Below are 144,179 nucleotides of genomic sequence, written 5' to 3' on the forward strand. Positions count from 1 at the left end.
AAATGCCTCAGTAGGAGCCCCCCAATGACAATAAGTCTTTTAAGTACCTCAATTGGTGGTCCAAGTTTAATCAACAGCATCCTCCCATTAGGAGTTAGTCCTCTGACTCTAGGAGAGTAGTCACAGGTACCTTAAATATCTGAGTCATGAGGTCTCCATGCAATGTCACCTAGGCAGCAGCTTCCCTGAAGCTCTCCTGGACATTGTTCAGCATAGGGGACACCTCTAAAGATGCTCCATATAGGCAACCATCTGCCTGATTATCAAGGCACCAACACAGGAAAGCTTAGATTCCATGGGAATTGGCTTGGGCCCAAGACAAAGACCTTCTCTCATGAGGTCTCCATGCAATGTCCATTAGGCAGCAGCTTCCCTGAAGCTCTCCTGGACATTGTTCAGCATAGCGGACACCTCTGAAGATGCTCCATATAGGCAACCATCTACCCCATTATCAAGGCACTAACACAGGAAAGCTTAGATTCCATGGGAATTGGCTTGGGCCCAAGACAAAGACCTTCTCTCATGAGGTCTCCATGCAATGTCCATTAGGCAGCAGCTTCCCTGAAGCTCCCCTGGACATTGTTCAGCATAACATACACCTCTGAAGAAGCTCCAAATAGGCAACCATCTGGCTGATTCTCAAGGCCCTCACAAAGGAAAGCTTAGATTCCATGGGAATTGGCTTGGGCCCCAGACAAAGACCTTCTCTCATGAGGTCTCCATGCATTGTCCATCAGGCAGCAGCTTCCCTGAAGCTCTCCTGGACATTGTTCAGCGTAACAGACACCTCTGAAGAAGCTCCAAATAGCCAACCATCTACCTGATTCTCCAGGCCCTATCACAGACCAGCTTAGGTTCCATAGGGCTTGGGCCCCAGACAAAGACCTTCTCTACATTATCATTGGGCAAAGGCTGGGAGAAACTACAAAGACTCCCACACTGGCATCCTCTCCAAGAATCAGCTTGGGTTGGAAGAACCCTCCTCGAAAGTCACCCCAAACTTCCTCTCCCCTCCAGCCCACTCTATTACTGGAATAGAAGTCTTCAGTGATTGGCCAAAGCAGATACATATTTAGAACTCAATACATTGTTACTCATACTGACAGAAACATGTTGCATTTTCTGAATGAGTACAAAGCTTCTTCTGGTTGTGACGTCATCTGTCCACCTCTCCACCTCAGCTAATAAGAGGAAGCTTTGTACCTATTCAGATAATACAAAGCTTCCTGTGAATGGCTAGGCCCAACTTGATTTTGTTGCAGGAGCTGATACTACATACAGTTTATACAGCGCTGGCAGCGGGCGCATCTGTTAGTGAAGGTAATTGTGTAGTTAATTTGGACTGGCTTGGAGCAAACACACTATTTTAAGGTGACAGAAAGCTGGAGTTTGACATTAAGTACAAGGGATGATGGTTCTTCTCCTTGGAAGGTGATTGCACCCCCATAAACAAGTTATGTATTGTCATTTTGTCTTTTCTCTTCTCTCTTGTTTCCTTCCTCACTGTCACTTATACCACTCACTTCACCTACTACAGTTTCTCTTACCTCTCTAGAGCTCAGGTGCCCACCACTTATTATCAGTGGGGTAGATTCAGGTACCGCTGCGCACTTCTTACTGAGGCGCAGCGTACCGTTTTTACCCTGCGCCTACGCAAATTATCTGCGCTACGCTTCATTCATGAAGCAGTAGCTACATAATTTGCCCGGGCGCTCCTTAAAACTGCCCCGGCGTAAGGGCGCGTAATTTAAATGATCCCATAGGGGGCGTGGATCATTTAAATTAGGCGCGTTCCCGCGCCGAACGTAGTGCGCATGCTCCGTCGGGAAACTTTCCCGACGTGCATTGCGGAAAATGACGTCGCAAGGACGTCATTTGCTTTAAAGTGAGCGTAAATGGCGTCCAGCGCCATTCACGATTCACTTACGCAAACGACGTAAAATTTTTAATTCGCGACGCGGGAACGACGGGTATACGTAGCATTGACTGCCCCTGCTAATAGCAGGAGCAGCCTTACGCGGAACCCGACGAACGTAAACGACGTAAACTACGTAGGGCGCGCGTACGGTTGTGAATCAGCGTTGGTATGCAATTTGCACACTATACGCTGACCACTACCGGAACGCCACCTAGCGGCCAGCGTAAGAATGCAGCCTACGATACGATGGCATAAGAGCCTTATGCCAGTCATATCTTAGGCTGCAGTCGGCGTAACGAGCTTTCTGAATACAGAAAAGTCGTTACGCCGGCGCAACTAAGCAATTGCGCTGCGTAACTATGGTTACGCAGACGCAATTGCTTACTGAATCCAGCCCACTGTTGTCCTCAAGTAACTTCAGACCAAGCCAAGTTAAATAACAGCAAAAGTTATTTTACTGAAGTTGTTTAAATATAACATATGAACAATTCACAGAGTTTTCTTCAATTCACATTCCTGTACATGATCTTCTAAGTGCCCCTTAGTTATTCTCCTGGTGGTGCCCCTGCCCCAAGAGGTAGTCACACATTGGATTGGTGTTAAAAGTCCTTGAGTCAAACATGAGTCCATCCCCCTGCAAGCCCGACTGGGTAACCTGAAACCGTACCTCCGACCATCTTACCGTGTTTCCCCGAAAATAAGCCTGGGTCTTATATTAATTTTGGCAACAAAAGACACAGTAGGGCTTATTTTCGGGGTAGGTCTTACCATGTAATGTGCTGTCTTTTCTCCCCCTCTCTCTCCCTGCCTGACAGGAATCCCCAGTGTAAACGGAGTTAAAATGCTTGTAAAATCCTATAATCCACTCTATTACAGTATTATATAATGCACAATGTGTGTGTTTCTGTAATATAATTGTGCGAAATACCTTCGTTCATCGCTTCTGTGACCCGCCGGAGCTCTCTTCCCTGCAATTACATTACAGAAACACACACATTGTACATTAAATACTACTGTAATAGAGTGGATTATAGGATGTTACAAACATTTTAAACTAGGGCTTATTTTCGGGGGTAGGGCTTATATTGCAGCCCTCCTGGAAAATAACACTAGGTCTTATTTTCGGGGTAGGTCTTATTTTCGGGGAAACACGGTACTAACTGTGGTGCCCCCGAGAGGTGGTTCCCTCCCTTTTTATGTGTTTTCCCCAGCAGAGGGCAGTGCTTCCTCAAAAAGCCTGGAAAAACCTGACCAGCAGTGTTAACCCTTACCTCCCAAGAGCATTCGTAAACTCAGGTGTCCACTACATGGCATGCTTGATACTCCAACTGCCTGGCACCATGCATACACAAAATGAACAATGCCAGTATTTGCAGGTGGATTTCCAGTGTAATATCAAACGTGTTATGTCTGCAACTTTTGTTGAAACCTGCAGCTTAATTGTAAAAGGTCTGCTATGCACTATGCTGTATTGACTTTGTATGTATATTGTGCTTGAGATACACCCTATACTGTTCTGCAAAAAATAATAAATAATTTTGTATAAGAAAGATATTTCTTGTTATTGCATTGAAGCTTTTATGGGATATCATGACAAATGAAATAAAGGTATTTTTTATAAACTGCTTTTTTAATACAAAAACGATAGAAATAAGCAAAATTTGCAAAAAAACAAAAACAAAACATAAAATAGCAGTGCAATGGCACAAAATATTTTGGTGAAAATCAGGAATTAAAGTATGTGGGTGGTGCTCACTGTGCCTGCACGGGGACACAGACAGAAAAAACACTCGCTAGTGCAACCAGAGGCAGGCCAAGGCTGGCACTTAAAGAGAAGGGCCAGTCTGGGTGAAAAAAATTAAAAGTCAGCAACTAAAAAACTGTAGCTGATGACTTTTAAATATTAGGCCCCGTACAGACAAGCGGACAGTCCGATGAAAACGGTCCGCCGGACCGTTTTCATCGGACATGTCCGCTGCCGGGTTTTAGTCTGATGGCTGTACACACCATCAAACCAAAATCCCCGCGGACAGGATACGCGGTGACGTGGCCGCGCCGTCGCCGCGACGATGATGCGGCGACGTGCGCGACCCTGGAAGGTCAATGCTTCCACGCATGCGTCGAATCACTTCGACGCATGCGAGGGCTTTCGGTCGAGCGGACATGTCCGGTAAGTCGTACAGATGACCGAACATGTCCGACGGACGGGCTTCCAGCGGACATGTTTCTTAGCATGCTAAGAAACATTTGTCCGCTCGGACGGGAGTCCGGTCCGCTCGCCCATACACATGACCGAACATGTCCGCTCAGACCCCTCTGGGAACCCCAGGAAGCGAAGGTTACTCCTCCGTAAACAGTCTTCCATTTCAGTGAGTCTATCTGTAGTGTATTCCTGGCCCTGGCCCTGCAATGGACGGGTCTCATCCTCTAGTGTACTGATGCGTTGTTCAGCATTAGACACTCTATGGCTGAGGTTGTGGACATCCTGCTTCAGAAAGGATAAGTCAGTTTTAATAGAATCCATTTGAGTGGTCAGGGATGCATGGCTATGCTGGATGGCAGCCATGATCTGAGACAGGGATGGCTCTGTGGGGCCTACATCAGCGGCAACCATGTCAGTGTTCTCATGGTCAGAGTCCCCGGCTGGTGATATGAGGAAGGGGTCTTCTGGGCTCAGAATAGGAGGGGAATGGCTCACCCTTCCCTGCTGGTTTTTGCCTCGGTGTAGCCATGGAGGAGGATGGCTGGCTGCATGAGCCTGCAGCATGGTGGTGACCAGCACCATCTTTCCCAGTTTTACATGGGGGGGGCTGCGGGACGAATCCTGAGGCTTCCTCCATCGGTGGGCCATATTTGTCCATCTTCCGACGGGCACAAGGCTTCCTGGAAGCTGTAGGGATCGGTGGAATCCTTGGATGGCAATCGGTTCAGCAGGATTGAGGTAGGATTGTGTGCAGCATGGACAGAGCTCAGGCAAAGCACTTCCTCACATCACGGTCGTTGGCCACTCAGGATCATACATCTTAGGCCCCGTACACACGACCGGATATATCCGCTGATATTTGTCTGCCGGACAGTTCCAGCGCATCGATCCGGTCGTGTGTAGGCCCGAGCGGACAATTGTCCGGCGGATCAGACAGTTTCCAGCGGACCAAAATTGGTTTGCATGCTAACCAATCTGTCCGCTGGAAATCTATCCATCGGACGTGTTCGGTCGTCTGTACAGACTCACCGGACACGTCCAACCGACCGCCATCCCCCGCATGCGGCGTACTGAATCGACGCATTTGTGGATGCTTTGAACTTCAAGGCCGCCCATGTCGCCGCGTCATCGTCGCGGCGACGGCGCGGCCACGCCCCGCGTATTGTTTACACGCGGATTTATGTCTGATGGTATGTGCAACCATCAGACAGAAATCCGGCAGCCGGACGCATCGGATCTGTCCGCTGAAAACGGTCCGGCGGACCGTTTTCAGCGGATAGATCCAATGGTGTGTACGGGGCCTTAGTGTAAAAGACATTTATAGTCAGGGGCCCGGATTCAAAGAGATTTGCCCCTTTTTTACGGAGGCACAGGGCAGCGTTTTTGCCCTGCGCCCCCGCAAATTATCTGCGCTGCGCGCGATTCACGGAGCAGTAGCTCCGTAAATTGCGTGTGCGCTCTTTAAAATTGCCCTGCGTAAAGGCGCCTAATGTAAATGATCCCGTAGGGGGCGGGAATCATTTAAATTAGGCGCGCTCCCGCGCCGAGCGTAGAGCGCATGCTCCGTCTGGAAACTTTCCCGACGTGCATTGCGGCAAATGACGTCGCAAGGACGTCATTTGCTTCCAAGTGAACGTGAATGGCGTCCAGCACCATTCACGAATCACTTACGCAAACGACATGAAATTCAAATTTGGCGACGCGGGAACGACGGGTATCCTTTAGCATTGGCTGCCCCTACTATTAGAAGGGGCAGCCTTACGCTAAACACGCCGTACGGAAACGACGTAACTTGCGTACGCAGGGCTCGCGCAACATTGTGAATCGGTGTTAGTATGCAATTTGCATACTATACACTGAGCACAATGGGAGCGCCCCCTAGCGGTCATCGCTAGAATGCAGCCTAAAATATGCGTGGCATAAGAGCCTTATGCCACGCAGATTTTAGGCTGCAGTCGGCGTTACGATGTTCCTGAATCAGGAGCATTCGTAACGCCGGCGCAAGTCAGCAATTGCGCTGCGTAACTATGGTTACGCAGGCGCAATTGCTCTCTGAATCCGGGCCAGGGATTATATGCAAAGTACATAGTAATAATGCTAGTTGTTATAAACATTCTATAAAGCGCGGTGATACAATATTATACAATATAGAAGCTAAAAAGGAGATTATGGCTCCCATTTTTGGCAACAATGGGCCGGATTCAGATAGGTTAGCGGATCTTTAGATCCGCGTAACCTATCTGATTTACGATCCGCCGCCGCAAGTTTTTGAGGCGAGTGCTTAATTCAGAAAGCACTTCCCTCAAAACTTGCGGCGGCGTATCGTAAATCCCCCGGTCGTTCGTTTCTGAATCGGCATAAATGCTCATTTGCATATTCGACGCGTAAAAGACGCGGAAGCGCCACCTAGCGGCCGGCCTGGAATTGCAACCTAAGATCCGACGGTGTAAGTCACTTTCACCTGTCGGATCTTAGGCATATCTATGTGGAACTGATTCTATGAATCAGCCGCATAGATACGACCGGCCGGCCTTAGAGATACGACGGCGTATCAGGAGATACGCCGTCGTATCTCCTATCTGAATCTGGCCCCCTGAGTTTCCGCCTGGTTTGACTCCACAGCTGTTTCAGTGGTGGCTTAATAAGGGGCTTTTGAGAATTGGTGATTTCCTTAATGGAGATCAAATGTATCCTATACAACACTTGAACCACTTCCTGCCCGGCCTATGGCCGATTTACATCCGGGAAGTGGTTTTGAAATCCTGACAGGACGTTCCTGGACGTCCTGCAGGATTTCATGCCGCGCGCGCCCGTGGTGGCTCGCAGCACGGCGATCGGTGATGCGGGGTGTCAGTCTGACACCCTGCATCTTCGATCTCGGTAAAGAGCCTCCGGCGGAGACTCTTTACCACGTGATCAGCCATGTCCAACCACGGCTGATCACGATGTAAACAGGAAGAGCCGTTGATGGCTCTTCCTCACTCTCGTCTGACAGACGCGAGTAGAGGAGAGCCGATCGGCGGCTCTCCTGACAGGGGGGGTTCGCGCTGATTGTTTATCAGCGCAGCCCCCCCTCGGATCGCCACACTGGACCACCAGGAAAGCCCACCCTGGACCACCAGGGTGGGCAAAACAAAAAAAAAAACATGCAAAAAAAAAAAAGGCTGAAAAAAAAAAAAGATGCCAATCAGTGCCCACAAATGGGCACTGACTGGCAACCTGGGAAAATCAGTGCTGCCCCACAGTGTCCATCAGTGCCACCCCAGTGTCCATCAGTGCCACCCCACAGTGTCCATCAGTGCCACCCCACAGTGCCCATCCATGCCCAGTGCCCACCTATCAGTGCCCATCTGTGCCACCCATAAGTATCCATCAGTGCCACCCATAAGTGCCGCCCATGAGTGCCCATCTGTGCCGCCTATGAGTGCCCAGTGCCGCCTATGAGTGCCCAGTGCCGCCTATGTGTGCCCATCAGTGCCGCCTATGTGTGCCCATCAGTGCCGCCTATGTGTGCCCATCAGTGCCGCATACCAGCACCGCCAATCAGTGCCACCTCATCTGTGCCCGTCAGTACAACCTCATCGATGTCCATCAGTGCCATCTCATCGGTGCCCATCAGTGCCGCCATATCAGTGCCCGTAATTGAAAGAGAACTTTTTTAAAAAAATGTAACAGAAAAAAATAAAAATGTATTTTTTTCAACATTTTCAGTCTTTTTTTAGTTGTTGCGCAAAAAAAAAATCGCAGAGGTGATCAAATACCACCAAAAGAAAGCTCTATTTGTGGGGGAAAAGGACGTCAATTTTGTTTGGGTACAGTGTAGCACGACCGCGCAATTGCCATTCAAAGTGCGACAGTGCTGAAAGCTGAAAATTGGCTTGGGCGGGAAGGTGCGTAAGTGCCTGGTATGGAAGTGGTTAAAGATGAGTTTCTTATGCCCCTTAGCGAATTATTTTGGTACAACCAAATCGCATCATTTGTCAGATCTAAAGTTAATTTAATGTTGAGACCCTTTACGGTTACGACATTAGAATTATCCTGTCAGGGTAGAGGCTTGCAGAGAGATCGGATATCTGCGTTATATACTTCTATTAATGAAATTGATTCAAAACTTGCCTATATGGATCATTGGGAAAGGGATTTGAACCTTACCTTTGATTTGATCGAGTGGCAAGATATTGCTTATCGGTTATCCAAAATCTCCATCAATACTACTCTTATAGAGGCCAATTATAAGACGCTCCTTGGTTGGTACCTGGCGCCAACTAGGGTAGCTAAAATGCATCCTTCCGCCTCGCCAACCTGCTTTCGGCGTTGTGGACAGCTGGGAACGATGCACCACATTTGGTGGCAATGCCCCATTGTAATTCGATTTTGGATCAGGATATTCAATCTTATTAATTCAGTGACGGGAGGTAAACATCCGCAGATCTCCTGAAGCCGCTCTCTTTCACAAACTACCTGATGATACGCCCACGAAATCTGTAAAATTGATTAACTATATGTTGCTGGCGGCGAGAATCACGATTGCTAGGCACTGGAAGCAGTCGGCAATTGCTCTTGACCAAGTTAAGAGTAAACTCAATAGACATGTGCAATTCGTTTGGTTTCTAATTAGTTTTTTAACGAAAATTGGGAAATTCGTTAATTTCGAATTTTCGTTTTAACCAATTTTTTATTTCCGAATTTTCGGACTTCAGAAAATTTCGAATTTCCGATTTTTCCGATTTCCGAAAAATCGAATTTCCGAATTTTTGTATTTCCGAATTTTTCAATTTCCAAATTTTCGGACTTCCGAAATTTCGAGTTTCCGAATTTTTTAATTCCCGAATTTCCGAATTTTTAATTTCCAATTTTCGCATTTCCGTATTTCGTTTTTCTTTTTATTGAAAAAATCCCGAATTTTAGAAATTTCGAATTTTTCATTTTATTTTCGATTTTTTCAATTTTAGAAATTTCGATTTTTTAATTTTTTTTTATTTTGGAATTTTTAATTTTTTTTTAAAATTTTCGAATTTTTCATTTTCGATTTATAAAAATTTCGAATTTTCGAATTTTTTATTTTTTTTTAAATTTTCGAATTTTTCATTTCGATTTTTAAAAATTTCGAATTTTCGAATTTTTCATTTTCAAATTTCGAATTTTTCAATTTTCGTTTTTTTTCGAATTTTTCAATTTCGAATTTTCCAATTTCAAATTTTTCGTATTTCCGAATTTCCAATTTCGAATTTTCGTTTTTTTTCTAATTTTCGAAATTCCGAATTTTCGAAATTTGCAATATTTAATTTTTACATTTTCGAATTTTCGAAATTTCGAATTTTTAAATTTTCGAATTTTCGAAATTTCGAATTTTTAAATTTTCGAATTTCGAAATTTTCAATTTTCGAATTTCGAAATTTTCAATTTTCGAATTTCGAAATTTTCAATTTTCGAATTTCGAAATTTTCAATTTTCGAATTTACGAATTTTTTATTTTCGAAATTTCGAATTTATGAATTTTCGAAATTCCGAATTTTCTAATTTTCGAAATTAAGAATTTTCTAATGTTCGAAATTTAGAATTTTCGATTTTTCAAAATTTTTCATTTTCGAATTTTCAAATTTTTCATTTTCGAATTTTCAAATTTTTCATTTTCGAAATTTCGATTTTTGGAATTTTTCATTTTCGAAATTTCGAATTTTGAAAAATTCGAAAATTCGAAAAATCAAAAAATTTCAAATTCGAATTAAAAAAATCGGAATTTTCGAAATTGTGGAGTTTCCGAAATTGTGGAATTTTCTTTTTTTTTAATTTTCGAATTTTAGAAATTTCGAATTAAAATTTTTTCGTACTTCCAAATTTTTTAATTTCCGAAATTTTTCGAATTTTTTGAATTTCCGAAAATTATTTTTTTAATTTTCGTTTCATTCGTTTTTTTCGGAAATTTCGTTTTTTCGTTTTATTCGTTTTTTGCTTTTTCGGAAATCCGAAAATTCGGAATTCCGAAGAAAGCAAAAAAGCAAATAAAACGGAAACAATTTTTTTTTTGATTTTCCCGAATTTCCGAAAAAATAAAAAAAAACTAATGAAACAAAAACTTTTTTTTTTGATTTTCCCGAATTTCCGAAAAAAAAACAAAAAACGAAAATAACATAAACTAAAAAAACGAATTTTTTGGCAGTGCACATGTCTAAAACTCAACTGGATTATGATTAAGGCCCCTTTCACATTGAGGCGTTTTTCAGGCGGTACAGCGCTAAAAATAGCGCTGCTATCCCGCCTGAAAAACTCCTTTACTGCAGACTCGGAGGGCTTTCACACTGAGGCGGTGCGCTGGCGGGAGACAAAAAAATCTCCTGTCAGCAGCATCTCTGGAGCGGTGAGAGGAGCGGCGTGTATACCGCTCCTTCGCCGCTCCTTCCCATTGAAAACAATGGGAAACCGCGGCAATACCGCCCGCAATGCGCCTCTATAGAGGCGCATTGTGGGCGGTATTAACCCTTTATCGGCCGCTAGCGGGGGTTAATACCGCACCGCTAGCGGCCGATTCCCGCGGCAATCCCGGCGGTATGGCGCCGCTATTTTTAGCGGCGTTATACCGCCACTAAAAATGTACCGCATAAAAAAATTATGCAGATGTTTGTATTTGAGGCCTTTTGTATACTTCATGTTTTGCTGTTGTGATAACTGGAGGATGTGTGTTATGGCCATATTTTCTATATCTTTGTATTGCTATGTTGCTTAGTTCAGCCGATGTGTCTGTCTACATTGGAACTTGTTTTTCTTTAACCACTTCCACACCGGGCACTTACGCACCTTCCCGCCCAAGCCAATTTTCAGCTTTCAGTGCTGTCGCACTTTGAATGGCAATTGCGCGGTCGTGCGACGTGGCTCCCAAACAAATTTGACGTCCTTTTTTCCCCACAAATAGAGCTTTCTTTCGGTGGTATTTGATCACCTCTGCGTTTTTTTTTTTTTGCGCAACAACTAAAAAAAGACTGAACATTTTGAAACAAAATTACGTTTTTATTTTTTTCTGTTAATTTTTTTGTAAATAAGGACGTTTTCTCTTTCAATTACGGGCACTGATATGGCGGCACTGATGGGCACCGATGAGATGGCACTGATGGACATCGATGAGGTAGTACTGACGGGCACAGATGAGGTGGCACTGATTGGCGGTGCTGGTATGCGGCACTGATGGGCACACATAGGCGGCACTGATGGGCACACATAGGCGGCACTGATGGGCACACATAGGCGGCACTAATGGGCACACATAGGCGGCACTGATGGGCACACATAGGCGGCACTGATGGGCACTCATGGGCGGCACAGATGGGCACTCATGGGCGGCACTTATGGGTCGCACTGATGGATACTTATGGGTGGCACAGATGGGCACTGATAGGGGGGCACTGGGCATGGATGGGCACTGTGGGGTGGCACTGATGGACACTGTGGGGTGGCACTGATGGACACTTGGAGTGGCACTGATGGACATTGTGGGGCAGCACTGATCTACCCATGTTGCCGGTCAGTGCCCATTTGTGGGCACTGATTGGCATCTTTTTTTTTTTTTTTTTAAAGCTTTTTATTTTTTTAAGACTTTTTTTTTTTTTTTTTTTTACAATGCTTTTTTTTTTTTTTTGGCCCACCCTGGTCCAGGGTGGGCTTCCCTGGTGGTCCAGTGTGGTGATCCGAGGGGGGGCTGCGCTGATAAACAATCAGCGTGAACCCCCCCCTGTCAGGAGAGCCGCCGATCGGCTCTCCTCTACTCGCGTGTATACCACCTAACCTGGCACTACAGTATATCACCTTGCCCTGGCACTATATCACCCTAACGTCACTTGACATTGACATGCGGTGCGCTGCCTCTCCCCCTGGAGGGGGGGGGAGTGGTGCCAGATATAGGATCCGCCCCGGGTGCCAATTTTGAAAAACGTTTATCGTTTTCCTTCCACTTCACAATGATGTGCCACTTTGTGTTGGTCTATCACATAAAATCCCAATAAAATACATTTATGTTTTTGGTGCCAACATGAAAAAATTTGGAAAATTTTAAGGGGTATGAATATTTTTTTCAAGGCACTGTGTGTGAATGTGTGTGTGTGTGTATATATATATATATATATATATATATATATATACATATATATCTATTTATACATTTTTATATTTGGCCCCCCTTCTTTTGTACCTGCCCCCCCTAAATATGATAACTTGTCGTCTGGCGGGTAGAAGAGGTCTTGCTGAAGGGGAATTCCGGGGTGTAGTGACGCCGGTTGTTCCCGGGACACGTTGGGTGTTGTAATGAAAAAACGTCTGATTGCCAGCAGGTGACATATCATCATCACAGCGCACAGACACTTCTTCCTGCTGCACAGCGACATTACACAATCACAGTTATAAAATATGAGAATTATTGATAAGGGGAGGAGTCATAGAAGAGGAAAACGCAGAGTGACTTCCAGATCTGTCACTCCGCACACAGCCCCGGAGAGCTGAGACACAGGAGCTGACAATCTACACCCAGCTGTGCTGCGTACAGGTACTCACCGCTGCCTCTGATTGGCTGCCGCATTCTCTGACTCACTTATATCTTTAGTGTCTGTCTGTAGATCAGCTGCTGACTCTCTCACTGCAATACATGGACAGCTAGAGCTGAGCTCCTCCTGAAAATGCTACTTACCCGGCTGACCCTTGGATACTTACTGAGCCAGGCGCCCAAAAGTCAAGATCCTGCAGGGCAGCCAGGACATTAGCATTATCAGAATGAGCTCAGCAATGTGGATTTAGCAGAGTTTGAACGCTTCGCTTTTCTCCAGCCACCAGCATGTCGCAGTGACCTCAGGGTAATATTTAGTCTGACTATTGTACACATAGGGCTAGATTCAGGTAAGGGGATGTAAGTTTGTGCGGGCGTAGCGTATGTTATTTACGCTACGCCGCCGCAATTCAGAGAGGCAAGTGCAGTATTCACAAAGCACTTGCTCTGTAAGTTGCGGCGGCGTAGCGTAAATCTGCCGGCGTAAGCGCGCCGAATTTAAATTGTCAAGAGGTGGGCGTGTTTTATGCAAATAAAACATGACCCCGCGTAAATGACGTTTCTCACGAACGGCGCATGCGCCGTCCGTGACCGTATCCCAGTGCGCATGCTCCTAATCACGTCGCAAATAGTCAATGCTTTCGACGTGAACGTAATTTACGCAAAGCCCTATTCGCGAACGACTTACGCAAACGTCGCAAAATTTCGACGCTGGCCCGACGTCCATACTTAACATTGGCTACGCCTCATATAGCAGGAGTAACGTTACGCCGGAAAAAGCCTTACGCAAACGACGTAAAAAAAATCCGCCGGGCGCACGTACGTTTCTGAATCGGCGTATCCAGCTCATTTGCATATTCTACGCTGAAATCGACGGAAGCGCCACCTAGCAGCCAGGGTAAATATTGCACCCTAAGATACGACGGCGTAGGAAGCTTACACCGCTTGTATCTTAGCCTAATTTAGGCGTATCTGGTTTCCAGAATACGCTTAAATTTACGACGGCGTAGATTCAGAGTTACGACGGCGTATCTACTGATACGCCGGCGTAACTGTCTCTGAATCTGGCCAATAGAAGGATGGATTTCCGCTGGGATTGCATTGTTTGCGATGGGATTAGACTCGCAGGCATAGCAGCCAAGAGGGGCGGTTTGGAAAATCACGTCTGTCTTATAAATTCCTCGAATGCCGGATCTCCGTCAGCCCTGCATAGGGTGTGACAACAATGTAACAAATGTCATCCTTTAACCACTTGCCTACTGGGCACATATACCCCCTTCCTGCCCAGACTAAATTTTAGCTTCCGGCACTGCGTCACTTTAACTGACAATTGCGCGGTCGTGCGACGTGGCTCCCAAACAAAATTGACTTTTTTTTCCCCCCACAAATAGAGCTTTCTTTTGGTGGTATTTGATCGCCTCTGCGGTTTTTAGTTTTTGCGCTATAAACAAAAAAAAGAGCGAAAATTTAGAAAAAAAACACAATGGGGTAGATTCAGGTAGGGGCGCGCAAAACTGCGGCGGCGTAACGTATGGCATTTACGTTACGCGGCCGCAAGTTTTACAGGCAAGTGCTTGTTTCACAAAGCACTTGCCTGTAAAGTTGCGGCGGCGTAGCGTAAAAGGGGCCGGCGTAAGCGCGCGTAATTCAAATGATCCCTTAGGGGGCGTGGATTATTTAAATTAGGCGCGCTCCCGCGCCGAACGTACTGCGCATGCGCCGTCCCTTAAATTTGACGACGTGCATTGCGGTAATTGACGCCGCAAGGACGTCATTGGTATCGACGTGAACGTAAATGGCGTCCAGCGCCATTCACGGACGACTTACGCAAACGACGTAAAATTTTGAAATCGCGACGCGGGAACGACGTCCATACTTAACATTGGCTACGCCTCCTAATAGCAGGAGCAGCCTTACGGCGAAAACGACGTACGCAAACGACGTAAAAAACGAGAGCCGGCCGCACGTACGTTTGTGAATCGGCGTAAGTATGCAATTTGCATACTCTACGCTGACAACTACGGGTGCGCCACCTAGCGGCCAGCGTCAGAATGCACCCTAAAATACAACGGCGTAAGAGACTGATGCCAGTCGTATCTTAGGCTACAGTCGGCGTATCTAGCTTTCTGAATACAGAAAGTAGATACGCCGGCGCTACTTAGCAATTTACGCTGTGTATCTATGGATACGCAGGCGTAATGGCTTTCTGAATCTTCCCCAATATTTTTTACTTTTTGCTATAATAAATCCCATTTTTTTTTTCTCCGTCTAGGCCGATACGTATTCTTCTACATATTTTTGGTAAAAAAAATAAGAAAAAAATAAAATCGCAATAATCGTATAGTGACTGGTTTGTTATATTGCCTACAAACATAATTATGATTTTTTTTTTATTTTTTTTTTACTAAGAATGGCGGCGATCTGCGTTTTTTTTTTCCGGGACTGTGACATTATAGCGGACACTTTTGACACATTTTTGGGACCATTCACATTTATACAGTGAACAGTGCTATAAATATGCATTGATTACTGTATAAATGTGACTGGCAGGGAAGGGGTTAACCACTAGGGGGTGGGGAAGGGGTTAAATGTGTAGCCTAGTCAGTGTTCTAACTGTGGGGGAGGTGACCGATCTGTGTCCCTATGTACAAGGGACACAGATCTGTCTCCTCTCCCTGACAGGAAGTGGAGCTCTGTGTTTACACACAGAGCTCCTTGTCCCTGCTCAGTTACTGGGCAATCGCGGCCGCCGGCACGCGCTCTGTGTTCCCAGTAACGCGACGGGTGCGCGCGCCCCCTAGCAGCTTCTAATGACAGGACGTCATATGACGTCCTGTCAGAACAACAGGGGATTCCGCCCGCCGCCATTTGACGGCGTGCGGTTGTAAGGAGGTTAGACAAACCTCCCAACATTTTGAGATGGTAATGAGGGACTACTAGCAAACGTATGGAGGCATAGGACACGCCCCCTGCCACACCCTCTTAAAGGAGAATTAACCCCCAAAAAAAAGGTTAATTCACAAGGGCTTTTTTTTTTACCATTACTATTCCTTTATTTTGAAAATTGAATAGGTTGCGCTAACTATAAAACGGTAGCACAAAAGTGCATAAACCCAAAGTGACCAATGATGAATGTGAATAAATGAATAAACCATTAAATGCATAAAATATTGGATAAAGAGAAAAAAATCGAATAATTGATTCCACCCATTACCACAAAAAAAAAAAAACGAATAGCCATATTCAGGTAGAGATACGCCGTCGTAACTCTGAATCTGCACCGTCGTATATTTAAGTGTATTCTCAAATTCAGATACGCTTAAATGTAGCTAAGATACGACCGCCGGCGCCGTCGTATCTTAGCTGTCTATTTACGCCGGCCGCTAGGGGCGTGTACGCTGATTTACGCCTAGAATGCGTAAATCAGCGAGATACACCTATTCACGAACGTACGCTTGCCCGTCGCAGTAAAGATACGCCGTTTACATAGGGCGTTTTCAGGCGTAAAGATAATCCACCAAAAAGATGGCGCAGCCAATGTTAAGTATGGCCGTCGGAACCGCGTCAAATTTTTTAATTTTTACGTCGTTTGCGTAAGTCGTCCGTGAATGGGGCTGGGCGTAATTTATGTTCACGTCGAAACCAATACTTAGGAGGCAAGTGCTTTGTGAATACAGCACTTGCCCCTCTAACTTACAGCACTTGCCTCTCTCATATGACGTCCTGTCATTTAAAGCCGATAGGCGGCGCACGAGTCGCGTTACTGGGAACACAATGTGCGTGCCCGGCGGCCGCGATTGCCCAGTAACTGAGCAGGGACGTGGAGCTCTGTGTGTAAACACAGAGATCCACGTCCTGTCAGGGAGAGAGGAGACCGATGGTGTGTCCCTTGTACATAGGGACATAGATCGGTCGCCTCCCCCAGTCACCCCTCCTTCTACAGTTAGAACACTCACTAGGCTACACATTTAACCCCTTCCTCGCCCCCTAGTGGTTAACCCCTTCCCTGCCAGTCACATTTATACAGTAATCAGTGCATTTTTATAGCACTGATCGCTGTATAAATGTGAATGGTCCCAAAAATGTGTCAAAAGTGTCCGATGTGTCTGCTATAATGTCGCAGTCCCGAAAAAAAACGCAGATCGCCGCCATAACTAGTAAAAAAAAAAATAATAAATTAAAAAAAATCATAATTATGTCCCCTATTTTGTAGGCAATATAACTTTTGCGCAAACCAGTCACTATATGATTATTGAGATACAATTTTTTAATTTTTTTTAAATGGGATATTTATTATAGCAAAAAGTAAAAAAATATTGGGGCAGATTCAGGTACCTGCGCGCCTAGTTACGGCGGTGCAGCGTATTGTATTTACGCTACGCCAACGCAACTTACAGGAGCAAGTGCAGTATTCACAAAGCACTTGCTCCGTAAGTTGCGGCGGCGTAGCGTAAATGGGGCCGGAGTAAGCCCGCGTAATTCAAATGTGGAAGGGGGGGCGTGTTTTATGCTAATGTGTTATGACCTGACGTGATTGACGTGTTTTACGAACGGCGCATGCGCCGTCCGTGTGCATTGCTTTCAAGTACGCCGCAATGACGTATTGGTTTTGACGTGAACGTAAAGCCCTATTCGCGAACGACTTACGCAAACGACGCAAAAAAATCAAATTTCGAAGCGGGAACGACGTCCATACTTAACATTGGCTGCGCCACCTAATAGCAGGAGCAACGTTACGCCGAAAAAGCCTTACGCAAACAACGTAAAAAACTACCGCCGGGCGCAGGTACATTTGTGAATTGCCGTAACTAGGTAATTTGCATACTCTACGCCGAAAACGACGGGAGCGCCACCTAGCAGCCAGCGTGAGAATGCACCCTAAGATACGACGGCGTAAGAGAATTATGCCAGTCGTATCTTAGGCTAATGTCGGCGAATCTAGCTTTCTGAATACAGAAAGAAGATACGCCGGCGCAGATTTGAATTTACGCGGCGTATCTATAGATACGCGGGCGTAAATTCTCTCTGAATCTAGCCCATTGTGTTTTTTTTCAAAATTGTCGCTCTTTTTTTGTTTATAGCCCAAAAATAAAAACCGCAGAGGCGATCAAATACCACCAAAAGAAAGCTCTATTTGTGGGAAAAAAAGGACGTCAATTTTGTTTGGGAGCCACGTCGCACGACCGCACAATTGTCAGTTAAAGCGACGCAGTGCCGGAAGCTAACATTTCGTCTGGGCAGGAAGGGGGTGTATGTGCACAGTAGGCAAGTGGTTAAACCTGTGGTGCCGGCCGGACACTCACAGGTAAACCCGTTCCTGCTGGAGGTGATTGAGCTGGGTGGTGACGTCATGCGCCGTTCCGGCACCACCCAGCTCAATCACCTCCAGCAGAGACGGGTTTACCTGTGAGTGTCCGGCCGGCACCACAGGTTTAAGGCAGTTTATACTGCTTCACTATTATCACTTTTAGTTAGTAGGGGGTGGCTGTGTCCTCTTTTTCATTTTGGGACATTGTATTGTCCCGGAATGACGTTGCCCGGGACCCAGGACAGATATGTCAATTGCGGGACAGTCCCGGGCAATCCGGGACATGTGGTTACCCTTCTCCCGGCGGATAATGACCCCCCTGTACTGCGCAGGCGCAGCGCTTGCGCTTGCGCAGTATGCACAACAACGAAGCCCGCCGAAAATAGCCGAAGATGTAGAGCTGTGAGTGAGCTGTACATGGCGCCTGCGCCATGACGACGAGGGGTGTGTGTATTACTGTTATATCGTGTAAGGGGCAAGTGTATTACTGTTATAATGTGTAAGGGATGGACAAGGGGTGGGTGTATTACTATCGTGTAAGGGGCGGATGGCTACAAAAGAGGGCCAATTGATAGGCAGAGCTGATAACTTGGGGGTGGTTTTAGCAATCAGCTACATGTCTTTGTAGCCACCCGCCCCTTACACGATATAACAGTAATACACCCGCCCCTTACACGATATAACAGTAATACACCCGCCCCTTACACGATATAACAGTAATACACCCGCCCCTTACACGATATAACAGTAATACACCCGCCCCTTACACGATATAACAGTAATACACCCGCCCCTTACACGATATAACAGTAATACACCCGCCCCTTACACGATATAACAGTAATACACCCACCCCTTACACGATATAACAGTAATACACCCGCCCCTTACACGATATAACAGTAATACACCCGCCCCTTACACGATATAACAGTAATACACCCGCCCCTTACACGATATAACAGTAATACACCCGCCCCTTACACGATATAACAGTAATACGCCCACCCCTTACACGATATAACAGTAATACACCCGCCCCTTACACGATATAACAGTAATACACCCGCCCCTTACACGATATAACAGTAATACACCCGCCCCTTACACGATATAACAGTAATACACCCGCCCCTTACACGATATAACAGTAATACGCCCACCCCTTACACGATATAACAGTAATACACCCGCCCCTTACACGATATAACAGTAATACACCCGCCCCTTACACGATATAACAGTCATACACCCGCCCCTTACACGATATAACAGTAATACGCCCGCCCCTTACACGATATAACAGTAATACACCCGCCCCTTACACGATATAACAGTAATACACCCGCCCCTTACACGATATAACAGTAATACACCCGCCCCTTACACGATATAACAGTAATACACCCGCCCCTTACACGATATAACAGTAATACACCCGCCCCTTACACGATATAACAGTAATACACCCGCCCCTTACACGATATAACAGTAATACACCCGCCCCTTACACGATATAACAGTAATACACCCGCCCCTTACACAATATAACAGTAATACACCCGCCCCTTACACAATATAACAGTAATACACCCGCCCCTTACACGATATAACAGTAATACACCCGCCCCTTACACGATATAACAGTAATACACCCGCCCCTTACACGATATAACAGTAATACACCCGCCCCTTACACGATATTACAGTAATACACCCGCCCCTTACACGATATAACAGTAATACACCCGCCCCTTACACGATATAACAGTAATACACCCGCCCCTTACACGATATAACAGTAATACACCCGCCCCTTACACGATATAACAGTAATACACCCGCCCCTTACACGATATAACAGTAATACACCCGCCCCTTACACGATATAACAGTAATACACCCGCCCCTTACACGATATAACAGTAATACACCCGCCCCTTACACGATATAACAGTAATACACCCGCCCCTTACACGATATAACAGTAATACACCCGCCCCATACACGATATAACAGTAATACACCCGCCCCTTACACGATATAACAGTAATACACCCGCCCCTTACACAATATAACAGCAATACACCCGCCCCTTACACGATATAACAGTAATACACCCGCCCCTTACACGATATAACAGTAATACACCCGGCCCTTACACAATATAACAGTAATACACCCGCCCCTTACACGATATAACAGTAATACACCCGCCCCTTACACGATATAACAGTAATACACCCGCCCCTTACACGATATAACAGTAATACGCCCACCCCTTACACGATATAACAGTAATACACCCGCCCCTTACACGATATAACAGTAATACACCCGCCCCTTACACGATATAACAGTAATACACCCGCCCCTTACACGATATAACAGTAATACACCCGCCCCTTACACGATATAACAGTAATACGCCCACCCCTTACACGATATAACAGTAATACACCCGCCCCTTACACGATATAACAGTAATACACCCGCCCCTTACACGATATAACAGTCATACACCCGCCCCTTACACGATATAACAGTAATACGCCCGCCCCTTACACGATATAACAGTAATACACCCGCCCCTTACACGATATAACAGTAATACACCCGCCCCTTACACGATATAACAGTAATACACCCGCCCCTTACACGATATAACAGTAATACACCCGCCCCTTACACGATATAACAGTAATACACCCGCCCCTTACACGATATAACAGTAATACACCCGCCCCTTACACGATATAACAGTAATACACCCGCCCCTTACACGATATAACAGTAATACACCCGCCCCTTACACGATATAACAGTAATACACCCGCCCCTTACACGATATAACAGTAATACACTCGCCCCTTACACAATATAACAGTAATACACCCGCCCCTTACACAATATAACAGTAATACACCCGCCCCTTACACGATATAACAGTAATACACCCGCCCCTTACACGATATAACAGTAATACACCCGCCCCTTACACGATATAACAGTAATACACCCGCCCCTTACACGATATTACAGTAATACACCCGCCCCTTACACGATATAACAGTAATACACCCGCCCCTTACACGATATAACAGTAATACACCCGCCCCTTACACGATATAACAGTAATACACCCGCCCCTTACACGATATAACAGTAATACACCCGCCCCTTACACGATATAACAGTAATACACCCGCCCCTTACACGATATAACAGTAATACACCCGCCCCTTACACGATATAACAGTAATACACCCGCCCCTTACACGATATAACAGTAATACACCCGCCCCATACACGATATAACAGTAATACACCCGCCCCTTACACGATATAACAGTAATACACCCGCCCCTTACACAATATAACAGCAATACACCCGCCCCTTACACGATATAACAGTAATACACCCGGCCCTTACACAATATAACAGTAATACACCCGCCCCTTACACGATATAACAGTAATACACCCGCCCCTTACACGATATAACAGTAATACACCCGCCCCTTACACGATATAACAGTAATACACCCGCCCCTTACACGATATAACAGTAATACACCGCCCCTTACACGATATAACAGTAATACGCCCGCCCCTTACACGATATAACAGTAATACACCCGCCCCTTACACGATATAACAGTAATACACCCGCCCCTTACACGATATAACAGTAATACACCCGCCCCTCGTTGTCATTGCGCAGGCGCCGTGTACAGCTGACTCACAGCTGTACATCTTTGGCTATTTTCGGTGGCTCCGTTGTGGTTCGTACTGCGCAAGCGGTGCGCCTGCGCAGTACAGGGGGGTCATTATCCGCCGGGGACATTTTTCGGCAGGACACCGGCACTTCCACCAGCTAGAGTAAGACTGGGAGGAAGCTGGAAACGGCTTCGATCCAGTCTTCGTTCTGTAAACACGGAAGTGACGTCACTTCCAGCTGCCAATGGCGCCATTAAAAAAAAAAAAAAAAAAAAGACAGTATTCAGAATCGCCGTTTTTGGAGGTCTGAATACTGTGAAGTGCAAAGGAGGGATTTGGGATCTTTTAGACCCCCGATCCCTCCATAAAGAGTACCTGTCACCACCTGTTACTGTCACAAGGGATGTTTACATTCCATGTGTCAGCAATAAAAGTGATCAGAATTTTATTTTTAACCACTTCAATACCGGGCATTTTCACCCCCTTCCTGCCCAGACCAATTTTCAGCTTTCAGCGCTCTTATGCCGCGTACACACGGTCGTTTTATGTGATGAAAAAAAATGACGTTTTTAAAAACGTCACTTTAATTGACCGTGTGTGGGGGGAAAACGTTGTTTTATGTCTTGTAAAAAACGACCCAAAAAAATTGAAGCATGCTTCAATTTTATGTGTCGTTTTTCAAAACGTCAACTTTTACTTCACAGAAATTGACCGTGTGTAGCAAAAACGTCGTTTAAAACGACGTTTTTTCATCCGCGCATGCCCAGAAGCTAGTTATTAAGCGAGCTTCAATGGAAAAACGTGGTGGAACGTAACCTCGCTTTGCTAGAACATTGTGAGAAAACGATGGTGTGTAGGCAACTTCGTCTTTGAAAATTGAAGTTTCAAAAACGTTGTTTTTTACTTCACAGAAAATGTCGTTTTTTTTCATCACATAAAGTGATGGTGTGTATGCGGCATTACACTTTGAATGACAATTGCGCGGTCGTGCGACGTCGCATCCAAACAAAATTGACGTCCTTTTTTTCCCACAAATAGAGCTTTCTTTTGGTGGTATTTGATCACCTCTGCGTTTTTTTTTTTTTGCACTATAAACAAAACAAAAAAAACGTGTAGTCCAAGGGAGGGGGGCGAGCACGACACTCCACACCAAGTAGAAAGCCTTGCATTACTGTGTGGAGTTACAGACAGAAGAACAGGAAGTGAGGATTTCTCAGAAGAAATAAGGACATTTAAAAGCAAAATGGAAGGATGAGGTAAGTGAAGGAGAACTGCACTGAGGGAAAGGAAGCTATTTAGGGGATTTTTTTTTTACCTTTACAACCCCTTTAAGTGTATACTTTTGTATCTTAAAAGTTCAAAAAGGCTGGCCGTTCAAAAGGTTAATGCAATATACAATGTACAACGGAAATATGCTGCTTATTCGCTTGTGACCTATTTTTCTGGAGAATTTCTACCTTCTACGTCAGCAAAGAAAAACGCACACATAAGTCACGTCTGCATATGTAACCCCACATGTGAGGTGTCGCCGCGATCGTCGGAGCGAGAGCAACAATTCTAGCACTTGACCTCCTTTGTAACTCTAACCTGGTAACCGTTATTTAATTTTTTTTAGGAGATTTTTAAGGTACCATAGTTTGTATTAGCTATCTATTTACTCGGCATGACATCATCTTTCACATTATTGGGCTAACTTTACTGTTAATTTTTTTATTTTTTTAATTCATGAAAGTGTCTTTTTTTCTCCTATAAAATTGCGTTTGAAAGAGACCTGCGTAAATACAGTCTGACATAAAAAGTTGCAACGATCGCGATTTTATATACCGTATTTATCGCGGTATAACGCGCTCCCGCGTATACCGCGCACCCCTAAAGTTGCCCCGAATCCTGTGGAAAAAAAGTTTTTTTTGTACTTACAGTTTTGGTGTCTTGCGCGGCGTCCATCGGCGGCCTCGTCGGGTCCGGCGTCCGTCTGCGGCTTCGGGTGTCCTCTTCATCGTGTCCGGCGTCCTTCTGCGGCTTCGGGTGTCCTCTTCATCGTGTCCGGCGTCCTTCTGCGGCTTCGAGTGTCCTCTTCGTCGGGTCCGGCGTCTTTCTGCGGCGTCCTCCCCGCTCGTTTCCCGCTCCGAGTTTGAATACTGCGCCGACATATACAGAGCGCAGTACACTCGTGTATTGTCGGGCAGGCTCGGCAACTCTCGCGCTGACGTCCTGTACGTCCAGGACGTGAGCGCGGAAGGTGCCGAGACCGCCCGACTATACCCGAGTGTACTGCGCTCAGTATATGTCGGCGCAGTATTCAAACTCGGCGCGGGAAAGCGGGTATCCGCGTATACCGCGCACCCACGATTTTGCCCTGATTTTCAGGGAAAAAAAAGTGCGCGGTATATGCCGATAAATACGGTATATAAAATGTTTGGGGATTCTAAGTAGTTTTCTAGCAAAAAATACTGATTTTAACTTGCAAGCAACAAATGTCAGAAATAGGCTGATGCCGCGTACACACGATAATTTTTCGGCATGAAAAAAGTCGTTTTTCAGCATGTCCAAAAAACGATGTTTTTCCTACTTCATCATTAAAAACGATGTTGCCCACACACCATCGTTTTTGAAAAATGAACAAAGCGCGGTGACGTACAACACGTACGACCGCACTATAAAGGGGTCGTTCCATGCGGATGGCGCCACCCTTGGGGCTGCTTTAGCTGATTCCGTGTTAGTAAAAGACGATTCCTGCTTTTTTGTCTGTTACAGCGTGATGAATGTGCTTACTCCACTATGAATGGTAGTTTTACCTCCCGTCTCATAACTTGCTTCTGAGCATGCCCGGGTTTAAAACGTCGTTTTAGCCCACTTAGGATCATTTTTTACTACCCGAAAAACAACATTAAAAAATGCAGCATGTTCAAATTTTTTTTTTTGTCGTTTTTCAGAAGCCGAAAAATGATGTAAAGCCCACACACCATCGTTTTAAATGACGTTTTTAACAACGTTGTTTTTTTTTCATGCCGAAAAAACGACCGTGTGTACGCGGCATTAGTCATGAAAGGGATATTATAGGACACGTGTGCTGTAATACAAAGTGCATTTATCCTTTTATTGTCTCTCTTGGCTGACAAAGGGGATCACATGACCGGAGCGGGCTGAGGTAATTATATACACCTTTCTTATACAGGTTACTCTGCATAGTAGTTAGGGGGAGGGGGGGAGGAGCATTTAGAAGACTAGATAGGTTTAGGTTGGAATTTTACTTTAAAGGAGTTCTCTGACCTAAAACTTTTAACCCCCGCTGTGCCCGGGCTGTAAAACTATACAAAATAAACTGTCACTTACCTGCCTACGATCCCCCGTTGTTCCGATATCGCCGTCCCGTTCTCCGGTCCCGGTCTCTTCCGCTTCCTGTGTGTCGGTGACTCATAGTGCGCTCAGCCTATCAGCGGCCGCGACGGGACATTGCTGCGGCCGCTGATAGGCTGAGCGCACTATGAGTCACCGACACACAGGAAGCGCAAGGGGCCCGGGACCGGAGAACGGGACGGCGATATCGGAACAACGGGGGATCGTAGGCAGGTAAGTGACAGTTTATTTTGTATAGTTTTACAGCCCGGGCACAGCGGGGGTTAAAAGTTTTAGGTCAGAGAACTCCATTAAGCCCGTCCCATGCAAGTCTATAGGGCATATGTATGCTGTTGTAGTGCAGCAGTTATGGGGTTAAAATAGGCGCCGAGGTGACAACATATTGGGGTAGATTCAGAGAGCAATTACGCCTGCGTATCCATACATACGCAGCGTAATTGCTAAGTAGCGCCGGCGTATCTACTTTCTGTATTCAGAAAGCAAGATACGCTGACTGTAGCCTAAGATACGACTGGCATAAGTCTCTTATGCCGTCGTATCTTAGGGTGCATTCTGACGCTGGCCGCTAGGTGGCGCACCCGTAGTTGTCAGCGTAGAGTATGCAAATTGCATACTTACGCCGATTCTCAAACGTACGTGCGGCCGGCGCTCGTTTTTTACTTTGTTTGCGTACGTCGTTTTCGCCGTAAGGCTGCTCCTGCTATTAGGAGGCGCAGCCAATGTTAAGTATGGACGTCGTTCCCGCGTCGCGATTTCAAAATTTTACGTTGTTTGCGTAAGTCGTCCGTGAATGGCGCTGGACGCCATTTACGTTCACGTCGATACCAATGACATCCTTGCGACGTCAATTACCGCAATGCACGTCGGGAAATTTTAGGGACGGCGCATGGCAGTACGTTCGGCGCGGGAGCGCGCCTAATTTAAATGATCCACGCCCCCTATGGGATCATTTGAATTACGCGCGCTTACGCCGGCCCCTTTTACGCTACGCCGCCGCAACTTTACAGGCAAGTGCTTTGTGAATCAAGCACTTGCCTGTAAAACTTGCGGCCGCGTAACGTAAATGTCATACGTTACGCCGCCGCAGTTTTGCGCGCCCCTACCTAAATCTGGCCCAATGCCTCTAGACATGTGCAGAAGGAAAAAATGTATTTCGTTTTTGTTTCGATTTGTTATTTTACATATATTATTTTAGTTAAATTTGTTTCATTCCTTTAATCCCTTTTTTGGGATTCATTTTCGTTTATTCGTTCTCAAATCGATTCGAAAAGTTTTCAAATTTGAAAAGTTTTCGAATTCAAATAGTTTTCCAATTTCCAAAAAGAATAAAATAGAATAGAAAATAAAGGAAAAAAATAGATTTTTTTTTCTATTATTTACCTTTATTTTCTACTCTATTTTATTATTTTTGGAAATGGGAAAACTTTTCAAATTCGAAAACAAAGTAGTTTTCCAAAAAGAATAAAATAGAACAGAAAATAAAGGAAAAGAATAGAGGCCCAGATTCACAACTGAGATACGACGGCGTATCTCCAGATACGCCATCGTATCTCTACGTTGTGCCGTCGTATCTATGCGCCTGATTCTTAGAATCAGTTACGCATAGATATCTGTTCGATCCGACAGGCGTAAGTCTCTTACGCCGTCGGATCATAACTGCATTTTTACGCTGGCGCTAGGGACGTGTACGCTGATTTACGCGTCGAAATATGTAAATCAGCAAGATACGCGAATTCCAGAACGTACGCCCGTCCGACGCAGTAAAGTTACGCCGTTTACGTTAGGCTTTTCCCGGCGTATAGTTACCCCTGCTATATGGTGGCGTAAATGCGGCGTACCAATGTTAAGTATGGCCGTCGTTCCCGCGACGAAATTTGAAGTTTTTACGTCGTTTGCGTAAGTCGTCCGTGAATGGGGCTGGACGTCATTTACGTACACGTCGAAACCAATACGTCCTTGCGGCGTACTTTGACGCAAAGCACACTGGGATATTCCACGCATGCGCCGTAAGTGCAAAGCGTCAATCACGTCGGGTCACAGCACATTAACATAAAACACGCCCCCCTGTTCAACATTTGAATTAGGCGGGCTTACGCCGGCCGATTTACGCTACGCCGCCGCAACTTACGGAGCAAGTGCTTTGAGAATACAGCACTTGCCCATCTAAGTTGCGGAGGCGTAACATAAATTGGATACATTACGCCGCCGCAAAAATACGAGAATCTGGGCCAGAATTTTTTTTTTCTATTCTGTTCTTTTATTTTCTATTCTATTTTATCATCTTTGATAATGGGAAAATGATTCCAATTCGAAACGTTTTCGAACTTGAAAACTATTCGAATTCTAAAAGTATTTTAGGGTGCAATCTGACGCTGGCCGCTAGGTGGCGCTCCCGTAGTTGTCAGCGTAGAGTATGCAAATTGCATACTTACGCCGATTCACAAACGTACGTGCGGCCGGCACTCGTTTTTTACGTCGTTTGCGTACGTCGTTTTCGCCGTAAGGCTGCTCCTGCTAATAGGAGGCGCAGCCAATAATAAGTATAGGCGTCGTTCCCGCGTCGCGATTTTCAAATTTTGCGTCGTTTGCGTAACTCGTTCGTGAATGGCGCTGGACGCCATTTACGTTCACGTCGAAGCCAAGTCGAAATTTTCCCGACGGAGCATGCGCAGTACGTTCGGCACGGGAACGTGCCTAATTTAAATGATCCACGCCCCCTACGGGATCATTTAAATTACGCGCGCTTACGCCGGCCCCTTTTACGATACGCCGCCGCAAATTACGTAGAGCAAATGCTTCGTGAATGCAGCGTAGCTCCAGTAATTTACGGAGGCGTAGCGTAAAAACGATACGCTGCGCCGCCGTATCAGTGCACGCCCCTACCTAAATCTGGGCCAGTATTCACAAAGCACTCGCTCCCTACGTTGCGCCTGCGTAACATAAATTGGCCGGCGTAAGCCCACCTAATTCAAAGTAGGAAGGTAGTGGGCGTGATCCATTTAAATTAAGCTTGACCCCATGCAATTGGTGGGCCGAACGAACGGCGCATGCGCACGCATTCTCAGAATCACGTTGAATTTACTCCCTAAAATACGACGGCTCAATGCCTACGACGTGAACGTAACCTACGCCCAGCCCCATTCACGTACGACTTACGTAAACGACGTAAAATACGACGGCTGTTCCGTCGTCCATACCTTTTGCATGGGATGCGCCTCCTATAGGTGTTTTAACTTTACGCCTTACGTAAACGGCGTATACTCATGCGACGGGCGCAAGTACCATCGTGAATCGGCGTATCTCGGTCATTTGCATATTCGACGCGTAAACCAATGGAAGCACCCCTTGCGGCCAGCGTAAATATGCGCACAAGATACAACGGCGTAGGATACTTACGTCGGTCGTATGAAGCTACAATTCAGGCGTATCTTACTTGCTGAATCAGGCGCAGAGATACGACGGCGCATCCGTGCACTTACGCGGCGTATCGGTAGATACGTCGGCGTAAGTGCTTTCTGAATCCGGGCCTGTGACTTATTTTTTATTTTTTGGCAGATTTGGGCGTTTTTCTGCTTTTTACATGGGTGCCCTTTTGACCTGTACACGTCACCCCTTTTCTCCGCCCCCTACCCACCTCCCAGTACCGCCCCTTTTAGACAATATCCAACCAAGTATCATTTTATGATGCTAAGTCATTTGTATGGAATTTGGTAATGATATCAAGAAAAACAATAAAATAGATCCCCTGCAACAATAGATCCCCCTAACGACAATGGACCACCCACAACAAAATCCCCCCCCCAGCAACAATAGACTCCCGGCAGCATCAACAGACCTCCGCACAGCCAGCATTAATAGACTCTCTGGCTGCCATCAACAATAGACCCCTCCCCTAACAGTAGATCTCTTTTAGCAACAACTGACCCCCAGCAACAACATAAGACCCCCCCCAGCAACAATAGGTCCCACACCAGGAACAATAGACCCCTCCCCCAACAATAGATCTCTTTCAGCAACAACTGACCCCCAGCAACAACATAAGACCCCCCCCTAGCAACAATAGGTCCCACACCAGGAACAATAGACCCCTCCCCCAACAATAGATCTCTTTCAGCAACAACTGACCCCCAGCAACAACATAAGACCCCTCCCCAGCAGCAATAGGTCCCCCACCAGCAACAATAGACCTCCCTGCAAAAATAGATCCCCAGCAGTGAGCATCAACACCCTGCAGCACACCCCAGCACCCCTTGCCATTACATACAATCAGTCCAGGAGGTGCCGGAACTGCGTTCCCCCGCGTTCCCGCTGAAAAAAAGCCCTGCTATTACACAACAGTGTGAATCCGGCCTCCCCTCTTTGCGGTGTATTATGTTGCGCCTTCAATATGAACGGGTGGCCAATGCAACTCAATGCGCCTAAAATCACACATGACCCTTTTTTTTTTTCTTTAACCACTTAAGGACCCCTTCACGCCAATATATGTCGGCAGAATGGCACGGCTGGGCACATCAACGTATATGTACGTTGTTCTTTAAGCCCAGCCGTGGGGTCGCAGGCGCGCGCCCGCGACCCGGTTCGAAGCACCATGACCGCGGGACTCGCGGACCCAATCGCTGCCGGAGTCCCGCGATCGGTCCCCGGATCTGAAGAACGGGGAGAGTTGTATGTAAACACGGCTTCCCCGTTCTTCACTGTGGCGGCGCATCGATCGTGTCATCCCTTTTATAGGGAGACTCGATCGATGACGTCAGACCTACAGCCACACCCCCCTACAGTTGTAAACACACTTCAGGTCACACATAACCCCATCAGCGCCCCCTAGTGGTTAACTCCCAAACGGCAACTGTAATTTTCACAATAAACAATGCAATTTAAATGCATTTTTTGCTGTGAAAATGACAATGGTCCCAAAAATGTGTCAAAATTGTCCGAAGTGTCCGCCATAATGTCGCAGTCATGAAAAAAATCGCTGATCGCCGCCATTAGTAGTAAAATAATTAATAAAAATGCAATAAAACTATCCCCTATTTTGTAAACGCTATAAATTTTGCGCAAACCAACCGATAAACGCTTATTGCGATTTTTTTTTTTTACCAAAAATATGTAGAAGAATACGTATCGGCCTAAACTGAGTAAATTTTTTTTTATATATATATATTTGGGGATATTTATTATAGCAAAAAGTAAAAAATATTGCATTTTTTTTAAAATTGACGCTCTATTTTTGTTTATAGCGCAAAAACTAAAAACCGCAGAGGTGATCAAATACCACCAAAAGAAAGCTCTATTTGTGGGGAAAAAAGGACGCCAATTTTGTTTGGGAGCCACGTCGCGCGACCGCGCAATTGTCAGTTAAAGCGACGCAGTGCCGAATCGCAAAAAGGGGCAAGGTCCTTTTGGCTGCATTTTGGTTCCGGGTCTTAAGTGGTTAACAACGCACAGCAATGCACTACCGCGGGGTGCGCCGCAATGCAAGTGCATCGCCTTAGTGTATTCGGATGGTATTTAGAATAATTGGCGCCCGACACATTTAATGTGCACATTTTGCACGTGTTGCAATCGTTACGCACAAGAGTTACCACAATGCAGAAATGTGAATAAGACCTAAAAAAAAAAATGGCGTTCAGAAGCCGCTTATACACCAATGATAAATCTGGCTGTCTGATCTGATCCTTCTTGTAGTGTATGGCAGTGGTCATCAACTCCTGTCCCCAGGGCCCACTAACAGGCCAGGTTTACAAGATAACTGAAACACGTCACAGGTGATATAATTGCTGCTCAGTGATTGCCGTATTCTAGTCTGCATCTTCCCATCTTTGGCGCGCTGACAGCCCCTGCTCTTTGATTGACACCATTCAACCCGGGAGACTGAGGACATCTTGTGGTGAAAAATAAGTACTGCAGGGGGAGACTTCCAACAAATATTGCGCCCCAAATTATTATTTTATTTTGTTATTTGGCTGGAGGCTCCCATTATTATATATAAAAAAAAAAAAAATACCTGGAGTGGCGCTTTAACCTCTTCCATACCGGGCATTTTCACCCCCTTCCTGCCCAGACCAATTTTTAGTTTTCAGCGCTGTTGCACTTTGAATGACAAGTGCGCGGTCATGCAACACTGTACCCAAACTAAATCTTTATGTCCCCCCCCCCCCCACAAATAGAGCTTTCATTTGGTGGTATTTGATCATCTCTGCGGTTTTTATTTTTTGCGCTATAAACAAATGAAGAGCGAAAATTTCAAAAAAACACACGATATTTTTAACTTTTTTTATTTAATAAATACCACATTTTTAAAAAAAAAAACTTTTTTTCCTCAGTTTAGGCCGATACGTATTCTTCTACATATTTTTGGTAAAAAAAAAAACGCAATAATCGTATATTGATTGGTTTGCGCAAAAGTTATAGCTTCTACAAAATAGGTGATAGATTTATGGCATTTTTATTTTATAATTTTTTTTAGTAGTTTTGGCGGCGATCTGCGATTTTTTTACTGTGACCGTGACATTGCGGCGAACAGATCGGACACTTTTGACACGTTTTTGGGACCATTCACATTTATACAGCGATTAATGCTATAAATATGCTTTGTTTACTGTGTAAATGTGACTGGCGGGGAAGGGGTTAACCACTAAGGGGCGTTGAAGGGGTTAATATGTTCCCTAAGGTGTGTTCTAACTGTAGGGGGAGGGGACCCATAAGGGGAGGAGACCGATGTGTGTTCCTCTGTACTGGGAACACAGCATTGGTCTCCTCACCTCTGACAGGAGGTGGATCTGTGTTTACACCCCCAGATCCACACTCCTGCCGTGATTACCGGCAATCGCGGGCGCCAGGGACCCGCGCCGGGTCACGAGCGTTGCGCCCTAGATCGCCGGGAACACAGGACGTCATATGACGTCCACCCGGATCGGCGAGGGGTTCCTGCCGCCGTCATTTTACAATGGCGCGGTATGGAAGTGGTTAACCACTTGCCGACCGCTGCACGACTATTTAAATCGACAGAATGGCAGGCAGATTGGCGTACAGGTACGTCCATTTGAATCTGCAGCCCAGCGTGATCGGGAACGGTCATCAGTGATGTGTCACGTGTAGCCACGCCCCCTAACAGTAAGAATCACTTCCTAGGGAACACTTAACCCCTGCAGCGCCACCTACTGGTTAACCCCCTTAACTGCCAGTGTCATTTACACAGTAAACAGTGAATTTTTATAGCACTGATCGCTGTAAAAATGACAATGGTGTCAAAAGTGTCCGATGTGTCCGCCATAATGTCGCAGTCACGATAAAAATCGCTGATCGCCGCCATAACTAGTAACAAAAAAAATATTAATAAAAATGCCATAAATCTATTCCCTATTTTGTAGACGCTATAACTTCTGCGCAAACCAATCAATAAACGCTTATTGTGATTTTTTATTTTTTTAACAAAAATAGGAAGAAGAATACGTCTCGGCCTAAACTGAGGAAAAAAAAAAAAATTTAAATATATTTTTGGGGGATATTTATTATAGCAAAAAGTTAAAAATATTGGGCTAGATCCACAAAGAACTTACGCCGGCGTATCTCTTGATACGCCGCGTAATTTCAAAGTTCCCCCGTCGTATCTTTGTTTTGTATCCACAAAACAAGATACACCTGAAGCTGGGCTCGATCCGACAGGCGTACGTCTTAGTACGCCGTCGGATCATAGGTGCATTTTCCCGCTGGCCGCTAGGTGGCGTTTCCGTCGCATTCAGCGTCGAGTATGCAAATTAGCTAGATACGGCGATCCACGAACATACATCCGGCCGGCGCATTTTTTTTACGTCGTTTGCGTTCGGCTCTTTCCGGCGTATAGTTACCCCTGCTATATGAGGCGTACGCAATGTTAAGTATGGCCGTCGTTCCCGTGTCAAATTTTGAATTTTTTTCGTTTGCGTAAGTCGTTCGCAAATAGGGATTTGCGTAGAATGACGTCACCGTCGTAAGCATTGGCTTGTTCCTGTTTAATTTAGAGCATGCGCACTGGGATACCCCGATGGACGGCGCATGCGCCGTTCAAAAAAACGTAATTTACGTCGGGTCACGACGTATTTACATAAAACACGCCCCCATGACATCGATTTGAATTGCGTGCCCTTACGCCGCCAAAATTACACTACGCCGCTGTAACTTACGGCGCAACTTCTTTCAGAGATACGCTACGCCGGCCGCAACAATGCGCCGTGCTACGAGGATCTGGCCCTATATCTTTTGCGCAAACCAATCAATAAACGCTTATTGTAAAAAAAAATTAACAAAAATAGGTAGAAGAATACGTATCGGCCTAAACTGAGGAAAAAAATTATTTTTTTATATATATTTTGGGATATTTATTATAGCAAAAAATAAAAAATATTGATTTTTTTTTAAAATTGTCGCTCTATTTTTGTTTATAGCGCAAAAAATAAAAACCACAGAGGTGATCAAATACCACCAAAAGAAAGCTCTACTTGTGGGGAAAAAAGGACGCCAATTTTGTTTGGGAGCCACGTCGCACGACCGCGTAATTGTCAGTTAAAGCGACGCAGTGCCGAATCGCAAAAAGTGGCCTGGTCTTTAAACCACCAAAATAGTCCGGAGGCCTAAGTGGTTAAAGTAGATATAAACCCCGACTGGACGCCATTTCGTTTTACTGAAGCGCTTGGACCCATAAGTAATTTCCATTTTTGGTTTCTAAAATGCTGTTTTCTCCTTTTTTTGTTTTTCCTCCTTATTGTATCTCCTGCAGCCTCGTTTCAGCCACTTCTTATCCAACAAGAAGATAAATGACACAAGACACTCACCGCTTTTATTTCTTTTATTGCAGTCCAAAGTACAAAGTTTTACAATGAAAATCCAGCCAACAAGCTCTCACCTTTCATCAGTGATTGTTCTTAACCACTTCAGCCCTGGAAGGATTTGCCCCCCCCCCTAATGACCGGGCCATTTTTTGTGATATGGCACTGCATCGCTTTAACTGACAATTGCGCGGCCGTCCGACGATCTAGTTCTACCCCAAAAAAAATTACGTCTTTTTTTTGCCCACAAATATAACTTTCTTTTGGTGGTATTTGATCACCTCTGCATTTTTTTTTGCGCTATAAACAAAAATGTAAAAAAAAAAAAAAATACATAAAAAAAAATATTCCTCAGTTTAGGGCGGGGTTATGCAATTAGTGGACCTCCAGCTGTTGCAGAACTTCAAGTCCCATGAGACATAGCGAGATTCTGACAGCCCCAAGCATGACACCCAGAGGCATGATGGGACTTGTAGTTTTGCAACAGCTGGAGGTCCACTAATTGCATATCTCTGGTTTAGGCCGATACGTATTCTTCTACATATTTTTGGTAAAGAAAAAGAAAAAAATCACAATAAGCGTTTATTGATTGGTTTGCACAAAAGTTATAGCGTCTACAAACTACAGGATAAATTTAGAGACTTTTTTTTATTGTTTTTACTGATAATGGTAGCAATCTACGATTTTTTTCGGGACTGCGACATTGCGGCAGACAAATCTGACCCCCAAATGACACTTTTTGGGGACCAGTGACATTATTAACCACTTCCAGCCCAAGGACGTCATCTGACGTCCTGGACTTTCAGTGGGGATATCTGAATGATGCCTGCAGCCACAGGCATCATTCAGATATCAATCTCTTCAGCCGGCGAATCCCTGCACCATAAGAACGATCATAGCGGCGGTTCCTCCGCTTGATCATTCTTATAGGTGGCGGGAGGGGACGCCCCCCCCTCCCGCCGCCATCCGGTGCTTCTTCGGGCTCTCCCGTGCCATCGGAGACCCGGAGAAACGATCCGCCGGCGTCCGATGGAAACCATAGAGTAGACTGGTGACCAGATGGTCACCAGTCATCTCTATGATCGTCGGAGGCCCGGGCGCGATGTTATGACGTCACGCCCGGGTCCTGGAATGTAAACACAGCCGCAATCGCGGCTGAAAGCATTAGATCGGTGAATTTTTTTTCACGATCTAATGCTTTCCAGCCTGGAGGAGAGATGTGGGGTCTTATTGACCCCGCATCTCTCCATAAAGAGGACCTGTCACAGTGATTCCTATTACGGGATGTTTACATTAATAGTAATAGGAATAAAAGTGATCAAAAAAAAAAATGTCAGAAAAAGTGTAAAAATAAAAGAAATTGAGTAAAATAAAATAATAAAAAAAAATGTTTTAAACGCCCCTATCCCCGGTAGCTCGCGTTTAGAAGCGAACACACACGTAAGTCCCGCCCACATATTCAAACAACACATGTGAGGTATCGCCGCGTGCGTTAGAGCGTGCGTTAGAGCGCCAGCAACAATTCTAGCACTAGACCTCCTCTGTAACTCTAAATTTGTAGCTTGTAAAAAAAAAATAAGCGACGCCTATGGAGATTTTTAAGTACTGATGTTTGGCGCCATTTCATGAGTGTGCGCAATTTTAAAGCATGACATGCTAGGTATCTATTTACTCGGCATAACTTCATCTTTCACATTATACAAAAAAATTGGGCAACTTTACTGTTTTGTTATTTTTTAATTCACAAAACCGTTTTTTTCCCCAAAAAAAGGCGTTTGAAAAATTATTGCGCAAATACTGTGCGAGACAAAAAGTTGCAATGGCCGCCATTTTATTCCCTAGGGTGTCTGCTAAAAAAACATATATAGTGTTTGGGGGTTCTGAGTAATTTTCTAACCAAAAAATGATGATTTATGCATGTAGGAGAGAAGTGCCAAAATAGGCCCGGTATGGAGGTGGTTAAGGCTAATCGGATATTCCAAAAACAATTGTCTGATGGACGTGTTTTGTCGGATAATCCGACCGTCTGTATGCTCCATCGGACAATTGTTGACGGAATTTCTGTACGCCGCAATGTCGCAGTCCCGCTAAAAATCGTAGATTGCTACCATTACCAGTAAAAACAATAAAAAAAGTCTCTAAATTTATCCTGTAGATTGTAGACGCTATGGCCCAGATTCTCATACAATTGCGCAAAACTGGGCGGGCGTAACGTATCTGATTTACGTTACGCCGCCGCAAGTTTTACAGGCAAGTGCTTTATTCTCAAAGCGGCCTAGCGTAAATCACCCGGCGCAAGCCCGCCTAATTCAAATTCGCCGGGTAGGGGGCGTGGAGCATTTAAATTAAGCCGAACGTACTGCGCATGCGCCGTCCGTAAAATATCACAGGGTGCATTGCTCCAAATGACGTCGCAAGGACGTCATTGGTTTCGACGTGAACGTAAATGGCGTCCAGCCCCATTCACGGACGACTTACGCAAACAACGTAAATTTTTAAATTTTGACGCGGGAACAACGGCCATACCTAACATTGGTTGCGCCACCATATAGCAGGGGCAACTTTACGCCGTGACAAGTCTAACGTAAACGTCGTAACTTCACTGCGTCAGCCGCGCGTAGGTTCGGGAATTCGCGTATCTAGCTAATTTGCATACTCGACGGCGAAAACGACGGAGGCGACACCTAGCGGCCAAAAAAACGAATTGCATTTAAGATCCGACAGCATAAGAGCCTAACGCCTGTCGGATCTAATGGTTATCTATGCCTAACTGAGTCTAAGAATCAGTCGCATAGATACGACGGCCCCGATTAGGACTTACGACGGCGTACATGGCGTTGCGCCGTCGTAAGCCCTTTGAGAATCTGGGCCTATAACTTTTGTGCAAACAATATACGCCTTTTTTTATTTTTACCAAAAATATGTAGAAGAATATATAGCGGCCTAAACTAAGATTTTTTTTTTTCTGACAACAAATGTTGGCTGTGCATGCTCTCAAATTGTCCGACAACAAATGTCTTCCGTCGGATTATCCGATTGTGTGTACACAAATCCATCGGACTAAGGCTCGATTCACACTAATGCGTTTTTTGGTGCATTTTGCAGAAAAGCAGGGAATTTTTTTTAACATGGGTTCCTATGGAACATGTTCACATCAATGCTTTTTTGTGCCTCTGCGTTTTTGGAAAGGGTCGGGGACTTTTTTTTCCGCAAAAAGCAGCATTTTGCATGTAATAGAATTCAATGGACCCGCATCCAAAACGCAAGTACCGCGTTTTTAGCGCGATTTTGACAAGTTTTTGCCGCTATTTGCGTTTTTTGTTTTTAACCTGGTTTTTAAAAGAAATGTAAAAAAATTAAAATTGATGTAAAAAAATAATTAAAACGCAAATCGCGGTAAAAACGCAAGTCAAAAATTGCAAGCACCGCAAAAAGCACTGCAAAAACGCTCAAAAGCAACATGCATAGGTGTGAATCGAGCCTAAAATCCTAAGTGCAAACACGCATGCTCAGAACCAATGCTAACCATCAGACAACATTAGCAGAAGTTGCCCAAAGGGTGGCGCTAAAGAGCAGAAAAACCACGTTGTTTCGTGAATGTTGGCTGAAAAAGTTCTGCCGTCTGTATGCAGAACAAGTTCACAGCCAATGCCCTTCGGACAAAAATCCACAGATTTAAAACTAAGGGGGGGGGGGGGGCGGTCAAGGGGATAAATGTGTTCCCTGGGTGTGTTCTAACTGTAGGGGGGATGGGCTACCAGACATGACAGAGATCACTGGGAATAGTAAATCTCTGTCATGTCATCTGGCAGAACGGGGAATCGTCTTGTTTACATAGGCAGTTCCCCGTTCTGCCTCTCCTCACCACGATCGCGGTTCGTCGGCGGACATCAAGTCTGCAGGACCCGCGGGCACGCTCTCGCCCGCTATACTCCTTGCACGGACCGACGTACACGTACGTCGATTCGAGCAAGAGAGCCGACCTGCCGCAGTATATATGAGCTGGTCGCCTAGTGGTTAAAGGGGTTGTTTTTTATTTTCTAAAAAAGTTCCTTTAACCACTAGAGTACCGGGCCATCGTCAAATGACGGCTCCACGGTGACTCTGAATATTCAACAGGACGTCAATTGACGTCCTGTATTCCTGCGGCCACTGGGGGGCGCGCGCGCGCCCGGCGCGTCCCCGAGATGCCGATGCGCGTGCCTGGCGGTCGCGATGTCCGCCAGGTACCCGCGATCGGTAACGACAGAGCAGGGACGTGGAGCTCTGTGTGTAAACACAGAGCTCCACGTCCTGTCAGGGGAGAGAGGAGATCGATCTGTGTCCCTTGTACATAGGGACATAGATCGGTCACCTCCCCCAGTCACCCCCCTTTCCCCTACAGTTAGAACACAATACAGGTATACATATTAACCCCTCCCTCACCCCCTAGTGTTAACCCCTTGAATGCCAGGCACATTTATACAGTAATTAGTGCATATTTATCGCATTAATCGCTGTATAAATGTAAATGGCGCCAAAAACGTGTCAAAAGTGTCCGATGTGTTCGCCGCAATGTCACGGTGACAGTAAAAAAATCGCAAATCGCCGCCAATACTAGTAAAAAAATTAATAAAATAAAAATGCCATAAATCTATCAGCTATTTTGTAAACGCTATAACTTTTGCGCAAACCAATCAATATATGATCATTGCGATTTTTTTTTTACCAAAAATATGTAGAAGAATACGTATCGGCCTAAACTGAGGGAAAAAAAAGTTTTTTTAAAAAAAATTGTGATATTTATTAAATAAAAAAGTAAAAAATAGTGTTTTTTTTTAAAATTGTCACTCTTCTTTTGTTTATAGCGCAAAAAATAAAAACCGCAGAGGTGATCAAATAAAACCAAAAGAAAGCTCTATTTGTGGGAACAAAATGATAAAAAAATTGTTTGGGTACAATGTAGCACGACCGCGCAATTATCATTCAAAGTGTGACAGTGCTGAAAGCTGAAAATTGGCTTGGGCAGGAAGGGGCGTAAGTGCCTGGTATGGAAGTGGTTAAGCTAGTGGATTGTTGGCTCACTTACCTTTTCCTTCCATTTCCCTTCTTGACTGGTCTGCACAGAGTCCTGACCTCAACCTGATAGAACACCTTTGGGATGAATAAGGCTGGATTCACACCTAGGCAGTTTTAGTGCTTTTCGCATTTTGCAAATCTGAATAATGCAAAAAACACAAAAAATGCATAGGTGTGAATCCAGCCTTAGAGCGGAGACTGTGAGCCAGGCCTTCTCGTCCAACATCAGTGTCTGACCTTACAATTGGGCTTCTGGAAGAATGGTGAAACATCCCATAGATACACTCCTAAACCTTGTGGACAGCTTTCCCAGAAGAGTTGAAGCTGGTATAGCTGCAACGGGCGGGGCAAACTCAATATTGAACCCTACGGACTAAGACCAGGATGGCAATAAAGTTCATGTGCGTGTAAAGGCAGGCGTCCCAAAACTTTTGCTAATATAGTGTATTTATATGTGACAGTACTTGTCTGTTTTTGGGTGATTCTGCGTTTCCAGCTTAACGTAGCCCATTCATTTCAATGTCCTGGCCCATGTACAAAGATCACACAGAAGAAGTGCATGACCCTTTGTTAAAATCATGTTGCGCCAAAACATTGTACTTGGTGCCATTGGGGGCGCCATTAAGAATGAATTGAATGAAAATGTAAATACTTCTTGTCACACTGATCATCTTTATTTTATCTTATTAGTGCCAGAAATTGATTCTGATTTAGTCTTCAGGAAAACATGTCTGCAGGTAAGGACTGGAATTTTAGTTTTACATAGTAAAAAATACATATCAGCCCGGAATCACAAAGCACTTGCGCCTACGTATCTCCAGATAAGCCGCGTAAGTGCAAATATGCGCCGTCGTATCTGTGCGCCGGACCCACAAACTAAGATACGCCTAAAAACAGGCTTAATCCCGCCGACGTAACTTGCCTACGCCGGCGTAGGGTGGGCGCACATTTACGCTGGCCGCATGGTGCCGCTGCCATTGATTAGCCATTCAAATATGCAAATGAGGAAAATACGGCGATTCACGAACCTGCGCCCGCCCGACGCAGGCTACGAGAGGTGCGCGTAAGTTGTACGTCCGGCGTAAAGTTAAGCCCCATAAAGGAGGTGTAACTCAGCAGCAGACATGTAAAGGTCTGCATCAGGGAACAGAAGCCGGCGGTTTTTACGTAGTTTACGTTGGACGTGTGTCTGGATGGGCGTAGATTACGTTCATGGCGTAGGCAGTGATCCGGCGTATCTTAGGTAGATGTTCCGACGTGGTTATGAGCATGCGCACAGGGATGCGTCCAAGACACGACACATGCGCAGTTCATTCAACGTACTTGTCTGGCTCTCAAAGCATCATTTGCATGGGGTCACGCCTCATTTGCATGGGGCAAGCCCACTTCCACCTACGCCGGCCTGCGCCTTCGAAATCTATGCCACGCCGACGCAGCTTTGGGAGCACTGGCTTCCTGAATTCCATGCTTGCCTCTCTGCGCTGCGTCGGCGTAGCGTACATTGAGATGCGCTACGGCGGCGTAATGTGCGCCCGTTCTCTGTGAATCCGGGCCATCCTGTATAGTGGGTTTAAAAAAGAATCACCCCCCCCCCCCCCCAAAAAAAAAAAAAAAATGTTGCTGCCTGAAATGAGGACAGACACAGTTTTTGTTTTATCCATCTGTATTTACTCAGTGCAACTTATAACATCCAAGTGAAAGATAGAACACCAATATGTCAGAAAAATAAATAAAGATCATTCAAAAAAAAGAATCACTGAGTTTGAAAAATGATCACCCCACCCTAAAAATGACTTATAAACTCATTCAGGTGCAGCTAATCACCTTCTCAATGGCACACAAAGCAGATTGCCTTTCAACTGTAATCAGCTGTGGTCATTTTGATTAGCTCAGCATGAAAAGAGCTTTCCTGGAGCATTTCAGTTTCTGGTAGTGCAACTGAAGCAAACAATCAACTATGGGTGGCAAAGCAATGTCACAGGATCTCCGGGATAAAGTTGTGGACAGGCACAAGTCAGGAGATGGATATAAAAACATGTCAAAGGCTTTGTCCATGCCTAAAAGCACAGTGAAGTCTAATATTAAGAAGTGGAAGGTATTTGGTACAACACAGACCCTCTCTGGATCAGGATGTTGCTCCAAAAACATGCTGGTAGGTTAATTGTATCCTGTCTAAATTGTCCCTAATATGTGTATGTATAAGTGTGAGTTAGGGACCTTAGAGTGTAAGCTCCTTGAGGGTAGGGACTGATGTGAATGTACAATGTAAATTGGCGGTGCTATATAAGTACAGTGGAACCTTGGATTATGAGCATAATCCGTTCCAGGAGAATGCTCTTATTCCAAAGCAATCGCATATCAAAGTGAGTTTCCCCATGGTAGTCAATGGAAAACGAAAATAATTTGTTCCGTATTGACTTCTATGTCATGCAATACCGCATGTGGGGAGAGGTGGGGGGCGCCAGAGAGCCTCAAATACTCGAAAAGGCTCAAGGAACACCTCAGCTGAACTCGGAAAACCCCCGAAAGGCTTGGGAATGGGGTTTTTAAGAGTATTTCTGCTCCGGCGCCCCCCACCTCAGGCCAAATGCGGTACAGCTGTGGCTTGAATCCTGCTAGTTTTGTGAGACAACACTCGAGTCAGGATTTAAAAAAAAGATGAGAGATATTGTATGTGACACAGGCTTTTTTTTGGGCTGGGCCGTGACCTACCTGACCTATATACACTGACAGTAGTGACCTACATACACTGTCGGTAGTGACCTACATACTCTGACCTACCTGACATACACTGACCTACATACCTACACTGTCTGACCTACCTCAGCCGTGGGGTGCGGTGTCGCAGCAGACAGTCAGTCATCAGAGGAGGAGCCGAGGAAGAGAGGAGAGCCGAGGAGGAGAGGAGAGCCAAGGAGCCTGGAGGAGAGGAGAGCCAAGGAGCCTGGAGGAGAGGAGAGCCAAGGAGCCTGGAGGGGAGGAGAGCCAAGGAGCCTGGAGGGGAGGAGAGCCAAGGAGCCTGGAGGAGAGGAGAGCCAAGGAGCCTGGAGGAGAGGAGAGCCAAGGAGCCTGGAGGAGAGGAGAGCCAAGGAGCCTGGAGGAGAGGAGAGCCAAGGAGCCTGGAGGGGAGGAGAGCCAAGGAGCCTGGAGGGGAGGAGAGCCAAGGAGCCTGGAGGGGAGGAGAGCCAAGGAGCCTGGTGGGGAGGAGAGCCAAGGAGCCTGGAGGGGAGGAGAGCCAAGGAGCCTGGAGGGGAGGAGAGCCAAGGAGCCTGGAGGGGAGGAGAGCCAAGGAGCCTGGAGGGGAGGAGAGCCAAGGAGCCTGGAGGGGAGGAGAGCCAAGGAGCCTGGAGGGGAGGAGAGCCAAGGAGCCTGGAGGAGAGGAGAGCCAAGGAGCCTGGGGGGGAGGAGAGCCAAGGAGCCTGGAGGGGAGGAGAGCCAAGGAGCCTGGAGGGGAGGAGAGCCAAGGAACCTGGAGGGGAGGAGAGCTGAGGAGGAGCAGAGAGGAGAGCCGCCCGCCCGAGCGCCACCTTCTGGAGCCTGCAGTGCCTATGATAGACGTCACACGTCCCATAGTCCCAGCATTGGACCAGTGGGACGTCCATCATAGTCGTTGCGCAGGCTCCAGAAGGCAGGACCTGCTATGGCACTCGGCCACATTCGGCGGTGCTCTGGATTAGATCGGTCCCGCCGCTCGCTCGGGACTAACAATGGAGACCTGCATGCATGAGACTCAGGGCTTTTCAGGGACCCATTCAGGGCTTCAGCCCCCCCAAGCCCCCTCCCGACAACCCTGCAATGACCCAAAGCACACAGCAACAATAAGCACATAGTGGTTAAAGGAGAAAATGGCCTAATCAGAGCCCAGACTTAAACCCCATTGAAAATCAGTGGAATGACTTGAAGACTGCAGTCCACAAACCGTCACCATCAAATGTACCGAAACTTGAGCAGTTCGGCAAAGAAGAGTGAGCAAATATTGCAAAGTCTAGATGTGCAAAGCTAGTAGAGACAAATCCCAACAGACTAAAGGCTGGAATTAAAGCAAAAGGTGGTTCAACAAAATACTGACACAAGGGGGTGATCCTTTTTCCAACTCAGTGATTCTGTTTTAGATTTTTTTTCTGACATGCTGGTATTTTTTCACTTCACCTTCATCTTTGAGGCTGGGTTCACACTACTACACTACTTTCATCCTACTTTGCTCTGCTAGATTGGTCCTACATTTATCCTACATTGGTCCTACAGTCATCCTACTTTCATGAACAGGATACTACTTTGGTCCAACTTCAATGATATTCAATGGGCCTGAAGTAGGATCAATGTAGGACCAAAAGTAGTACAGGGAGCATTTTCAAAGTCGGACCGACTTGTGTAGGACACTACAAGACACTCTCATAGGGAAACATTGAACACAGAGCAAAGTAGGATGAAAGTAGTGTAGTAGTGTGAACCCAGCCTCACTTGGATGTTATATGTTGCACTGAGTATATACAGCTGTTCATTTCAGGCTGCAAAGCAACAAAATGTGATTATTTTAAAGGGGGTGATTCTTTTCTATACCCATTGTATGTTAAACATGTCATACATATCTCACTCATTACACATGTAATAAATATCCCTCGCATTATACATTATACACACGGGTTGTTGCTAAAAAAAAAAAGGCAGGAGGTCCTCGCTAAATTCGATTCCAGGTTTGAAGGGAGAACCCTACACCAAAATAAAGAAAACTTGAGACCCACCCTGCAAACAATACACACCAGACCCTTGTAGAAAAGACTGTAATAAAAACTGAGGTAAGCTTTACTTTCAACCCTTATCTAAGCTTGTAGCTCGGCAGGCTGGGAAAGTGAGGTGGGAATGTGTCCACCCATCCCCCGCCCCAAATCATACTAGGCCATATGCCCTCAACATGGGGAGTACCTCAGACCCCACCTGGCATATCGCCTTGTTAATGACAAGGGCCTTTTACTCATGACCCTGGCTCGGCAGTTGTGGGGGGTCTGTGGGTTCGAGGCTTATCAGAATCTGGACAGAAGAACACACAGGCAAACTATAAGCAGATTATACTTCAGCTGTGGAGATCCCCTCTTAGTCAACTGCCAAAGGGGTCCCCACCGGAAGATTCCCCTCTATTCCTGTACTGGTGACAGCTGTCAACTTTTAGGGAAAAAAATCACAGGGGTTCTAACCCTTCCTTACTAGGTTGTGTGTGACCCTTTTTTGCTCTGTAGAAACCTCCAATACTTTTGCTGCACGGTATTATTTTTGTTTGTTGTTGCAGGATATCCTGGACCTATCCAGTCTCAACCACAATGGCAGAATGGCTCCACCTTCTCCAAATCTACCGCTATGGTGCCACCAGGACTGGAGTGTCTGGCAGAGGTTGGTAATATGGTGGGGCGGGGGTTGCAGACATGTCTTTTTTGGCTCTGGGAATTTCTGCAATTTAGCCAAAAGAGCATTGTGAGGTCAGGGACTGTTGTTGGGGGAGAAGACCTGATAATCGGGTCTTCTCTTCTCAATCAGAGTCCCAATTAATTTTAAAGATGTTCAGGGTCCTCCACCCCAAACTCATCAGACCATGTCTTTATGTTGCTAATTTTGTGCACAGGGGTACAGTCATCCTAGAACATATTCCCTGATTTTGGGTGTCCTTCCCAACCTTTGAGTGCTCCAACCCTCCTGTTGAGTTCTCCATAATAAAAAAGAAATCATGGAAGAATGGTGGGAACTCCTCATAATGGGCACAGCAGGTGTACAGACCTGGGAACTCAGCACAGGGATGGTGGGAACCCCTCATAATGGGCACAGCAGGTGTACAGACCCGGGAACTCAGCGTAGGGATGGTAGGAACGCCTCATAATGGGCACAGCAGGTGTACAGACCTGGAAGCTAGGGCTGGGCGATTTTAGGCAAAAAATCTGCGATTTAAAAAAAAAAATTGATTCACAATACAAATCGTGTTTTTTTTTTTCCCCCCATGGACACCGCGCCGGTCCTAAGTTTTTAGGTAAAAAAATAATGCCCTTAGCTTGCCGCGATCCTGGGAAAAGGCCACGGACTAGGCCGAAGCCGAGTCCTCACCTAAAAAATCCTGCTCGCCGCGGTCCTGGGAAAAGGCCACGTACTAGGCCGAATCCACGCGCGGCCTCGCCTAAAAAATTTTGCTCGCCGCGATCCTGGGAAAAGGCAGCGGACTAGGCCGAAGCCACGGCCTCGCCTAAAAAGTCCTGCTCGCCGCGATCCTGGGAATAGGCAGCAGACTAGGTCGATGCCGCGGCCTCGCCTAGGAAATCCTGCCCGCAGCTCGCCGCGATCTTGAGAAAAGGCCTTTTCCCAGGGTCGCGGCGAGCTGCGGGCAGGATTTTTTAGGCGAGGCCGCGGCTTCGGCTTAGTCCGCGTAGCGCCGACCTATGGAAAAAAAAAATAGTTTTGATCAAAATTTTAATCAATTCAAATCGATTTTTTTCCCTAGCCCTACTGGGAACTCGGCACAGGGATGGTGAGAACCCCTCATAATGAGCACAGCAAGTGTACAGACCTGGGAATTAAGTATAGAGATGATGGGAACCCCTCATAATGCCTCTCCAGTATCCATCAAACACTGAAAAAACACATTTTGGGGGAACATAAGAGCTGTGCTATTTAAGAGGGAAACATTTTATTATTAAAATTATAAAAAAAATATAAGAAGCCTGTGTTTGCTCCAGACCCCCAGAGTCCACTCATAACCGGAACATCGGTTTTGGGTAGATTACCTTATAAATAGATAGAAATAAGAGACACATTTATGAAATATAACAATATATAAAAGCATAACACAGAAACAGGAAACAAATAAAATAAAAATATTACCAAAATAATAATTTTAAAATACATTTCTTTATTTACTTTTAGGTGGAAGAAGTGACGTTAAAGGATAAAGGTAAGAGAAGGGAATGAATAGAGAGTATTATAGAGCTTCCTTTTCCTTTAATGAAAAAACACTTTTGATGCAATACTCGCCTTTAATCCAGAGCTCACATTAGTCAGGGTCAAAACGTCACTTCCGCCCATAGCTCTTAAAGGGCCATTTTTTTATTATTGCATTTTAGTGTAAATATGAGATGTGAGGTCTTTTTGACCCCAGAGGACCTGTCATGCTTTTTTCTATTACAAGGGATGTTTACATTCCTTGTAATAGGAATAAAAGTGACCCAATTAAAAATAAATAAATAAAATAAAATAAAGTAAAATAAATAATAAGAAAATTATATATTTTTTAAAGCGCCCCGTCCCGACAAGCATACGTGAGCAGCACCTGCATATGAAAACGGTGTTCAAACCACACATGTGAGGTATCGCCGCGATCATTAGAGAGCAATAATTCTAGCTCTAGACCTCCTCTGTAACTCAACACATGCATCCTGTAGAATTGTTTAAACTTTGCCTATGGAGATTTTTAAGGGTAAAAGTTTGTCGCCGTTCCACGAGCAGGTGCAATTTTGAAGCGTGACATGTTCGGTATCAATTTACTCGGCGTAACATGATCTTTCACACTGCTGCGCAAATACGGTGTGACCAAAAGCATTGCAATGACCGCCACATTATTCTCTAGGCCAGGGGTGTCAAACTCAAATTCATCGGGGGCCGCATCAGCAGTATGGTTTCCCTCACAGGGCCGGTTGTATCTGTAGGACTATGTATCTACTCTTTATTATCATTGCGCTACGTACTGCGTACGCTTTACAGCACTGTGATATCCTTTATATATGATGACTATTATTGTCCTCATGGGCTGGGCTGGGGGGTTTTTAGGCTTCATTTCCATGGACGTTTTTACAGCCACTTTCTTTAGCCTTTTTTACAGCTTAAAAACGCCTGTCCATGTTTATTTATTTATTTCTTGAGCTGGAGCTCAAAAACGCAACGGTAGCGTTTTTGAGCGTTTTTGAGCGTTTTCGCATGTTTTTGAGCGTTTTTGAGTGTTTTTTAACGTCTGGCGTTTTTACAGCTCTACTCTGGAGCTTCAGAACGCCCTGGTCCTGTGTTTTTTTTACAGCTCAAAAATGCCTATGTGGGCATGATGCCATAGAATAACATGGACAGGCGTTTTTAAGCTGTAAAAAACGCTCAGAAAAGTGGCTGTAAAAACATCAGTGGAAATGAAGCCTAACTGATATTTATTATGATGCGTTCTTTTATAGTCAGTCAATATGGGGACAATGGCCCGGATTCAAGAAGCAATTGCGCCTGCGTAACCATAGGTTACACAGCGCAATTGCTTACTTGCCCCGGCGTTACGAATGCTCCTGATTCAGGAACATCGTAACGCAGACTGCAGCCTAAAATCTGCGTGGCATAAGGCTCTTATGCCACGCAGATTTTAGGCTGCATTCTTGCGATGGCCGCTAGGGGGCGCTCCCATTGTGCTCAGTGTATAGTATGCAAATTGCATACTAACACCGATTCACAATGTTGCGCGAGCCCTGCGTACGCAATTTACGTTGTTTCCGTACGGCGTGTTTAGGGTAAGGCTGCCCCTTCTAATAGCAGGGGCAGCCAATGCTAAAGTATACCCGTCGTTCCCGCGTCGCGACGTTCGATTTTTACGTAATTTGCGTAAGTGATTCGTGAATGGCGCTGGACGCCATTCACGTTCACTTTGAAGCAAATGACGTCCTTGCGACGTCATTTGCCGCAATACACGTCGGGAAAGTTTCCCGACGGAGCATGCGCTCTACGCTCGGCGCGGGAGCGCGCCTAATTTAAATGATTCCCGCCCCCTACGGGATCATTTACATTAGACGCCCTTACGCAGGGCAAATTTACACAGCGCACAGGCAATTTACGGAGCTACTGCTCCGTGAATCGCGGGTAGCGCAGTAAATTTGCGGGGGCGCAGGGCAAAAACGTTGCCCTGCGCCTCCGCAAGAAAGGGGCAAATCTACCTGAATCCGGGCCAATGAGAAGAAGCTTTTAGGTACTTTCTGCATACACACATTATATTATCAAAACTATTGGGACGCCTGCCTTTACACACACGTGTCTTTTATGTTTAACCACTTAAAGACCGCCGCATGACGATATACGTCGGTAGAATGGCACGGCTGGGCACATGGACGTATATATGTGTCCCCTTTTAGAGCCAGCAGCACGCTCGCGACCCAGTCCGAAGCTCCGTGACCGCGCCCGCAGGACCCGGGGACCCGATCGCCACAGGTGTCCCGCGATCAGTCCCCGGAGCTGAAGAACGGAGAGTAAACACACCTTCCCCGTTCTTCTCTGTGGCAATGTCAGTGATCGTCTGTTCCCTGATATAGGGAATGACGATCACTGATGTCACACGTCCAGCCCCGCCCCCTACAGTTAGAAACACACATGAGGTCACACTTAACCCCTACAGTGCACCTTAGTGGTTAACCCCTTGACTGCAATTGTCATTTTCACAGTAAACAATGCATTTTTATAGCACTGATCGCTGTGAAAATGACAATGGTCCCAAAAATATGTCAAAAGTGTCCGATGTGTCCGCCATAGTGTCGCAGTCACGAAAAAAATCGCTGATCGCCACCATTAGTAGTAAAAAAAAAATATATATTAATAAAAATGCCATAAAACTATCCCCTATTTTGTAAACGCTATAAATTTTGCGCAAACCAATCGATAAACGCTTATTGTGATTTTTTTTTTTTTTTTAATAGGTAGAAGAATACGTATCGGCCTAAACTGAGGAAAAATAGTGTTTTTTTTATATTTTTTGGGGGGGATATTTATTACAGCAAAAAGTAAAAAATATAGAATTTTTTTTCAAAATTGTCGCTCTATTTTTGTTTATAGCGCAAAAAATAAAAACCGCAGAGGTGATCAAATACCACCAAAAGAAAGCTCTATTTGTGGGGGAAAAAGCACGCCAATTTTGTTTGGGAGCCACGTCGCACGGCCGCGCAATTGTCAGTTAAAGCAATGCAACGCCGAATCGCAAAAAGGGGCCTGGTCCTTAACCTGCATATTGGTCCGGGTCTTAAGTGGTTAAAGGAAATCTTTAGCAATTATTGACCTCATCCATCATTCAGTTTTTCAGACCAAGAACGGGCAGGATCTGTTCACTGTACGGCGGGAGTCGGAGTGCTGTGGACCTTCACTGAACCTTCGCCTTCGTAATCCATACAAGAGGGACGTGGTTTCCCTGTACCTGATCTCCGATGGAGGCTGCTGCGGAGGGCAAACCTATGTAAGTATTCTGTTCCCGGGCAGTTTCCTAACTTTATAAATCAGTTGAGTTCATTCATCGTTAAACCTTATAGAACATGAAAACGTTACATTCAGACATCATCAGGGGCATTAACCTATTGGCTAGCGGGTCTGATTTCTATGTTGGGTTAATTGTCTGCCTGCTAAGTACTTTTCTGTAGCTGATGGTAATCATATAATCTCAGGGTGAGCTTCCAGAAATGCACCAGTGTGTTCTCCGGTTCCAGCACTGTCCTCTTTCTAAGCCTCATTGAAACATCCCTGACACACTTGAGTGGTGGTCAACTTTGTCAGTATAGAGCAGTGATGGCGAACCTTGGCACTCCAGATGTGTTAGAACTACATTTCCCATGATGCTCATGCACTCTGCAGTGAAGTGGAGCATCATGGGAAATGTAGTTCCAAAACATCTGGGGTGCCAAGGTTCGCCATCACTGGTATAGAGGGATTCAAGTGTGGCCCCCGGAAATCACCAATGGGCGATTCAATGTATGCATTGTTAGACAACCATCAGAGACTTCAGCCATGCTACAGGAGATGGTCAGAGGTGAGGGACATGCTACAGGAGATGGTCAGAGATCAGGGACATGCTGCAGGAGATGGTCAGAGATCAGGGACATGCTGCAGGAGATGGTCAGAGATCAGGGACATGCTGCAGGAGATGGTCAGAGATCAGGGACATGTTGCAGGAGATGGTCAGAGATCAGGGACATGCTGCAGGAGAGGGTCAGAGATCAGGGACATGCTGCAGGAGATGGTCAGAGATCAGGGACATGCTGCAGGAGATGGTCAGAGATCAGGGACATGCTGCAGGAGATGGTCAGAGATCAGGGACATGCTGCAGGAGATGGTCAGAGATCAGGGACATGCTGCAGGAGATGGTCAGAGATCAGGGACACGCTGCAGGAGATGGTCAGAGATCAGGGACATGCTGCAGGAGATGATCAGAGATCAGGGACATGCTGCAGGAGATAATCAGAGATCAGCTGCTGCAGGAGATGATAAAAAAATGGTGACATACTATGCTAGGTGGTCACAGACTGCAGGCATGCTACAGGAGATGATGAGATACTGAGGACATTCTGTAGGAAATGGTCAGAGACTGGGGACAGAATAGAAGAAATGGTCAGAGACAGTGGGGACAGAATACTAGAGATGGTCAGAGACTGGGGACAGAATACTAGAGATGGTCAGAGACTGGGGACAGAATACAAGAGATGATCAGAGACTGGGGACAGAATACAAGAGATGGTCAGAGACTGGGGACAGAATACTAGAGATGGTCAGAGACTGGGGACAGAATACAAGAGATGGTCAGAGACTGGGGACAGAATACTAGAGATGGTCAGAGACTGGGGACAGAATACAAGAGATGGTCATAGACTGGGGACAGAATACAAGAGATGGTCAGAGACTGGGGACAGAATACTAGAGATGGTCAGAGACTTGGGACAGAATACAAGAGTTGGTCAGAGACTGGGGACAGAATACAAGAGATGGTCAGAGACTGGTCAGAGACTGGGGACAGAATACAAGAGATGGTCACAGACTGGGGACAGAATACAAGAGACGGTCAGAGACTGGGGACAGAATACAAGAGACGGTCAGAGACTGGGGACAGAATACAAGAGACGGTCAGAGACTGGGGACAGAATACAAGAGACGGTCAGAGACTGGGGACAGAATACAAGAGATGGTCAGAGACTGGGGACAGAATACAAGAAATGGTCAGAGACTGGGGAAAGAATACAAGAGATGGTCAGAGACTGGGGACAGAATACAAGAGATGGTCAGAGACTGGGGACAGAATACAAGAGATGGTCAGAGACTGGGGACAGAATACCAGAGATGGTCAGAGACTGGGGACAGAATACAAGAGATGGTCAGAGACTGAGGACAGAATACAAGAGATGGTCAGAGACTGAGGACAGAATACAAGAGATGGTCAGAGACTGCAGGCATGTTGCATGAGATTGCTAGATACAGCAGTTGCAATTACAAAATGATTGGCTCCATCGATATTTCTTTCAGCAAGACCCATTGTAACTGAACAGAGACCTTGGTGTAAGGGCCTGTGAGGTTGTGGTGTCAAATACAGTCCTCCCGCTGTAGCCCTGGATCGTAGTAGCAGAGCAGCCTGAAGATCACTTTAGAGGCATCTTTTTAAACAAACACTTGGAGAGTGAGTTATTGCCAAATAAAGGAGAGGGGCTGCCAGTTAAATGCGTTTTTAGGGTTACAACCACTTTAATCAGCTGCAATGTATTAAAAGTACAACATTGTTGTAAAAAGTTGAAAGTGGAGGAATATGAGGGCTGTTCTTGTGGAATCTGTCACAGCTCAACAGGGTGTACTGGGTCAACCTGAGCTGCTCTGTACCTTGGGATCACTGTGATGACCAATCGCAGGGATCACAAATGTAAAAAAAAAAGTACCATTTACATCTGAGAGCCCTCCCATTTCTTCACAATGAAAGAAGGGAAGGAAGTTATAGGTAGATTCACACACATTGGCCTAACTTTAGGGCGGCCTAGCCTAGCCTGTTTAGCCTAAAACGAGCGGGCGTAAGGGCGCCTAATTCAAATTGCTTGAAAGGGGGGCGTGTTGTATGGAAATGAGGCTTGACCTCACGTTTTTTTAAGTTTTTTGACACTGCGCATGCGCCGGGCGACTACATTTCCCAGTGCGCATTGCGGCTAAGTACGCTGTACGTAGACGGCGGCGGGGGGGGGGGAGGCACTTGGCTTTCTCTTTGAGGACTGCTCTGATCTCTCTCTCTCTCCGCCCGCTCTCTCTCTGAAAAAATAAAAAAATAAAGTATCGGGTGAAGCATCGGGAGCATTTGCGCAAGTACAAGTACTCGCGCAAATGCTCAGTATCAGCCCCGATACCGATACTAGTATCGGGACAACCCTAATTGTTATGTCATATTATTATTATATTGTTATGTCATATTATTATTATATTGTTATGTTATATTATTATTATATTGTTATGTTATATTATTATTATATTGTTATGTTATATTATTATTATATTGTTATGTCATATTATTATTATATTGTTATGTTATATTATTATTATATTGTTATGTTATATTATTATTATATTGTTATGTTATATTATTATTATATTGTTATGTTATGTATTCTTATGCTATGTTATATTGCCTCCCCCAGCTGAAAGTCAGTGCTCAGCCTGCTCACCACATCGGGATTGTCAGGATCCTCACCTCCTCCAGCAATATAAATGTTTCCATTGAGAGGGGGAACGGAGAGCCGGTGTTCAGCGCCAAGCTGCCCGTATCTGTGGGCTCCAACAAAGACAGTACTATTGAGGTGAGGCTACTACTGGGTTGAGCAGCAGAAGGGAACTAGAAGCAGAATCTCAAATTAAAATGTATAAACATACACAGTAGTGTGTGAGGGCAACTGGCTCCTTCCCCGTACCTCTCGGACAGGCATTCTCTTATTGTAAAACTTAGACTGAGCCATACTGAGAAGGGCACTGCTCTGACTTTCCCCACTTCTGTGTTTTAGTTTTGATTTTGAACTCTTGAGCTGTTTAGACATCAGGCTTTTACAACACAGCAGCTAAGAACAGATAAGTACATACAGGTGATACTCGAAAAAATTTGAATATCGTGCAAAAGTTCATTTATTTCACTAATGCAACTTAAAAGGTGAAACTAATATATGAGAGAGACTCATTACATGCAAAGCAAGATAGTTCAAGCCGTGATTTGTCATAATTGTGATGATTATGGCTTACAGTTCATGAAAACCCCAAATCTACAATCTCAGAAAACAGCGAACAGTGCTATAAATTTACACACAGTGATCCACGTCCTGGGCTGTGTAACGGCCGATTGCGTGTACCTGACGGACATCGCGGCCGCCAGGCACGTGCATCGGCACCTCAGCGACGCAGCGGGCACGCGCGCCCCCCAGTGGCCGGAGGAGCCGAGGACGTCAATAGACATTCTCCCGGCATTGTAGAGCCACACAGGGCCATCTTTTCCATTGGGCACGCTGGGAAGTTGCCCGGGGGCCCCGCTTGCCTGGGGGGCCCCACCGGCTGCCCAGCAACCCCAGTAAAAAATTATGGAGAGTGACGGGTTAGAACTGCCCATGCCCAGTTCGCGGAAATCACAGAGAAGATCCGATCCTCCACGAGTGCGGGGGGTTGCTGATGTAAGGGGGGAGTGAATGCAAAAATGTAAGGGGGCACTGATATAAAGGTTCCCCCTCCTATATTAGTGACCCCCCTTACCTTAGTGTATTTAATCTAAGGAAGGTGGTCTCTGGTTACCAGAGTACCCCCCACATCAGAGTCTGCAGGATTCCCCCTTACAATGCAAGGGGGAACTCAGTCTGCGGACCCTGATGTAAGTGGGAAAGAGAAAGCAGTGGACTCTGATATAAGGTTGTCTCTGGTCACCATAGCCCCCCTCCACATCGGAGTTCCCCCCTTAGATCATGATCTGCAGCGTTCCCCTTTACATAAGAGTTCCCTTTCACTGTAAGGGGGAATCCTGCAGACTCTGATGTAAGAGGAAACTCTGTGCTGGCTGGGTTATAGTAACCTGACCTTCATGTCAATGAAGACATTTTATTTTTTTACTTTTGTTTAACTTAAACACATTTCTAATAGCACTAGCTATATGTTTATAGTTTAAATACTGACATTTGCATTGTTGGGCACTGAAAACTGTAATTTTAGGTACTTTTTTTGCAGTGGCAGTACAAAATGTGGTTCTGCCAGTAAATGTTATGATTTTTGTCAGTAATTCTCGTGCGTAATTGTGTAGACAGGGCCCCAGTGCACTGTATTGCCCGGGGGCCTATAATGCTCTTAAGATGACACTGGAGCCACATTGTGGCCGTCAAACTACAATGGCCCGGATACAAAGTAGATAAACTATGTATTAATTTGTCAATAAAAATATTTTAAATTTTTCATACAATTTGTGCCTATAAAGTCCATTCTTTTCACTTCCAACTTTTGATCCAACATCTTTGCAGGACGCGGCACTTCGTTACCTTAGGCACCCACAGTTTTGATAAAAAAAAAAAATCTTGTTTACAGAGCTCAGCAGCTCAAACTAAAGCTTAAACACACACAAGTTAATGTTAGGGCAGCAACTCCTCCTCCTAACTCTGTATGACTCTATCTGACTGAAATCAATAATAAAAAAAAATAGCTGAATTCATGTGTATCTTTTCTATCTGCCTGCAGTTCCCCTTTATTGTAATCTGCTTCTACCCCTTCAGATACTCGGCATGGACGGCTCCCAGCCTGTGGCTGTCATCACCAAAGAGAAGGAAGGGAAGTCTTCTCAGGTCATCTTCCACTTCCTGCTGAACATGGAGGCCGCTCTGAAGGCCGTGATCCTGGCAACTTTCCTCTATGTGGTGAGTGGAAATGGCCGGGCTGGTTCCCGGACTCCTAGAAGGTCAGAATGGAGAGAGCAGAGAGTCCACCCAATCCTAGTAGATACAATCATATGAGAAGCAGAATGAGGCTTTAGCACCTCCCCTGAATTCCTTAGTCCTGTCCAATGGCAGTGCAACTCTATGCAGGTCTTCATCGGGCCCTTAAGGCACCATTTCTCCCACTGATATGGGGTACTATTCCTCCTATTGACAGCAACAAGCGGGCACCATTTCTCCCACTCATATGGGGCACTATTCCTCCTATTGACAGCAACAAGCGGGCACCATTTCTCCCACTCATATGGGGCACTATTCCTCCTATTGACAGCAACAAGCGGGCACCATTTCTCCCACTGATATGGGGTACTATTCCTCCTATTGACAGCAACAAGCGGGCACCATTTCTCCCACTCATATGGGGCACTATTCCTCCTATTGACAGCAACAAGCGGGCACCATTTCTTCCATTGACACCAACAGGGGGCCTAATTCCTTCTACTCCAACTATTCAGGGGTAGGGCATTATTCCTTTCAATGACACCAACAATTGGAAATACTTTCTCCCACTGGCACCAACAATGGAGCACTATTCCTCCCACTGATACCAGTGATGGGGTACTATTCCTCCCACTGATACCAATGTTACGGTGCTATTCCTCCAACTGACACCAATGATAAAGCACACTTCCTTTCACTAACAACAATGATGGGGCAGTTATCCTCCCACTGACACCAATGATGGGGTGCTATTCTTCTCACTGACACCAATGATGAGGCACTCTTCCTTCCACTAACACCAATGATGTAGCACTTTTCCTCTAATTGACACCAATGATGGGGCACTATTCCTCCCACTCACACCAATGATGGGATGCTATTCCTCCAATTTATAAAAACTATAGGGTACTATACCTTCCACTGACACCAATGATGGGACACGTTTTGTTCAGTAGACAGCAATAATGGGGCACTATTCCTCCAATTGACACCAACGATGGGGCACAATTCCTCCCAGTGACACCAATCATGGGTCACTATTTCTCCAATTGGCACAAATGATGGGTCACTCTTCCTCCCACTGACACCAATGACAGGGCACGATTGCTCCAATTGACAACAACTATGGGGCACAATCCCTCCCACTGACACAAATGATAGGGCACTCTCCCTACAATTGATACCAATGATGAGGCACTATGAATCCCACTGACACCAATGATGGGGCACTGTTTTTCCTCCTATGACCATGGGTGCTATATACGGTATATATATATTTTTTTACTCCTACTGATCACCAAGCCTGAGGCTTTGTTTCTCCCACTGACACTGGGCCACTTTCTACTCCCACTGGTCACCGTCTGGCCCCCCTAAAGTCTGAAGGACAATATACTGGCTCTTTGCTTCAAAAGTTTGGAGACCCCTGCATTAGGGAATAGTGAGGAGAGGGCATGAGTCTGGGGGACAGGTGAGCCAGATCCTTAGTATCAAAGTGAAACTAGTTTCAGAGAGGCATGCATAGGTAATAGCACTGTAAGTTTGTAGGGTCTGATCTTAGGCAGGGCTTTTCACCATTAAACCTTTAAAATGGATTACAGCAGTGGTGGGCAACTAACTAGATAAGAGGGATCCCCAAATGCAGACCCAGACTTCCCCAGAGGGTCTCGCATAATATTTATTATATGTAGTGCTACATAAGATTGACAGAGACTGCCAGTATACAGCTAGCTGGAGATGGTCAGAGACATGGGGACTTAGGGTGACCACGTGTCCCGGTTTGCCCGGGATCGTCCCGTAATTTACATTTTTGTCCCGTGTCCCGGGAGCCTTCAAACCGGGACAATAGAGGGTCCCAGAATCAACTGACTGACAGTCTGACACACTCACTGCCGCTGCTGCCAGCCTGCCACAGTGCCGCTTGTAATTTATTGATTCTAAATCACTGGTTGCTAGGGACGCCCCGCTTGGCGTGTAGCAACCAGTGACGTCACCCGTGTCCCGCTCTCCCTGACGCTCCGACGACTCCACCCCCACCTCCTCCTCCTCCAGCGGCCAGCCGCGGTTCTTGCAGGAGGGAGAGCAGCAGCGCAGCGCAGCATCGTTAGGGCAGACCTCCTCCTCCCCCGCTCCAGGCCTCGGTTGCCCACAGTCAGCTGCTCGATCCGCCGTCCGTGACCGACCGACTCCCGCCCGCTGCCTGTGTCATCTCTCCGTCACATCTGCCGGTCTGAGCTCCGGCTCCTCCAGGCTCCAGCAGGACCAGGGCCCAGACAGGCTCCTCCCGGCTCCCGCCCGAGCGGCCCGATTCACTGCCTCCTCAAGTCCTGACAAAATAGAAGACCACCAACGCTGGCTGAAGACTACCCTGTGCCACCACTCCATCAAAAGGTGAGCAAATAGGGGCAATTAACAGTGACACTGGCTGGCAGCATCTGATGGGGCACAGTAGCGACAATTTATGGGCACACTGGCATTTGAGGCACAATAGCGACAATTCATGGGCACACTGGCAGCATCTGATGGGGCACAGTAGCGACAATTTATGGGCACACTGGCATTTGAGGCACAATAGCGACAATTCATGGGCACACTGGCAGCATCTGATGGGGCAGAGTAGCGACAATTTATGGGCACACTGGCATTTGAGGCACAATAGCGACAATTCATGGGCACACTGGCAGCATCTGATGGGGGCACAGTAGCGACAATTCATGGGCACACTGGCATTTGAGGCACAATAGTGACAATTCATGGGCACACTGGCAGCATCTGATGGGGGCATAGTAGCGACAATTCATGGGCACACTGGCATTTGATGGGGCACAATAGCGACAATTCATGGGCACACTGGCAGCATCTGATGGGGGCACAGTAGCGACAATTCATGGGCACACTGGCATTTGAGGCACAATAGCAACAATTCATGGGCACACTGGCAGCATCTGATGGGGGCACAGTAGCGACAATTCATGAGCACACTGGCATTTGATGGGGAACAATAGCGACAATTCATGGGCACACTGGCATTTGAGGCACAATAGCGACAATTCATGGGCACACTGGCAGCATCTGATGGGGGCACAGTAGCGACAATTCATGGGCACACTGGCATTTGATGGGGCACAATAGCGACAATTCATGGGCACACTGGCAGCATCTGATGGGGGCACAGTAGCGACAATTCATGGGCACACTGGCATTTGAGGCACAATAGCGACAATTCATGGGCACACTGGCAGCATCTGATGGGGGCACAGTAGCGACAATTTATGGGCACACTGGCATTTGATGGGGAACAATAGCAACAATTCATGGGCACACTGGCATTTGAGGCACAATAGCGACAATTCATGGGCACACTGGCAGCATCTGATGGGGCACAGTAGCGACAATTTATGGGCACACTGGCATTTGAGGCACAATAGCGACAATTCATGGGCACACTGGCAGCATCTGATGGGGGCACAGTAGCGACAATTCATGGGCACACTGGCAGCATCTGATGGGGGAACAGTAGCGACAATTCATGGGCACACTGGCATTTGATGGGGCACAATAGCGACAATTCATGGGCACACTGGCAGCATCTGATGCGGGCACAGTAGCGACAATTCATGGGCACACTGGCAGCATCTGATGGGGGCACAGTAGCGACAATTCATGGGCACACTGGCAGCATCTGATGGGGCACAGTAGTAACATTTCATGGGCACACTGGCAGCATCTGATGGGCACAGTAGCGAGAATTCATGGGCACACTGGCAGCATCTGATGGGGCACAGTAGCAACAATTGCTGACACACTGGCAGCATTTGATGGGGCACAGTGGTGGCATTTGATGGGGAACAGTGGCTGCATTTCATGGGGAACAGTGGCGGGATTTGATGGGAACAGTGGCGGAATTTGATGGGGCACAGTGGCTGCATTTGATGGCACAAGTGACTGCATTTGATGGCACAAGTGATTGCATTTGATGGCACAAGTGATTGCATTTGATGGCACAAGTGATTGCATATGATGGCACAAGTGATTGCATATGATGGGGCACAGTGGTGGCATTAGATAGGGCACAGTGGTGGCATTTGATGGGGCACAAGTGATTGCATCTGATGGGGCACAAGTGATTGCATTTGATGGGAACAGTGGCGGCATTAGATGGGGCACAGTGGTGGCATTTGACGGGCACAAGTGACTGCATTTGATGGGGCACAAGTGGCTGCATTTGATGGGGCACAAGTGGCTGCATTTGATGAGGCACAAGTGGTGGCATTTGATGAGGCACAGTGGTGGCATTAGATGGGGCACAGTGACAGCTTTTGATCTTGCACACGGGCCCGCTGATTTCATGATACGCCCCTGCCCCCAAAATACGCAAAAAAATATGTAAAAAACATATATTTTTTAGGGGGGGGGGGGGGTGTCCCCGAATGGCAGTTTGGAAATGTGGTCACCCTAATGGGGACATGCTAAAGGTTTGGTTGAAGGCTGGAGATCCTTAAAGTGATAATAAACTCTGTTCTACCACTTGTTCCTACAGGTAAGCCTATAATAAGGATTACCTGTAGGTACTGTGAACATTGGCGGCCAATGTTTTTTTTTGGGGGGGGGCTGTGGCAAACAACCCCCCCATTGGTCGGTGGCAATTTAGCACCCCCCCTGCACTTACCCCAGCAGGCCCCAAATCGTCTCTCACCAGACTTTTACTAACACAAAATCAGCAAACGCAGCCCAAAGGGTGGTGCCATCCGAATGGTACTTCTCCTTTATAGTGCCGTCGTATGTGTTATACGTCACCGCGCTTTGCTAGAGCATTTTTTCCCTGCAATCGTGTGTAGGCAAGGCAGGCTTGACAAGAATCAGGTCGAAAAAAACGTTGTTTTTTTCTAGACCAATAAAAATGGTCGTGTGTACGCGGCATCACTCGTTCTTTCTTGTCTTCACTTGTCCTTATTTGTCTTTAGTTATCCTTACTTGTCCATATTTGTTCTTGTTCTTTCTTGCTCTTTATTGTCCTTATTCATCTTTACTTATGTTAATTTGTCCTTCCTTTTTCTTAGGCTCCATTTCCATGTACGTTTTTGGACGTTTTTACAGCCACTTTTCTGAGCGTTTTTTGCAGCTTAAAAACAGCTCTCCATGTTAGTCTACGGCCTCATGCCCACCATGACGTTTTTGAGCTGTAGATGGCTGAGCAGTTTTTAAGCTGCAAAAAAAAAACAGGACCAGTGCGTTCTGAAGCTCCAGAGTAGAGCTGTAAAAACGCCAGACGTTAAAAAAACGTGCAAAAACGCTCAAACGCTGCCGCAGCGTTTTTGAGCTCCAGCTCAAAAAAAAAATAAAAATAACATGGACAGGCTTTTTAAACCACTTAACCCCCGGAACATATTGCTGCCCAAAGACCAGAGCACTTTTTGCGATTCGGGACTGCGTCGCTTTAACAGACAATTGCGCGGTCGTGCGATGTGGCTCCCAAACAAAATTGGCGTCCTTTTTTTCCCACAAATAGAGCTTTCTTTTGGTGGTATTTGATCACCTCTGCGGTTTTTATTTTTTGTGCTATAAACAAAAATATAGCGACAATTTTGAAAAAAAATAATATTTTTTACTTTTTGCCATAATAAATATCCCCCAAAAATATATAAAAAAACATTTTTTTTCCTCAGTTTAGGACGATACATATTTTTCTATATATTTTTCGTAAAAAAAAATCGCAATAAGCGTTAATTGATTGGTTTGCGCAAAAGTTATAGAGTTTACAAAATAGGGGGTATTTTTATGGCATTTTTATTTATATTTTTTTTTACTAGTAATGGTGGCGATCAGCGATTTTTTTTCGGTACTGCGACATTATGGCGGACACTTCGGACACTTTTGACACATTTTTGGGACCATTGGCATTTTTATAGCGATCAGTGCTATAAAAATGCATTGGATTACTATAAAAATGCCACTGGCAGTGAAGGGGTTAACACTAGGGGGCGGGGAAGGGGTTAAGTATGTCCCCGGGTGTGTTCTTACTGTGGGGGGGGGGGTGGCCTCACTAGGGGAAATATCTGATCGCTGTTCATACATTGTATGAACAGAAGATCAGCATTTCCCCCCCTGACAGGACCGGGAGCTGTGTGTTTACACACACAGCTCCCGGTCCCCGCTCTGTAACGAGCAATCGCGGGTGCCCGGCGGCGATCACGAAATCGCGGCAAAATCGCAGCGAAATTGCGGTAAAATTTTGAATTTGCATGCAGTGTGAACCTAGGCTTAATGATGTTGTCCACACAAAGTCATACTTACTGTAGTTTCAGGTCTGATCGACCAGGTCAGGAAAATCTCCCAACATCTGTACCTTGTGATATTAGGATTAGATGGTTCCTCACACTACAAAACTGCAGGGAACTGTTTTTTCTCTAACAAATTGAATCTGGGATATCTTCTGATTGTGACTAACTTTTTATTTAAAGTGTTTGTAAACCTTTAATAACGAAATTCACAAAACGCATTAATTTGTCCATAGTAACTATTTGGTATCTATTAGGGTTGTCCCGATACCACTTTTTTAGGACTGAGTACAAGTACCGATACTTTTTTTCAAGTACTCGCCGATACCGAATACCGATACTTTTTTTAAATGTGTCCCCAAATGCAGCCATGTCCCCCCACAAATGCAGCCATGTCCCCCCACATATGCAGCCGTGTCCCCCCTATATGCAGCCATGTCACCCCTATATGCAGCCATGTCCCCCCTAAATCCAGCCATGTCCCCCATAAATCCAGCCATGTCCCCCCTATATGCAGCCATGTCCCCCCTATATGCAGCCATGTCCCCCCTATATCCAGCCATGTCCCCCCATACCTTGATGCCGCCGCCGCATGGGTTAAACAGCGTGCGGGGAACATCACAGCTTTCATTTGAATAGCTGTAGTATTCCTGCTGCGCCGCGTATAGACATTCCCCCTTGCTCGGGATTGGACAGATACCGAGCAAGGGGGAGTGTCTATATGCGGCACAGCGGGAATACTACAGCTATTCAAATGAAAGCTGTGATATTCCCCGCACGCTGTTTAACCCATGCGGCGGCGTTGTTGCGGTATGCGACGGGGTCGCATACTTTATCAAGTATTCTATTTAGGTATCGGGGGTATTTGCGGGAGTACAAGTACTCCCGCAAATACTCGGTATCGGTCCCGATACCGATACTGGTATCGGTATCGGGACAACCCTAGTATGTATCTTAATTTTTAATGTAAGTCTGATAGTTGTGAGCAAATATCTGCAGATCCTGCCAGTCCTGTTGTGTTCCTCCTGAATTCTGACCACACCAATCATGGAGGCAGATCTGTTCTGGTGTGGTCGGTTTATGCCCCTCGTTACGATTCAGAGGTACAAGATGCCAACGTGTTGTGTGTCTGTAACCCTGTAGTCAGCCTGGTTGACACATCCACTGCCCAACTCCTATTGGCATTAGATCTTAGCAGGAGTCTCTGATGCCTCGTACACACAATCAGTTTTCCCGACGGGAAGGAGAGCTTTTGGCCAGGAATCCCGGGCCGTGTATATGCTCTTCGCAGTTTTTCAGACAGGAAAACTGCCCAAAAACCACCAGACAAAAAAAGAGAACCCCAATGGTTTTTGTCAGTTTTCCTATGGGAAAAACTGCGATGGAACAGACACACGGCTGGCATTTCCTGTCGGGAAAAACGGCCGTGTGTAAGGGAAAGACTGAACCGAGCAGGTTCTCGGCTTTGCCCTCGGGATTTCCGGCGGGAACTTTTCCCGTTGGAAAGCCCGCACGTGTGTACGGGGCATGAGTCAGAACAAGCAGCTGTAGGGTTGAACCCCACATTAGCAGATGGGGAACTATGTTCCTCGCCAACCCATGCGTCATGTCTCTGTCTGCACTGGAAATGCATCCACATCCCACCTACATATCATAAAAACATGTGACTATGAAATGAAGGTAGAATTTATGGGAAACCCGAGAATTACTTTTATCAATTGCTTGTGATGGGAGACTTGTTTGAATGTTGTCTGGTGTGATTTCAAATAATAAATCTTGAAATTATATGGTGCCAACAGTTTACGCAGCGCTTAACCATGTAGAGGGAGGACAGCACAATTGCAGTACAATTCAAATTACATATTGAATGGGGGCGTGGCCTGGACGGGCATGTGAACAGTCGCAGTTCACGGAGCTCCCGCTAACGATCCTACAGTGATCCTGTTCCCGGATAACACCGACGTAGACGACCGGTTTACCTGAGCCAGTACGCTCCACAGGCTGCAGCGGTAAGCGAACTGACGGTCGGCGGGGATCCGAATGACCCGTAAACCGGAGAAGGGGGCCGCGGCCTCAGCTGCCATGGACATCCAAGATGGCGCCGGGGTCTCTCAGCAGCAGAAGGCAGCGCGCGGACCGGAGAAAAACTCGGAGGCTGGCGGTAAGATGACTAAGGCGGCTAAACAACAGGGGAAAGAACCCCCCAAAGACATGCTATATTACACCCAGAGGCTGCACGGCCCCACCAGCTCCCCGGCTCCTTCGCAGTTAACATGGGCGCAGAGGGTGCAGGGCCAAAATGGCGATTCAGCCATGGATGACACGCTACCGCTTGAGAGTTCCTCGGACACTATGCAGGACATATTTGGGGAATTGCAGGAGGATGCCCCACAGCCCACACTCAGTGAAATCCTCCGGGCGGTGCAGAAGTGCACGACCTCGGTCACTGCCTCAGTGGATGGCCTGAAAGCGCAGTTTGGAGAGCTCACGGAGACGGTGTCCCTTATGCGCCATGATCTCCAGAAGATCAGGGAAAGGACCAGGGCCGTGGAGGGCCGCATCAGTGAGATAGAGGATGCGCTGCCACCCCTTACCAGAGATGCCAGGACTGCACTACAGCAATCCGCACAGGCTAACGCGAAAACAGACGATATTGAGAACCGCCTGAGACGGAATAATGTCCGCGTGGTGGGCCTCCCAGAGAAGGTGGAAGGTAGGGACCCCACTGCATTTATTGAGACCTGGCTCCAGGAGGTGTTTGGCAGGGATGCATTCTCCACGCTGTTTGCAGTAGAGCGGGCGCACCGCACGCCTCCCAGACCCCTTCCCCCTGGCAGCCCCCCCAGATCCATGCTTGCCAGACTCCTGAATTACCGGGACAGGGAAACCATCCTGAGGCTGGCCAGGGAGAGGGGAACGGTACATTACAATGGAGCCAGAGTATCGTTTTACCCTGACTTTTCAGCTGAGGTGCAGCGTAAGAGAGCCAAGTTTATGGAAGTTAAAAAACGCCTACAAAGGGTCCAAGTTAACTATGCCATGCTGTTTCCGGCCAAGCTGCGAGTCACGGTGAGGGGCCAGGCTACATTCTTTGAATCGGCGGCGGAGGCCACACAGTGGCTGGATCACAATGAACAGGACCTGAGGAGGCGCCGAGAGGAGGACCGGGGTGACTGAGGTATTGCCTGTACCTTTACTTGAGTATTGTGTTTGTAGCAGACCAGTTGAAGAGTTACCTGCAAGCCGGGACTGTTCCTGTTTTTTTTGCTATGTTAGCACTACTTTAGAGCTTCAGAAGTTGAACTGCACCCCCTCTGGAATCTATGCTACAGGGGGGGGGCCCGCACGCGAGTGCGATTCGATGCAACTACCGACCCCCGGCTGGGGGAGTCCACCTTTGTTTTTGGGTGCCCTGTTGGCACACGCCGATTGCTGAGCCCGCGTAGCGGGAGATCGTGGAGGAGATCGACCTCTGCCCCGGACGGGGCTGAGGGGTGGACACGTATGTTAAGTTACTTTTTGTTAACAGATTTTGATATTTTGCTCACAAGACTACACCACCTGATGCACAGCTACTTGCTGGAACTGAACTGGCCCCGGCTGGGGCCCAACCCACTGGACCTGACTCTGAGGCCTCGGGCCTCAGTCGGTAACTATTGTTTACCCCAACCATGGCCACCACCCCGATAGTGTCTTGGAATGTGCGAGGCGTCCATGACCCACTGAAACTAACTATGATACGTGCTGGCCTGAAAAAATGTCTCCCTGCTATTGTGGGGTTGCAAGAAACCCACCTCACTAAAGACACAGTAGGGTGCCTAGGATTTTCCTGGGTGGGCAAGGCCTATCATTCTACCCACACCTCCTATTCAAGGGGGGTAAGTGTGCTGATCCATAATGCCTTGGCCTACCAGGAAATTGATACACTGGTTGACACGCTTGGGAGATATGTGTTTTTATATTGCAGATTGTATACGGTGTCTGTGGTTCTAGCGTTTGTATATATTCCTCCCCCTTTTTCGAGGGAGGTGCTGCAGCTACTTTTGACCTATCTGGGGAATAAGCCGGATGTCCCTGTAATGATTATGGGGGACTTTAATGCTTGTATGGATCCGAGAGAGGATAGACATCCGCCAGCTAGGATACCCCAGGGGTGCAGGGGAACGGCCTTAAGCAGATTGCTGGGGGAGGTGGGGTGGCTTGATGTCTGGAGGGCTAGATTTCCTACAACCAAGCAGTTCTCATGCTTCTCTAAGACGCACGGCTCATTGTCCCGTATAGATTTGTGTGTTGGGTCCCCACAGGTTCTCCACATGGTTCCCAAGATAGAATACTTTCCGAGGGGGGTCTCTGACCACTCTCCGCTGGTGGCACACCTGACCACCCGCCCGGTGTCCTCTTTGCCCAGAGCCCCTTGGAAACTAAACGCTTTCTGGCTGAAATTGTTCAGTTCCCATGACCAGGTTGCGCCCTGGATAGAGCAGTACTTTGTGGAAAATTGGGAGGGGGCGGAACGGACTCAGGGCTGGGACGCCTTCAAGGCCTGTTTAAGGGGAACATTTCTTGAGGAGATTGCGTCAATTAAACACAATTCGTCAGCCCTGTTAGAGCGGGTGGAGGACCAGGTGAAGCAGTTGGAACTGACCTATGTGCTCGACCCCTCAGAGTCCGCGGGGGAGGTATGGATGTCGGCCCAGGACTCCCTGGACCGGCTGAGATCCTCCGCCGCGGAGAAAAAGCGATTTTTCACCCAACAGGCCTTCTATGAGGAGGGGGAGAAGACGGGCCGTTTGTTAGCCAGGATTGCCCGGTCTCAGCAGGCGTCCCCTGCCATAGGAGCGATCCGGGATGTGCAGGGGCGGCTGGTGAATGACCCTGAGCTGATCCTGAAGGAACTGGCTGCTTTTTATTCTGAGCTGTACAAATCTAGAGATGACTTCACGGACGGGGAGCTGCAGCACTACATGGATGCGGTGGCTCTCCCGACCTTGAATGACAGGGCGAGGTGTGAGATGGAGAAACTGCTGACCCTGGAGGAACTGGGAGAGGCGGTTGCATCCTTCCCCACGTGTAAGGCCCCGGGAGACGACGAACTGCCCATAGAGGTGTATGCTCAGTACGGAGGGGTGCTTTTGCCCAAGTTACTCAAGGTATTTAATGCCTCGTTGGAATCGGGGGTCCTACCCCCGTCCATGACAAGGGCGAATATCATCCTGCTGCTGAAGGCGGGCAAGGACCCTCTGGACCCTGGGTCATACAGACCTATATCTCTCCTGCAGAGTGACATTAAAATACTTGCGAAAGTACTGGCCCTGCGAGTGAATAAAATTATCGTGTCCATTGTACACTCAGACCAAGTGGGATTCATGCCGTGTAAATCTACAGCGACGAACCTCCGGCGGCTATATTTGAATATGCAGACCCCATCGGACACCGCTGGCAGTAGGGCTCTGTTGTTGCTTGATGCCAACAAGGCCTTCGACAGTGTCGGCTGGCGGTACCTATGGGCGGTACTGACCAGATTCGCTTTTGGCCCTAGGTTCCTGGGGTGGGTCCGGCTCCTGTATGATACACCAAAGGCGGCCATACGTATGGCGGATAGGATGTCTCAAACTTTTGCTCTGGGTAGGGGGACCAGGCAGGGATGTCCCCTGTCCCCCCTGCTCTTTGCTCTGGCTATAGAGCCCCTCGCGGTTCTGGTAAGGAGCTGCGAGGCAGTTCGGGTGTTCAGATAAGGCGAAGTCCGCGAGAAAATCATGTTGTATGCGGATGATATGCTCCTCTTTTTGGAGGATGCAGAGGGATCCCTAAGGCAGGTCATGGCCATTATTGCAGAGTTTGGCCGCTTTTCGGGGCTCACGATTAATTGGTCTAAGTCCGCCCTGATGTTTCTAGATGGGGAACCCGAAGGCGGGAGTGGCCCTGTGTGTCCCGTACCTGTAGTGACATCGTTTAAATACCTGGGGGTTTGGATATCCCCCACAATAACTGACTACTGTAAACTGAATGTGCACCCTCTCCTGTCCAAATTCAGAGACAAAATACTAATTTGGAATAAACTGAAAATGTCTCTAGCGGGTAGAACCAACCTCATCAAGATGATACTAATGCCTCAATTGCTATATTTCCTGCATAATGCGCCCATGGTGATTACCCTTAAAATATTCCGAGTGGTCAATTCTCTTTTCAGACAGTTGTTGTGGCATAACAGAACCCCCAGGATTAAATTAGAACAGTTGCAGCGCCCAAAGGAGGGGGAGGGCTGGCTTTACCCAATCCCTGGATATACTACCTAGCTGCCCAGCTCCAACACTTGATAGGGGCCACAGGGTCGCAGCCTGGGACCTCGGCGGCCAGGCTGATGTTGAAGGGAGCTGGGGTAGCCACGATACCTGAGGGGCTGGAGGCTCGCAAGTTTCACAAACCCAATAAACGCATGCCCACTTATGCTCTTGTTCAAAAGGTGTGGAATAAGGCTAGACAGCTACAGGATGTTGGGGGCTTCACTGAATTTAGCCCAATTTGGGGGAACGATTCCTACGAGGAGTTGGCCAAAATTGAACAGGGTCACAGGTGGAGTGCTTTTGGGGTCACGCATCTTAAACATCTCTTTAGGGGGGGGACCCTGCTACCTTTCAGTGAATTACAAATCAGATTTAACCTACCCCGCACCATGCAGTTTTATTACATGCAGTTGCAACATGCAGTAAGGGCTCAGGGGACAGCAGTTGACTGGGTTCAATCCCCCACACCGATTTTCCGGGCACTATGTCAGGCGCAGGACACCAAGGGCATGATCTCACACTGCTACAACATGCTCCTATCTTCATTCCTGGAAGGACATCCCATGAGGGTAGCTGAACGGTGGGAGGCAGATTTGGGGCCTATTTAGGGGGACATGTGGGAGGAGGCTCTACAGGCGATGAATACCTGCTCACTAAACGTATCACAAAAGGTATCCCAGCTCTACATTTTACTTCGGGTGCACTACACTCTTCAAAATGGGCCAGGCTCCGGACCCGCTATGTGGGCGGTGCAGGGCGGCACAGGGCGATTTGGTCCACCTGCTTTGGCACTGTCCCAAGCTGCATAGATACTGGGCGGGGGTTCTGGCGACCCTAAACTCGGTGTTTCAGACCAATGTCCCACTGGACCCACTTTGCTGCCTGCTGGGCATTCTGGAGGGAGTGATAGAGGAAGAAGCCACTAGGGCGGCGTTCGCCAGGGCACTATTCCAGGCGAGGAAACTCATTCTCATACACTGGAAATCAAGGGGGCCCCCTTCGGTTCAGACCTGGATACAACATGTGGGTAGGACAATGCTTATGGAGAAGTACATTTACCAGCACAGGGGGAACGCAGGGAAATTCCTTAAACTCTGGGAGCCATGGCTCGCAACGCCCGGTTTAAGCCCCTTGGAGCTAGTTCAAGCAAGGTTACTTGGGGGGATGGAGAGGTAGGGGAAAAAATCAGCAAGGCTCGTGGCCTAGTAGCTTTGGAGACCGTGAGGAGGGAGAAGAAATGGATGGAGGGGGGAGATGGGAGCTCGGGGCTGGGGGTCGGGTTTCCTGTGTGAGTACAATAACGGAATACTATGGTGGGAAGAAGTGCATCTGTTCAAACTGTTTAAACTGTAAATCTGTTGTTATGCATGTTTACCTACAAAGTGTAAAATGTCATCCTTTTCGTGTCAATGTGTTGTGTGAGCAATAAAAACCTTTTTGATTAAAAAAAAATGACATATTGAATAATCTGAATGAGCAGCCAGACTGTATCATGTCGGGGTATCAGCAGAGAATATATTATACCAGTGGTCTCCAAACTGTAGCAGCCAGACTGTATCATTTAGGGGTATCGGCAGAGAATATATTATACCAGTGGTCTCCAAACTGGGGCCCGGGGGCCAGATGCGGCCCTTTACTTGCATTTATCTGGCCCTTGGGGCACTATTTCATCCACTGATACCAACAAAGTAGCATAAACCCCCCCTCACTGACCCCAATGAAGGGGCACAATTCCTTTCCAATGACACCAGTGATGAGGCACAATTCCTCCAATGACATCAATGTTGGGGAACAGTTCCACCCATTGACACTGATAGGGCTTAATGACATCAATAATGGGGCACAATTTCTCCCACTTACACCAATGATAAGGAGCAATTACTCTCACTGAAACAAACAATGGTGCCTTGTTTTTTCCCCACTGACGTCTGGACCTTTTCGACTCCCACTGGCCACAGTCCAGGCCTCCTAAAGTCTGAAGGACAGTAAACTGGCCCTTTGTTTAGAAAGTTTGGAGACCCCTATATTATACCATTGTCACACCATACAGATGTATCGGAAAGCTTTCCAATGAATCCACTCACTGTCACATCCAACCCTTTTTAATACTTATTATTCTTATATAGAATAAATCTTACAACCCCTCCACTGTAACCTAAGTTTAGCAGATTGTAGAGTCCGGTTGTAACGTGTGTGTGTGTGTGTGTGTGTGTGTGTGAAGGTTAATAACATTGAGGGGGTCCATATATAAAAACTTTGCTGGCAAATGTGTCAATCATTCTCACAAGTTGGTCAAAGTAAGAGCTGCGCTGTTGTAAGCTAAAATGTGACACTAGTGACGAAACGTTGGGAGGAATGACGTTCTGACGTCACCGCGTTGTGCGCCAGACTCGGAAGTTACGGGCTGCTGAATCGAAGACCCGGCCAGCTCGATTGTATTTTATATGCCTTATCTCACTTCTTCGATGTAAGTGTGCATTTTTATGTTACTTATTACATTTTTAAGGGTTTTACGCTATGCTAGTCCCTTCCTTTTTTTTATGTGGTGCATCCTGGATTGTTACGTTGTTTGAAACATCTTCTATGCAATATTGAACCACACTGAGGGATTTTTGCCACCAATAGAGACCCCAGGCTGGCATATCAACCATATGCGCATATTGATCTCCTATAATTAGAGATCACGTCCATCTGGTAAGCTGCAGTGTTATTGTTTGGTGGAGGCACTATCCTGTCAGCACTTTTTCCTGGACCATTGGATTCGTTGAACATATTTAAGTTTATATGGACACTCTGCATACATTTTTTGTTATATTTACATTTTTTACCTAGTCACCGAATCACAAAACCTGGCCTGGGCATTCAGCAACAAAATGGTCCGGGGCTTAAGTGGTTAATGGTATTCCTAAGGGTTTTTTTTTGGTTTGTTCACACTGACTGCTATTTATTCACTTGATAATTCTCAGGTTTCTACCTAATTTAGGAATTATCCCCTTCTTGTTATCCTATTGAGGTCTCACAGACCTATTTACAGATATAATTTTTTTTCACTCAGTCGGTGTTTCATAATTTTAATTGATATTTATCTAGCACTTCATCATCACTAGTGTCACATTTTAGCCTACAACAGCGCAGCTCTTCCTTTGACCATTATTATTAGTGTTGTATAACATTTTAGTTGCCGCTTTACTATTTATTGAATTAGCGCATTACACCCCTCTTTTCATATTCTCACAAGTCCAATGGCTCTTTATGCCCCTTTCACACGGGCGACTGTGCTTTTGCAAAAAGTATAATGTAAATTTCTAGCGAAAATACCCCAAAAATTGTTTTTTACATGTATGAGGGTTCATTGTGAAGCCGCCGAGGATCTCGGCGAGCCAAGTTTCCTCATTGACTAACGAGGAAATAGAGAACATGTTCTCTATTTGGCCCGACGAGATCCTCGTCGGTTTCCTCGGCCAAAAGTGTACACACGACCGGGTTTCTCGGCAGACTACGGCTCCGATCGAGTTTCTGGCTGAATTCTGCCGAGAAACTCGGACGTGTGTACGGGGCCTGAGAGTAATGTCATAATTGGCCCGTCTGCAACGTAGATAAGATGAGATTTGCCTTTATCATAGCTGTGTATTTTCTTTTCTTTTTTTGCAGAGTTTCCGCATACGGGAAATGTCTCACAGCCACAGCTATGGTGACAGCGACTTCGGTTGGGCCGATGCTGGTGGGATAGACTTTGCTGATATGTCTCATGGGGACTTTGGGGGCAGTGACTGGGGGGGTGGAGGTGACTGCGGTGGTGGAGGTGGGGACTGTGGTGGTGGAGGTGGGGACTGTGGTGGTGGTGGTGGGGACTGCGGTGGTGGGGGCGGTGGCTGTGATTGATTTTTGTACTAATGCTGCAATTTTATGAGTGTATCTGTACCTAACACTGTATTACAAAACAACACCAAGAAATTGTAAGAAAATTCATTTGAAACTTTAGGTATGTGAACTCGACCGATGAGAGTTGACATTGTGGCATTTCTTGAATGTTCTTATATTATGCTATATTGTATTATTTTTTCAAGTTTTGTGATTGGTTATTTGAAGATTACCTGTATAAACCAGCAGTCTGCAGGGGCTGTAGATTTATAATGGGCTCTCCAACCCTACCTATTTCTAACCCTTCTTGTAACTGGATCCGACAAATCACTAACACACCAGTAGTGATAATTAGGTTTCAGTCTCTTTTAGTTTTTTTGTAGTTTATGTGCTCGATGGACCAATGCATTTGTGGAGAGAGGGCTAGGGATGATACCCCAAAACAGCAAAATGTCACAAGCCTTCCTATGTCAACCATCAAAATTGATGCTGGCTCTAATTTCCTATGTAGGGGCCTCCCAGTAATATCAAAATTGATGTTGGCCCTAATACTTCAGTTACAAATAGAGCCTTTAAAGGAGTTGTAAAGGAAAAAAAAAGTTTCACCTTAATGCAATCTATGCATTAAGGTGAAAAAACATCTGATGCTGCTGGCCCCCTCCCCTGAGCTCCCCTTATACTTACCTGACCCCTCAAAAGTCTCGCACACGGTCCCGAGATCCTCTTCGCCGCTCAGCCTGGCTGCTGATTGGCTAGAGCGGATAGATTGAGAGCAGCGGAGCCATTGGCTGGCGCTGCTGTCAATCACATCCAGTGACACGGCGCGCCGAGGGTCGCTATGGCCGCTCGCTGTATCACGGGAGCGCGCCCGCAATTACTGACCACCATGCAAGCTCTCGCATGACTGTGGTGAGTAATTGCGGGGAGGACCAGAGACAGCCGCCGAGGGACCCCAGAAGACGTGGATCCGGGCCACTCTGTGCAAAACTAACTGCACAGTGGAGGTAAGTATGCCATGTTTGTTATTTTAAAGGAAAAATAAATTGCTTTAGTAACCCTTTAAGAACAACTAGCGTTGCCCCTAGATTCTTTACTGGCAGCTTCCCAAAGACATAAGTACCTCTGTTGGTAGCCCAAGTTTAATCAACTGCAGCCTCCCAATAGGAGTCGGTCCTCTCACCCTATGAGAGCAGTCATAGGGTTGTAAAGTCTCATGGTTTGGTGAAAAACCTTCTTTGTTACTGCTGCTCCCAAAGCTCCCACTTTTTCTTGAATATAAACAAAAAAGTCAGTGCTACTACCCATACATCACATGGAAAGCTGAGCTCCCGGGTGCTCGATCCACAGTCGCTGGCTGCGTAGAATAATGAGGAAAAGATCTGCACTCCAGTCGTTGCTCTTAAACAATAGACGTATTTATTGACAAGCCACAGTAGACAAACGCAATAGGACTTAGTCATAACCACCACTTTTTCTTACCTGAACCCATCTGTTCCAGCGATGTGCATGAGCACAGCGACTCCAGCCGCTGTCTCGGGTCCTTATTGGATAGATTGATAGCAGCAAGAGCCAATGGCTCCCGCTGTTGTCAATCAAATCCATTGACACAAGAGTGGGGGGGAGGGCGGGGCAGGGCTGAGTCCTGCTGTCTGTGTCAATGGATGCAGCACTGGGACTCGGTAGCATGCCTGCATGGGTGCCCCCATGGGGACACTCGATGAAGGGGAGGTGCCAGGAGCACGGGCAGGGGACCCCAGAAGAGGAGGCACAGGGCTGCTCTGTGCAAAACCCTTGCACAGAGCAGGGAAGTATAAAATGTTTTTATTTAAAAAAAAATGCAAACCTTTACAACCACTTTAACCACTTGAGATCCACGCTATGGTCGAAAGACGTCCACAGCGCGGCTCTCAAGTGCCGGGTGGACGTCCATAGACGTCCTGCTGTTGTTGTTCCCTGTGCGCGCCGCTGGGGGCGCGCGACGGGGAAACAACGTGCCCGGCGCATCGCTCGGGAGGCGATGCGAGTGCCTGGCGGCCGCGATGTCCGCCAGACACTCGCGATCGTCGGGAACACAGCCGGTAACACAGCAGGACGTGGAGCTCTGTGTGTAAACACAGAGCTCCAAGTGCTGTGAGGGAGAGAGGAGACCGATCTGTGTCCCTTTACATAGGGACACCGCATCGGTCACCTCTCCCAGTCAGTCCCCTCCCCCCACACAGTAAGAACACAATGAGGGAATACATTTAACCCCTTCCTCACCCCCTAGTGTTAACCCCTTCACTGCCAGTCACATTTATACAGTAATTAGTGCATTTTTATAGCACTGATCACGGTATAAATGTGAATGGTCCCAAAATTGTGTCAAAAGTGTCCGATACGTCCGTCGCAATATCGCAGCCCTGACAAAAAAATCGCAAATCGCCGCCATTACTAGTAAAAAAAAATAAAACAAAAAAAAACATAAATCTATCCCCCATTTCGTAGGCACTATAACTTTTGCGCAAACCAGTCGCATATTGCGATTTTTTTTTACAAAAATACGTCGAAAAATACGGCCTTAACTGAGAAAATTTTTAATTTTTTTTTTAAAAAATTGGGATATTTATTATGGCAACAAGTAAAAAAAAAAAATATATTTTTTTAAATTGTCGCTCTTTTTTTGTTTATAGCGCAAAAAATAAAAACCGCAGAGGTGATCAAATACCACCAAAATAAAGCTCTATTTGTGGGGAAAAAATGACGCCAATTTTGTTCGGGAGCCACGTCGCACGACCGCGCAATTGTCAGTTCAAGCGACGCAGTGCCGCAAGCTGAAATTTCGCCTGGGAACGAAGGGGGTTTATGTGCCCAGTAAGCAAGTGGTTAAAGATCTAAGTCATGAGGTCTCCATGCAATGTCCATTAGGCAGTAGCTTCCCCGAAGCTCTAAGGCCCCGTACACACGACAGAGTTTCTCGGCAGAATTCACCGAGAAACTCGGTCAAAACCCGGATTCTGCCGAGAAACTCTGTTGTCTGTACAGTTTTGGCTCGATGGAGCCGCCGAGGAGCTCGACGAGAAAATAGAGAACATGTTCTCTATTTTCTCGTTGTTCTATGGGAGAAGGCGGCCCGCCGAGCTCCTCGGCGGCTTCATCCCAGAACTCGACGAGGAACTCGACGTGCTTGGCACGTCGAGTTCCTCGGCCGTGTATACGGGGCCTCATTGACATTGTTCAGCATAACGGACACCTCTGAAGATTCTCCAGATAGGCAACCATCTACCTGATTCTCAACACAGGACAGCATAGACTCCATGGGACTTGGCTTGGGCCTCAGACTATGACCTTCTCTACAGTATCATTGTCTCCAGACAAAGCCTGGGAGGAATGGCAAGGACTCCTCCCACACTGGCATCCTCTTCAAGCATCAGCTTGGGATGGAAGAACCCTTCTAGAAAGTCACCCCCAAATTTTCTCTCCCTTCAGCTCACATCCCTGATCAGCGATTGGCCAAAGCAGATACATATTTGGGAACTCAATACATTGTTACTCATACTGACAGAAACATGTTACATTTTCTGAATGAGTACAAGGCTTCTTCTGGTTGTGACATCATCCGTCCACCTCAGCTAATAAGAGGAAGCTTTGTACCTATTCAGATAATACAAAGCTTCCTGTGAATGGCTAGGCCCAACTTGATTTTGCCCTCAGTGATTGGCTGAAGCAGATACATGTTTAGAACTCAATACATTGTTACTCATACTTATAGAAACCTGTTGTATTTTCTGAATGAGTACAATGCTTCCTCTGGTTGTGACTTCATCCACTCACCTCTCCACCTCAGTCAATCAGAGGAAGCTTGTTGTTTAACCGCTTAAGGACCGCCGCACGACGATATGCGTTGACAGAATGGCACGGCTGGGCACAAGGGTGTACATGTACGTCCCCTTTAAGAAGCCCAGCCGTGGGTCGCGAGCGACCCGGTCCGAAGCTCCGTGACCCCGTCCGCGGGACCCACGGACCCGATCGCCGCTGGTGTCCCGCGATCAAGGGAAAGGAGCTGAAGAACAGGGAAAGGTGAGTGTAAACAAACCTTCCCCGTTCTTCTCTGTGTCAGTGATCGTCTGTTCCCTGTCATAGGGAACGACGATCAGTGACGTCACACGTCCAGCCACGCCCCTTACAGTAAATATTTTTTTTACTAGTAATGGCGGCGATCAGCGTGTTTTTTTTTTTTTCGTGGCTACAACATTTTGGCGGACACATCAGACACTTTTGACACATTTTTGGGACCATTGTAATTTTCACAGCGAAAAGTGCTATAAAAAAGCACAGATTACTGTGAAAATGACAATGGCAGTGAAGGGGTTAACCACTAGGGGGCGCTAAGGGGTTAAGTGTGCCCTAAGGGAGTGATTCTTACTGTAGGCGGGCGTGGCTGGACGTGTGACATCACTGATCGTTGTTCCCTATAGTTGTTGCCACAGAGAAGTACGGGGAAGGTGTGTTTACACTCACCTCTCCCAGTTCTTCAGCTCCTGTGACCGATCGCGGGACACCCGCCGCGATCGGGTCCTGTGGTCACGGAGCTTCAGACCGGGTCGCGAGTGCGCCGGCGGCGCACGCGACCCACGGCTGGGCTCTTAAAGGCGACGTACCTGTACGTGCCTGTGCCCAGTCGTGCCATTCTGCCGACGTATATCAGCATTAGGTGGTCCTTAAGTGGTTAATCATGTTGAATAATTTGTAATAAATCTATTTTTATATTAATATATAGTTTTTTCTTTTCAAATTGCCTTAAAATCCCAAATTAGAGGTATTCATCATTTTAAATCAGAGGAAGCTTTGCACCTATTCAGAAATGACAAAGCTTCCTGTGAATGGCTGAGCTCAACTTGATTTTGTTGCTGGAGCTGATATTGCATACAGTGGCCCAGATTCACAACAGAGTTATGACGGCGTATCTCCGGATACGCCGTCGTAACTCTGAGTTGCGGGGTCGTATCTATGCGACTGATTCATTCCACGAGAAATATGCAAATTAGGTAGTTACGCCGATTCAGAAACGTAAGTCCGCCCGGCGCATTTTTTTACGTCGTTTACGTTAGGCTTTTTCCGGCGTAAAGTTACCCCTGATATATGACGCGTATCCTATGTTAAGTATGGACGTTGTTCCCGCGTCGAATTTTGAAAATTTTACGTCGTTTGCGCAAGTCGTTCGCGAATAGGGCTGGACGTAATTTACATTCACGTTCGAAAGCAATGACGATTTGCGGCGTAATTTCGAGCATGCGCACTGGGATTCTTTCACGGACGGCGCATGCGCCGTTCGTAAAAAACTGCAAATACGTGGGGGCCCAGTGTATTTGTCCACATTGATCCAAACAAACCATTTTAAAGTGACAGAAGCTGGAGTTTGGCCTTAAGCACAAGGGATGAAGATAGAAGTTATTTAGTGCAATTTGTCTTTCCTCTTCCCTCTTCTTTTCTTCCTCTTTGTGACTTTTTCAAACCACTACTTCACTTACTGCATTTTCTTTTACTTCTTAAGAGCATTCGTGAACTCAGGTGACTGCTGCATGTTATGACTGATACTCCAACTGCCTGGCACCACACATACACAACATTAACAATTGCCAGCACTTCCAGGTGGATTTCCAGTGTAATATCAAACCTGTTAAGTCCGCAACGTTTTTCAAAACCCACGCCTGTAATTGTAAAAGATCTGCTATGCACAATGCTATATTAACTCTTTATGTATGTTGTGCCTGAGAAACTACGCACTACCATGTGTGCCCTTTCTATACTGTTATTCTGCAAAAAAAATCTAATGCATTGAAGTTTTTATTGGAAGTCATGCCAAATGTAATAAAGGTATTTTTTTATAAAACTGTTTCTTTATTTTTATTTTTTAATACAATACTATAGAAATAAGCAAAATGAATGAAAACATAAAATGGCACTGTAATGACAAAACTATTTCATGAAAAGTATCTAAACACTAAGGCCTCGTACACACCAGCGGACATGTCCGATGAAAACGGTCCGCAGACCGTTTTCATCGGACATGTCCGCTGGGATCATTTGGTCTGATGGCTGTACACACCATCAGACCAAATTTCCCGTGGACAGGATACGCGGTGACGTGGCCGCAACGATGACGCGGCGACTTGCGCGACCCTGGAAGGTCAATGCTTCCACGCATGCGTCGAATCACTTCGACGCATGCGAGGGCTTTCGGCCGAGCGGACATGTCCGGTGAGTCGTACAGACGACCGAACATGTCCGACGGACAGGCTTCCAGCGGACATGTTTCTTAGCATGCTAAGAAACATTTGTCAGATGGAAACCTGTCCGCTAGGCCGGGAATCCGGTCCGGTCGGCCGTACAGACGACTGAACATGTCCGCGGAAACTGGTCCGCAGACCAGTTTCAGCAGACATGTTCGGTCGTGTGTACGAGGCCTAAAGAACAAAAATGTAATATATTCCAGCTTTCCAATCCTTATGCTGGCCATACACTATACGAAAAATCGGCCGAACTTATTTTTGAAAAACGAACATTCGGCCGTGAGAGCAAACGATAGTGCCGTCATGTAATGACCGATAAATCATTCAGTGGACATAAATGAATGAATATTTGTTTGTTTTTAGACAGTTCGTTTGTTTTTCGGCCAGTTAATGGTCACACAATCGATAATCGTTGGGACATTTTTGAGCCGAAAAAATGAAGGAAATGTAGCGCCTGGTTATTTCTAAGAACCGGTGCTAATTTAAATTTAGAGGGGGTCAGAGAGTTAGTTAGCTCTGACCAGGCTAATCTGTTCAAATGTGGGTCTCTGCCTCCGCTTGGCTGTGCTGTTGCTTCTGGGGTGCTGATCTCATCCCAGGACGACAGGTGGCAGCAGTGAAGTCGAGGTTTGGGTGCTTTTCCCCCAGCGGCCAATCAGGAGGCGTTTTCCTCACTGTGCATGCTGGGGGAGGGTATTTATGAGACAGACACCATTGATCTGGGTCTTCTTCCAGTGTGGCGCCCACCTTTAGGGTGACCACATCACAGCGCCCCGGCGAAATGGCCTTCCAGGCCGGGGTGCGCGTGCCACGTGGTGTTCCTGGTTCTGGGACCACGTTGGTCCAGAACATGTGAGCTGTGGCTGGGCCCCAGTGATCGACTGGGTCCCTAATCCTAAGAAGATCCCAAGCGTTGTTCCTTTGAGAGGGAGCTGTTTGGAGAGGAGTCCGCCTGAGAGGCTGACAATCCAATAGGGCCTCGACCATCCACTGGGGATCAAGGTAACCGGGTACTGAAAGGCACAATAAACCCACTCTGGTTGGAGTGGCGAAGAAGAAAGTGTTGTTGGAAGCAGGACTGTTTCCCTATTACTACGTCTGCTATTTTCTCCTGCTGAATCTCTACTCTTCACCACACGTTTTACTGTTTTTACCCGGCTGGGTAATAAAGAGCACAGAAAAAGACACCGGTCGTGGACATTACGTTACTACTACTTTCCCCATACACCCCTAGACGGTGGAGGAGCCATGAGGTAACATGCCACCCAAAACAAACCAGCAGCTCCTTCGGGGGTAGTGCTACAGACAAGTTTGGAAATTTTCTGCCGAACGAACGATAAATCGAAAGGTTAATGAGTTTCCCGTCCGAACTGTCTGCACTAGGTATATGTAAACAAATAAACAAAAATTCATTAATTTATGTCCACTGAACGATTTATCGGTCATTACATGATGGCACTCCTATCAATTCTGCCATAAACTGATTTGTTCTTTTCTACTTTTCAAACAATTCCACACTACGTTGCTTACAATGTACTAATTAGTACGTGATTGTCAGTGAAGCCCCGAGTGATCACAGCACACAAAATAGAAGAACAAGTGCCGTCACTCAGCAGTTACAATTGTGTGGCACCCTTAACCAAACTGGTCTGCATTTACATGTTACAAACCAAAATTTGGTGGAAACCATCACATTCCTCCAAAATGTTAAGTTCAGGTCCTTCTTTTGAAGGGTATTGTGCTACAGATTACAAAGACAATTCATTGTGTAGCGGCCTGCTACTTTCTAGCCCGCGCTGCTTTAAATTTAGAGGGTAGTCTGAGGGTTAGTTAACTCAGACTGTATGATTTTTCTCTAAATTTGGGCCCCTGTTCCAGCCATGGCTGTACTGTGAGTAATCACTATTGTTGTCTGGGGTGCTGTTACCATCCCAGGCCAAGGGTGGCAGCAGTCAGGTCAAGGTGTTTTGGGTGTTCCCTTTCGGCAGCCAATCAGAGGGAGTTGATCGTCCCACTGTGCATGCTGGGCAGGAGTACTTAAGACATCATTAGTCCGGGGTCGTCGTCAATCCTGGGTCTGTTGTCCCACCACCCCCCGTGTGTGGCCCTCCTGGCCGGGGGTGCGTGTTCAAGTGTTCCTGGCTCCGGGACCACGTTGGTCTGGGGTTTTGATCTACCAAGTAGGCCCGGTAGTCAGACTGGGTCTACGTTTTCAGAGTGGTCCTGTGCTGTCCGTCCTGAGGGAGGAAGCCACTCGAAGAAGAACCTGTCTTGGAGAGCACAGAGTAAGAGGCTGGTATCTCAGGAGAGGTCTTGAACTTCATCGAAGGACGCACCATTAATGAAAGGCTGAATAGGATAACTGATCCCCAACAAAATGGTGGTGTCAATATCTTAAGAACGGACCACAAGAAAATGGCGGACAGACCATTTCCGGTCTACACACAATATAAGCACAGCCCCAGCAACCAATCAGGTACCCCTGATGAAGTCAGGAGGAGCGTGACGTAACCACGTAGGGCATGCTAGGCTGACGCAAACCAGAAGTGACCGGAACATATGTGAGAAGGCGTCTAGAATGCCGTTTTTTCATTGTTTGGGTTTTTACTTTGTTTTTTCATCTTATGCCGCGTACACACGACCAAAAATGGTCTAGAAAAAACAAAGTTTTTTTCAACCCGATTATTGTTAAGCCTGCCTTGCCTACACACGATCGTGAAAAAAAATGCTCTAGCAAATCGCAGTGATGCACAACATGTACGACGGCACTATAAAGAGGACGTTCCATCCGCATGGCGCCACCCTTGGGGCTGCTTTGCTGATTTCGTGTTACCGTGTGTTAGTAAAAGTTTGGTGAGAGACGATTCGTGCTTTTCAGTCTGTTACAGCGTGATGAATGTGCTATCTCCATTACGAACGCTAGTTTTACCAGAACGAGCGCTCCCGTCTCATAACTTGCTTCTGAGCATGCATGTTTTTTTCACGTCGTTAAAGCCTGCATAAGACCATTTTTTACGACGTGAAAAACTACGCGATTTGCTAGAGCATTTTTTTTTCATGATCGTGTGTAGGCAAGGCAGGCTTAACAATAATCGGGTTGAAAAAAAAACTTCGTTTTTTTTTCTAGACCATTAAAAATGGAGTGAATGGAGCCGCTGTTTCTGGGCGCTTTTTTTTTTTAATGCTATAGCGCCTGCAAAGCACCTCAATGTGAAAAGAGTCTAAGACAGCCCTACCTGTAGTCCACTACGGCTCATCCTCCAGCTGAACTATCTCATCAGGGTCATTCACGTGTAACCGGAATAAAGAGAAAGAGATCTAATAGTGTAAAAAACTTTATTTAGGCGTTTTATTCGATAAAAGTTCTCTTTACATGCATCGGCAGGCAGAAAATTAAAAGCGTTGAGATGTCAAATTACCAGCGCCCGGTGTTTTACCGCTCGACACCAGGGACGGCTCAGTGTGAAAGGGCAGCATCTCAGAACCTGTACTGTGCCCTCCTGATTCCAGTATTGTGCCCTCTGGACTCGCCTGTCATATGATGTCTTCCCAGATGGGGCCGAGCTGCGGCACGATCTGTCACCAGCTGTGTCCATTCTACATTTGTCACTGAAACAGGATAAAAGGGATAATCTTTCAATATGAACACTGTCTGTGACCAGTGACAGTTGTCAACGAGGGGATTTCCCCTCACCCCTCAGTGGTGGAAAGTGCAAGTATTTTCTCCTAGTGGGACCTCCAAAAAAATATAAAGTGACCCTTCTTTTCTCTATCGAAATTTAAGAAAAATATTTTGGCTTTATATACACCTAACTAGGTAGGAAAGGCGAGGAATCGTTGATCTGACTCATACACCTTTGCAGTTAAAAAAAATTCAGACTGTGCTATTGAGCTCTATACACAACAGACCTTTATTCAGAAAAGCATGGAAAACACTTGAAAATGAGCTTAGAGCTCAACCTGTTGGCTGACACTGTGTACAATAATAAGACAAGAAGAAAAAAAAGTTTTAAAAACTGAATATCAACTTTTATTTGTTAACAGAATATAGAAAAAAACTATACAAAACACTATACATCCCCTTAAACTGGCAAACACTGATTGCTAAGGTTTAGAAAAAAAAAGATGATTTGGTATCGTGCTGATTATCCTTTACCCTGGAGGTCAGAACAATCTATGAATGTAAAATATTAATTGGCTCTGAAGATTTATCACTCCCAATGCTGCTTGGCTCTTGGGACAGATAAAGATAAAGTCCTTTGTGAAATTTATTGTCATTTCTCTTACCATCTTATATAAATATAATGTGTTGCTATACAGTTACATGACAAGTTTTTGTAGAAAGGTCTTTATCCTTTTGGAGCTTCCATGGAGCAACTCGAAAACCCTTTCCAAAACATTGGTCAGTTTGGTTCATTTTCTGCTTTCTCCTCTATAGATGGACCCTTCCCCATCTTTTTTCCCTATACCTCTAGAAAACTGTTTCTGGCTTCCATTGACTTGGATATAAAAATATATAACTCATGTTTTTCTGAAGCCCAGTGGGGCTGATAACATACAGACCTGCTCTTCTCCCACATCAGATGGGTAATTCCAACTCAGGCCGGGTTTATGTGTAGCCAGCAAAGGGTAGAAGAATTTGAACCTCCTTTCTCCTGCTGGTGATCCCTCTAGTGATATAAAGATCTATATAGAGGAATCAGGACCCCCTTCCTCCTTCTGGTGATCCCTCTAGTGATATAAAGATCTATATAGAGGAATCAGGACCCCCTTCCTCCTTCTGGTGATCCCTCTAGTGATATAAAGATCTATATAGAGGAATCGGGACCCCCTTCCTCCTTCTGGTGATCCCTCTAGTGATATAAAGATCTATATAGAGGAATCAGGACCCCCTTCCTCCTTCTGGTGATTCCTCTAGTGATAACTAAAGATCTATATAGAGGAATCAGGACCTCCTTCCTCCTGCTGGTGATCCTTCTAGTGATATGAAGATCTATATAGAGAAATCAGGACCTCCTTCCTCCTGCTGGTGATCCCTCTAATGATTACTAAAGATCTATATAGAGAAATCAGGACCTCCTTTCTCCTGCTGGTGATCCCTCTAATGATTACTAAAGATCTATATAGAAAAATCAGGACCTCCTTCCTCCTGCTGGTGACCCTCTAGTGCAGTGGTTCTCAGCCTTTCTAGTGCCGTGACCCATTGATAAAATTTCCCAAGTTGTAGGGACCCCTAATAGTAAAATTATTTTCGTAGTGTGGGTTGTCAGCACCCAAGGCAAAGTAATTTGTGCCCCTAACCCACAGACATTTAGTTCTCCCTGAGTTCCTTCTACTCGTACAGTATTAAAACCCCTTATGGTACATTTTAGGATGTACCACTCTTTCTCTTTGTTCTCCATTCTTTCCCTTTTACCTCTCTATGCTAATTTCTTGTTTTTTTCCCCCATCCCTCTCTCTAGCCATCTTTCTTGTTCTTTCTCTTGTTCTTTCTCTCCTTTTCTTTGTTCCTCCCCCTCTTTTCCTCTCCATTCTATTTTTATCCCTTCTATTACTCCTTGCTGAGGGGTGGGATCAGTGGCAGTGCTGGGGAGAGTTCTGATCGGCCAACTTAGATGCTCTTGATCAAGGTCATCTGCTGATGTGAGAACTGTGGTGGGGATGTTTAATGGCAACTATAATCACAGGTAGTGTTACTGTGTCTCCAGCTTCACTGTGTCTCCGACTTTGTGGTGTCTCGTAGCAGTGACATCAGGGAATAGGGTCTCCTCCAGCCCCTCCAACTTCACATTCCCCAATAGTCAGCTGACCTCTCGTCTCTGTCCCCCAGCCATGCCATGAACTGAATGGGGGGCTGCGAAGAGGCTGAGTGGGTGGCTGCGGTGTCCAGGGAAAGCCCTGCTGGGCGGCCGCAAAAAGGCTGGGAGAGCAGCACGGGATTCAGGAACAGCCCAGGATTCGGTGACCCCTGGCAAATCGTCATTCGACCCCCGAGGGGGTCCCGACCCCAAGTTGAGAACCACTGCTCTAGTGATTAGGAAATCTATATAGAGGAATCAGAACCTATTTCCTTCTGTTGGTGATCCCTCTAGTGATAACTAAAGATCTATATAGAGGAATCAGGACCCCCTTCCTCCTGCTGGTGATCCCTCCAGTGATTACTAAAGATCTATATAGAGGAACCAGGACCCCCTTCCTCTTGCTGGTGACCCCTCTAGCGATATAAAGATCTATATAGAGGAACCAGGACCTCCTTCCTCCTGCTGGTGATCCCTCCAGTTATGCATCCTTGAATTCTGCTCAGTTTTTCTACTGCATGGCAAGACTGCAAATTTTGAAATCTTCTCCTATAAGTAACCCCAAATCCAGTAGCAGTTGTTCACATACAACTGGACTATACTGGACTTCATTTCTTATATAACCAAAAAAAGTGGGTTGGTAAGCTATGAAATGTCTTCAACATGGCAGAACAAATCCAGCTGAATATGACCAATGACTACTAGATACAACTGTCCAATATGGGCCATATTCTGATACATTTCAGGCGGCGGAACGTATGTACTTTACGTTACGCCGCCGCAAGTTTAAGTGGCAAGTGCCGGATTCCCAAACCACTTACCTGTGAACTTGCGGCGGCATCGCGTAAAGTCCACCCGTGTAAGCCATCCTAATTCAAATGATCCAGGCAGGGGGCGTGGATCATTTAAATTAGGCGCGCTCCCGCGCCGATCGTAATGCGCATGCTCCGTCGGGTAAATTACCCGACTTGCATTGCGCTAAATGACGTCTCACGGACGTCATTTGTTTTGACTGTAACGTAAATGGCGTCCAGCGCCATTCACGGACGACTTACGTAAACGACGTTCAATTTTGAAATTTCGACGCGGGATCGACGGCCATACTTAACATTGAGTACGCCACCTAGGGGGCATCTTTATCTTTACGCCGCGTATCGCTTACGGAAACGACGTTAAAACACTACGGCGGGCAAGCGTACGTTCGAGAATCGGCGTGAGTAGTCATTTGCATATTCTACGCTGACCGCCACCTAGCGGTCAGCGTAAATATTGCAGCCTAAGATACAACGGCGCAGGCTGGTGTATCTTAGGCATGTTTAAGTGTATCTCAGTTTGAGAATACACTTAAACATAGGAAAGGGACTTACGTAGGCGTATCTGTTGATACGCCTACGTAACTTGTTTAAGAATATGGCCCTATGTCTTTAATTGCTGTAGTGTTAACAGTACCCTTTCCTGGAAACACCGAAACTCAGTTATTTCGAGGGGTGCCCACATGCTTTTAAGCATTTATTGTATCCCCAAACATCTAGTAGAGTGACGATTTGCCAGTTCTTCAGTTACCGAATCAACCTCAACTTTCATTGTTTGGCTAGGTTATCTAAGCTTATTAGTGTAATATTAAGGCAAGCCAATGTTATTAATGTAATATTAAAGTGGAGGTCTGGCTTAAAAAAATAAAAAGAGAAGATTAAAAGTCAGCTGACTTTTAATAAGGACACTTACCTGTTCAGGGTGCCCGCGATGTAGCCTTTTTTTTTTTTTGGGTGGACCTCCACTTTAAGGCAAGCCAATGTTATTAATGTGATATTAAGTGAAGGCAATCTTATTAGTGTAATATTAAGGCAAGCCAGTTGACTAGGGTAGAAGGAGAGGCCATACAAAAACTTGCCCTGAAAAACAAGACAGCAAAGCTAGCTTTGGATGTTGGAAATGCAAATGGTATTTGAATTTTACAAATGGTGCACTTTTTTTTTTTTTTATAATACCTGCTACAGAAGCTGAGGGTCTAAGGGCAGAGAGTATTTATACTAGACATGTGCACACTGAAATATTTTGTTTCGGAATTTAGTTTTCGTCCAAAAAATAAATTTATTTAGTTACTCCCAAAATTCGTCTTTATTTTTATTTTTTTTTCGTTAGAAAAATGTATTCGTCCGAAAATCCAAATTAATTAAGTTCGAATCTGTCATTGAAGGTTTATGGTGTCTGTCGAATGTTCTATGAAGATTCGACGGAATCTTTAAAAAAAAAAAAAAAAGATTTGACGGAGCAACGAAACTGTACGATGCAGCAATCGTACATTTCCGGTCGAATGTTCCGCCTACAAGCTATGTTGTATGACTAGTAATAATTATATTTATTAATTATTATTACTAGTCAACCAACATTAGAATTCTTCTATAGCCTATGGGTGGAGCCTTTCACTATAAATGTCTGCTCGCTGCGATCGTATGTTTTTAGCTAATTCGTCGAATCTTCATGTCTCTCTATGTCGAATCTTTTCTCTCTATGATGTCGAATCTTTTCTCTCTATAATGTCGAATCTTTTCTCTATAATGTCGAATCTTTTCTCTCTATGTCGAATCTTTTCTCTCTATGTCGACTCTTCTTCATGTCTCTATAATGTCGAATCTTTTCTCTTTATGTAGAATAATATTGGACTAATAGTATTAAGGTTAGGCACATTCGACCGCAACGAAAATAAAGCATTTGTTTATGTCGGATCTTTCGGTTTTCATATTCTGTGCTTTTTCGATAGCGAAAATACCTGAAATTCGGATGAAAATGCATTCGGACGAAAACGAATGCACATGTCTAATTTATACATGGGTGATGAAACGGTTAACCACTTAAGACCCGGACCATTATGCAGGTTAAGGACCAGGCCCCTTTTTGCCATTCGGCACTGCGTCGCTTTAACTGACAATTGCGCGGTCGTGCGATGTGGCTCCCAAACAAAATTGGCGTCCTTTTTTCCCCACAAATAGAGCTTTCTTTTGGTGGTATTTGATCACCTCTGCGGTTTTTTATTTTTTGCGCTATAAACAAAAATAGAGCGACAATTTTGAAAAAAATTCTATATTTTTTACTTTTTGCTATAATAAATATCCCCCAAAAATATATATATATAAAAAAACATTTTTTTCCCTCAGTTTAGGCCGATACGTATTCTTCTACCTATTTTTGGTAAAAATCGTTTATCGATTGGTTTGTGCAAAATTTATAGCGTTTACAAAATATGGGATACTTTTATTGCATTTTTATTAATAATTTTTTTTTACTACTAATGGCGGCGATCAGCGATTTTTTTCATGACTGCAACATGATGGAGGACACATCGGACAATTTTGACACAGGGGGGGCACTGTAGGGGTCATGTGTGACTTCATATGTATTTCTAACTGTAGGGGGGCGGGGCTGGACGTGTGACGTCAGTGATCGTCTTTCCCTATATCAGGGAACAGACGATCACTGACATTGCCACAATGACGAACGGGGAAGGTGTGTTTACACACACCTCTCCCCGTTCTTCAGCTCCTGTGACCGATCGGGTCCCGCGGGCGCGGTCACAGGGCTTTGGACCGGGTTGCGACCCCACGACTGGGCCTTAAAGAGACACGTACAGGTACGTGATTTTGCCCAGCCGTGCCATTCTGCCGACGTATATCGTCGGTAGGGGGTCCTTAAGTGGTTAAAGACAAAAGACAAATTGTGAAATATATGAACTTCTGTTATTCTCTTTTGCAGGTAAGAATGACCTTTGAGTGGATGTTTATTTGGAGTATCCAAGCCTTATAATAAGTCATGAATATATTGTGTTCAGCTCACCGAGCTGCAAAAATTACCAAAATATTATTCTTGCCAGACTACAATTATAGGGTTCTTTTATTTGGACAGCTGGATTCCCCAAATACTATATTTGGTATGTATTATTGAATTTTATTTGGTTCATTCGACTTGACATTTTTGCTTTTCTGTATTATTTCTAAAAAATTATATAAATTGATAAAAGTTAACTTTATATATATATATATACACATACATACAGTATCTCACAAAAGTGAGTACACCCCTCACATTTTTGTAAATATTTTATTCTATCTTTTCATGTGACAACACTGGAGAAATTACACTTTGCTACAATGTTGTGTAGTGAGTGTACAGCTTGTATAACAGTGTAAATTTTCTGTCCCCTCAAAATAACTCAACACACAGCCATTAATGTCTAAACCGCTGGCAACAAAAGTGTGTACACCCCTAAGTGAAAATGTCCAAATTAGGCCCAATTAGCCATTTTCCCTCCCCGGTGTCATGTGACTCGTGTTACAAGGTCTTATGTGTGAATGGGGAGCAGGTGTGTTAAATTTGGAGTTATCACTCTGAGGCTGGGTTCACACTACTACACTACTTTCATCCTACTTTGCTCTGTGTTCAATGTTTCCCTATGAGAGCGTCTTGTAGCGTCCTACACAAGTTGGTCCGACTTTGAAAATGCTCCCTGTACTACTTTTGGTCCTACATTGATCCTACTTCAGGCCCATTGAATATCATTGAAGTCGGACCAAAGTAGTATCCTGTTCATGAAAGTAGGATGGATGTAGGACCAATGTAGGATAAATGTAGGACCAATGTAGCAGAGCAAAGTAGGATGAAAGTAGTGTAGTAGTGTGAACCCAGCCTCACTCTCTCATACTGCTCACTGGAAGTTCAACATGGCACCTCATGGCAAAGAACTCTCTGGTGATCAGAAAAAAAAATGTTGCTCTACATAAAGATGGTCTAGGACAGGGGTCTCCAAACTTTTCAAACAAAGGGCCAGTTTATTGTGCTTTAGACTTTAGGAGGACCGTATTGTGTCCCGGGCCTAGCATCAGTGAGAATGAATATGGCCTCAGGGTTGGTAGTCAGTAGGAGGAGGAGTTGTGCCCCTATTTATAGGAGGAATATTATCCCATCATTGGTATCAGAGGAAGAAATAGTGCCCTCTTGTTGCCTTCAGTGGGAGGAATAGTGGCCCATATCAGTGGAAGAAATAGTGCCCCAAGGCCGATAAAGGCTAGCAAGGGGCCACATCTGGCCCTCAGGCCGCAGTTTGGAGACCCCTGGTCTAGGATATAAGAAGATTGCCAAGAGACCATGAAGCTGAGCTGCAGCATGGTGGTCAAGACCATACATCGGTATAACAGGACAGATTCTGCTCAGAACAGGCCTCGCCATGATCGACCAAAGAAGTTGAGTGCACATGCTCAGCGCCATATCCAGAGGTTGTCTTTGAGAAATAGACATATGAGTGCTGCCAGCATTGCTGCAGAGGTTGAAGGGTTGGGGGGGCAGCCTGTCAGTGCTCAGACCATACGCTGCACACTGCATCAAATTGGTCTGCATGGCTGTCCTCCCATAAGGAAGCCTCTTCTAAAGATGATGCACATGAAAGCCTGCAAAGTGTTTTACATAGTTAGTCAGGTTGAAAAAAGACACAAGTCCATCCAGTTCAACCACAAAAAAATAAACAAACAAAATAAAAAACACAATACAATACCATACACCCAACTCCATACCCACAGTTGATCCAGAGGAAGGCAAAAAACCCCAGCAGAGCACGATCCAATTTGCTCCAGCAGGGGAAAAAATTCCCTCCTGATCCCCCAAGAGGCAATCGGATTTACCCTGGATCAACTTTACCTACAAATCTTGGTACTCAGTTATTTTATGTACATTTAGGAAAGAATCCAGGCCCTTCTTAAAGCAATCTACTGAGCTGGCCAGAACCACCTCTGGAGGGAGTCTGTTCCACATTTTCACAGCTCTTACTGTGAAAAAACCTTTCCGTATTTGGAGGTGAAATCTCTTTTCCTCTAGACGTAAAGAGTGCCCCCTTGTCCTCAGTGTTGACCGTAAAGTGAATAACTCAACACCAAGTTCACTATATGGACCTCTTATATATTTGTACATGTTGATCATATCCCCCCTAATTCTCCTCTTCTCAAGAGTGAATAAATTTAGTTCCTCTAATCTTTCCTCATAGCTGAGCTCCTCCATGCCTCTTATCAGTTTGGTTGCTCTTCTCTGCACTTTCTCCAGTTCTCCGATATCCTTTTTGAGAACTGGTGCCCAAAACTGAACTGCATATTCCAGATGAGGTCTTACTAATGATTTGTACAGGGGCAAAATTATATCTCTGTCTCTGGAGTCCATACCTCTCCTTATACAAGAAAGGACTTTGCTCGCTTTGGAAACCGCAGCTTGGCATTGCATGCCATTATTGAGCTTATGATCAACTAAAACCCCCAGATCCTTCTCCACTACAGATCCCCCCAATTGTACTCCCCCTAGTATGTATGATGCATGCATATTCTTATTCCCTAAGTGCATAACTTTACATTTATCAACATTAAACCTCATCTGCCACTCAGTCGCCCAATTAGACAGAGCATTGAGGTCGGCTTGTAAATTGGCGACATCCTGTAAGGACGTTATTCCACTGCATAGCTTGGTGTCATCTGCAAAGACAGAAATGTTACTTTTGATCTCAGACCCAATATCATTTATAAATATATTGAAAAGTAAGGGTCCCAGCACTGAACCTTGGGGTACACCACTGATAACATTGGACCATTCAGAGTAAGAATCATTAACCACGACTCTCTGAATTCTGTCTTTCAGCCAGTTTTCTATCCATTTACAAACTGATATATCCAATCCTGTAGACCTTACCTTACACATGAGCCGTGTGTGCGGAACTGTATCGAACGCTTTTGCAAAATCCAAATATATCACGTCCACAGCCACGCCTCTGTCCAGGGTTTTACTTACCTCTTCATAAAAGGAAATCAGGTTTGTCTGACAACTTCTGTCTTTCATGAATCCATGCTGTCTGCTGCTTAAATAGTTTTTTTCCAGCAAGAACTCATCCATGTGGTCTTTTATTAAACGTTCCAGTATCTTCCCAACTATAGAAGTTAAACTAACAGGTCTATAGTTACTTGGTAAAGACTTTGTTCCCTTTTTAAATATAGGCACCACATTGGCTCTACGCCAATCCAGTGGTACTATTCCTGTCATTAATGAGTCCCTAAATATTAGATACAGTGGCTTTGAAATGACAGAGCTCAACTCACCTAGGATCCGTGGATGGATGCCATCAGGTCCAGGTGCTTTATCCACCTTTATTCTGTCTAAATATTTCTGGACCATATCACTTTTGAGCCATTGTGGATTTGGGGCTGTGTGACTCCCACCCCCATTTTGGACATGAGCTCCCCCATGCTCCATTGTATACACAGAGCTGAAGAAAACATTTAGTAAATTTGCCTTCTCTTTGTCCCCAGTCACCCACTCTAGATTATTTAGTAAGGGGCCTACATGCTGAGACTTCACCTTTTTACTATTAATATATTTAAAGAATTTTTTGGGGTTTGTCCTACTATCTTTTGCAATCTGTCGTTCATTTTGAATTTTTGCATCCTTGATTTCCTTTTTACATATCCTGTTATATTCTTTGTAACATTTAAACAACACTAGTGTTCCTTCATTTTTATATTTTTTAAAGGCTACTTTCTTATTGTTTATAGCTTTTTTAACTTTGACCGTGAGCCACATAGGTTTTATTTTTAGCCTTTTAAACTTATTACCCATGGGAACATACTTTGCAGTGAGGTTCCACACAGTCTTTTTGAAGAATTCCCATTTCTGTTCTGTGTTCATCTGTGCCAATAGTCCCTCCCAGTCCAAGTCCTGGAGAGCAGCCCTCATCCTTGGAAAATTTGCTCTCTTAAAATTTAGTGTTTTAATATTTCCTGTATGTATTTCTTGCTTTTTTGCAGACTAAGGACATGGATTACTGCAAACATGTCCTGTGGTCTGATGAGACCAAGATAAACTTATTTGGTGTCAGATGGTGACAGGCATGTGTGGCGGCAACCAGGTGAGGAGGACAAAGACAAGTGTGTCTTGCCTACAGTCAGGCATGGTGGTGGGAGTGTCATGGTCTGGGGCTGCATGAGTGCTTCCGGCACTTGGGAGCTACAGATCATTGAGGGAACCATGAACGCCAACATGTACTGTGACATACTGAAGCAGAGCATGATACCTTCCCTTCGGAGACTGAGCCGCAGGGCAGTATTCCTACATGATAACGACCCTAAACACAAGAAAAAAGAGGGGAGCAGGTTCTATGCTCACTATATTAATTAACTGTGCAGGATGTTCTTCCTGTCAGCAGCAACCCATTAGTTACGGACTCACCAGTTAAAGTGGAGGTTCAACCGGAAATGACAATTTTTAACATTAGATTGAGGCTCATTTTGTCAAGAGGAATCGGGTAGTTTTTTTTAAATCAAAGCCGTACTTACCGTTTTAGAGATACATCTTCTACGCCGCTTTCGGGTATGGGCTGTGGGACTGGGCGTTCCTTCTTGATTGACAGTCTTCCGACAGGCTTCCGACGGTCGCATCCATCGCGTCACGATTTTCCGAAAGTAGCCGAACGTCGGTGCGCAGGTGCCGTATAGAGCCGCAACGACGTTCGGCTTCTTTCGGCTACTCGTGACGTTCTTCTGTTCTTCCTGTTCTTCTGTCTGTAATTCCACACAGTAATGCAAGGCTTTCTCCCTGGTGTGGAGAAAGCCTCTTGAGGGGGCGAGCAGGAGTGTCAGGACACTCTCTACTTTGCAGGTAGAGAAAGGAGCTGTGTGTGTCTGACTCTCCTGCTCGCCCCCTCGCATTACTGTGTGGAGTTACAGACAGAAGAACAGGAAGTGAGGATTTCTTAGAAGAAATAAGGACATTTAAAAGCAAAATGGAAGGATGAGGTAAGTGAAGGAGGACTGCACTAAGGTAAAGGAAGCTATTTAGGGGAAAAAAATACTTTTACAACCCCTTTAAGTCAGTGCTGGCAAATAATGGTGGCCAAACAAAATATTAAAACTTTGGGCCCAATTTGGACATTTTCTCTTAGGGGTGTACTCTATTTTGTTGCCAGTGGTTTAGACATTAATGGCTGTGTGTTGAGTTATTTTGAAGGGACAGCAAATTTACACTGTTATACAAGCTGTACACTCACTACACAACATTGTAGCAAAGTGTCATTTCTTCAGTATTGTCACATGAAAAGATAGAAGAAAATATTTACGAAAATGTGAGGGGTGTACTCACTTTTGTGAGATACTGTGTATATATATATATATATATATATATATATATATATATATAATTTGCACTACTCGCAGTTTAACATATTGCTAATCAAAGAATTCTAAACACTTGCTGACTTTTATAAATAATTTCAATAACTTTCAATAACTTTTGTACATTTTTATTAAAGCTTTATATAAAATGTTATTTTATATATATATATATATATATATATATATATATATATATATATATATATATATATAAAAATATATGTGTTGTAAGGGGTTAGCTCAGTAGAGTAGCGGGGGGGAGGGGGTGGACCTCCTGAGTGGGATCACTACACACTGAATTATACAGAGAGGGAGCCGTCGGTGGTTAACAAAACAAGGGTTATGGTTTATTCTTCCATATTGCTGGAAACAAGTGCAAGCATCCAAACAGCATAAACAAAACAAAACATAAAATAAACCCTGCCCACTTGGGCCATCTACCTTCACAACACAGGAACCTACCTATGGAGTCTGGCACAGTCTACTGCTGGGCAGACACTGCTGGTCTTCCAGTCAGTGTCAGTGGTGGAGTAGGGCGCTCCGGACCTTCCACTACGAGCCTGCTCTCACCCGGACCTGGCAGTCAGAAGCTAGGCAGGCTCTGCATACCTTGTGCTGCACGAGGTAAACCGCAGCTCTCAGGAACCAGGAACCAGCTCCTCTCTCCCCGTGGACTCCCTCTTCTCCGCAGGTAAGACCCTGTCTCTCAGGGCCTGCCATTAGTGATGGGAAGTTCGATTCTTTTAACCGAATCGGTTCATTTCGAGTCACTCACTGAAATTAACCGATTCAATGAATCGATTCTTCGATTCACTTGCTGAGTCTACTGACAAGCAAGTGAACCAAAGCTCTCACTTAAATGATTAGAATCAGAAGAACGATTCTTCACAGAAGGTTTGCAAGTCCCGGGGACATTTACTTGTATTTAGTTCCTTGCTCAGAGCACAATCCTATTGTATCAGACCACAATTTGTCAGATTAGACAGCTTTTTGTGCATGTGATAGGCCAACTTCAGTTAACATTGCTAGCCATCATATTTTTCCGTAGTCTTCACAGCGCATGCCCAGGGAAAAATTATCGCATTTTACTAGCGTGGGCGGGCAAAGTACCCACGGTAGTAAAATCCAATCGTTGGGCTCCTTTCACGCTTGTGCGACTTGAAAGTCGTGCAATTTTTGCCACAAATTTTACAGTGACTTTGATGCGATTTTGATGCGACTTAAAGCAATACCTATGTAATCTTGAGGTTTCTGCCTCAAGTCGCATCAAATTCGGACCAAAGTAGTGCAGTGACTACTTTGAAGTCGCTGCGACTTGAAGACACACAGATATGGGCGGCACTCATTGGAAATCATAGGGTACCACTTGTCATGTGACTTTGTAGTCCCAAGTCGCACAAGTGTGAAAGGGGCCTCATTATGCACTGTAAAGACTACGGACAAATCTGATGGCTAGCCATTTTAACTGTGACGTTGGCCCATCAGAATGCAGGTCACATGCACAATAACCCCACTTTTCCTTTACACAGCTGTTTGTGCGTCACCGTAAGTGGCAATATTGGCTGATCCTATAGATTGCTTGATCTGACAGAACACCTGCTACCCAGGTTACTGAGCACAATCCTATACTCGTATGATCATATAACAGACCCCAGAAGCAATAAAGAGAACCTGTCACTTCAAAAACAACTATCACATAGGGCATGGATGCTCAACCTGTAGCCCTCCAGCTGTTGCAGAACTAAAAAGCCCCATGAGGCATTGCAAGGATGATAGTTACACACATGTCTCACAAAGGCAGAGGGATGATGGGACTGGTAGTTCCACAACAGCTGGAGGGCCACGGGTTGAGCACCCTTGACATAGGGGCTTGTTAAGTGAAAAAATAAACAAAATAACTAAAACCATCCCCACCGACCCCGATATCTGCATGTGAATAAACCTGCGTAGGGCGTGCACGTGTACATAAACGATGATTGCGTCACACGTTAGGTGTCACCACAAACGTCTGAGAGACTGCAATCATTCTAGAAATATAATTTATGGTTAATGAATGTCCTGTACTACCCGTTATAACTACCTCTATTACAAAGTGCCCCAAAGGGGTTTCTTTATTGTTTAATGAAAAAAAAAAAAAATCAGTTAAACAGCTACTAAATTAGACACATGTCCCAGAAGGGGTGTCTGTCCCTTTTAACACACATATCTCCTTTAGGATAAGCCAACTAAATACTAAAGGGTTAAAGAATTAATCGGAATGAGGAGATCTTCTTATCCTGACTCTTTGTCCTCTCTGTCTTTAAAGCAGTCTGTAGTGTATTTCTGCTACCTGATCATCGATTTACTGGTGGTGACTCCTGGTATTTCAGTGTACTGTATTCTAACAACTCCTATGGTTCTTCAACTCACTCAGTAACTCGTTTGGTTCTTTAACTTGGTGTACTGTGTACTCATGACTTGTATGCAGTTCCTGGGTGTCTCTGTGCCTTGAGCTGATTGGTTGCAGGGAGGGGCGGAGCTCTCTCACTCTAGGATCATATTACCAGGCCTGCCCTGCTATGCTTTGTATTGAGTGCACAGAGAACCATTCCAAACGATTCAGTTCACTCAGATGAATCGATTCACTCAGTTCACTGAAAAGAACCGATTCAAAAGAACGATTCGTTCATGAACTGGACATCACTACCTGCCATCCTGGGGAACCATTGACGGCCGTCCTTCTCAGGACAGCCGTCACACAGGCCCCTCACTGCGGCTCTCTGCCCCGCTTTCTCTCGGCATCGCTGCCCGTACGGCCACCCACGATTGTGGTGGCCCCCAGCCACCCCCCTGGGTGAATTGTCGGCGTATTTTGGCGTCTTTTACACGCCCGCGCCAGCCTAGTCCTTTTCGCGGCCGACCATACACCCTGCACACGCCACCAAACAGTGCAGATTTCTCAGGACTATTCCCCCGCATCCCTGAAGGACCCCGCCATCCCCCGATCAGCAACCAGATCGGCACAATCAGCTTTTTACCCAGCTGACAGCCCCCCAAGCCTGGGTCCTGTGTTTTGTCTGGCGGCCATCTTGGTACACCCCAGCAACAGTGACACCCCGCATCCCCCCTTTTCCCCTCCACAATCTATCAGTGTTTGATCCAGGGATTAATCCGATCGCCTTTCAGGGGTCAGGAAGGAATTTTTTTCCCTGCCGCCACACATTGGCCAGCACGGCCAGGGTTTTTTTGCCTTCCTCTGGACCAAAAGCCGAGAGTGAGGATTCAGCGAATCTTCTCTCCATTATCACGCAAACACCTGCCCCCCCCTCCCCGGTGACTGGCAACAATGGTTAAAATGCGATACTCTGCAGAAACTATTTGGGGTCTGAGACAATTCGCAACAGTATTACCAGCCGTCACCAAAAAGGCCTTAAAAATAGACCAACTTTTGAGATTCGATCGACGATCGACCATCAAAAATTTCAACCATTCAACACAGCTCAAGCACATATCATGTGCGTTGATTAACACAAGATCGGCAGTAAAACACCGTTTAGAAATCCACGATTTCTTACTACAAAACGATCTAGACTGCCTCTTTATTACAGAAAGTTGGCTTTCAGACGACTGCAACACCATTCTCGGAGAATTGGTGCCAGAAAATTATCGCATCTTAACGGAAAACAGAATAGGGCAAAGAGGAGGAGGCCTTGCGGTGATTCATAAGTTTCATATTGCAATCACCAAGCCGGTCCTTCAAAATCCTCTTCCGTTTATGGAAACCCTTACTCTTCAACTTCAAACTAACCCCCAGGAGACTGTTCACATTCTCCTCTGCTATAGGCCACCTGGGCCAAAATCGCAGCTTCTACCATCATTAACGGAGTTCATATCCACTTATACCCTTAACAGCAAACATCTTTTGCTGCTCGGGGACTTCAATCTGTGGGCCAACTCCTCACAGGATCCCATTGCGGACGCCTGCATCGACCACCTGGAAGGGTTAGGACTACAGCAACTTATATGCGGACCCACGCATGCTTCAGGTCACACACTCGACCTAATTTTCAGACAAAATCTGAAAATAAACATTTTGGGAAATGAACCTTTGCCATGGACAGACCACCATGCAATTAGTTTCATAATTTCCAAAATTCCACCAGTGATAAAAGCACCCAAGCCGGTGACAATACACTGGGCTAGATCTCAGAAGAAGCTCCACTCGGAACTCTTCAAATCTACCCTGGGAAACCAAATTGTGGCTATTCATCCTCAGTTAGCAGCCTCAGATACACTGGATGCCATAAATGCAGCTCTGCTACAGTCAGCCGACTTAGTAGCACCAAAACGCAAAGTCCGCATCCGGGAAAAAAAGTCCGGCTGGTTCAACAACCAGCTGTCGCTACTGAAGCAAGAGCGCAGAAGGGCGGAAGCCGCCTGGAAAATAAGCCCTTCAGAAGATCGCCTCACCATCTACAAGGCAATAACAACACGATATCACAAAGAAATCTTCAAAGCCAAAAAACATCATTTTTCCATGGTGATTAACAGCGCCATGAACCGCCCCAGAGAACTCTTCAGGATGGTCACCCAGACCATGAATCCGGGATGTCTTGAAGTCCCCACTTCAGACACCCAAGAGTTCTGTAATGAACTATCGGATTTCTTCATCAACAAAATTGAAAGAATCCGTGTAAGTATTCTGCAAAACAATACCCCCCTCAGCCCCCCCTTCAATCAACTACAAAACACCAACAGAAACCTTCTACAATCAACAAAGTTCATTCTGGAACCAATCTCCGTCGATACCACCAAAAATATCATTGGTGCGTTGCGGAACAGCACAGCACCCAATGACATCATTCCCACCAAGCTACTGAAGGAATGTGCCGACATCCTGGCGCCTCCCATCACACAGCTTATAAATCAGTCATTTAAGGAAGGCATAGTCCCATCCTTGCTGAAAGAGGGCACAATCCAGCCCATCCTGAAAAAACCTAATTTGGATCCCAAGGACCCAACTCACCGCCGTCCCATAACAGGCCTAAATGTTCTCTCCAAGATAATGGAGAAAGTAGTGGTACAACATCTGCAACAGCATCTGGATACCCACAACCTACTTGATCCATTTCAATCAGGTTTCCGTCCCGGACACGGGACGGAAACGGCCTTACTTAAAATATGGGACGATGCTCTCGAGGCCGCAGACGAAGGAGAATCCTGTCTCCTGGTTCTGCTGGACCTAAGCGCAGCCTTCGACACAGTAGACCACACCCCCCAGATTTACCTGACTTCCTGTCACAGTGTATATATATATATATATATATATATATATATATATATATACAGTATATATATATATACAGCCCTCAAAATTTCCACTCGCCTACTAGCATTTGGCGAGTGGATTTAAGCTGGGGGCGAGTGATGACAGGGCTGCATGACCAATCTCCCTCCAATCTGTGCCTACACTTAGAGTCCCGATGAGATTGGTGGCCGAAGAGGAAAGGTGCATGCTCGGGAAAAGTAGTCTGGTGAGCCACGCACAGGCAGAGCAGTACACAGGTGCTCTCCTTACAATTCTCATTAAGCCATGGGACCTAACAGTATGACCTCTCTGAGCCTGCTCCCCCTCCCCCGACCAATGTAGCTGGAGAGCAGAAAGTAATGAGTGAGGTGGAGGATTGCGAAAATTACCACTCCGGTGCAGCGCTCACTGAAAGTTAATTGCCCTGACATGACAGCGGCAGCCTTCCAGTTTGTGCAGTTTTCTTCTCCTTGTGCTCTATGTAAGTGTCCAGCAGTTCAGCCTGAGCACTGTAAACAGACTGGTCTCAATGTGTGCTGTGCGCTGTCAGTGTGCGCTGTGCTATGGTGTCAATGGCTGTGCAGTTGTGTGGATCTCAGCGCTGGATTGTACTCCCTCCCGCTGTGCTGCAGCTCCTCTCCTCTCTGCCAGCCTGAATAAAAGGGGGAAGTGGGGACAGGCAAGCGTGGAGCCGCACACACAGGCTCCTGATGATGAGATGAATAGGAGAGGGAGAGAGAGAGAGGATGGATGGGAGTTGCAGAGGAGACAGCAAGAGAATGGGGAAGAGATCCAGTTCTAGTGCCCTGTCCCTCTGGTCTGCCCCCAGTGCCCTGTCCCTCTGGTCTGCCCCCAGTGCCCTGTTCCATTTTGTTAAAGTTGTTGTTGGTAATATTTAATTTTGTAACTTGGTTCTGCATAAAACATTTAACAGTGTCATTCCATGAGATAATCTATGACGAGGGCGTGTTTACGGGTGCAATTAGACGCAGGGCAATGTATGAATTAGGTGGGGCAACTGGTGGCGAGTAACTCTTGAGGCATGGCTAGTAGCTCAGGACGTGAAATTTTGAGCCCTGTATATATATATATATATATATATATATTAGGGCTGTGCGTTAAACGCGATATTAACGGCGTTAACGCAAACCCAAGTTAACGCCGTCAATATTTGTATCGCGCGATTAACGCGGGAGCGCTCGGGGTGGACGTGCAGAGTGTGCAGCGGCGCGGCACGGCGCAGCTTACCTTCTCGCTGGATTCCCAGGCAAGTTACTCACCTTGTCCCTGGATCCAGCGATGCCACCCCCGCTGTGTGATCGGCGATGCCACCCCGCTGTGTGATCGAGCGGGTCCTCCTCGCTTGGCGGGTCCTCCTGGCTCGGTGGGTCCTCCTCGCTCGATTCACAGTGTCTGTGTGCCGCCGATCTCCGTTCCCTGCGACGTTACGACGCACGGGAGCGGAGAACGGCGCCAAATTCAAAAAAGTAAACAAACACAATACACACAGTATACTGTAATCTTATAGATTACAGTACTGTATGTAAAAAATACACACCCCCCTTGTCCCTAGTGGTCTGCCCAGTGTCCTACATGTACTTTTATAAAATAAAAACTATTCTTTCTGCCTGAAAACTGTAGATTGTCCAAAAGTGTCCCTTTATGTCAAAAATGGTTTTAGATCAGCTAGAAAACAGCGATCATAAATTATAATCACTTGCAGAATTGTGCGATATTTGTGGGGAAATTCGTCATAAATTAGATAGATTAATCGTGAGTTAACTATGACATTAATGCGATTAATCGCGATTAAAAAATGTAATCGTTTGACAGCACTAATATATATATATATATATATATATATATATATATATATATATATATATATATATTATAAAAGTTTATATAAAGCCTTAATAAAAATGTACAAAAGTTATTGAAAGTTATTGAAATTATTTATAAAAGTCAGCAAGTGTTTAGAATTCTTTGATTAGCAATATGTTAAACTGCGAGTAGCGCAAATTGTCACATTTGCATAACTCATCTCAGTTTGCCCACATCGTGGTTTAGTTCATGTATTGCCTGGCTGAAGAATAAAACAGGTGACCTGTTGTCTATATTTTGGTCACCTGTGTCATAGACCCCACTTTCTTTTTTGGTTCAATTTGCCAGTTACAATTCCAACCAGAACCAAAAATATCAGGTTATGGGGTAGCTGACCTTTACAGCACTAAACCCAGTTTTATAATCTGAACACAGAATTCTAATGCCACATACACACAATAATTTTTCGGGTTGTAAAAAATGATGTTTTTTTAATGTCATTAAAAACGATCGTGTGTGGGCTTCAGAGCATTTTTCGGGTTCTGAAAAACGGGCAAACATTTTTTTGAACACGCTCTATTTTTTCACGACGTTTTTAACGTTGTTTTTCGAATTGATAAAAATGGTGTGGACTTTAACGACGTGAAAAAACGTGCATGCTCAGAAGCAAGTAATGAGATGGGAGCGCTCCTTCTGTTAAAACTACCGTAATGGAGTAAGCACATTCATCACGCTGTAACAGACAGAAAATCGCGAATCGTCTTTTACTAACACAAAATCAGTAAAAAGCAGCCCAAAGAGTGGCGTCATCCGAATGGAACTTCCCCTTTATAGTGCCGTCGTATGTTTTGTACGCCACCGCGCTTTGCTGGAGCATTTTTTTTGTTAACGATCGTGTGTAGGCAAGGCCGTTTTAATGATCAAGTTGAAAAAAATATGTTTTTCTAGAGTCTAAAAAAATTAGTTTTTTTACAACCCGAAAAATTATCGCGTGTACGTGGCATAAGTGTTTACAGAAGGCACAATATTGCTTTCAGAAGATTAGGACATTCCACATGTGGGTACAAAAACACATCTGAAAATGAAAAAACATTTACAATACTAGAGGAAAAAAAGCTCCTAATTCTACTTTTTTTTTAGTATTGTAGGGAAGGATGTTCAAGCAAAATTCAACTTCAGTTGCCAGTTTTATTCTTGTTGGCTTCAGGGGTTTGACGAATTTCAGATTTTTGCTTTTTAGTTTCTTCCTTGTGATCTACATTCTGATACTAGCAGGAAATGTGTTGACCATCGTCTTAGTGTCGATCACTCCAAGTCTCCGTTCGTCAATGTACTTTTTCCTTTGTAACTTGTCAGCGTCGGATATTTTGTACTGTACAGGAATAGTGCCCAACATGTTGTACGTGGTCTTGAAGGATGGTGGTTCCATAACTCTGGTCGCTTGCCTCACCCAATTTCAGATCTACGGAGAATCATTGGCAGTAAGTGCTATCCTGTTAGGGATGATGTCCTACGACCGATACATTGCTATTTGCAAGCCACTGCACTATTCCATGATTATGAATATCCGACTCCAGTGTCAGTTGGCCCTTTTCTCTTGGTTGTCAGGCTTTGTCATAACATTGAATTTTTCCATCAAATTTTCCCAGCTGATATTCTGCGCTTCCAATGTCATTGACTATTACTTTTGCGATTTTTACCCCTTGTTGGATCTCTCCTGTTCTGAAGTCTTGGTTTTGGAGATACAGTCCAATGTTTTTTCTTTTATTTTGGTGTCCATTCCATTTTTCTTTATTTGTGTGACTTATGTGTGTATTATTCTCTCCATTCTGAAGATCTCCTCGGTCTCCGGGAGGCAGAAAGCCTTCTCCACTTGTAGTTCCCACCTCTCCATTGTCTGTCTTTTCTACGGGTCTCTCACTGTTGTCTATTTGTCATCAGCCAAAAATTATTCTTTGAATGTGAATAAAGCTTTATCCCTTCTTAATACCATGGGCACGCCACTGCTTAACCCCATAATATACAGCCTGAGAAATACAGAAATTAAAGAGGCGCTGTGGAGATTGGGTCTCAGGTGTTTTTTGGCAGTAAAGAGGATTTATGGAAATTGGAAGCTTAAAGATTAAATTAACCACTTCGCGCCCATAGGCCGTCATATGATGTCCTTGGCTTTATGGTGGTATATCTGAATGATGGGTGCAGCTACAGGCATCAGTCAGATATTGGCATTTTCAGCCGGGCGATTCCCTGGCCTACACCATAAGAACGATCATAGCGGCTGTTCCGCTGCTTGATCGTTCTTACGGGTGGCGAAAGAGGACATCCCCCCCCTCCCACCGCCCTCCGGTGCTTCTACCAACTCACCGTCGGAGAACGGATCCGCCGGCCCCGGATGCTAATCATAGAGATTTCCGGCGGACCAGATGGTCGCCAGAGTCTCTATGATCGTCGGAGGCCGGGCACGATGTTATGTCGTCACGCCCGGCCTCTGCATTAAAAAAAATGACGCCCGCCTCGGCTGGGAAGCGGTGATAATTGTTTTATTTTTTTTTATTTTAGGCTTCCAAGCCTAGTGGTGAGATGTGGGGTCTTATTGACTGCATATCTCACTGTAAAGAGGCCCTGGCATGTCATATTCTTATTACAAGGGATGTTTACATTCCTTTTAATAGGAATAAAAGTGATCGCCACTTTACTCACTGACAGTACTTGTCCTGGTCCGTTTCACCTTGTTCCAACTCTGACTCTACAGTGATTAGACACAACAGATGGGATTTATGATTTCTCTAATCACAAGCTGGAAGGCAGGGATTGTACCTCTCCAGACATCCCCGGCCAGGACAAGTACTGTCAGTGAGTAAAGCAGCAATGTGGCGGCCTTTTTTGGGGGCATCAGATCAGCTCTGGGGGATGACTGTGTCAGTTTTATTCTGGGACACTGTATTGTCCTGGTATTAAGGTGCTGCAAAATGCAGGACTGTCCCGGGCAATCCGGGACACTTGGTCACCCTACCTCCGCCCCTCACAGATCTTTCAGGATGGAGAGCAGAAAAAGTGGGCGGTATATCTGTAAGTGATTACTTACTGTCCATTCATAACTGAGCATCGTAAACAGTGTTTACGATGCTTCAGTTTATGAATGGAGAGGAGCTGCTGTCTTCTCTTCATTCATGTTCAGTGCAGCTGAGCCTGCTGAGAAAGGGACTGGGAAATCTGTGTCCTTAGTCCCCTTTCCCTGTCTGTTTAGACCAGTGGTCTCCAAACTCCGGCCCTAGGGCCGGATGTGGCCCTTTGCTTGCCTTTGTCCGGCCCTTGGGGCACTATCCCTCCCACTGATACGAGACACTATTCTGCCATCTGACACTGACAATGGAGCATCATTTCTCCCACTGACACAACTAATAGAGCACTATTACACCCTATGATACCAGCAATGGGGCACTATTCCTCCCCCTAATACCAGATGTTCACTAACAATGATGCAGGAAAATTTCTACTCCCGCTGGTCAAAGTCCGGCCCTCCAAGAGTCTGAAGTACAATAAACCGGCCCTTTGCTTAGAATGTTTGGAGACCCCTGGTTTAGACCCTTGACATTTCATCAAAGCCCCCCTACCCCCCAACAGGGTTGTATAATAAAAAATAAAGGAAACATTGTAATAAATAAATATTCTAAAGTAAAATTGTAAAAATAATAAAAAAAATAATAAAATAAACACTGTCCACTCCCCCCCACCCCAATAAAAAAGAAAGCATTGTATATATATATATATATTGTAAAAAATAATAAAATAAATACATTTTAAAAAATAAAATTTAATTTTTTTTTTTAAATTAAATTGAAGAAAATAAAAATAAATAAAAAGCTCATCAGTGCCACCTATCAGTGCCCAAAAGTGCTGCATATTAGTGCCACTGTCACATGACATTAAAAAAGTATTGGGGTCACTACTATAGGCAACAAGTCCATCATCCCCAGGTCTTCCCCCACCGCCCCCCTCTTCCTCTCCCCTCTCTGGTAACCCTACTTTTTTTTCTCTTCTCTCTTTTCTTCTGCTTCTTTCTTGTTCTCTCAGTAACCAATGTGTTCCCCTGTTTTTTCACCCACAACTTCTTTGTTTTTCTTTTCTCTATTCAATTTATTTGTTTTCTGGACAGGTCAGTGCAATTAAAAGTAAAATTAGATAAAACTGCGCTAAGATAAATTGTTTAAATCCAAACAAATGTTCCCCATTGAGAACGTCAGATGTGACGAAACACGTCTGGGAGACAGGCAGTGACGTGACCACGCATCTCGTTCGAGGAAGGGCTTCTGCATTTGCCGGCCAGCACTTTTTTCTATGCTTTTAATATCATACGTGATGTAAGATACCTTTTATAAATAAATGTTTGTTAGACAATATCACCATATGGTCCTCTCCCTTTTTTGATCCATATTGCTACAGAGCTTGTAATACAGCATAAGAGTATACGGTTTACCAGAGGAGTGTCCAGGGTGTCTGCATTGGGTCCGAGGTCCATCCTATACAGTACACAAGCTAAAGGCCGCGGCTAGGTCATAGCCGACTTTTGGTAAGCCGCCAACTTATCTACGGTGGTGGGCACTTCGCTTTGCAAGCACTGTGGTGTTACCTGATTGGAGTTTTGGACTTGTACAATCTATGGTCCTTCTGTGACTTTTTGCTTTTTATGTTATATTGGCACCATTAGTCACTTTTGGGATTGCTAAATATTATCGGTTATATATTTTTTCTTCCTTGAGGACTGATTTAAATTAACTTCTATTGGCACAGCTCTTCTTTTATTTAGGTCAGTGCAATTGGAGCCCTGTTTATTTTTATTTATTTATTTATTTTTTAAAGTGTATTTTGTGCGTGTACTCGAGAGAGGAGCCGGACTGCAGGAGTTGGGAGTAGGCAGGCCTCCCCCAGAGGCATTCTGCCACCTTTCTCCATGCCCCGGGTGGCAATGGTGGGTGTGTGAGGGGGTTCTCCCACATAGCCCGCCCTACCTGCTCCGCTTTGAAGCCAGACGGGGCAGAGGGACTCCCTATAAAGGAGTGAGAGGATCTAGCCCGCTCAACCACCCCCGTTAGTCCTTCGCCTCTCTTTTTAGAGCCTGCTTGGTCAAAGTGCGTGCATGTTAACCCAATTTCGAGTGCGTGTGTAAGTGTGGTGTTTTTTTTGTGGGAGGGGGGTGGGCGTACTAAGCGCAGGCTTACCTCGCATAGCACACCCACCGGGAGCCGGGCTGAGACCACCAAACTCAATTCACATGTAGCCGATGGAGCCCTGTTTATGGGGCCGAAGTGATTCCCCTTACCTAATGACGATCGATATTAATGTCGAAAGTTGGTAACTGATGCCAAATAGGCTGGCAATTGTTCTGTTACTATTTTCTGTCTTATGATACAAATGCCGGACAAACCGCCGGCTCCTGTTTTAAGCACGTACAGTCCCTGTATACATCTATTGTTATGATTGTTATTGTACTGTACCTTTCCTGACTGTCCTTTTTCAAAAACAATAAAAAAACTATACTTGGATTTTTTTTTTTAAAGTATCGGTATCGGTGATCTGTACTTGTATTCGGTCTTAAAAAAGTGTTATCGGGACAACCCTAGTTGTATGCAAAAAGAGACTTGTCTCATGATTCCAGCAATCTGAGGACCCATTGTTCATGTGGAGATTCATCCATGGGAAGACACTTCTAATTTCAGTTTATTCAATTAAGATTTGGCAATAAAAAAATAAATACCTGAAAGGTGTTTGGTTTTTATGCAGAGCTACACCAGATGTTGCACTCTTAAGTTTTAGTACATCAACCCCACTACATAGTGTGAATATATACTCACCGGCCACTGTATTAGGTACACCAATTCAATTGCTTGGTAACACAAATTGAAAATCAGCCAATCCCATGGCAGCAACTCAATGCATTTAGGCATCTAGACGTGGTGAAGATTAGGGCTGAGCGGAACACACCCCCCCCCCTGGTTTGGTTCGTGCCAGAACCTGCGAACGGACCGAAAGTTTGCTCAAACTTTAGAACCCCATTGAAATCTATGGGACTCGAACGTTCTAAATCAAAAGTGCTAATTTATTATAAATTATTAAGTGAAAATACTGTGAAATAAAATAAAGTCCATAAGATTGGGAATCCAATCAAATATTTCCGAGGATTCTTCACCACGTGCAAATGAACACACCAGAGCTAATAAGTGATCCCTCCACCAGTGATAGATGGGTACTCTCACCTCAGCACTAGACCACTGTGTTACCAGATGGTCAGTAAAGCAGGTATGCCAACAAAACAGGCCTAAGCAGGAAGATGATAAATCAGGTTCTCAATTAGCAGCCATCCAGACATGAAAAAAGAGAGATCACACATCTAAGAGCTTCCGCTTAAACATTGAAAAATGTAATAGTAATAAAACTCAGGCTACTCACATTTAGCCAAATATCATTAGGCATAACAATACAACCAGGGCATCGAATCAGACGGTGAAATGATCATACAAACAAATAATTAGGCTCTTCAGACCGGCAGTGAGCGACAGCGATTCAGGCTCCTATCCTCCGGACGCGTTGCGTTGTTACATCTTCCTCAGTGGGGCAACGCAACGCGTCCGGGGGATAGGAGCCTGAATTGTTGTTATGCCTAATGATATTTGGCTAAATGTGAGTAGCCTGAGTTTTATTACAGTAGTAGCATCTGATGGGGCACACTGGCAGCATCTGATGGGGCACAGTAGCTGCATTTGATGGGGCACAGTAGCTGCAATTGATGGGCACACTGGCAGAAATTGAGGGGCACCGTGTCAGAAATTGATGGGCATGTTTGATGGTGGCTGCATTTGATGACACAGTGGCTGCATTTGATGGCACAGTGGCTGTGTTTGATGGCACAGTGGCTGCGTTTAATGGCATAGTGGATGCGTTTGATGGCACAGTGGCTGCGTTTGATGGCACAGTGGCTGCGTTTGATGGCACAGTGGCAGCCTTTGATGGGCACAGTGGCTGCATTTAAAAGGGCACAGTGGCTGCGTTTAAAAGGGCACAGTGGCTGCATTTGATGGGCACAGTGGCAGTACCTCTAGGTTGAAAGAACACAATTGTCTAACATGTCTATGTGGTCTGATCACAATAGTGCTTGCTTAGCTGTGTGCTTTATGCACCTGGTTTTGGAAATGGCCAATAAGCTCATGTAGGTGTGATGGTTGGATTCCTACAATGTTTTGGCTGTGGCAATAACAGTTCATTTCACTAGAAACACCTAGGGGACAGGGATGAGGCGGGACGAGTGCCGTACAGGAGTATTTCCTGTTTACACGTCGACCTCTGTAAAAATAATGTCCTGCCTCCTGCGCTGCCATTGGACGACTGTTCTGTCCATCACAGTAGGTGGGACTTTCTATTAAAGAGGCCACCGATAAAACAGGAGTTTCTCCTGTATGTTGGTCGGGGATCGTCCCACCCCCTCCCTGTCTCCTCCAAGGCTGCAGATATGCATGAATCAGGCTGCAATGGTGGCAAAGGTGAGTCTGCATTCAGGACAATGGGGGGTGCTGCATTTATGGCACTTGTGAGGCTGCACTGATGGGCACTGACCCTTATTTTGCTTCACAGTTCTTTATTTAAAATATAAAAAAAAAATCCTGAATATTCCCTCTTAAAGTGAAGGTGCGGGTTATACTGATATACCGATTAATACGGTATGTCCAAATAATATGCCCAAGCTCATCTCTTTACTCACCATCCGATTGGAGTTGGACCACTTGGCCTTCAGGAGAAAGATTAAAACCCATCTCTTCTGAGGTCAAGGGGTTTTTACCCAGGGAATGGACACAGCGCCCAGAGGCGATTCAGTTCGCATGTGTTGCGCTATATAAGTTTTTCACTCACTCACTCACTCACTCACAAACAGCCGTAAAGGCAAGAGAATTCTTGTTGGGCAGTGTATTAGTGCTCGGCAGGGCCGCTGATAGGGGGGGGACCACCAGTCCTCCTGTAGGGGGCCCGGGCGCACAGGGGGGCCCAAACACCAGAGGGAAGAAAGGGAAATTATAGGATGCCCTGTGTGGTTCTCGGCAGCAGCTGAAAACCCTACCGCCGACTTTTAGCTGTTGCAGGGAGAGACACAGACACAACTTCCGGCTTCCTTGTCCTGTTAGAAAAATTGTATAAAAATAACCCTGTATTATTTTTGTTCCTTGTAAAAAAAAAAAAAAAATTGTATAAAAATAATTTGTAAAAATTGTAAAATAAAATAATTTATTTATTTTTAAAAAGATTATTAAATGTTTTTTGTTCAAAAATGTTGAAAATTATTTAAAAAAGGGGCTAATTCACACAGCTTCTCTGTTATCTGTGTGTCCGCTAAGAATGATTTTAGTATATTTATTGTGAAAAAAAATTTTTCTTATTCTTGTGCATATCCACTTCATCAAATCTGGCCCTCTTTGACAAAAGTTTGGACACCCCTGGTGTAGATAGACAGAGTACAGTATTTAGACAACAGAGTTTAGAGCAGTAATTTTCTTCTTTAGCTAAAAAAAAAAATACAAATAAATCTCTGTGGTATTAATTAATTCCTTTGCTTCATCGTCTCCCCAGTGATCTTGTGTCTACAGACAAAACAGCCTTACACTATAAAATAGTTGCAATGAGGTGAACAGGAAAAGAGAAAAAAATATTACCAGGGAAGACAAATCTACACGCCAATGTTTCAGTCTGTAACACCGTATTTAAGACTTTGATTGACCAATCTGCATGGGAAAGAAACCTCATTGTTGAATTGTTTGCTATTTACTAAAAGGTTTTGTTCCTGGAAAGGGAAAATATATATATATTTTTTTATTTAAATGTTTCTTTAATGAATATTGAATTGTGATTGACTTTATACTGGTCCTTCCATGGACAAGATCTTCTCGAGGTAACAGTTACTTGAAGCTGTTATATGAGTTTTTACTTCAATTCACAAATGGTTTTGAATTAATTATTTGGAGCGAGCTAAAATCGGACACAGTCAGTCAGTCACACCATACTCTTAAACACTCCTAAAGTGGCCCATCAAGTCTGCTTTTTTTTAAATCTTTTTGTTTGAGAATAGATCTAAGTTTGTCTCAAACATGTCTAATTTCTCTTGCTGTTGACTGACTCAATATCTACAAGTCTGCTCCAAATACCATCTACTCTTTCGGTAAAATACCACTCTTGAAGGTTAGTAATATTTATTAAAGTTATATAGTACCAACAATGTACACAGCACTTTACATTAATTGTACGTTCACATTAAACCTATCCTTAAGGAGCTTACAATCTAAGGTCCCTAACTCACTTTCATATATACCAAAGCCAGTTCACCAGGCCTCTGCCCAGTCTTCTACATCTCCTTTCACTGTCCAGTCCTTAGCCGGCCATAGATGATTAGAATCTCGGCCAGTTCAGAAGGGACCGGCCAAAATTTGAACCATCTATGGGCAGACTGATTGTACCATTGATTGACTTGGGTGCAACCAGCATGTCGGATTCCTAGCATGCGAAAAAGATCAAGTGGCCTGTCATGGACCTTGGAATGCTGAAGGGTATCTCTTTGAAATCTGTTACACAGTGGGGGTGTCTTCTGCTCTGTCTTAAGGCCAGACGGCTTCATTATTCTGTGTCTGGCTATTGTGTACATTGATTGCCCCCTGGGGCTTCCGTCTCAATACACATAACAGTCCCTCCATTCAAGCTATCGGACCAATCCCTGCTGACTCATGTTCAAGTCCTCATTTGCATGCCTAAGAGGACCTGAAGGAGAACTCCATGTACTTTACAATTGACCAATAGGAAAGCGATTGTTGGGGGCGGGATGTTCCAAATTCTGTTTAAAAAGAGTGTTGTGTACTTCCAATAAAGGTCTTCCTGTTTGAACTTACATACAGCCTGCCTGGTGTTTTGTTCTTATGGATCCCGAATGGCACATAGCTGTAGTTCGGATCCCGGAGCCTTGGATGACCGAACCATCAGACGTTGCGATCTGCAAGCTGACTCAATAGTAGCAGAGGAGTGTCGGGAGAGCAGAAGCGAGCGAGCAAGGGTCTCGTTACATGGCCCATCAAGTCTGATTTTTTTTTATAACCTTTTTGTTTGAGTATAGATCTAAGTTTGTCTCAAACATGTTTAAATTCTCTTACTGTTGACTGACTCACTACCTACAAGTCTGCTCCAAATACCAACTACTCTTTCGGTAAAATACCACTCTTGAAGGTTAGTAATATTTATTAAAGGTACTTATATAGTATCAACAATGTACACAGCACTTTACATACATTGTACGTTCACATTAAACCCATCTTTAAGAAGCTTACAATCTAAGGTCCCTAACTCATATATATCAAGGCCAGTTCACCTAGCCTCTGCCCAGTCTTCTCCTTTCAATGTCCAGTCCAAAGCCAGCCTTAGATGGTTAGAATCTCGGCCTATTCAGCAGGGACCAGACAAAATTCAAACCATCTATGGGCAAGCTGATTGTACCATTAATCGACTTGGGTGCAACCAGCATGTCGGATTCCTAGCATTTGATTATGGCTAGCAGCTATAGCCACTTGCAGTAATCTTTATGTTTTCCCTGCAGGGATGGCTCCCCCTGCCCTCCCAGCAATCACATAAATTCAGACACTTTGACACCCATCACCAACACCCAATGTAAAAATTTAAATAATTAGATAACGTTATCTAAATAGACACTGACTACATACAGGATGCATGCATGCAAATTGCTCAGACTGGAAAAAATCAGCTGGAATTTGTCCAGCCGACTACCCAGCATTTGATTGGATGATCAGCCTCTAAGCTGATCAAGTCCAAACAGGACATATATCAGAGTAATTAAAAATAGATAAGTTAGCTATGCGCTGTGGCTGACCAATGAATGATGTCGTGACCTGAATATCACAGCTCAATAACACACGGTTCAGTATGAGAGGGCTATCATGGTATAACATTCATGAAGGTCAAGGACACTGTGCAAGTTATGAGACGGGAGCGCTCCTTCTGGTAAAACTACCGTTCGTAATGGAGTAAGCACATTCATCACGCTGTAACAGACAGAAAATCACGAATCGTCTTTTACTAACACAAAATCAGTAAAAGCAGCCCAAAGAGTGGCGTCATCCGAATGGAACTTCTCCTTTATAGTGCCGTCGTACGTGTTGTACGGCACCGCGCTTTGCTAGAGCATTTTTTTTTAACGATCGTGTGTAGGCAAGGCCGTTTTAATGATCAAGTTGAAAAAAACTTTGTTTTTTCTAGAGCCTAAAAAACTTAGTTTTTTTACAACCGGAAAAATTATCGCGTGTACGCGGCATAAGTGCTTACAGAAGGCACGATATTGCTTTCAGAAGATTAGGACATTCCACATGTGGGTACAAAAACACATCTGAAAATGAAAAAACATTTACAATACTAGAGGAAAAAAAATCTCCTAATTCTACTTTTTTTTTTAGTATTGTAGGGAAGGATGTTCAAGCAAAATTCAACTTCAGTTGCCAGTTTTATTCTTGTTGGCTTCAGGGGTTTGACGAATTTCAGATTTTTGCTTTTTAGTTTCTTCCTTGTGATCTACATTCTGATACTAGCAGGAAATGTGTTGACCATCGTCTTAGTGTCGATCACTCCAAGTCTCCGTTCGTCAATGTACTTTTTCCTTTGTAACTTGTCAGTGTCGGATATTTTGTACTGTACAGGAATAGTGCCCAACATGTTGTACGTGGTCTTGAAGGATGGTGGTTCCATAACTCTGGTCGCTTGCCTCACCCAATTTCAGATCTACGGAGAATCAATGGCAGTAAGTGCTATCCTGTTAGGGATGATGTCCTACGACCGATACATTGCTATTTGCAAGCCACTGCACTATTCCATGATTATGAATATCCGACTCCAGTGTCAGTTGGCCCTTTTCTCTTGGTTGTCAGGCTTTGTCATAACATTGAATTATTCCATCAAATTTTCGCAGCTGATATTCTGCGCTTCCAATGTCATTGACTATTACTTTTGCGATTTTTACCCCTTGTTGGATCTCTCCTGTTCTGAAGTCTTGGTTTTGGAGATACAGTCCAATGTTTTTTCTTTTATTTTGGTGTCCATTCCATTCTTCTTTATTTGTGTGACTTATGTGTGTATCATTCTCTCCATTCTGAAGATCTCCTCGGTCTCCGGGAGGCAGAAAGCCTTCTCCACTTGTAGTTCCCACCTCTCTATTGTCTGTCTTTTCTACGGGTCTCTCACTGTTGTCTATTTGTCATCAGCCAAAAATTATTCTTTGAATGTGAATAAAGCTTTATCCCTTCTTAATACCATGGGCACGCCACTGCTTAACCCCATAATATACAGCCTGAGAAATACAGAAATTAAAGAGGCGCTGTGGAGATTAGGTCTCAGGTGTTTTTTGGCGGTAAAGAGGATTTATGGAAATTGGAAGCTTAACCACTTAAGACCCGGACCATTATGCAGGTAAAGGACCTGGCCAGTTTTTGCGATTCGGCACTGCGTCGCTTTAACTGACAATTGCGCGGCCGTGCGACGTGGCTCCCAAACAAAATTGGCGTCCTTTTTTTTCCCACAAATGTAGCTTTCTTTTGGTGGTATTTGATCACCTCTGCAGTTTTTATTGTTTGCGCTATAAACAAAAATAGAGCGGCAATTTTGAAAAAAATTCAATATTTTTAACTTTTTGCTATAATAAATATCCCCCAAAAATATCTAAAAAAAAAACATTTTTCTTCCTCAGTTTAGGCCGATACGTATTTTTCTACCTATTTTTGGTAAAAAAATATCGCAATAAGCGTTTATCGATTGGTTTGCACAAAATTTATATTGTTTTTTCCAAAATAAGGGATAGTTTTATTGCATTTTTATTAATATTTTTTTTTTTTACTACTAATGGCGGCGATCAGCGATTTTTTTCGTGACTGCGACATTATGGACAATTTTGACACATTTGTGAGACCATTGTCATTTTCACAGCAAATGTGAATGCTGGTGCTTATATTTTTAATGTGAGTGGATGTGTTTTTAATTTTACTTTTGCAATAAAAATTACTGCACTATGGCTTTCTATTCTTTTGTTTATTCATGATAGTCAACATGCATTTGGAGGATTATAGTATTACACTCAGATTCCATTCACACCAGAAGACAGTGCTGTGGGTCGCTCAATGGACTGAAGCACACCTCAATGGACAAGAAATTGTCACAGGCTCCATTTCTTAATCATACATCACGGGACACAGAGCCTTTAATTACTTAATGGATTATGTAGTCACCACAAGTGATTGGACATTGGCAAACCCAATTAAAATGTAGTTCCTCCCCTATATAACCCCTCCCAAATGGAGAGTACCTCAGTTTTTTTGCCAGTGTTTAAGGTAGTTGGTCACGTTCAACATGTGCTAAGAAGAAAAATGCTCTTTTGATGGTCTGGCTGCGGAGACCTAGGAGCTATAACCAAATCCATTACTCAGGCCGATATCAAAAGCCTAAGATGGTTGGTACCCGGGCCTCGTGTAATGAAGAAACAAGGTTTGCCTGTAATGTCTCTCTGCAGAGGTCTGGGCTTTGGGATCCAGACTTTGGTGTACTAATACATCTGTGGCACGAAAAGTTTCTGGCAGAGTCTTCTACAGGTCCAGGTATGAGGTTTCTCTAATGGAACCCTTGGTAAACCTGAAGGTTGGCCCAACTTGCCGCCATGATGGGTGAAAGCTGAAACTACTTTTAGTAGCTTTCCTGCGGCGTGGATAAGGTAAGAAGAGGATAATTTTATTTTATATTATCTTCTGTGAGTAGGATATCTTTACCTGGTTCTCACCACTGGAGGGAGTAAGTGCATACCTGGTGTATTCTTACATAGCCATCCAGGATACAAGCTCAGTGATGAGGCGCGCCGAGGGACAGGGCCGAGTGATACAGTGAGCGGCTATGGCCGCTCGCTGTATCACGGGAGCGCACCCGCAAGGACTCATCACCATGCAAGCTCTCTCGCATGACTGTGATGAGTTCTTGCGGGGAGGACCAGAGACAGCCGCCGAAGGACCCCAGAAGATGTGGATCGGGGCCACTCTGTGCTCAGCCTGGCCGCTGATTGGCTAGATCGGATGGATTGAGAGCAGCACAGCCATTAGCTGGCGCTGCTGTTAATCACATCCAGTGATGTGGCGCGCCGAGGGGCGGGGCCGAGTGATACAGTGAGCGGCTATGGCCGTTCGCTGTATCACGGGAGCACGCCCGCAAGGACTCATCACCATGCAAGCTCTCTTGCATGACTGTGATGAGTTCTTGCGGGGAGGACCAGAGACAGCCGCCGAAGGACCCCAGAAGATGTGGATCAGGGCCACTCTGTGCAAAACGAACTGCACAGTGGAGGTAAGTATAACATGTTTGTTATTTTAAAGATTTTTTTTCCTTTAGTAATCCTTTAAGCTATACAATTAGTCAGTGTCTCCATTGTCTCTGCCCCTCCCCCTACCTGTGGTGCTGCATTGACTTCAAAACACATACTCTCCCACACAGCAAAGTCTAGCATTGTCCCACTGTGATCTGCTGTTCAGGTACCATACAGTTAGCCCCGTGTCCCCATCTTGGTCCTTTTCAGCTGACTGCCTCTTCTGGGTGCAAGCAGCCAGCTCTGATGACACACCAGACCTGCCACCCAGGCCGCCAATCCCATAGCCTCCTGGTAGATGTTAAGTATCACAGGAGGCTTTATTGTGGCCTAGGCCAGAACAGAAGCCGGGTTGGGACCAAAAAAAATTGATTAAAAAAACCTAGGGCCAGATTCTTAAAAGAGATAAGCCGGGGTATCGCCTGATACGCCGTCGTATTTCTGAGTCCGCCCGTCGTATCTATGCGCCTGATTTATAGAATCAGTTACGCATAGATAACCATTAGATCCGACAGGCGTAAGGCTATTACGCTGTCGGATCTTAAATGCATTTTTTTTTTCGCCGCTAGGTGTCGTCGACATCGTTTTCCCGATGGAGTATGCAAATTAGCAAAATACGTGAATTCCCGAACGTACGCCGGACCGACGCAGTGAAGTTACGACATTTACGTAAGATTTGCAACGCGTAAAGTTGCCCCTGGGTATATGGGGCGCAGTCAATGTTAAGTATGGCCGTCGTTCCCGCATCAAAATTTGAAAATTTACGTAGTTTGCGTAAGTCGTCCGTGAATGGCGCTGGACGCCATTTACGTTAACGTCGAAACCAATGACGTCCTTGCGACGGCATTTAACGCAATGCACGTCGGGAAATTTTAGGGACGGCGCATGCGCAGTATGTTCGGCATGGGAACGCGCCTAATTTAAATGATCATTTGAATTAGACGGGCTTGCGCCAGAGGATTTACGCTACGCCGCCGCAACTTTACAGGCAAGTGCTTTGTGAATCAAGCACTTGCCCGTAAAACTTGCGGCGGCGTAACATAAATGAGATACGTTACGCCGCCGCAAAGATGCGGCGATCTACCTGAATCTGGCCCCTAAAGTATTTCCAGCAATTCTGTTTGGGGAAGGATTATATGTTTAAAACAGAACTAACTCCCCTTTGAAAATTAAGTTCCTATATAAGAAGATATCATTAAAGGCTATCTCTAACATTAACACAACAGTTTTTGTTTTCTTGGAGTAAATAGTTTTATTATTTGTTGATCCTGCCAGTGCAAAATTTCAATCTAGTCACTTGGAATGCCAGGAAGTCCTGGGGACAACTACCTCTTCTGAGTCTTCCCCTAACCTCCCCCGGGAGTTCCTGAATTCAGAGAGAGAAGGAGAACACATTTGATGCTCTCATTGCAAATCCCAACAGGCCAGACCAGCCACAAAATCACTTCCTGCCCTCTGTAACCAGTACCTCTTCACTAGATTCGATGAAGTGAAAAGAAATCTCTCCAAATTTATGGGAAATTCCTCTTAGGCCCCGTACACACGAGAGGATCGATCCGCTGAAATTTATCCGCGGACCTGTTTCAGCGGATAGATCCCCTGGTGTGTACGATCCAGCGGATATTTTTCCGCAGATTTTTTCCCCCGGGGATGGATTTCCAGCGGATTTCCAGCGAATCCAGTCCAGCGGATTGATCCGCTGGTCTGTACAGACTCAGCGGATCAATCCGTCCGATTCCATCCCTCGCATGCGTCGTAATGATTCGACGCATGCGTGGAAGTCCTTATATGACAGCGTCGCCGCGTCATCATCGCGGCGACGGCGCGACACGTCACCGCGGAGGGAATTCCGCAGGGATTTTGATCTTATGGTTAGTACAACCATGAGATCAAAATCCGCCAGAGGATTTATCCGCGGAAACGGTCCCCCAGACCGTTTCCGCGGATCGATCCTCTCAGGTGTACTAGGCCTTAGACAGTTGTTGCTGCGACATGTCTCCCCAGTGGAAGAATTTCATGCTGCCCATGCAGGACCACCAAATCACTACTTAAAGGTTCACATAAGACTTTATTCAAATTAGATTCAGGGGGACAATCCAAAGAGTATCCAACACATTCCAGGGGTCCAAAATGGTCACCAGGACAAACAGGGACAAAAACAAGAATAAGACCGACAAGAATCTCGATGAGAAAATAGAGAGCAGGTTCTCTATTTTTCTCGTCGAGATTCTGGCCAGATTTCCAGACGAGAAACCTGAAAGCCTCGTACACACGTTCGGTTTTCTTGGCAAGAAAGCTCTGCCAGCAGTTTTCTTGCTGGTTCTTGCCGAGAAAACCGAGCGTGTGTACGAGGCTTTAGAACCAGACTTACTCATATAGGTTCTAACCCTTTCCTATTTAATCAAAAACTATGCAAAGAAGGTAATAAGTTGTATACCCGAGACAAGAGGTTTAACTACAAGCACCACCTCCCCAAGACATATTAGGAGAAATTAAAGGAGACAGAAATGGGAGTTTTAAGGTGCAAAAAATCGAATCAAATTGATAATACTAATTTCATTTTTTTTTAAACAGCCCTGTCTGGTACCTGCAGGACTTCAGTCCAAGGTTAAAAGGGTTATTCCCTTGGGATAGATTACGTTAAGTTGATCTTTCCTGGTCTAATGTTATTAAAAAGGGGGTTAAGGAAAATAATCCGGTTATCTTTAATGAAGGAAGTGTCTAGATGGCACGGTCCTTCTGGAGTTTAATACCAGTATTTGAAGTATACTTTTTAGAAGTGATATGAATATCAGCCTTTGAATTCTTTGACTTCTTATTATAACAGGGTGTTATTATAGGGCTATTATCCCCTCTATGGCACACTGATATTCTGCTGGACCACCTGGGGGGTCTTTTGGAATCTTGTTCATGTTTGGGTGACATTGTACATAAGGTCTTACAAAAGCTCCTGAAGAAGCTATGATTATGGTGAAACATGTAGAGGCAACCAACTTTTGTATTGTAACTGCATGATTTTCATGTTCTAGTTTTAAATGTTATCTATTTTAATCATGTCTGTTAATTAAAATTATGAAATTTGTATTATCAATTTGATTAGATTTGTTTGCACTTTAAAACTCCCATTTCTGTTTCTCCTATACAAAGAAGGTTTTGACTAGTGATGCCCTTTAAATAAACCCTGTCTTTTATTAAAATATAAACTGGCATACCTGCAAAACAAGCTAAATACTTACCTTTTTTGCTTATTGAACTGTCAGAACACAGCTTCATTCAAGAGAAATCCTGTGCAGAAGATTGCAGGGAAAACAACACGTCAACAACTCTGCATTGGGAAGAAAAAGTCTAAAGCCCCATACACACTATCACTTTTCCTGCAGGTTTTTCTCTTCAGTTTTACCAAAACCATGTAGTGCAAGGGCCTGCCTGATTGCATACAAATTGAAACTCTGAGGCCTTGTACACACGGTTGTTCCAAACCGATGAGAATGGTCCGACGGGCCATTTCCATCGGTTCACCGCTGAAGTAGCCTGACGGCCTGATATGCGTACACACCATCAGTTCAAATTCTGATCGAGTCAGAACGCCGTGACGTAAAACACACGACGTGCTGAAAAAAACGAAGTTCAATGCTTCCAAGCATGCGTCGACTTGATTCTGAGCAGGCGCGGGTTTTGAACCGATGCTTTTGTGTACTAACCATCGGTTTGGACCGATCGGGCAGCGGTCCAACGGTTCGATTTTAAAGCATTGTTTTTAACATTTTGGACCGAAGGACAACAGACCGATGGGCCATACACACGGACCGATGAAACTGAACTTCGGTCCATTCTCATCGGTTTGGAACGACCGTGTGTACGCGGCCTTAAGGTTTGACCTCATATTAGATGGTTTTGGTAAACCTGAAGAGAAAAACCTGCAGGAAAACTGATAGTGTGTACAGGGCTTAACACTCACAGAAGTGTCAGTTTCTCAGGAAACGTCAGAGCATTCTCTGTTGGTATGGGCAGTGAGAAAGATAAGTATTCAGTTCTTTCTTTTGCAGGTAAAGAGACATTTCCTAACTAGAGAGGACTAGACACCTCAAAGAGGATGTGAATGACCTCCTAGTGTGAGCCTGGAGATTGAAGAGCTGAAAATTCCCCCCACACTCAGAGAGACCCTAAACAATGGTGGAACTACCAGGGTCACAAAAGTCACAATTGCAAATTAGCACATGCACCAGGCGGGCCCATCCATAGACATGAGGAGGTGATCAGTGTGGCATGGGGCAATTTCAAGAACCAATGCCCTGAATGGCTTTTCATGCAATAGCTGAAAGTCTCTTCTCCTCCTCTCCCTCCTGCGGCTTTTAGCTGCTGCATGAAGAGCCATTCAGGACAATGGTTCTTGTAATTTTGCCCCTCCCAACAGATCCCTGCCCCCTGGCATTGGCTCTGTCTCTGCTACTGGAGGTTGTTGAAGTCACTGCAAGGCTGTGCTTGTCATCCATCATGTTTTCCTTGATTGCCAGATCCGCCATCTTTGGCCTCATCAGGGGACTGTACAACAGTGCTCAGGTGTCTATCGGTTCCAGGGTTGAGGGTAATACCGCCATTTAGAGGGCTGCCTGTATGCCGATTCTAGATTCACATACTTAAATAGTAGCCTCAGGTCAGGATCTGACTCGTCAATGACTGGGCATTTGAACCACAGGTTTCTGCATTCCATGCACATGCAAAACCAAGGATCCATTTATTATAGTCATTATATAAAGGATCCCTAGCTTACTTTGATGAATGGGAACACCATACTAAACTAAAAAAACTGTAAGCTGTTGCAGTGAAGCCCGCACACGCTAAACAGGGTGCTGGCATGAGGAGAGTCTGTCCTGGCTCTACACACACACTAAAAGCAAAAGTAATCCAAACTGTTGCAATCCAAGAAAAGAAAACCCATGTGTCAGCTAAATGAAGGCAGCTTCAGCCTGACTCCATTGCATTGCTTGAATGGAGCCAGGTTGAATTTCTTTTGCTTTCAATATACTTATCTTATCCCTTGCTCCAACACACAGTGCCCGGGTGAGGGTGACATCATCCTCCTTCTGGTGAGATCCTGAGGAATCCTGAGTATCCAAGATCTCACAAGATCCTGATTCTGCACTGTTGTGCAGCCTCTTGGGTACTTAGCATTCTTGCTGGTTGAAGCATGGAAGCCAGGAAAGATACATGAACATGTACTAATTTTTATTTCCCTATAGTTTTTTTTTACCTGTACAGCTGCTATATGAGACAGGGGAGAAGATCTAATGTATTAAAGCGTTACTAAAGGAATTTTTTTTTTAAAATAACAAACATGTCATACTTACCTTCACTGTGCAGTTCGTTTTGCACAGAGTGGCCCCGATCCATGTCTTCTGGGGTCCCTCGGCGGCTGCCTCTGGTCCTCCCCGCAATTAGTCACCACAGTCACGCGAGAGCTCGCATGGTGGTCACTAATTGCGGGCGCGCTCCCGTGATACAGCGAGCGGCCATAGCCGCTCACTGTATCACTCGCCCCCGCCCCTCGGCGCGCCTCGTCACTGGATGTGATTGACAGCAGCGCCAGCCAATGACTGCGCTGCTCTCAATCCATCCGCTCTAGCCAATCAGCGGCCAGGCTGAGCGGCGAAGAGGATCGCGGGGACCGCGCGCGGGACTTTCGAGGGGTCAGGTAAGTATAAGGGTGGCTCGGGGGGGGGGGGGGGGGGGGGGGGGGGCGGCAGTATCAGATTTTTGTTCACCTTAATGCATAGATTGCATTAGGGTGAAAAAACATTTTCCTTTACAACTCCTTTAAGCAGGCCTTGCAATTTAAAGCATTTGTAAAGCAAAACTATAAAATGTGAAAGGGTTGAAACCACTGTTAAGTTTTTCTTTCTGATTATGTCCCGGTTAAAAAGTCACCAAAAGTAAAATCTATGGGAAATTCAAAATTTTCCACCTGTAAATCCCCCAATGTCTAAGACAGGAATTCCCTTTTTTTCCCTTGTTTCCTGTTGTGTCTACTAGATCGGGAGATATCTACGTATCTGGGCACAAATAATACACTTTTAACTTTTTTTACCCTACTGATCCCAATGCATATTATCAAAATGCCAACATTTTGTCTAAATTTCCCAAATTTAGCAGAAATTTGGGGGAAATTAACAATCCTAATTTTACTCATCCCTAGTGAAAACTCATCAGTGAACATCCAAAAGTTTTTTGATAAAAACTAAACTTTATTTAAATTGTATTTGCAGTGTATAAACATCAGAGTCATAATACAGGAACATAAAATTAACTCCACATAATTTCTTTATGTACGGTATATTATCCGTTTAATCCCTATTTGGATCTCATGATTTCTTAAACTATATATTATGGGATTGAAAAGTGGGGTCACCACAGTATACAGAAGAGACTGTACTTTGGTCAGATTAACTGACAGACCTTTAGATGGAATAACATAAAGCATTATTAATGTCCCATAATAGATGCAAACCACTGTCAGATGGGAACTACAGGTGGAGAAGGCCTTTTTTCTACCGGAAGAAGATGTGATCTTCAGGATGGTAATAAGTATGTAGGCATAAGTCACAGTTATGAAACCAAGAGGAAAAAGTGTAACAGGTAGACCCAAGATTAGGTTCTCAAGTTGAATCACTGAAGTATCAGAGCAGGAAAGTTCCAGAAGTGGGGTGGGATCACAGAAGAAATGGTCAATGACATTGGGACCACAGAATTGGAGTTGGCACATTTGGCTGACTGTTATCATGGTCAGAAGAAAAGCAAACACCCAGGACCAAGCTACCAGAAGAACCTGGAGCTTCTGGTTCATTATGAGAAGGTAGCGAAGAGGGTTACAGATAGCAAGGTATCGGTCATAGGACATCACAGTGAGTAGAAAGCACTCAGTAATCGCAGAAGAACCAAACAGGTAAAGTTGAGTAATGCAGCCAGAAAAAGTAATGGATTCCCCATTTTTCAACAAGACCAATAACATGGTTGGAAAGACAACAGTAGTGAGAATGATATCTGATGATGAGAGGTTAGATAAGAAAAAGTACATAGGAGTGTTCAAGTTTCTGGACACCAACACTAAAGCTATGATCAACAGGTTGCCGGTTAATATGGAAACATAGATTGCTAAGAAAATAATAAAAAGGGGAATTTTCAGGTTGTGAAAATTCTGAAAGCCAAGGAGCCAAAATTCTGTGACTGACGTTTCGTTTTTCCAACTCATTTAAAGATAAAGTCAAATAACACAGGACTAGTTATTCATGGATCATTCAGAACTTTCAATTAAAGCATTAGATTACTTGCCTAGAAAAAAAAGGAAAAACGTCAGAAACTGTAACGTAGTCTCATATTAAACTTTCCATCTCATTAACATTGTGGGGTTGATTTACTAAAATTGGAGAGTGAAAAATCTGGTGCAGCTGTGCATTGTAGCCAATCAGCTTATAGCTGCAGTTAATTAAGTTCAATTAAGCTTTGACAGCAAACCTGGAAGCTGATTGGTTACTAAGCAGCTCATTTTGCACTATAGAATCCCGTAAGAGAGCCTATATCCGAATCCGTATAAAAAGTTTATAAGTTACATGTTAAAAGAGTATACAAAAGGGCTAATGCGTTTTCGGCAAAACACCTTGGTCACAGCACAAAAATTAAAATGAGATCCAAAGTATATACAGTATTGTGTGCAGAAAACTCCACCCACCTAGCAAGCATTGAAACAATTGTGCTAATTAATTGTGCACTATAGTTTTTGTAAATCAATCCCTGTGTCTCATATACAATAGTTAATGGGATAGAGAGTATAATAAATAAAAACAATTTAACTATGTTATTATGGGCCAGATCCTCAAAAGAGATACGCAGGCGGATCTGCTGTTTCGCCTGCGTATCCCTGTTTCTATCTTTGGAACTGATCCACAGAATCAGTTTGCAATAGATAGGCAGAAGGTCCGACATGTGTAAGGGACTTACACTGCCAGATCTTAGGATGCAGTACCGCATCCGCCGCTGGGGGCATTTCGAGTCGAAATGCCGCGTCGGGTATGCAAATTAGCACTTACGGAGATCCACAAAGCTTTTCAGCTTTGTTTTTTCTCCGTAAGTATTAGTTTGCAAACGCAAAATTAGGGCTGCTTTTACAAAGTGTAAAGTTAGTACACCTTGTAAAAGTAGACCCTTCTTTCCCGCGACGCTGTTATTTTTTTTTTCTTACATTTTTTTTCCTGCCGTATCTTTTTTTTCCCCCGACGCAACCTTTTTTACCCGGCGCGATTCACAAAACTCTGCGTAACGTAAAACCGCGCAATGCACGTCGGGAAAATGACATCGTGAGCATGCGCAGTACGGCCGTCGCGGGAGCGCGCCTAATTTAAATGGGACTCGCCCCATTTGAATAGGAACGCCTTGCGCCGGCCGGATTTAAGTTACACAGCTGAAAATTTCTAGGTAAGTGCTTTGTGGATCGGGCACTTAGGTAGAAATTTTCCGGCAGTGTAACTTAAATGGGAATTTTTAAGTTACGGTGGCTGGCTGTGGATCTGGCCCTATATTTTTATGAAATTATACAACTGTTTTCACACATTTTGGTCTTATGTTACCTAGTCTTTGTTTTATTCTGAGTAGAGAGCTGAGATGTGTTTGGATACTTTTCTAAAACCATGTGGCCCAGTCTAGAAGGAAGTTGTCACCTCTAATGGGCCAATTATCTGTAGCAGATGAATTCCCCCCAATCACTCTGTAGAAGATTGGACCTTTACAGGTGACTGCTTCTTGCTGGGCTTGGCCATGCTGGTTCGGAAGAGCATCTAAACACACTTGAGCTTATACCCAATTCTAAGTACCCAGAGTCCGCACCCAAAGTTTTTCTAGGCTTATGTAGCTTTAGTATTTAAGAAAGTCCTCTTTGTCCACACACTAGGCTTTAGAAAAAGTAGGAATTCCCTGAAATGCATTGCCATAGGAAGGAACCTAACCCAGAAGTGTTGCCCAGAAGCCGGAGGATGCAGATAACTTCTGTGATGGGAGGGCCCGTGGAACCAAGAATCCCTTGGAGTGGTTGGGAAAACATTGTTTCAGCTCCCCATGCACCTCCTATGTTTTAGGCACCCTGTGTCCATTAGAGGCAGAGGTTGAATGAGAAAAATGATGTACAGCTGTCCATGATAATGTTGATTGTGTCTTCTGAGCTAAAAGACAGCAAGTCTGTCCTGAAAGATCATGCCTCTGAGTCACCTAGGCTGTCTAAACGAGTTCTGGTTACAGTTTGTATTGTCATTCTTGTGTATATATTTATGTGAGATCTCAAATAAAGCAGGCTATTCCTGATGTACTCCAGGACTGGTGTTGTCTGGTTCTTGGGGGTTACTATAGTCAGATCCATTGGTCTTGTGTTCCAGGACTTAGGAAGCGATATACTGACGGAAGCACTCAAACGGAGTGTGGGACACCTTCCACTGCTCAACTGGTCCATTCTCTGCAGCATCCAGTTTCCAGCTCACATAAGTAACCTTGTCAGTGTTTATGGAGGGGTGCTGAAGATGGTTGGTAAAATTAATGCACCAGATTGGTGTGCCCTGTTTTTCTTTTCTCACTGCGCAGCATTGCCCAACCAAGTCTACTTGAGGTGCCTCATAATCTGCATGCTCCCTTACAAGATTGATGTGACCCTCGCTGAAGTAACCCATGGAGCACAGGTCAATCATATATTTTCTGGTGCCTACATTATACATTCTAATATTAGTGAAGGGGCAACCACACTATCAGAGAATAAGGGCTCTTTAATATACAAAGATAGACTAAATGATTGGGTTTATATCTACTTTAAAGTGGAACTATACTCACCTTGGCTCCAGTGATGTGCCGTCTATGAGCTCTCTGCCCAGCTGCTGACATTTTTGGATGGCTGGCTTCCGGGTCCCGATCGCCAGCTGCTGGTATTGGCCAGGTGGGGATGACGTTACTCCAGTGCATGTGTGGGAGCTCAGTCATATTTGGCAAAGGTAGAGTTGCAGGTAAGTAACTTTAATGAAGAAGAGACTAAGCAATTCCTGCCTGTTCGCCCATCTTCAATTCTGGCCTCAAGTTCCACTTTAAGTAGCAATCACTATTAAGCAAAGCATGCTGGGTGGGAACATGTTATAAAAAGAAGACCTTTCAAGGAAGATGTTGTGACCTATATGTTCTGAGCGATCAGTTATGTGATCTGGGAAATCATTGTGCAGGGTCAACAGATATTTCCCTGTGTTGTTTCACCTTTACAACCTTCCTGTAAAAGTCCCCATCTGGTGTGCTCTTATTGATGGTGAGTACAGCTAAGCAGCAGTAAATTTGGGAAGAGGTGCAGTAAAGGGTGAAGGTTGCAGTATGGGTACATGGTCCCATTTGTGGGGACCGACCCAAAGTTTTTAGTTTAAAACATTGTTACCCTACAAAAGACAAGGGTAACTCAGATAAAAGCTTTGCAAGGTCTGTTGGAGAGTCCAATCAGTATTACAATTTTAGGTAGTTTTCGGGTATATGGATGTTATATGGGGCCCAGCTCATAAAATGGACCTGAACTCTGGAACCTGTGGCCAAAAAAAGGTAAGCGTAGGGCAAAGAACAAGTCACCAGTACTGCCTGGGGTCTCTCTGCAGCTGATCTTTTTAATAATCACTTACCGCCTCTTTCTCTGCACTATATCTGTGTAGAGGTGGCCACCTTTTAGAGGCAGGGCTTTGCTTCCCTGCTGATGACTTGCTATTTAATGACTGGTTAAGCAATCAAGATCAAGAAGCAGCCAGAGATGTGCTGGAAGCACAGGTTAACAGAATGAATGAAGGGAGACACATGCAGCACACATTACCCTCCAGTAAGCAGCCCAGTGGTGACCTCTCACACTGCAAATATGAGGCTGTAGGCAGTGGTGTATTTAGGTTTTGTGCTGCCCTAGGCGCGACTAAACTCGTGCAACCCCTTAATTTAAATATGCTCCACCCTTCCTGTCAAGGTCACACCCCTTCCTGTTTAAGACCCGCCTTGAAATTTTCCAGTGGGGACACTATTTCTGAGGGCCTTGGGGGGGGATTCCCTTAATCTGCAGAGAGTTACTCTCACTTCCTGTTTGGCTATATGGCAGGAAATGAAGGGAAATTAACTAATGGCAAAAAAACTAATAAACAGGGGCTATAACCATCCTTTACTCTATCCAAAATGGGAAAAAAAGTGTTGTTTATAGTTCTACTTTAAGCACAAATTTCTCCTAAATTTATAGAAGACTGAAAGGATATAACCATGCCAGTGGTGCAGCAAAAAACATGTAGCACAGTGATAAAGCTGTGTGGTTTTCTTAATACAGGTGGTTCTTAAAAAATTAGCATATTGTGATAAAGTTCATTATTTTCTGTAATGTACTGATAAACATTAGACTTTCATATATTTTAGATTCATTACACACAACTGAATAGTTCAAGCCTTTTTATTGTTTTAATATTGATGATTTTGGCATACAGCTCATGAAAACCCCAAATTCCTATCTCAAAAAATTAGCATATTTCATCCGACCAATAAAAGAAAAGTGTTTTTAATAAAAAAAAAGTCAACCTTCAAATAATTATTGATACAAAAAAGATTCACTTGCGCTCTATGGGTTAACACTATAGTCCAATATAATATTTAAGACCCTCGTATGGGCTGTAAACGATCCGTGCTGCAGAAATCCAGGTACCTAGAAGCACCACCAAAATACAGTTACAACAAAAAGGAATTCTGCGCTCATAAAGGTTTACCACTCTAATTCCACATAATGTTTGTGAGGAATAACATTCAGTAGATCTCAGTTTGTTCGGAAGAACCAGTTCTTTATGTAGAAAAGATAAACAAATGTATACAGCACAACGCAAACAAATGTTCCCAGTGCCCAGGATGTCAATATGGCGTTTGATGTCACTTCCTAGTTAATATCTGGCATCTGTGCTCCTGGACACTCTCCTGTATGTGTCACAGTGACAAAGCCCTGGATAGGGCGAAACGCGTAGTCTGGGGCTGTTTTAAAACCCCTCTTTTATTTTGGAAGACCTAAGTCAGTAATATCAAGAAAAGATTTTCATTTATAATCGCCATTTACAACTTAATTTTTTTCCTCAATGCAATTTGCACTTTGTCCACTGGAGGGCGCCTAACATTCGGCTGAACTTTTCTCTGCTGCTTGTCAGCACGTTCCAACAGGAAGAACGTCTCTCCGTGGCTGTCATCTCTGTGCTGCGCTCCTAGCAGCTGCAAACACTGAGGCTGGAGCAAGTTTGGACACATACAGGAGAGTGTCCAGGAGCCCAGATGCCAGATATTAACTAGGAAGCGACATCAAACGCCATAGTGACGTCCTGGGCACTGGGAACATTTTTTTGCGTTGTGCTGTATACATTTGTTTATCTTTTCTACATAAAGAACTGGTTCTTCCGAACAAACTGAGATCTACTGAATGTTATTCCTCACAAACATTATGTGGAATTAGAGTGGTAAACCTTTATGAGCGCAGAATTCCTTTTTGTTGTAACTTCAAATAATTATGTTCATTTATGCACTCAATACTTGGTCGGGAATCCTTTTGCAGAAATGACTGCTTCAATGCGGCGTGGCATGGAGGCAATCAGCCTGTGGCACTGCTGAGGTGGTATGGAGGCCCAGGATGCTTCGGTGGCGGCCTTAAGCTCATCCAGAGTGTTGGATCTTGCGTCTCTCAACTTTCTCTTCCCAATATCCCACAGATTCTCTATGGGGTTCAGGTCAGGAGAGTTGGCAGGCCAATTTAGCACAGTAATACCATGGTCAGTAAACCATTTACCAGTGGTTTTGGCACTGTGAGCAGGTGCCAGGTTGTGCTAAAAAATAAAATCTTCATCTCCATAAAGCTTTTCAGCAGATGGAAGCATGAAGTGCTCCAAAATCTCCTGATAGCTAGCTGCATTCACCCTGCCCTTGATAAAACACAGTGGACCAACACCAGCAGCTGACATGGCACCCCAGACCATCACTGACTGTGGGTACTTGACACTGGACTTCAGGCATTTTGGCATTTCCCTCTCCCCAGTCTTCCTCCAGACTCTGGCACCTTGATTACCGAATGACATGCAAAATTAGCTTTCATCCGAAAAAAGTACTTTGGACCACTGAGCAACAGTCCAGTGTTGCTTCTCTGTAGCCCAGGTCAGGCGCTTCTGCCGCTGTTTCTGGTTCAAAAGTGGCTTGACCTGGGGAATGCGGCACCTGTAGCCCATTTACTGCACACGCCTGTACACGGTGGCTCTGGATGTTTCTACTCCAGACCCAGTCCACTGCTTCCACAGGTCCCCCAAGGTCTGGAATTGGTCCTTCTCCACAATCTTCCTCAGGGTCCGGTCACCTCTTCTCGTTGTGCAGCATTTTCTGCCACACTTTTTCCTTTCCACAGACTTCCCACTGAGGTGCCTTGATACAGCACTCTGGGAACAGCCTATTCGTTCAGATTTTTTTTTCTGTGTCTTACCCTCTTGCTTGAGGGTGTCAATAATGGCCTTCTGGACAGCAGTCAGGTCGGCAGTCTTACCCATGATTGCGGTTTGAAGTAATGAACCAGGCTGGGAGTTTTTAAAAGCCTCAGGAATCTTTTGCAGGTGTTTAAAGTTAATTAGTTTATTCAGATGATTAGGTTAAGAGCTCGTTTAGAGAACCTTTTCATGATATGCTATATTTTTGAGATAGGAATTTGGGGTTTTCATGAGCTGTATGCCAAAATCATCAATATTAAAACAATAAAAAGGCTTGAACTACTTCAGTTGTGTGTAATGAATCTAAAATATATGAAAGTCTAATGTTTATCAGTACATTACAGAAAATAATGAACTTTATCACAATATGCTAATTTTTTGAGAACCACCTGTAAGTACAACTGACACAAACAAAGGATTGCAGGAGTGTCCTACTACCTACCTGCCAGATATAGGTGACTATGTCAGTGTCCCTTGTCTCTGAGCCATCCTTATCATAACAGCAGCCAGGCCAATTTTTCTTGCAGCCCAGTCCACCTCATAGGACTGACACTACACTAAAAGTGTAGCACAAGCCGGCAGGAGCGCTTTTCATGCTGCCCCCCTGAAGAGTGCTGCCCTAGGCCTGGGCCTTGTTGGCCTAAGCCAAGATACAGCGTTGGCTGTAGGCATGCTCAGTTACCAGGACGTGTACTTCTAGTTTTTTGGATACATTTTTCAGAATACTGTTTAACATAACAATTTCTAGATGTCCCCAATAACAGCAACATTTATTCCACTTTTAATACATTTTGGTGGTTAATAATGATTAGAATTAGGGCTAGATTCCCATCACATAAGTCTTTAGGCTTTGATGACTTTCACCGCCTAAGTCTGTAGGCTTCTATCATTTTCACCACCTAAGTCTGTAGGCTTTGATGATTTCCACCACCTAAGGCCCCATACACACGACAGGATTTATCCGCGAATACGGTCCAGCGGACCGTTTCCGCGGATAAATCCTCTCGAGGATTTGTGCGGATTTCCAATGCGATGGAGTGTACTCACCATCGCATTGAAATCCGCGCCGAAATCCTCTGCCGATGACGTGTCGCGCCGTCGCCGCGATTATGACGCGGCGACGTGCGCGACGCTGTCATATAAGGAATTCCACGCATGCGTCGAATCATTACGACGCATGCGGGGGATCCCTTCGGACGGATGGATCCGGTGAGTCTATACAGACCAGCGGATCCATCCGTTGGGATGGATTCCAGCGGATAGATTTGCTTAGCATGTCAGCAAATATTTATCTGCTGGAATCCATCCCAGGGGATAAATATCCGCGGAAACAGATCCGCTGCAGTGTACACACCATAGGATCTATCCGCTGAAACGGATGGATTCTATCGTGTGTATGGGGCCTAAGTCCATAGGCTTTGATCATTCTACCACCTAAGTCTGTAGGCTTTGATAATTTTCACCATCTAAGTCTGTAGGCTTTGATGATTCCACCACCTAAGTCTGTAGGCTTTGATAATTTTCACCACCTAAGTCTGTAGGCTTTGATGATTTCCACCATGTAAGTCTGTAGGCTTTGATAATATTCTTTCATGGAAGTCTGTAGGCTTTGATAATTTCCACCATGTAAGTCCTTGATAATTTTCACCATCTAAGTCTGTAGGCTTTGATGATTCCACCACCTAAGTCTGTAGGCTTTGATAATTTTCACCACCTAAGTCTGTAGGCTTTGATGATTTCCACCATGTAAGTCTGTAGGCTTTGATAATTTTCTTCCATGGAAGTCTGTAGGCTTTGATAATTTCCACCATATAAGTCTGTAGGCCTTGATGATTTTCATCACCTAAGTTTGTAGGCTTTGATAATTTTCAAGACCTAAGTCTGTAGGCTTTGATAATTTTCACCACCTAAGTCTGTAGGCTTTGATGATTTCCACCATGTAAGTCTGTAGTAGACATGTGCACAGAAAAAAAATTTGTTTTTTTTTGTTCCGTTTCGTATCGTTCCGTAGGTTCGTTTCCGTTCGTTTTTCGTAAGACGCCCGTTTTCTTGTTCATTCCCGTTCGTTTTTCGTACGACGCGATTTTTTCGTATTACGATCGTTTCGTATTTTGGTTACCGTTTTATTTTCGTACATGCGGGATGGTTCGTTATTCTGTTTAATTCATGTTCGTTACTTGTTAGACAATAATTTTCGTTTTGTACTTTCGTTAATATATCGCGGGATTCGCGGCACTTTTTAACACGCGGCTCATCCATATTAACTATTGTTAAGCCCCATATACTTGGTCAGACTTTTTTAACAACAAACATAAAAACGATCGTTTTACCGAACGTTCGTTCGTTTTTAAACTCCATCAGAAAACCATTTTTGGGTTCCAGGTTCAAAAGTCTGGCCAACTGATCTCCCTTCAGACGAAAATCCACAGAAAAGTTTATTTGGCTTTACTGTACTACTGTACTCAGCACAAAAGAGAAGCTGCTTCACTAACTACACTCACTGCCCATTCAAAAAAAACGAAAATTACATCTATAACAAAAGATTTGTATTCTGTATTTTGAAACCAAATTACAAACAGAAAAAAGGAATTCAGAATACAGAATACAAATCTTTTGTTATAAGATGTCATATGAACATACAAACAGAAAAAGGATTCTAACAAAATACAGAATGAAAATCTTTTGTTAGATGTCATATGAACATACGACTGAAAATCAAAATACGAACAGAACAAGGATTCAAACAAAATATCATTTTCGTTCTTTTGCTGTTTTCGTTTTGTCGTATTTTCGTCGGATCGTTCGTTCGTATTTGCAGTTGTTCGTTATGTGGCTCATTCGTAATCCCGTCGTTTTCGTATTTTGGTGCTTTAATTTTTTCGTATGTACACATTATTCTGCGGGTACGAAAATGAACATTTTCGTACGAAAATAACATTCGTACGAATGGGAATGCACATATCTAGTCTGTAGGCTTTGATAATTTCCACCATGTAAGTCTGTAGGCTTTGATCATTTCCACCATGTACGTCTGTAGGCTTTGATAATTTTCAAGACCTAAGTCTGTAGGCTTTGATCATTTTCAAGACCTAAGTCTGTAGGCTTTGATGATTCCACCACCTAAGTCTGTAGGCTTTGATGATTCCACCACCTAAGTCTGTAGGCTTTGATGATTCCACCACCTAAGTCTGTAGGCTTTGATGATTCCACCACCCAAGTCTGTAGGCTTTGATGATTCCACCACCTAAGTCTGTAGGCTTTGATGATTTTAACCACCTAAGTCTGTAGGCTTTCTTGATTTCCACCATGTAAGTCTGTAGGCTTTGATGATTTCCACCATGTAACCCTACAAGCTTTGATAATTTTCACCACTTAAGTCTGTAGGCTTTGATGATTCCACCACCTAAGTCTGTAGTCTTTGATCATTTAAAATAACCCAATAGTGCAGCGCTCAAAATAAGATGGAAAATTAATCCAAATATACAATGTATGTGATATAAAGTCCACAGAATCTATATTCAAATAAACAATAGGACCTCCACCGAAGATTCAGTGTGCAGATACGGAAAATGTAAAGTCTGTAACCTTTTGGAACCCTTTAGCCCTGCACACACGATCGGATATCTGATGGAATCTAATTCGATGGATTTTTTCATCGGATATCCGATGAAGCGGACTTTCATCAGTCTTGCCTACACACCATCGGTTAAAAATCCGATCGTGTCCAACTTGGTGACGTAAAACACTACGACGTGCTGAGAAAAATGCTTCCGAGCATGCGTCGACTTGATTCTGAGAAAACGTGGATTTTTGAACGATTTACTTCCCCACAGACGATCGTTTTTTTTTCTATCCGTTTTTTATCCATAGGAAAAATTTAAAACAGGTTCTATTTTTTTTCACTGATGGAAAAAAAAAACGATGGGGCCCACACACGATTGGTTCGTCCGATGAAAACGGTCCATCGCTCCGTTTTCATCAGACAAACCGTTCGTGTGTACAGGGCTTAACACTCAATTCCCTTGTTCTCCTGTTCAACCCTGGCTTAGAATATTATGATTATTATATGTTATATTAGGTGTTATATGAAATTACTATTTGTCATTTAAAAAATAAAAATGTTTGACCAATAGAGGAATAAGCTACCTCTTTGCTTCTGCCACTTTTTTTGCTTCTGAATATAATAGAAAAGAATGCTATTCACTTTTTTTTCTGTAGCTGAATTAAATATTTTTCACCAGAAAGCCAGGTAGCTACACTTGGCTTATCATTAATGTACAAAATAAACAGCAAGCTATTGAAAGGGTAATCCTACCTGTTGTCCTCATGTCTACAGAAGTGTTGACAACTGGAAACTTTTAATGAAATTAATCGGTGATAAATGTTAAAGGACGCTCTTCTGCAACGTATATTATAAAGCCCCCTTCACAGAAGATGGCTTGTATGAAATTGAATGAATAGTATGGAACCTATGCATGAAAACTGCTGACCATAGTAATCAGTCAAAACACTTGTGTCATTAACAATGTATTGTAGACAGATGAAAGCTGACTGATATAAGATAAGCAACCGTAGATTTTTCTTTATAGAATACTTTTCAATTTGTAAACCCACTCTTGTACCAGTGGAAATGATAATAGGTCATTTGTTGTCTTATGCTCAGCAAAGAATTTAAAATGCTTCAAATACCAAGAAAATCCCAGATATCTTATAAAATATCTATTCAAACAGAATACTTAAAAAAAAAGAATTGCATATAGGATGGTATGGAAATAATTTAAATGATAAAATAAATGTTCGTAGATGTAGAAACACTGTGATGGGAATTGCTTGTTGTGCATTATTTAATCCTCACTTATATACTTTTCTGCAGTGGAAAGCAAAGCACAAAGCCTCTCTTTAATTAGGCCTCGAGAGACAAATAAACAAATAATAGCCATTCGGTAAATAGGTTAATTACCGGTTTTCATTTTTTTTCTATGTGCCACTTCATACTATTATTATAACAAACTAAATGGGATAATAATGGTGAACATTATCATTGGTGGGAGACAGGGGTGTTTTGTGAAATTACTGTATTTGCCGGCGTATAAGACAACCTTTTATGCTTAAAAGTTTGTCTCAACAATCGGGGGTCGTCTTATACGCCGGATACAGACTGCGGCCTAGACATGTGCATTCCCGTTTGTAACAAATGGATTTTCGTACGAATTTGTTTGTATTCGTACATTCAATTCGAACATCCGAAAAGCTGAAAGAACCAAAATATGAAAATTACGGAATTACGAATAAGCAAAACGAACAAGCGAAAATACGAACGTATGATTGGACAATCTTACTAAAATACGAAACACCGAAAAAGCAAAAGAACGAAAATTACATCTATAACGAACGATTTGCATTCCGTATTTTAAATCCTTTGTCTGTTCGTATTTTCATTCGTATGTTCGTATTTTCATTTGTGTGTTTTGTAAATCCGTTTCTTTGTCTGTTTGTAAATTTGTGTACCTGTATCGTTCTTTCGACTGGGCACTGGACAGTGTAGTTAGTGAGTGATTACTTAATATCTTAGCCAATCAGCTTATCTCTTTTGTGCTGAGTCACATTGGACAGTGTAAAGCCTCGTACACACGATCAGACTTCAAACAAACTTTTCTGTGGATTTTTGTCCGAAGGGAGTTGGCCGGACTTTTGAAACCCAAAAAATGTGTCCGATGGAGCGTACACACGGTCGGATTTTTTGGAAAACGCTCATTTTGACGTTTGTTGGCAAAAAGTCAGACCGTGTGTACGGGGCTTAAGAGAAAGTCTATCTTAATATTGATTAGCCGCGTGTTGCTATGTATTTACGAAAGTACAAAATTACGAATCCATTAAACAAAAAATATTATCTAACAAAATTACGAATTTCGAATAGACGAAAATAAATTAGATAAATATGAACGGGTCCAAATAGGAAAACTTGCGTTTTACGAAATACGAACGGGTTCGAATAGAAAAACTTGAGTCTTACGAAATTACAAATCTTTACGAATCTACGAAACGAGACGAAACGGAAAAAAAAATACGAAATTTTTTGTTGTGCAGACGAAACGGAACAAAAAAATAACAATTTTTTGGTTGTGCACATGTCTACTGCGGGCATCCATTTTTTAAAAGCTGTGCCTCCTCTTCGTGCTGTTCCATGATAGGCTCAGTGATCCGCCTATCACGAACGTCTTCTCGTTCTCAGCCTCGGACGAGAGGACGTCCGTGATAGGCGGAACACTGAACACAGACTCTGCTGGGAAACTGAGTGTTACACCTACCACGGAACAGGACGAGGAGGAGGCGTGGCTTTTAAAAAATGGACGCCCGCAGTCTGTATCCGGCGTATAAGATGACCCCTGATTGTTGAGCCAAAATTTTAAGCATAAAAGGTCGTCTTATACGCTGGCAAATATGGTAATTTCACAAAACACCCCTGTCTCCCACCAATGATAATGTTAAAAAATGGACGCCCGAAGTCTGACTCACTCTGCCAGGCAAAAATGGAATGAAGATCGGCGAATTAAGGTAAGTCAATGGCACAGTGAGGCAATGGCATAGTGAGGCAATGGCACAGTTAGACAATCGCACAGTGAGGCAATGGCACAGTGAGGTGAGGCAATGGCACAGTGAGGTGAGGCAATGGCACAGTGAGGTGAGGCAATGGCACAGTGAGGGGTCATCTTATACGGTGAGTATATCCCAAAACCAACATTTTAGCTAGAAAATTAGGGGGTCGTCTTATACGCCCAGTCGTCTCATATGCCGGCAAATACGGTAGTGGGCCTGTGTGGAAAGATGATAAGTTGGACCCCATTGCTTGATAAAAAAAAAAAAGTGGTGTGTTAAGAATGGGCATGGTTTTCATTGTGCCAGGGGCATTGCTAGAATTGTAAAAGACATGGGGTACATTTGGACACACCGAGTGAAAGGGTATTATGGTGTATGTAGCATGCAGCAGTGAGTAGTGAGTGTAGACAAATTGTGTTAACGGTGGGAAGGAGTTAAGGAGTGTGGTTAAATAAAAAGGAAGCCTTCCTGTACTGATCAAATCTGCTTAGATTTCTGTGCCACAAGTCACAGACATGTATAAACCTCAGCACAATAATACAAAAAACAAACTCTTCAATTACATATGATTTTGTGTACACTGAAAGTAGACTTCTTTAATACCGTCAGGGACTGGCTACCTACCAGCAACTGTTGAGATAATAAACACGTTGGTCATATGTATGTAATGTACAATATAGTGTACAGGGAGTGCAGAATTATTAGGCAAGTTGTATTTTTGAGGATTAATTTTATTATTGAACAACAACCATGTTCTCAATGAACCCAAAAAACTCATTAATATCAAAGCTGAATATTTTTGGAAGTAGTTTTTAGTTTGTTTTTAGTTTTAGCTATTTTAGGGGGATATCTGTGTGTGCAGGTGACTATTACTGTGCATAATTATTAGGCAACTTAACAAAAAAAAATATATACCCATTTCAATTATTTATTTTTACCAGTGAAACCAATATAACATCTCAACATTCACAAATATACATTTCTGACATTCAAAAACAAAACAAAAACAAATCAGTGACCAATATAGCCACCTTTCTTTGCAAGGACACTCAAAAGCCTGCCATCCATGGATTCTGTCAGTGTTTTGATCTGTTCACCATCAACATTGCGTGCAGCAGCAACCGCAGCCTCCCAGAAACTGTTCAGAGAGGTGTACTGTTTTCCCTCCTTGTAAATCTCACATTTGATGATGGACCACAGGTTCTCAATGGGGTTCAGATCAGGTGAACAAGGAGGCCATGTCATTAGTTTTTCTTCTTTTATACCCTTTCTTGCCAGCCACGCTGTGGAGTACTTGGACGCGTGTGATGGAGCATTGTCCTGCATGAAAATCATGTTTTTCTTGAAGGATGCAGACTTCTTCCTGTACCACTGCTTGAAGAAGGTGTCTTCCATAATCTGGCAGTAGGACTGGGAGTTGAGCTTGACTCCATCCTCAACCCGAAAAGGCCCCACAAGCTTATCTTTGATGATACGAGCCCAAACCAGTACTCCACCTCCACCTTGCTGGCGTCTGAGTCGGACTGGAGCTCTCTGCCCTTTACCAATCCAGCCACGGGCCCATCCATCTGGCCCATCAAGACTCACTCTCATTTCAGCAGTCCATAAAACCTTAGAAAAATCATTCTTGAGATAATTCTTGGCCCAGTCTTGACGTTTCAGCTTGTGTGTCTTGTTCAGTGGTGGTCGTCTTTCAGCCTTTCTTACCTTGGCCATGTCTCTGAGTATTGCACACCTTGTGCTTTTGGGCACTCCATTGATGTTGCAGCTCTGAAATATGGCCAAACTGGTGGCAAGTGGCATCTTGGCAGCTGCACGCTTGACTTTTCTCAGTTCATGGGCAGTTATTTTGCGCCTTGGTTTTTCTACACGCTTCTTGCGACCCTGTTGACTATTTTGAATGAAACGCTTGATTGTTCGATGATCACGCTTCAGAAGCTTTGCAATTTTAAGAGTGCTGCATCCCTCTGCAAGATATCTCACTATTTTTGACTTTTCTGAGCCTGTCAAGTCCTTCTTTTGACCCATTTTGCCAAAGGAAAGGAAGTTGACTAATAATTATGCACACCTGATATAGGGTGTTGATGTCATTAGACCACACACCTTCTCATTACAGAGATGCACATCACCTAATATGCTTAATTGGTAGTAGGCTTTCGAGCCTATACAGCTTGGAGTAAGACAACATGCATAAAGAGGATGATGTGGTCAAAATACTCATTTGCCTAATAATTCTGCACTCCCTGTATAGGGTGCAGAAGTGTGTATTTTGCAATATAGCATATATAGTGCAGGAGTCTGTTAACCTTCCTGGCAGTAATCCCGAGTCTGACTCGGGGTGGAAATCAAGTACCATTAGCGGTATCCCCGAGCCAGTCTCAGGATTGCATCGCAGTATCCAGGCGGAGTTTACTTACCTTGTCCCCTGAATCCTGCGATATCTCCCTGCTTTGTGATCGAGCTGTCTCCTCGCTCGATTTACACAGTGCCCGTGTGCTGCCGAGCTCCGTTCCCTGCAACGTTACGACGCACGGGGGCGGAGATCGGCGCCAAATTCAAAAAAATTAAAAACACAGTACACATACAGTATACTGTAACCTTACAGATTACATTACTGTATAAAATAATTACACCCCCCTACTTTGTTCCTAGTGGTCTGCCCAGTGTCCTGCATGCACTTTTATATAATAAAGACTGTTCTTTCTGCCTGGAAACTGTAGATTGTCCATAGCAACCAAAAAGTGTCCCTTTATGTCAAAAGTGGTTAGACCAGCTAGAAAACAGCGATAATAAATTAGAATCACTTGCAGAATTGAGCGATAGTGATTTGTGGGGAAATTCGTCATCAAACACTGAACGTAATATTTTTTATTATTATTAAAGTACTATTTGTTATAATTATTTATAGTTATTTATTATATTATAATTTATGATTTCATGTTTCAAACTTTATCATACCCGGGATGTCTACTAGACTCTTGTTTGGACAGATTTAATTGGGTTATTCCTAAGAATTACAGGCCTACACTATAAAACGCCAAATTTCCATGCAAAACAATTGTACCGCTTTCAGCACCAAAAATCTGAAAGAATCATACCGCCAGGGAGGTTAAGCTGTCCATAGACTGTCAGTTTTTTCTGGTCCAGACAGCAGGTTCTTCCACACAATAATCCAAGTCTCCTCCAGGTCCATCTGTCTCCCAGTACAATCCCCCCAGGTCATTATTTCTCCCAGTATAATCCTTCCCTCAAAGTCATTCTGTCCCCCAGTATAATCCTTCACCCCCAGGTCAATCTGTCCCCCAGAAAAACTCTTTCCCTTCCCCCCTCCAGGTCAGTCTGTCCCCCAGTATAACCCCCCTCAGGTCATTCTGTTCCCAGTATAATCCTTCCCTCCCAGATCAATCTGTCCCCCAGTATAATCCTGCCCCCTCCCTCGAGGTTAATCGGTCCCCCAGTATAATACCCCCAAGTCAGTCTGTCCTCCAATACAATCCTCCCCCCTTGAGGGAAATCTGTCCCCCAGCATAATACCCCCCAGGTCCGTCTATCCTCCTGCATAATCCCTCCCAGGCACATTACAAATATTGAAAAAGTTGATTTTTTTAGGCTCCACAATAGTTGCTAAAATGTTTCTTAAATGTTTATCAAATCACTGTGTTGATTAAAAATACAATACAATCATTATTAGCATACATAAACACAACATGAATTACCAAATTCCTGTTAAATTCATACTAAGACCTTGGTCACATGAGGCATACTAAAGTTGTATGCCTGTGTGCATGGGGATGCACAGGTGTTCTATGTTGGCATCTGTGTGGATTTTTGTGCACAGTCCCGAACACAGACAATGTGAGTTCACACCCACCCGCACAGATGTCAAATTGAAAATTTTCTATTTAAATAGATTAAAAACACTCACACAAAAACCTTTAATAACAGCATTGTATAGAAATCACTGTCTCAGGGAAAAGGTGACACACTTCTGGTTAGCTTGATGACGTCATTATGTTGCTCTGCCCTACATGTTTCGTCACATCTGACATCATCAGAGGCATGGAGACAGCGCCGGTACATTATGCTTACGTACACCTCCATAAACAATCAAGTTTTTGTTGTTTAATCGTTTAGTCATGTCCGACTCTTTGTGACCTCATGAGCCAGAGCGTGCCAGGCTTTTCTGTCCTCCACTGCCTCCCGGAGCTTGCTTAACTTCATGTTGGTTGTTTCGATGATGCCATCTATCCATCTTGTTTTCTGTTGTCCTCTTCTACTTTTTCCTTCCGTGTTTCCCAGCATCAGGGCCTTTTCCAATGAGTCCTATCTTCACACCATGGAGGACGGAGAGGGGGATAGCATGGAGGAAGGAGGGGGACAGCATGGACTAGTATCGGTATCGGGACATCCCTAGTATACATCCAGTGGGGCCATGTTTATGGCCTTATTTTGGAGTAGCCTCCTGTTTCTTGTTTCTAGGCTGTGGATGGGATAGAAAAAATGCATAGGGTTAGATCTTCTATTCATCATGATGCATGCATGTTTTTAAATGTTTTTGTTTACATGGGTTTTTATCCAGCCACCAATCTATTCATGTAAGGTAGGGGTGATACTAATAAAGATGGCTTTTATCCTACATGTTGCTACATTTTATCTTACATTGAGTTTTGTTTGGCTTTTTTCTTTAAGAGACAACCCACCAATTGCCTTCTCACTCAACCTGATCAGCTACCCTGTTGAATAGCTGTTATGGTTGTATATGTTCTTCTCTGGGATGTGGTGTTAGTGATCCATTTTTTGGTGCAACTTTAGGCTTATGCCGGGTACACATGATTGGAAATTCCGACAAGAAAAGTTTGATATGAGCTTTTGGTCGGACCGTGTGTAGGCTCCATTTGACTTTTTCTGTCGGAATTTCCGTCGACACTCACAGGACCAGCCTGGTGTGAGGAGACTGCTGCATGTATTAGGGTGTTACATGGCCACCCGCTGATCGCAGGGCTATCCAGCTAACCTGCCAATTGCCTGCCAATGGCAGGGTCTTAGCTTTTCATTGGCACCGCATTCTTCTGCCATTTTCCACCCCACTGATAGCTGGGGATTGCTGGAAGTGACAAGAGACTCATCTCCTCACCGTCTTCCAGATATGGCTTGAACGTTGAGCCACCAGGCCTTGTCCGCGGACGTTATCACCTGAGCAAAGGTAAGATTCCAAACACCCAGGGTACTAGGAGGAAGACAAAAAAGGAACATGGCCTCTGGCTTTGAGCCAAAAGTTGAGCCAAAAGTTATGGGAGTGGGGTCCTACAGAGTAGGAGAGGAGGCGAGGCTAAACCCATACGTATGCTGACATGGAATCCGTCAGGAAATTACATTTTTTATTTTTGATTTAATACCAATTCTGAGTACCATATATACTCGAGTATAAGCCGAGTTTTTCAGCACATTTTTTTGTGGACCCAGTACTGGCTGGCCTTAGGTCCCCTGGACCCCAAACTTGGCACACATGTAGCCCCACTCTTCCTCTACATGCGTGCAAAGTTTGTTGTCCGGGGGATTGATTTTTCAAAGCCGGGCACCCCTTCCATAGACTCCCATGTTAAACAGTAATTTCTCCAGTGATCCGGTACCGACCGGTCGTAGGTCCCCTGGACCCAGAAATTGGTACACATGTAGCCCAATTTCTCCTCTACAAGTGTGTCTGGGAGACCTACGGCTGGGGAGCACCGAATTTTCAAAGCTGGGCACCCCTTCCATAGACTCCCATGTTAAACGTCAGTCTAGTCATGGACACAGTGAGGCATGGGCATAGTGAGGCATGGGCACAGTGAGGCATGGACACAGTGTGGCATGGGCATAGTGAGGCATGGACACAGTGAGGCATGGGCACAGTGAGGCCTGGACACAGTGAGGCATGGACACAGTGAGGCATTGGCACAGTGAGGCATGGACACCGTGAGGCATGGGCACAGTGAGGCATGGGCACAGTGAGGCATGGACACAGTGAGGCATGGACGCAGTAAGGCTAGGACACATTGAGGCATGCACATGGTCACAGTGAGTCACACAGTGAGGCATGCACACGGACACCCTAGGCTTATACTCGAGTCAATACATTTCCCCATTTTTTGTGGTAAAATTGGGTGCCTCGGCTTATATTCGGGTCTGCTTATACTCAAGTGTATACGGTATTTCGTTTTAAAACAAAATCAATATGTTTTATTTGTTTTAAATTGATTGTGCGTAAAATATTTTTTTAATTATAATTATTTTTTTATATAATAAAATCATAAATTATTTTTATCACCGTAATAACCTCAGGCATTCAGTTATTTCCCATGTGGACTGTTAAAGATTTCAGCGCAGTTAAAGTCCTCAAGGGTTTGCATTCCTCAGGGTATATAATACAAGTATAAATAAATTCCATTCAGCATTAAGGAATAAACCATTTTTTAATATAGAAGAGACTGCATGTACATATAGAAGTTTCTACTTCAATATTTTACATTTTTAATAAAAGGAACCAGTGAAAACCTATCACTGATATATGGATATGTCATTATATCCACCTTCTAATTCTTAACCGTGCCAAACATGTCAATGTTACAAAGCAACTCTTCTTTGACTGAATTTTTTCTCGTTGGGTTTCAGAATCTTAACTCCTTCAAAATCCCACTCTTCCTTCTTCTTATTATTACGTACATCATGGCTATAAGTGGAAATCTTCTCATTGTTGTGCTGGTATCAACCAGTCATCTTCTGAGGTCTCCCATGTATTTCTTCCTTTGCCATTTGTCTATATGTGATTTTGTACTATGCTCAAGCGTTATCCCAAAAACCTTAAATGTTATAATACATGGGGGAAGCAGTATACCTTTCTTGGCCTGTTTCATTCAATTTTACATTTTTGGATCTTGTCTCTCGACAGAATGCTATCTCCTGACGGCAATGTCCTATGACCGATATGTGGCCATCTGCCACCCCCTGAGTTATATCTTGATCATGAACTTCAATATTTGCCTTTATCTTGCTGCAAGTTCTTGGCTTGCTGCATTTTTTATTTCCATAATTTCTCTCTTTATGGTCTACAGTTTGAATTTTTGTGGCCCCAACACTATAGATCACATTTATTGTGACCTCAGTCCTATATTAGAACTTTCCTGTTCAGATACTTTTGTGGCTAAAATGGGGGCATCACTTCTAACCACCATTATTGTCATTTTTCCTTTTGTGTTTGTCATTGTGACCTATGTGTACATCTTTACCACCATTCTTGGCATCACCTCCAACATCGGGAAGCAGAAAGCCTTCTCTACTTGTAGCTCTCATCTTTCTGTTGTGTGTGCATTTTATGGTTCGTTAATCAGCATTTATTTTAGTCCTTCCAAAGGAAACTCCCTCAATACAAATAAGGTCATATCTCTTTTATATACGCTGTTTACCCCTTTGTTCAATCCAGTTATATACACTTTGAGAAACCAGATAATCAGAAAAACTGTGATTATATTTTTTAAAAGAATATCACAACTCGATGTGCATTCCTTTTGCTGATTTTTTTGCCAATTTGCTTCTAGCTGTATATATAATTTTTTGTACTTCACAGCAAAATAAAGAATGAGAGAAGGTTGGTCACTTCAGCTCTTGTGCAAGTATATCCCTTACGGTCTAGATCGGTGGTCTCCAAACTGCGGCCCTGGGGCTGGATGTGGCCCTTTTCCTGCCTTTATCCTGTCCTTGGGACACTATTACTCTCAGGCCCCGTACTCACGACCAAACATGTCTGCTAAAACTGGTCCGCAGACCAGTTTCAGCAGACATGTTTGGCCGTGTGTTGGCCCGAGCGGACCATTTTCGGGCGGATCGGACAGGTTTCCAGCGGACAACTGTTTCCTGGACTTGCTTTAAAACAGTCCGCTGGAAATCTGTCCGCCCGGACATGTACGGTCGTCTGTACAGACCTACCGTACATGTCCTGCCGCCCGCCATCCCTCGCATGCGTCGAATGACTTCGACGAATGCGTGGAAGCATTTTAAAGGCAGGCCGCCCACGTCGCCGCGTCATTGTCGCGGCGACACCGCGTCATCGACGCGGCGACACCACGGACACGCCCCGCGTATTGTTTACGCGCGGACTTCTGTTCGATGGTGTGTATAGCCATCGAACAGAAGTCCCCGGGCAGTCCCCGGCCAGACATGTCCGATGGAAGCGGTCTGCAGACCGTTTTCATCGGACATGTCCTGCCGTGAGTACAAGGCCTTACTGTTATGAGACACTTTTTATCCAACTGACACCCAACAACAGGGCATCATTTATCCCCCTGACACCAATAATAGGGTATTATTCCTTCCCCTAATACCAAATATGGTGATGTTTATGCCCACTGATGCCTGGGAAATTTCCACTACCACTGGCCACAGTCTGGCCCCCCTAACGTCTTAAGAACAATAAACTGGTCCTTTGTTTATAAAGTTTGAAGACCCCTGGTCTAGACTCTAGAGCATTACTTAAGGTGATTATAACCCTTAAACACTGTAGCTCTCTTTTGGGGATGGGGGGGTGCTTTTGAGAAATGGCCCTTCCCAAACAGGATATTGCACTTGTGGCTAAAATGGGGGCATCACTTCTAACCACCATTATTGTAATTTTTCCTTTTGTGTTTGTCATTGTGACCTATGTGTACATCTTTACCACCATACTTGGCATCACCTCCAACATCGGGAAGCAGAAAAGCTTCTCTACTTGTAGCTCTCATCTTTCTGTTGTGTGTGCATTTTATGGTTCGTTAATCAGCATTTATTTTAGTCCTTCCAAAGGAAACTCCCTCAATACAAATAAGGTCATATCTCTTTTATATACACTGGTTACCCCTTTGTTCAATACAGTTATATACACTTTGAGAAACCAAATAATCAGAAAAACTGTGATTATATTTTTTTTAAAGAATATCACAACTTGATGTGCATTCCTTTTGCTGATTTTTTGCCCATGTGCTTCTAGCTGTATATATTATTTGTTGTACTTTACAGCAAAATAAAGAATGAGAGAAGGTTGGTCACTTCAACCGTTGTGCAAGTACCTGTATATCCCTTATGGTCTAGACCAGGGGTGTCAAACTCAATTTCATCGTGGGCTGCATCAGCATAAAGATTGCCCTCAAAAGGGCCGGTTGTATCTGTAAAATTATATGTGCAGTGCATCCCCTCCCCTTACATTAAATGTCAAGAGTCACCCCACTATCAGAAGTTGAGTCCCCCACTCTCCCTTACATCACAGTGCACCCTCTTTCCATATGCAGCTGCTGGGAAGAAGCTGCATTGCTTGAAAGCAGAAAGTAAGGTTCTGGAGGAGGACCAGAGGAGGGCTGGAGCTCTCCTGCAGCTGCAGGAGAGGTGCGAGGGCCACATTAAATGGCCTGGAGGGCCGGATTCGTCCCGCAGGCCTTGTGTTTGACACCTGTGGTCTAGAGAATTACTTAAGGTCATTCTAACCCTCAACCACTGTAGCTCTCTTTTGGGGATGGGGGGAGGGCTTTTGAGAAATGGCCCTTCCCAAACAGGATATTGCGCTAATCCTGCAGGTAAATATGAGATAATAATTAAAATAATACAAGCGTTATATAACAAAAGAAAGAACATTTTAATAACAGTACATATTGTACATCCAATATATAAACAGGTATTATCAGAAAAAGGCCCAAGAGGAGTCCTGGTGGAATTGTTTACATTTATCCGGGTGGATACTATATTGCCAAAAGTATTGTGACGCTGGCCTTTACACGCACAGGAACTTTAATGGCATCCCAGTCCGTAGAGTTCCATATTGAGTTATCTATAACAGCTTCAACTCTTCTGTGAAGGCTGTCCACAAGGTCTATGGCAATGTTTGACCATTCTTCCAGAAGTGCATTTGTGAGGTCAGGCACTTATGTTGGATGGGAAAGCCTGGTTTTGCAGCCTCCGCTGTAATTCATCCCAAAGGTGTTCTATCGGGTTATGGTCAGGACTCTTTGCAGACCAGTCATGTTCCTCCACCCCAAACTTGCTCATCCATGTCTTTATTGACCTTGCTTTGTGCACTGGTGGAGGGGGGAATGTGGTATAGGGTTGTTTTTTAGGGGTTGGGCTTGGCCCCTTAGTTCCAGTGAAGGCAACTCTTAAAGCATCATTATGCCAAGACATTTTGGACAATTTCATGCTCCCAACATTGTGGGAACAATTGGGATGGCCCCTTCCTGTTCCAAGATGACTGTGCACCAGTGAAAAAAAGCAAGGTGCATAAAGAGTG

The 144,179-nt window shown here is 44.8% G+C and overlaps 4 protein-coding genes across 4 annotated transcripts; 3 read left to right on the forward strand and 1 right to left on the reverse strand.

Annotated features, from left to right (window-relative positions):
* Nucleotides 1-12,387: 12,387 nt before the first annotated feature.
* On the forward strand, nucleotides 12,388-86,817 carry LOC120930630. The gene is made up of 9 exons (XM_040341805.1): nucleotides 12,388-12,651; nucleotides 39,586-39,632; nucleotides 44,180-44,280; nucleotides 45,796-45,823; nucleotides 48,954-49,111; nucleotides 52,311-52,469; nucleotides 54,405-54,545; nucleotides 70,774-70,906; nucleotides 86,801-86,817. Exons 2-9 carry the CDS (start codon nucleotides 39,623-39,625, stop codon nucleotides 86,815-86,817), a joined length of 747 nt encoding a protein of 248 aa, XP_040197739.1. The 5' UTR covers nucleotides 12,388-12,651; nucleotides 39,586-39,622.
* A 13,685-nt stretch (nucleotides 86,818-100,502) lies between these two features.
* LOC120930631 (olfactory receptor 10AG1-like) lies at nucleotides 100,503-101,475 on the forward strand. Its single transcript, XM_040341807.1, has one exon. It carries the CDS (start codon nucleotides 100,504-100,506, stop codon nucleotides 101,473-101,475), a length of 972 nt encoding a protein of 323 aa, XP_040197741.1. The 5' UTR covers nucleotide 100,503.
* An 18,566-nt stretch (nucleotides 101,476-120,041) lies between these two features.
* On the reverse strand, nucleotides 120,042-121,088 carry LOC120930961 (olfactory receptor 10A7-like). Its single transcript, XM_040342094.1, has one exon. The coding sequence runs from the start codon at nucleotides 121,018-121,020 to the stop codon at nucleotides 120,094-120,096; it is 927 nt and encodes a 308-aa protein (XP_040198028.1). The 5' UTR covers nucleotides 121,021-121,088; the 3' UTR covers nucleotides 120,042-120,093.
* A 19,386-nt stretch (nucleotides 121,089-140,474) lies between these two features.
* LOC120930632 (olfactory receptor 10A3-like) lies at nucleotides 140,475-141,445 on the forward strand. Its single transcript, XM_040341808.1, has one exon. The coding sequence runs from the start codon at nucleotides 140,489-140,491 to the stop codon at nucleotides 141,443-141,445; it is 957 nt and encodes a 318-aa protein (XP_040197742.1). The 5' UTR covers nucleotides 140,475-140,488.
* The last annotated feature ends 2,734 nt before the right edge of the window (nucleotides 141,446-144,179 follow it).

Source organism: Rana temporaria, chromosome 3 (assembly GCF_905171775.1).
Source record: "Rana temporaria chromosome 3, aRanTem1.1, whole genome shotgun sequence".
NCBI lineage: Eukaryota > Metazoa > Chordata > Amphibia > Anura > Ranidae > Rana > Rana temporaria.

What these genes read in the sequence shown, in the direction of transcription:
- LOC120930630 (XM_040341805.1), top strand. An exon ending in AGTGACGTTAAAGGATAAAG is followed by an intron (nt 45,824 to 48,953) that starts GTAAGAGAAGGG and finishes TCCATCATTCAG; the next exon opens with TTTTTCAGACCAAGAACGGG. An exon ending in ACAAAGACAGTACTATTGAG is followed by an intron (nt 52,470 to 54,404) that starts GTGAGGCTACTA and finishes CTACCCCTTCAG; the next exon opens with ATACTCGGCATGGACGGCTC.
- LOC120930631 (XM_040341807.1), top strand. Translation starts at nt 100,504, where the DNA reads ATGTTCAAGCAAAATTCAACTTCAGTTGCCAGTTTTATTCTTGTTGGC.
- LOC120930961 (XM_040342094.1), bottom strand. Translation starts at nt 121,020, where the DNA reads ATGAGTTGGAAAAACGAAACGTCAGTCACAGAATTTTGGCTCCTTGGC.
- LOC120930632 (XM_040341808.1), top strand. Translation starts at nt 140,489, where the DNA reads ATGTCAATGTTACAAAGCAACTCTTCTTTGACTGAATTTTTTCTCGTT.